Here is a 104772-nt window from a genome sequence, read left to right on the forward strand (position 1 = left end):
TTAATTTACAAAATTCTCTCTGAAACTACTAGACTGAATTTAACCAAACAGAGCCACACTCTCATTAGGGTATCTTGTTTTAAAAAAGGTGTCCGATGCTGGCCTGTTGACTAATATGCCTCAAGCACATCAAACGATTGGAAAAAAATTGTCATATTCCTAACTTGGTACTGACATATCCATATGTAGCAAATGGTGGCTTAAATCTGGTTTTATAGCTTGCTAAACTTCTCAATTGATTGACAGTCGCATAACATTCCATTATATTGACAACAATGTGTGTGCAAAACAAACAGACATAATAGGTAAAATGTCAAAAAGTTGGGTACTGCAGTCAACAGTAACATTAATCACTATAAAAACAAACAACTGTCAACAAAGAAAAACAAATGACACATAGACGCTATATGGACAAAGCACATAACCAAAAACAAAAGACAAGAATACAAGGAATGACTATTGTACAATAACACAGTGTTGGGGGGTCACACCAAAGAATAAAATACAGGTTTTGTCGATTATCTTGAAAACCATATAAATAGAAAAAAATTGAAGGGATCAGAAATGTTTAGAATGACGATATATAACTACATGTATTATAAATATGAAGATGTGGTATGAGACAACCTTCCATCCATGATTCAAGTAACTGTACATAATAAAAAGTTAGCATTTATAGGTCAAAGTAGTCTTTAACGTGTTTGAGACGGAGCCTAGGCTAACACAAAACAATGCTATATAGGGCTATTGTCCATGTACATATAAACTACAAGACAACTTCTTATAGAAGTTATTGGCCATAGATCTACAAAAAAAGTAAGCATTGAAGATCTCATCAGACGACTTCATATTGGAGTAATTGCCCTTTCACGAAAGAGTTTATAATTTTTATTTTGCGCTTTTGCCCAATATGAATAAACAAAAAGATGAGCCAGACAAGATCTACAAACTGTTGATTGTTGAAATTGTCTGACGATCCCTTGTTGTAATTATTGCCCTTTAAAGAAGGAGTTTTTGCTTTTTAATGACAGTTTTTACTGATATTTTAATTTCTGCCTATTATTTTGGAAATAATAAGATATGGATACATGTATAAACTTTAAATAGCAAAAATTAACAGGAAGAAATATAAATAAATCAAGTTTTGCCAAAATCGTAAGTAAATTTTTATTGGAGTGATTGCCCTTAATGGCAATTTGTTTGCCATATTTTGTGTTATTGGCAAAAACTAAAAAATATAGAGAGAAAGTGTGAACAGATTTTTTTATCAGCAATACAAGATCAACATTTATGAGATTTTTCTCCGGAACTATATTCTAGACCACAATGTCGAATATTGTCCATTGGTGAAGATACACTAAGAGTTAGGTGAGCTCTATATAGTATATAGTTTCTACTTGAGTTTTTAATTTATCAACGACCTGAGTTTTGTTGACACTCGTATTAGCGTGACCGTCCGACCGGATTATACATAAATGGGGAACTAACACAGACGCAATTTGGAGGCTAAGACGGGATGTTGCCAATATTTAGTTCCTATAACACTTGTTGCACATACAAGCTGAAAATGTATCGAAAGGTGTGGTATAGGTATGATGAGGTATACGATATATCACTGATGGACTCATTTTTGAAGTAGGAAGATATTTTCCATTGAACTGATTTATTTTCTACATAAGAAGATGCCTGTACCAAGTCATGAGTAAGACAGTTGTTATCCATTCATTTGTTCTTATGATTTTGGTATTTGATTAGGGATTTTCCATTTTCCATTTTCCTCGGAGTTTAGTATTTTTGTGCATTACCCGGTCATTTCTTTTGGAGTTGTCATCTTTTTTTTTACCTAGATTTGCATCGTCTAACAATTAAGAGTGACCTCCAGAAAGCAAAATACCATTGATCAAATGGGAGGAGATTGGCTGAATACGTTATGACACTTTATCTGAATGGATCAACGCTTTTCGGTCTTGCATTTCTGAGGTGTATTCAAAATCTACGGTGCACAATGAACATACACAGGTTTCTAGATATCTGAAGAAGCCATAAGATGCTAGTGTGAATCCTCTCTACACATGCAATGTTATTCCATCCGAAAAAGCTACAAACACAATTGTTTTTATATGCAGAAATCATTATGTGGACGTTCTAACTTAAGAACTTCGAGTTCCCAGCAAAACTAGGAATGCCCCATAAACATTTTACACTGTACAAGAAGAATAAGATTTGAGAAAATCACAAAGCCGTCCTAACCGCCTTTTGTATTAACATAAGCAAGAACGATTGCAATTTCCCGTCTATATACTTGGTAGCGAAGCTTCCTGCATATCCTTATGAAGAACCATATATAGAGCGGTTGTCGATATACCGTTAAGCAACTTCAAATCTGTTTAAAGTTTTTACACCATTCTTTCTCTAGTAATATGTGTCCTTTAGAAATACCGTGGTGATGTGTATTCATCAAGCTCACCAACTGTGCCAATCAGTTCTACATATCTTCTTCAACATCTTCAATCACAATCTTTATAAAAGAGGGACGAAAGATACCAGAGGGACAGTCAAACTCATAAATCGAAAATAAACTGACAACGCCATGGCTTAAAATGAAAAAGACAAAAAGACAAACAATAGAAACATGACACAAAGTAGAAAACTAAAGAATAAGCAACACTAACCCCACCAAAAACTAGGGGTTATTTTGCAGTTTTTTTAAAACTTAGATTTTTCTACGCGTTACACTACTTTTTCCTATGCTCAATTGAAAGATGGACTACATGGCTCTCACTAAACAAAAAGTCAAATGCAGATACAAATTCCATGTTTCAGGTTATAACAAATATAACTAAGTGAAGATTGTAAAGAACATCACTGATTCCTATCATTAAATGTACAGACGCTCATTAATTGATATGCAGGAATTTTCAGGAATGTCAACGTTGGTTTAATATTCGACATTAAACATTCAACATTCAAATGATTGTATTTTTTAGCACTTATTTTTAATATTCAACAATCGATTTCAACATTCAACATTTAAAATACTTTTTGTAAAGCTTTTTTTTCAATTTTGTTTTTCAACATTCGTTTTCAGCATTCGATTTACCACAATCAACATTTGTTTTCAACATTCGATTTTAAACATTCAACAATCGTTTTCAACATTCAACATTAGTTTTCAACATTCAACATTAGTTTTCAACATTCAATATTCGTTTTCAACATTAAATATTCGTTTTCAACATTCAACATTCGTTTTCAACATTCAATATTCGTTTTCAACATTCAATATTCGTTTTCAACTTTTAAATATTCGTTTTCAACATTGATATATGAGTTGTACAAGATGTGGTATCATACATTTCATTGGGTGCTTGTATCTCATATAGCTCAGTAACCTTTAAAATATCCATACTACCAAAACTAAAAGGTATGGTATATATGTTGATCTTTTCCCCGATATTGACACAGATGAACGAAAAAACTAAGCTATATTAGACACGTAACAATTTTAGTTTTACTATTGTCACCTTCCAATTTCTCAGCAGTATTCGCTGTCCCATTGTGAGGCGTATACATATTTTAATTGATACGTTATACGCGTTCGTCTCCAAATTTTACAGACTGTTTGATTACTCTGGTTTCTCTTTACACAAAACAGTCATTCCCAAAAAATGGGTACAATTACAAAATTTCAGTGTCGCCGGCAAATAACCACAAAATGCAAGCTTAACATATGTCACAGATAATCTTTTTCGTGTTCTAAGTGATTAATATGTATACTAAAATAAAATTATATTCTTTTGTGATGTATATCGTAAATATATTTGTGTGATTTTCTATTCAATATACGGAAATCACACGAATTCCGAATGTCGCCAAGAAAAACTCCAAATATCGGTGTGAATTAAAATACTTTATTTCATCTAAATCATGATTAGATTTGCTTTTTTTATTTGACACTATATTGATTTTTATCCACAAAAATATTTTAGAATCAAAAGTTATAATATACACTTTGATTTACCCATTAAACCAATGTCGCCGATAAACGTATAACCTACCGTAACGTATCTTTAGGTACAGTCAAAACATATTTATATGATTGGAAATCATGCCCAAAGTGACTTTAAGCAAAGTTGATACATCAAATTTTAAAATCCTGCCTTTAACTTTTATTGCAATGAAACGAAAAATAAAAAAAGATCTTCTCTTTCTCTTTTTTTCGATTGTCGCATATAAGAATCCAACCTACGTAACGCGTATTTTGGAACGCACTAACCAAGAACAAATCAAAATGATGATTATTTCATTGAAAGCACCCATAAAGCTTCTCAATAATCAGTTTTGAGAAAGCAACTCAACAATATTGTTACATATTTCCATGTATAATGTAAATAAAACTAACCTCCGTTTAAATAACCTCCGTGACGCAGTTATTTACAGTTAAGTTGTCAGACTTTTCTATCAGTATCAGCGGCTGCCGACACTGCCGAAAGTAATTTTTTTAGCAGACATCATTTATTATAAAGAAAACAGACAAACAAAATACAGATTTTAAGAAAAAAAATGTTGTTTTGAGAAAGGTAGGTTAACTTGTTTTTTCCCTATTATGTGAGCAACATTATAACGTTTAATAAACGTTATATCAGCCATTTTCTTAGATTTAAAATAGTCTACAACACAACTTGTGTAATTACGACGACAATCATAACTTTAACTGCGGTTTATGGAAAACATTTTCAAGATTATTTAGGACTCATCAATGTAACGGAGGTTATGCAAATAAACAAAATCTAAAGATGCATGTAAACACGATCATACCAATTGAAATTCTTGTACATTGTTATAGATACCAAATCAGTTCATCAATTATCACTAATAAAAATCAAAAGGTGATGTCAATCATAGACGACATCATTGATTTACGTAACGGAGGATAGAAATTTGAGGAAAAAAAGTTTTTTTTTCTCCAACAGGACTTTACTCTTTTTAGATAACGATTTACTAAGAAAAATGTTTAATTCTGTTGTCTTGTTTGTCATTTAATTCTAATATTTACATTCATTTATATGTTTGCTGTTGGTAAGAACTGGAATTGTCCGTTATGGAGGTTTTAAATGTCGTTACGGAGGATAGACATTTTCGAAATGAAACTATTTTGACTCCAAAACTTCATAGTTGAGTATAATACATACATTATGGTGTGAAGGAAGATGACATTATCTGTATAGAGCTAATCAAATTAAGTTGAACAGTATTCGGTTTAGGTAAAACATATTTTTGAGTGAAAGTTTATGAATCGTTACGGAGATTTTGACAAGAACAAGTCCATTTGACTAAAAGAAACATATAACTTGATAGAAAACAGTTTTTTATTTTGTAATGTCATTAAATTGTTTAGAAAAGCTAGCATTAAAGAGTTAAGTGTTATTATGTATCAGCATTCAGATACTGGTTTGATATCAACCTCCGTAACAAAGATGGGGGTGTGGATTAATACAAGCATAAAAAATACATACAAGTGATTAAAAACATAAATAATAGGGTTTTTCCTGGAAAGCTGTATTATAAAACTAAAATATTATACAGCATAACATTTCATTAGTTTAAATTTATTACTAAATAAGTTGTGAAAACTACTTATTTGAATTATTTTTTAAACACTATATTAATTCAGACCTTAAAATTGGTATTTGCTTTCAATATATACAGAATAATACGTATAAATCAGTTTGCTATGGTGGTAAATGTAACCCATTTCACATGAGCCTGGATTTAAATCTTGTGTTTTTCTCTAATGCAATTTTTAAGATGACTTTATACAACACTAACCTCCGATACGTTCATACTTACCTTGTCTTACAAAAAATGCTAAAACTAGAAAACAACTAAAATGGTGTAAGTAAAAATTAAAAAAATGACAGACTAGATATAGACAAAGAAGAAAACAACACTCTCTCTCTGCTCAGTTGAAATTTATTTTTTAACAGTGTCTACATTCGAATTGTACCCATTTTTTGGGAATGACTGAAAAGCGGCTGTCGTGTGTTTTGAAGGAAGAGAGACAGAAATGGAGACATGTTTGACGGCCACAATCGTCTGAATTTGTTGCCCTTTGATCACCAGTTAATACTGTTGTCTTTATTTAGACATAGATTAATTTGTCTTAACTTTTAATTAAAAAAATGATGACTATCATAGATGAATTAAGTAAAGGAGATGTAAAATTTAACAACGAAAGCACAACTCTATCACAAAAAGGTCGTCGAGATTTCATCTAATGGAACTGACAAATAACTAATTGGTTAGAGTCGAGACGAGCTGAAAATGAAAATTAAGATCATCAAACCAATGACACGAAAATTCATAGATGGTAAAAACATTCAGATATCAACACATTAAAATCAGGATCATTGCAATGTTCATAGATAAAATCCTACATTTCTTCCCAGAGTAAAAGATTAAGACATTAGTATTGAACACCAATATTATAATCGTGGATGGTTTTTAATTCATGGTGAATACAATTAACACTATAATAGATTAACATAATTTGAAGAAAGAATGAATTTTATTATTTTGTCTGATCCTTTAAATCCTACAATGTTGCCCCCCCCCCACACACACCCCTTACCCCTGTTAATCGTTTATATAATCCAGTACTTAGATCATCCATGATGTATTTTTGCCAATTTGTGACGTCTCATCACATTTTAAAACGGGTTAGTCAAAGGTTGGCTTTTGATTATCTAAATTGATTGGCCATGATTAATACATTTTGCTTTACCTGAATGACAAATTGTTTATTACATCCTATTTCTCAATTACCTAACAAAGAACTATAAAACGTAAATTATCATGGAATTAATATTGGCCTTATCTTCTGCCAAATGGGGGAGTAAAATTCAAATGAATTCTCATTCATTACGCAATCAATGCAATGGTGTATGAAGAACCCCAATTAATAAAGAATTTGTTGTTTACTAACAGGTTTTGAATGAGAAAACACTGAAACAAACTTATATATTTCATTTAGAAATTTAAAAGTTCATTCCAAATATGTTTAGGAAAATGTCATTAGATTGACGTTATTGGAAGATTCTTAAAAAAAACTTCTATCATATACATCAGAATTGTAATTATTGGTTGATCGTTGATATCTAAGACCAGTTGCTTTGCTTTGGAATAATTTTGTAAAACATGATCTGCTTACTTTTCCGGGCTCCTCCTTTTCGTGGGTTCATGTTGCTAAGTCTATGGTTCTTTATTCTATACTTTTGTTAGTCATTTGGTTATTTTTTTTACCATGGTATTGTCAATAGATATAAGAAAATGTGGTATGAGTGCTAATGAGACGACTCAGTATTTTTTTTGACTTGTGAGCTTGATTATCTCTTCGACATGTTTCGCCTCTAATTTATGTCCAATTATGTGCTTGATCGGTTGGGTTGTGTGAAAGTGGTGTGATTCTGTCGCAGAACTATAGTTGTTTATGTTAAAAGGTACAGATAATGCGATGCAAGTCTTCGACATGTCATCTCGTTAACACGAAGTACGTAAAATCTAATTTTGAATTATGTTTCAAGTTGCAACTGAAATCAAAATTCCAGGGAAAGAATTCTGGAAACTTAGATCATTCGCATCGAATACAGTACAACAAACCTTTTGTGTTAAAAGCTCATATAAACAAATGAATTTAAATAAACACTACGGCAATGCTTTGATTCTTTTGTTTCTAGTCAATGTTTAATTTCTGTTTCTTATTCTTGAAATCTTACATTATAAATTATTCTAATGACATATACACTGCAGTAAAAGTTTTCAAAATACCGAACTTTTTGACAATACATTTTTGAGTCTAGTGGATTGATATTCTAGCACTCAATCAATCCTATGAGTGCCGATTGCGCCCTTTGCATAACGACAATTCCATGTGTTCATTTCATAACTTATGAAAAACTGTCTTAAAAGAAGAAAAAACACGCTTTTACAGCTGACTATGCAATATGGGCTTTGTTGAAGGCCACACGGTGACCTATAGTTGTTAATTTTTGTGTCTCTTGGTCTCTTGTGGAGAGTTGGAGAGTTGTCTCATTGGCAATCAAACCACATCTTCTTTATCAGAATACTGATTTATATTTCCATCAGATATTATTAGTTACATAGTGTCGTAGTGACCTCATCTGATATGTATGGGGTGAGTGAATTCCATATGAGGTCAGAGCGAAGCTCAAATCCCTGTATGGAATTGACTAACCCCATATTTATCATATTTTGTCACTAGAACCTTGTGTAACAAACTAATCTTACCGACTATCTTAACAGATATACTAGTGCCAGTGACCCATCAACGTGAAAAATCTTCAATATTAAGAACCTATACTTCCAATGGTATACACAAAAAACAAAAACCAACAATGACAACTTAGTAGCTTTTAATGTGTTTTATGAATTTTTTTCAACCGTTAATCATCTATCTTTTAACCAATCATATTCCTAGAAATGTATAGGAGGTGAGATAAATTTTCCTTCACACATAAATGTTATTTTCAAGGCTCTAGCTTACCTGGTAAAGGTTATTCCAGTACCACGTGTCAATCTAGAATTCTTTAATACAACCTCACCCGAATGTCTATATTGAAACAACAATACATATTCATAAAATGATTTATTAGGTTTTCATTATTCAACTTTGCATACAATGAATATTTTTGGCGTGACAATGCCACTGAATATAACATTCAGAAGTGAAAAGCACATCGGAACGCTCATATTTCATTTCACTGTTACAACATATCACTGCAATCAGAATGTTTATGTTGACAAAGTAGTTACATTTATTTTATTTGCATTATGCATATTTTGCACGATATAATGTGTTTTCACCCCTAATGAAATACACATACATTTATATATATATATAATCCAAACAGAAAAAAGATAACATTATAGGTATTGAATTATAAAAAAATACTTTATGATGTAAATAATGCTAGAGTTTGGGGAAAACTGGCTTGGAATGAAGATTTATTGTGTATGAAATATGCAATTAAGGGATGCTGAGGATATCGAACATCCAAAAATGTTTATGCTATGTTGTGTCTTAAAACAGATTGTGTATGGCACTCAATGAATACATGGAGGTTTGAATGCTAATCTCAAGTCTTTTAATTGGATATCCAGTGCAGTGTTTTTGATTTATTTAGCACCTTAAAAGGTAACATAATAATTAAAATGAATTCAAATTGAGTTTCAAATCAATCAAAGTTTAGTGCTTTAAGCTTAAAAAATTAGGTAAATTTAACGCCATACGTGCAAAGTGGTGTTTTTACGAAAGAGGCAGTGAAATGCCATGAATTTGGAACTCTTAATAAAAAAAAGGGAAATGGTGTTTCCTTTGAGAATCTCGGTTAAGTGAAGAGGTTCTGGAATTTAACATATAGGTTACAAAATCCTATAGAAATTTGATATCATATATATACAAAACATTCAATGTGTACCCCACTGAATCTTTCCTAAATTTATTGAAAAGAAAATAAGGAGAAATGGCTTTGACTGCAAATCTGGGTAACTGATTTAAAGCAAATGTAGCATACGATTTAGATTTAAATCCGAACTTTATCATAAAAAATAGCATAAAAAGTTGCATAAATGAAGTAAAATATACAAAAACATGCATTATACTATAATACGTCGCTTTCATTTCCTTCCTGTACTTGGCGCTAATAATAATTTGTGCAAATACAAAACTCATATCTTGAAATAAATAAATGTGACACGCACACATTGTCACTGTAGCACACAATCTTTGCATCAGTTAAGATAATATAATAACAAATAGGTATAAAAGACGCCAGAAATATTATTAAATTATTTTATAGAAAAGATATAAAAGATGTAGAATGAAAGACTTTCGCATTATCACACAATACAAATTCATTTTCTTGTCAATAAAACATTAAACCTCAAAAGACAAGCGAAAGCGAAAGTTGAGGCCGTTATTCATTGGCACTAATTCTAGTATATTGACAGCTAATATTTCGGCAAGCTTTTGATACCTTTCAACATCTTACATTAGGTTTAGTTTCCTCAAATGAAATTTTACAACTGATTTCCTTTATTAGATTGGTATATTGTATAGGTTCATAGAATGGTAGAGGTATGATAACAGACAATAATAGACCACTTCGTAATAAATGAATTCATGGGACAAACAATTGCCATATCAAACCATCTAGTTGAGAATATATTAATTGTTACATATTATTGTAGCAGTAAATATTTAGCGATGGTCGTTTAAAAGAAAATCAGCATAAATAGAAGTGTCAAATATAATCGTATGAAAATAATAAACAGTTTTGATTGTTACATTAGTGATAAAATAATAGCTTTTATCATTCCTCTAACATTGTTTTTACACAAATAATATCTTATAAATTATACATTTGCATAGACATCTAACATAGATATAAGCACTTGTGTCGTTTATGTAATTATATATGAAGGTGCTATTGTGAGAAACAATACTCAATACAAAGTGTACATAAAACATTAGCGCTATAAAACCAGGCTCAATCCAATATTTTCTACATTTGAAAATGCCTTTACAAATTAGGATTATGAAAGTTGTTGTCCATTCGTTTGATGTGTTTTATCATTTGATTTTGCCATTTTCCGTTTTGAGTTTTCCTCGGAGTTCAGTATTTTTGTGATTTTTCTTTTTTCTCATGTTATCATGCAACTAAATATCAGTGACTGACAAAATAAATACACAGAAACCTTTCTCTTACTTGACCCATTAACTCTAGTTCTTTTTATAGATCTGTATCTTTAAATCTTATTTTCTTTTTTAGGTATTTACCTCTGACAGGTGCGTTTGGGAGGAGTCGAGTAATGTTTGTATATAAGAATTTTAAGCTTATTTAAAAATAGGCTTTTCCGATAACATACCATTGCAATAACAGGGGGTTTGTTTGATATGTTATATACATGAATGATGTGCATCTTTTAACGCTATTCAAAACTCTCATATCATATATTATTTAAATGTACATGGGTAAATAGTTTTGTGTGACGCATTGTAAATGGACAACTTGTTCTTTGGTGTACAAACAGTCGTACAGCAATGGAACTGTTCCAGTCAACAATGATATCCTTATCTTTAGGATCATCTCCCCATATGTTTCCGATTAAAGGTGATAATATATAATGGTTACACAACACGAAAGATCGGAACATCAAGTGCATAGTAGTATCAATACACTAGTTGGTCAGATGTATTTACGCCAGCCTCATAAACCAAATTACATTTATGTTCAAATTAGCGTTTTGTGCAATGCAAATATATCTATGAGTATGAAGACGCTCAGTTTGGTATATATGTGGGTAAATTGAATTACATATATATCATATAAACGGTATGTTAATAACCACGGAACAGTCAGGTTCATAAAAATAACTGATATGCCTATTGTTCTTGACTACAAAATCTACAGTGCGCTTATTCTCTACTTTATTTTCTACATTTATGTTGATTTCTTGTTGACTTGATGGCACGTGGAAAGAGTCTTTGACGAATGGATTTACAACCAGTCTTTTGGCTCGAACTTTGAACTTTTGAACTTTGACGTAGTTTAAGAATCCTTTCTCTGCAAACTACACATCTCAAGGGTAGACATCTTTGAGAGACAGCACTTTGTATTGTTTTTATAAAACACATACGACATACAACTTTATGGCCACATGGGAAGGTACGCATCGTTGCCTTCGCAGACAAACAGATGACACACTAAAAAATAAAAATATAGAAAAGAGTAATCATTTTCAAGAAAACGATATCTATCAATTAACGCTTTTAAATATATTGAATATATAAAAGTAATTGACAAATGTTTGTTGCAAAATGCAAATGTAAAAAAATGCACATTATAGACATAACAAAATCTTTACACCGAAATTTTAGTTTTACCTGTGTTAAAAGGCATACTGAAATACATTCACTTGTCGCATTACAAACAAAAGACACATGTAGCAGTTATCAATGATTATCAAAGAGTACTGGTTGATTGCTTTTTTTGTTTTCATCGTTGAAATATCCCCTATTGACAGTATGAAGAATAGCAGGAAAGGCTATGTTGGCATATTGGTCGGTTCAAGGTTTCATCATAACACTATAGAATTACTGTATGAATAACAAGACGCGAGGAATATGCATATTAATTTTTAGACCAATAATACCGACATTGCAAGGCGTATTTACAATAATGATTCTAGAAGACAGTATCAGCACAATGCATTAAACCTTCTCTGACGAAGAACAAAAAGCAATGAGAAATCTAAACATTGCACAATTCAAACTTATTCATTGCACATAAACTTGAAGTGGAATCAATATCAAAAAGTTAGTCATTTCCAGCAACAGGTAAATTGTTAAGTTATATAATCTTGTAAAAATTAGAAAAAGTTTTCCACTAAAATTACTTCAAACATAAAATGAAAGAAGCCTGAACATGACATGAGCATATTATTTTTTAAATGCTTTGGTTATAGCAATATATATATACAAAAATAAAGATGAATTTAGAACAGCCAAGAAGTGGTGTACAAAGTAAAATAACAAATATACTGAACTCCAGGGAAAGTTCCAAAAGGAAAGTCCTTAATCAAATGGCAAAATCTAAAGCTTGAACACATCAAACTAATAGAAACCAAATGTCATATTTCTGAATTGATACAAGCATTTCCTTATGTAACAAATGGTAGATAAACCTGGTTTTATAGCTAGCTCAACTTCTAACTTGTTCGACAATCGCCTAAAATTCGCTTACATTGACGACAATTTGTGAACCACACTAACAGATATAATAGATAAAAATGTCACTAAGAAGATACAAATCAAGATAAAATACGAAATCTGATTAAAAAGCATGAACTCCAAAGGAGCGGTGCAAGTGTATAGTGGTGATAGTATACTAAGTAAGTATAAGGGTATGTGGTATCCAGCTTTGCATGCGTCGTCCGACATCTATCAATTCTCAATATTTCACAATTGATTTTACAAAGAAGACAATATTATGTTATTTTAAGGTCAAGTACTACGAAACATGTCGCTTGTCAGTAAATACAAAAAAAAAATGTATACAGATACAAGTCGACGTTCTTGATTATTTTCCCTTTTCAACATCACAACTGTTTTTGGTGATATCCATTTGACGTGGCTCTCTATCTCTGTGCAATTATAAATCCCGTCATTATGTTATGGTAAATCTTTGTATTCTCGTCTTTCATTTTGTCAATATGCCTTTTTGTGTTTCTTTGTTACATATGACGTGGCTGTGTACTTATACATCCCGTTCTTATGTTATTTTGCTATGGTATTTTTTGTATTCTTGTTTTTCATCTTTTACTAGTGTGCTTTGTCTATATGCCTCTTTGTGTTGTTTTTTTTTTTGCTACTTATTTGTTTGTTTTTGAAGTGTTTAAGTTCATAATACAAGATTTTATGTTGTAACATTATTTTGGACATTTTCCCATATAATGCCTATTTTTTTTGGTCACAAATTATCAATATAATAAAAATGTATCCGATTGTCGTACAAGTGAGAGGTTTATCTAGCTTTAAACCATGTCTTAATCACCATTTTTTACATAAAAGAATGCATGTAACAGTCAGGAATATGACAGTCTTTATCCATTCGTTTGATGTGTTCGAGTTTTTGATTTTGCCATTTGATGACAGACTTTCCGTTTTGATTTTTTCTAAGAGTTCGGTATTTAGTTATTTTACTTTATATTTTACGTATCGGTCAACCAATTCGTGATGGTGTCCGTAAAACGTATGTAGTGTCAATTTTAGTAGATTCCAGTTGCTCTTCGTCATACCTTTGTTGAAGCAGTTTGTGTGAACATGCAGGAAGTTATCATCGCGTTTATAATAGAATCTGGTTTGATATTTGACAACATAGAGTTAAAGGTCAAGATATCAAGCAGCTCTTTTACTTTTGGTAGTATCCTTTATCTACAACCAATTGTGATATGCGAGTACAAAAACAAGTCGACCAGTAGAGACTCATAACAGTTATTCATTGGAACAACAACTGTTTGTTTAAATGTTAAAGAACTAAACTAAAAAAATTTGTTGTTGATAAAAATAAAACACATTTCTGATACCATTTTTTATGTGTTTTAAACGGACTTCTTCACTAAGTCACTATTTTGATTATATAAAACAAGAAATTTGCATTTTCGATTTGTATAGATCAAGCTCTGTTTATTTGAACATAAGAAAATTGTAGTGAACAGGGCAATCAAAGGAACATTCATTTATTTGGCCTTTTTAACTTTTTTGGATTCGAGCGTCACTGATGAGTCTTTGGTAGACGAAACGCGCGTCTGGCGTAAATACAAAATTTAATCCAGGTATCTATGATGAGTTTATTTATTACTGTGAAATTCAGCAGATATCAAGACAGCAGATTTTCTTCTTTTTTTCAAGTTAAAACGAAAGTAAAGAAGGACGAATGTATAATTTTATAAAATTTTCTGTTTCGTGAATTATGTACGGTCTATGTTGGATTCCAAGGGTTTTTTTTTGGAATTCAAAGTACTTTATTTAGCCTTTTAAAAATGATTTGGCGTATAAACGCAATATTTGTCAATGCTTTGTCTTCATGGACAACCATTCATGTGCCTTGAAGAGAGTTGGAAACCTGTGTGTTTCTTTTGTATATTGTACACTGAATGCGATTCGAAGATCTTGACTATGTGTACTATTTGTTTGTTTTTGTTTTTGTTCTTTTTCTTTTTGCTACAGCAAATTCAAAGCCTGGTAACTGGTAATATTTTACAGTCACTGGGTCGATACCACTACTGCAAGTTTCGTCCCCGAAGTAAACATCAACTCAGAGGTTACCACATTAAATATCATTGTAACAAGTTATGTTAATTTTCTGAAAATTTACTATGACCAGGTATAGATTACCTTAGCCATACTTGGCAATACTTTTCGGAATATTCAGGTTGAAATTATCTTCGACTTGTATTTGATTTAGCTTTCCAACTGCTTTGAATTGAGCACCACTAATTAGTCTAATGTAGACAAAACACTCGTCAATCATAACAAATTACAAGCCTGGAATCTTTGATGAGTTTTTTTTTGCTGTTGAAATGAGACGATGTAGAAAAGAGCATTTGAAAAAGAAGTTTAAAGCAAATAAAAATCAAAAGTTAATATTAATGTAAAGTATTTGTAGAAATTGGGGTTGATAAACACGGAATCTAGTTCAATCCATTGATTTACGAAACAAGGAGCTAATAAAATATAAATCTGATATGTAAAAGTTCCCTAATAGTGCAATGGCATTATTTATTCAGTCACATAATTGTTTTAATTCATTTACTGGACATGTCTATGTTGCATGACTTTTCTATGTTTTAAAGGTCAATAGCCTGATCTGTCGATCTAGCTTTATCCGTTTCATTGATGTTAAAATGCGTCTTAAATAGTATTCGCGATGTGCCTCACATTATCATTTCCTGTCACATACATTTATCGGACATTAAACGACGTAAGTTATTTCCTTGAAATTAACTGAGCAGAAAATAAGTCAATTAGAAATCCTGGTACCGATATTTCATATGTCGACAAGAGTCTAAAGTCACATATTCATTCTGAAAACACGTGCTATATTTCCAATTTTGTTAATTGGAAATTTTAAAACATTTTGATCAGTTCCAATTTACAAAATAGGAAATATAACACATGCTGATTTAAATATCTTCTGTAATTAATAGGCTATTATGTACAACTATTTTCAATATAAAACGCGTTTTTAAATAACAATAGTCCTTTTTTTTTAAAACAATAATTTATTGCGCAAAACAAAAATTAAACTGCTAACAAAATGGTATCTGTATTTTAAGTATAGTATAAGACAGTTGTTTTCAGTCTCGTTTAAAAGCTGATGTTTATGAAAAAAAAACTATTTTTACGATGCATTACCCGTAGTGTATATTTGTTTTGAATGTAATACTGTCTGACTAAAACATCGAAAGATGACTTGAGAATAACTTTAAGAAGAATACATACTTCGTCGTCTGGTGTGTCTTGTAAATAGTCAAACTCAGTTTCGGATTCATCTATTTTTGCTAAAAGTCTACCCTGAAATAAAAAAGCAGTTATATATTATTTAATTAGGCTTCACAACTAATCTCTTCCATATTTGGTGGTTTTATTTCGTCTAAAAAGTATTCCGTTTCTTTTTAATTAAGCTTAGACAGTCTTTGAGTTTCACGTAAAAAGACACGCAAACTCAAAACAAAAAATATAGAGGAAATGACCTGTCAAAAATGATTATTTACAAAGAATTATACTTGTCTATAACCAGACTGTTTATGCTTTTATTACGAAAAACAATACTTCGAGATCAGTGTGTCTAATGAAATTATTAAATAACGACATTTGCAGCTATGCGCTGCAAGCCAGGTTTCTTTGAGTCTATGTACAAGAATTTTAATTAAATACACATCCAGCAATATTCAAAGCGTTTGTATGGAGGTAAAGTTTTATTATGTTATGCCTTGATACTCCCTAAATCAAAGGCTTGTGAGTACTAGTTTTGCTATGCTGAAGACAGTTTGTCCTAATGTAAGAATGGGGAGATTTACCGGTAGTCTGCTTTATATCTTTACGTACATCTTAAAAATGACAATGAAGGGTGGTTTTGAACTTTACAATACAAAATGATGATTTTGCAACAAACCATAAACACCTGCATAATTATGTACTATGTATCTACCAGTCAATATGCTATTCTTTGGTTTGAGGTCATAAAACTTTCGAGTATGAATATCGTATCCACTTTTTGTCGTTTCGAGCACATATTTTGTACTAACAGTACTGGGAAAAGTTTTTTAACCAAGGGTCCAGGGCTTGGTTTTGATAACTACTTTTGTTATCATCATTTCCTTGATAGAGGTTTATTGCTGAAAGAAAAGCTATTGTGCTGAGAGTAAAGTTTATTTTATCCATTCTAAAGTTATACATGCGCACACGATGTGGTTAAACGTTATGAAATGGATGTTTCACAGGTGACGACTTGTATGATACACTTGCTATTACCACAATCAAACCTCCTTTTCTTCAATTGTGATTTTATCGAAAGCGACTTATCCCCATGTCTTTACTTGTACTGACAAATACGACGGAAGCCACCAGTGTAACAGAAACTGATTACTACTCAGTGGAACCTGAGTTCACCCTTGTTTTGGATGGGATTTGTATTTCTCGGTCTCAAGTTTTCTGTGAACTGTTTTGTATTGTTGTTTGGGTTTTCGTCGTTTTTCTTTAATGTAATGGTATTTGGTTTTTTTTAATTGCCTTTTCTTTATTCCATCTATATTTGTGGTAAATAGAAATTATGTAAATGAATTGTTTGGAATTAATCATTGATCAAAATATTGAAAATCATTAAAAATTCTGACATTATTTATTAAAAAAAAGGCTTTCCCATCGATTTTTTTCTGAACGAAATTCTATTCAAAAATTTGAAAAGGATAAGGTCGGCACATTATCAAGAAAATTATCAGTAGAATGACATTTTTCAATTCCTTAGTGAATCTCATATTTCTCTTCTTCAGTTTATAGAAAAAAATGGCTTATAATACTTTTTATTGAACAGAAAACTGTTCAGAACCAAACAAAAGGATCCTGAAGATAACGAATCATTCGATGTGAAGGTAACACAATGCAAACATAAAATATTCCGAGATTTTCAAATTGCCATGGTCAATTCAAATCGGCAATTTCTTTTTAGAAAACATATGACTTATCATCTAAAAAATTTCTGGACAAGAGAAACAAGTAAAAGGCAAATAAATGAAACTCCGATGCAGTATTTTAATTATATATACAAAGTGAAAAATTACTGATGGAAAAATTGATTATTAAGTACTCTACGTGGGAAATCTTTCAAAGGGAATTGGATAGATCGAACAAGATACTACTAATCCCTACTGTATGACAACCATACTTAAATTTGCTTTACTTCGTTGGTAAAAGCAGTTACAAATTTAAGGTTTTGAGACTTAAAATGTCCCTGTATTAAACTCTAAAAAGGTCATCTTCAATTATAATATAAAAATAATCAATAGTTTCAATATTTCATGCATCTTCACTACTTGAATCTTACACTAACAAATGCCTTGCTATATTTGTAAATGACTCCTTTTAAACATAGTTAACAACAATCAAATAACACATTATTTTTTTTTATGATAACGTTGGATAAGAATTGGACTCGCAGGCTTTTTGCAACTTTCTAGTCTGAAAACATTCACAAGTATTCATGCAGTTCATTAACAGTTGTTCACTTACTTAATATTAGAAAATGTTATAAGTAGAATAAATACTGACGGGCTCCATTAGGAAGTAAAGATAACCGTACCCGTCCCATTGTTGTAGAAATAGTAAACAAAATAAACAGTCAAAATCGGCTTCAATTTAGAAAATAAGAAATAGCCCCAGAAATGGGATTAAAAGATCTCACTATCAGTATATAAATTGTAAATTTCCTAGCCGAAAATGTGCATTACCACTACAACCGATTTAATCATTTTGACTATTTGGTCCAATTCTCAAAACAAAGATATACTCATTAATATTCAATATTGTCAATTTTAACAAACTGACGTATGAAGTAGCACAGCAAATAAAAGAATTTTCAGAAATTTAAGCAACAAAAATGAATTCCCTCACGATAAGTTTATTTAAATGTAGTGAAAATAGCACCTTTACTCGTAGTAGAACTTTTGTTTGCTGCAGACATGAATAAGACATTACATATGTTGCGTTTTTCAGGAAGCAATAAAACAGTAAGAACATTGTGGTGTTATACAGATCAAGTCATGATCTTCAAGTCATCTGTATAGAATTCTCTGAACTGTATTGTACATAGAAATAATAAGTTTGGCAAACCACGACAGCATGTTTTGCTGTTCCAACAATGGATACGAACACATATCACTCACGCATCATTCAAGATATCAAGGTCCTTATCAAAATATGTTTTTCAACATTTTTTTCTCTAAAGTGTTGAGTATTGAGATCTGATGTAAAAATGCAATAACATGACCACATCAATCATGACTGAAGAGTGTACAGTAGAATTGTCATAACTAGATGTTAGACGTCGGATAAGTTTATATGAACATTGCTTTTAAAGGTGAGAATAAGGTCAAATTGAGGATTCTGTTTAGTCGAGATACATGCACAGTAGAACAATTAAATATCAGTTAATAATTTCGTGTACATGATATAACTTCAAGCCAAGTTTCAAACTGTAACAAATCCTGCGAATAAATGTTACTTTATATTTGTATGAACAAATCGACAAATATTGCAGATGAGTTTAGTAAATAGAATTAACTCGATGAGGTTCCATTGGCAATGCATAATAAATCATGATCATTTAAAAACACAAAATAAAATAATGATATATATAATAATATATATAATTCTTCTCATATTTAGCCCAACAATGTTAGATCTTAAAGTTTACGCTAGCAAATATTTATTCTTCCCCTTATCTGAGATTTTTAGACTATTCTATTTCGAATAACGTTTCAACTTATTTATACATCTTTGACTATCAAATGTTTTGGTTGATCGAACCTGATAAAGAAAAATCCAGAAAAGTGCTTCAGATGCACGAAATACATGATAAAGTGTTATTCTTAATAAAAGACATACATTTTTTTTTATTAATCGACAGAATATTTTGTATTTAATAGACATAATTTGATCTATCTAATATACATAACATTTTTTTATTAATAGACATAATAATTTGTATTTTTAAAATAGATATAAGATTTGTTATCAAATAGACGTAATATATTATAATTTACGAGAAAAAAAATGTGACTGGTGTAGTAATATGATATTCGGTAAGCATGGAATGGACGCATGAAACGGATTTATGGATCTTAATGATAAACTTACAAAATATAGAATAAAATTAAAATATATCCAATTAGTAGACACCAATTGCATTGTGAAAATTATAAATCTAAAATTAAATCATTTTAATTTATATAATCTGGTCATTTTAAAGAGGAATCCAATAATCAGACCACTTAAGACAAGATTTCCTCATTTTGTTTTGACATTCATCTTGTCCTTTTATAATTTGTTTTATTTCAATGCTTAATTATTTTTTTTCTGTTATTGATATGATTACTTAAGCAGCCTGCTCCTGTATAGAACATACGTCATCATATTTTCTGAGTAATATGCGTTTCCCAGGAAACGAATGACAATACATATAAAACTTTATGAAGCTTTAACCAAGCATGAATAAAACAAGAACATAACATTTATAAATCCTTATAAATGCCTCACTATTCCCTTGCTTCAATGGATAATTCTTTTTGATATGAAAAAGAAATGACATTGGTTTTATCACTGTCAAAGTGTTATCAGGAAGTTGACTTAATTATTCAAGTAGAAATGATAAATGGCATGTATAAATGAACTAAATTTTGATTATAGTGACTAGAACTATCAGTCTCTTACATATTCAATCATGCACACAATTTGGAAGAACCATTTAGTCATTTCTTGATTTATAAATAACAATGAAAATTAGGAAAATGAAAATAAAATAAAAATTCTCAATGGAATGGGAAGGAATTGTTAAAAATATGAACTTTTATTACTTATGCACGGTACTTCAATTTCTTCGAATCCCTCATGTTTTCGTCTTTTCCTCAATAAACTGTCCGTTTTCTATACTTTACTCTCGGCTATGATACTTTCATTGAAACGTCAATAGCTGCCAAATCCATTGACTAAAACTCTCAATTTTAAATATAAGATATCAACACGTATAATTGAAACGCAATACTTCCAAAGAAAAAACAAACGTGATATAGTGTAGTCACTTTAATCAAGAAAATCATATTGACAATGCTACTGTTACTACAATAGTTTATTAGAACCAAGCATCCATTAACATATAAATTGCGCTTTCTAAAAAGTTCATGTATCTTATATTTTGGTAAAAACTGTAACATGAGCAACAATATCTTAGCAAAAAAGATATTTCATTCAAATCGACGTTTTTATCGGCGATCTTCAGTTTTTCCCTTCCAAAAGTCGGAAGGCTTACAACTAGACTAATAATTAAATAAGAATATAGATACTGTTGTGTTGTGGATATATGATAACCGTTAATGTATAGATATACAAGTTTTTTTTTAAATTTTTGAATTATGCCAAAAATTGTAACTAAGATATGCGTCATCAAAATTCAATTATGACAAACAACATCGTTTAATTGCAGTAAAACATGACAAGAGATAATTACAACTGTTTAAATTCTAATAATTACCAAAACACTAAAATAGTACAATAACATTGCTTTTATCATAAAAGTACATTACAACAACCTCATTAGTTTAGCATAGTGCAATCTTTGAAGTTCTATAAATAAAATCTGCATGAGAACAAAATTAGACATTACAAATTAAATATTGGCCCACAGTTACTAATATTATGTATTTGAAATACAAAATGTATTCAGTATTTGCATATTTATAATGTACAAAAGAAAGTTTATATTGTAAGAGATGCATTTTCAATTACATCTAGACCATATTTATTGCTGATGACAGAAAAAAACAAGCCATAACTTAGGTCATCTTTCACGAACTGTATTATAGTTACAGGAGACAACTCTAAACTAAAGATTTCCATCTGTGAGTAATTGACAACATGTTTGTATGCAATAAATTATTATTTTCTGTATACAGGGGAATAGTGTAGGGTCTGGTAATACGTGGACATATGTTCATTACCATTAAGGAAAATAGAAGGTTTAACGATTGGCATCTATGTTTTTTGCTTTGAACTTGCATTAGAAAGTGCAAGTACTCTGTTTGTGACTTTTGTCTTTTTGTTTTTTGTAAATTTAACAAAGACCGATCTGACGAGTGAAGCCCATTTGAACAGATTGTAACAGAACGTATGTTTATTTTACTGTTAAACTACTGAACTAGATCAGCAGAAGGGATGAGCGTAGATACAAATTATTTATCGTGCCTGCCCTAAGCCAGAAATCTATGATCTAGTGGTTAGTCGTCGTTAGCTGTTGTCTGTTATATTAGTGTTTTTTCTTCTTTGTGAAGTATAATTCAGACATTTGTTTCTCGCTTTTGAAATGTTTTACATTTCGTCATATCGGGGTCTTTTATAGCTTTCCGGACTTCATTGCTGTAGTCATATCGGGGTCTTTTATAGCTTTCCGGACTTCATTGCTGTAGGATATGATATTATTATTATTATATGATATTACCTAGCTTTTGGCCCGTATGAATAGTTGTCTTATTTGAAATCTTACAAATGGTTTATGATAGTGATAACACACATGTAGAAAGGCTCTGTTTCCCCCTTAGAAATCAATCATGAAGTTGCCTTGTATTTTTATCAAGATGATACAATAGTGAGTTATTTATTTTTGTGGCATAAATGTAAATGTATTACTTGTTATGGGCTAATTTCTACTTAATGACTTCCAAAGTTTAGTTCTTCTTAAAAATGGGTAATAGCTTCGAGAAATATATAAAAATAGAATAGAATAAGATTTCGTTTGTTTCAATCATTAATAAAAGTGATATAGATGTGTACGTACTCAATGTTATTTTCGCAGTGTAAACGACGATGATATACACAGAATCACTATAATGCATAATTATTACACTATTGGACCAGTCAACACCGATATTGAGGCCGTCAAAAATAAGCTCTCGTCACGATAAAGCCATTTGCCAGACAGCGTAATGCAAGCATCAATCAATCCGTTTGCACAAGCTTAATAGGGATACTGTAATTTATTGTGATTTTCATTACTATTTTGTTTAGATATATATGTAAGTTCGTCTTCCGTCGTTTTCGATTGCCCTTTATAACAGTGATGAGAAAATCTCTATTTAATTTGTTTACACACTAGCTAATACATGTAGACACTTTTAACTTAAACATACATAAGTTCAAAACCATTACATATGATGATTTAATGAAACTTATTTTCCTCGAAGTAGTGGAAATGAACGTACTCCTGAAATCTTCAGACAAAACAACCTTAAAATATGAACTATTTATATCTTTCAAATGACGGTTTGTTTTTTCCATTCTTACTTGGATGAAAGAAAACTAGACTCAAGCTAGCGACCAATCCTAACGACCAATCAAGCTAGCGACCAATTCAAGCGACCACTAAAGAACACAACGAGAATCAAATTGTCAAAGAATCATAATGTGGTATTTGAGAAAACCACAAAACGACATAATGAAACAACTTTCTGTTAAAAATAAAATATGGCTACCAATACGGTTTATATTGTTTTTTACTTTTAAATAACTAGAGATATCCATCATATCAAGTCAGAAGGTACACTACAACATCAATGCCATCTGTAGCCTAATGTACTGACTAGTTTGCTTGCTAAATGTCTGCATTAATATAAATCAGTAAAGGGAGAACGTCCCAGAAAATCGTAAAAAGTCAAAATATCGTAATACAATAGAAAAACAAAGGAGATAGGGTATCTTTAATCAGCAAATGCACAGCGCAAAATACACAAAAAGCAAAGGAACAATCTTTTTAGCGACGATTTTTATTCCCCTACATAAACACGTACTTCATGTTATTATATATGTATTTATAAAATGGAAAGTGCGCTCCTCTACGTATTTTACTCTATAGAGAAGGGCATATACTATATTTTGAGGCCTTCTGTACGTTTTCTCAGTTTTTCAAACTCTTAACCGAGATGGTAAACAAAAATCAAGGATTGCAAATAAACTATTAAAAACGGATCGTATATCCCCCAATCAGATAATAGTTATAATATACGAGTAATTTACGGATACGAAATGAGAATAAAAAGTAAACGAATTAAATTAGAAAAAAAACCAACAGTGTTTGTCTATGATAATTTGCTCGCACAAGTATTTTCCATACTCAGAGAACCTTAAATAATTTTAAAAAGAACATATTTTAATAAACATGTGTACCTAGTGTCAACTTGATCTGACTGCAATGTCGTCTTTCAATCTAATACAGTATAAATGGATGGATACACGGAAAAACGAACGAACGAACAAACCTACAGATCAGATACGGTCTTTATTGTTGTAGGCGAAGCATAGAATAACTATTTAATGTGAGTTGACTTAAACTCGTTCCTGTGTAAATTGTATAAGCTTTCAAATAAACGAAATAAGAAATATCTTATGTTCGAAAGAATTACTATATACTGGCTTTCTATACATTCGGCATCCTCAAATGGTCCGAGTACACAGTTATCGTCCTTTGATTTTTCGTTGTCCACGAATATAGTCCTTAGTGTGGACAGTGTTTTATTTGCCATTTTTTTTATACCCCTTCCAAATGTATTTCTTCATGTTTTATGCCTCAAATAGCAAGTTAGGGGATTAAAGCACACTGTAAAAAAAAATTGGGTCATGAATTTTAGAGTAAGTAGTGATTTGGTCCGGTTTAATTAGAAAAGGTTAAAAAATAGCACATCGGAAGCTTTCAAAAGATTTAAGGACCCCCTTAACATAAAATTGTCCATTTGGAGTTAGAGCCAAGGAATTTTTCTTTAATATTTGGATGTTAGTGAGAAAGTGTGGGTGGGATTCAATTCCCAGAAGGTTTTAACCCCCAAAAAATCATTTCATCTCTGATTTATTACCTTTTATTTGAGCCATGTCCGGTGGCGTACTTTACCGTATGGAGCTTGCCAGGCTTGCCGAAAGAATGTACGTTGGACACGAAAAAAACAACATCGCCACGTGTGGGAAAAAACTATGGCATTTTCATGAATAAAAGGGTCTGGGACAAGCTTTCAATCCCACTAGGTGTGGGAAAAAACTTTGCCGTAGGGAACTGTACAGGAAGACTGAAAAATGAGCCCATACCCATAACCGTATAGGTACCTCAGACTTTGGATGGTCAGTGAAGTCTTCAGGTGCACCTCTGGACCTTTGGCTGGTATAGCTATGAAAATGCGGAAAGTCAAACAGAAAATAGCCCATTAAACATGTAAAAATAACATTGATAGTTTTATAAACCATCTTTGAAGGCTAAATTAGTAGTCAGCTGTCTGAAAATGAATTTTATTGCACAACAACTTTCATATATAAAAAATCCACAGGGGCCAAAATGCGAAACCAAACTCCTAACTGTGTATTGCTGTCTTCTGGTTCCCCAGAAATTCCAGAATAAAAACAGGTACTAAGCCAACTCTACAACGGGGAAAATATGCCCTGTTTTTTATTATTTTTTTTTTTCTGATTTTTATTCAACACGGGTCTTTAGTGTTCCTAAGTGAATACGCTTTCATTTGATACCAAAATGAACTAAATATTAAACTTATTGACAAAGATTTATAAATATGCATAGTAACTGTTTTGTTTGATATATACTACTTTGTATATTCTCTTGATCTGATTACATTTGAGACGATAAGAAGGAATATTCACACAACATTAATTTAGTTTTTGTCATTAAATCAGAATTTTTTCTTGACATTGCATTGTGTAATTGATAAAAAAAATACGAATAATTTTTCTAAAAAAATGTATTGAATAAGGAATAATGTATAAAATGTTATCTGTTAGACAACTTATTACTCTTTTGTCTTTCTCGGTCACTTTATTAATACATGTAACATGCATATGCTACATAATGTCTGAATAAAGGTTGAAACGAGAAAAAAAAAGTTGTATCTTCACAGAGGGAATTTACTTAAGAGGTTAAACAGTAAAGTTGACCTTATACAGTATAAAACATTATATAACTATTCTGTATGAATACTTGTGTGATGCAAGATGTATGAGAAATATTTTTGAGCAACACTTTTTAAAGAACAACATTGTACTAGAAACCGAAGGATTCATAACATTTATTTTCTAATTTTCGTGTTGATTATTTATGTCATTATACTTAAAACATTCTTGTGATATTTTTGAGTAATATGTAATATATTTTTTGTATATAAATGTTGAATTAAAGATTAAAAAAATGCATCTGGCTGAACGTAGTTTAAATGTTTTGACTAGATGAATGTTGCATTGAATAAATTTTCTTTTTTCTTTCTTATTATATTTTTATTTGTTTTATCCTGCTTTCAGTATTATCTGAAACTTGTGCCTTGGACTATACCTATTATACTGTTTCGAGAACCACTCCCCTCAAAACTAAGTGGTTTGGAGGAAATACTCGATATTTTTCTAGTTCCTTGTTCACTTAAACATTTTATTTATCTCACCGTAAGTTGACATTTGAACGGCTGTACTTAGATTTTTTTATTCTGTTTTACAATACTTAAGAATATGTTCCGAACCATATCAATATTTGGACTATATGCGTGCGGTCATGACCATATGCGTAGATTCATATGGTCTGACCGTACGCGTATGATTGGACCATATTAGTATTATACTCGTTTTATTATCAACGGGCTGGACCATATGAGGTATTTGGACCATAAAGGTTTTTCTTTTTAAATATCTAATCTGGAAACAGTATATCTAGTTAAAACAAAAATCTCGATTTGAAATAAATGTATAATACCATGTTATATAAAGTCTTCAAAAACTGAATAACTGATTTAGAATATTAGCCTCCAGCGAGCAAGCACGCTACTCAGCTACTCATGTTTATTTGTTGGAATCCAAAATAAAATTAAAACAAAATTAATAGGTGTTTCCTTTGCAATGTTTCCTTTTCAAAGTATATTAAGTATGTATTTTTTCTATCAATAGCGATACCTCATGTATTAAATATTAGTAGAACATTGTAGTATAATGTCATTTTGTGATTTTCAGACATATCTCGAAATGGTTCTGTAATGTGTTTATGCTCAGTGTTAACTTAAGTGGTCGATAGAATTGGTCGCTAGCTTGATTGGTCGCTAGAATTGGTCGCTAGCTTGAGTCTGGTTGAAAGAAATTAATGTTTTTAGCAAATTTTGACGCTATTATAGAAAAAAAGAAACGTAAAAGATAAGTTTGTTTCGATAATAGACTTAAAATATGTACGTTTTAAACACTATCATTTGTGTAACGACATGTTCAAGTTGTTACATATAGGCCAATTATGAATACTCGAGTACGTAGAATTCCTTAATATTCTTGCATTCTCAGAGTCTTGATTGAAATATGTATCCGATGACCGTGCCATATAATTGAGAATAGACTGTTGAATTTTGAAAAGTCGAAACAGTATGAACTGATCGTATTAACCCAAAGGCAAATGATACAAGCTCAAAAGATGGTTTATCGCAACCATGAGGTGCAAACATTTGAACATCAAATCCAGATTTCGACAATTAATGCCTCTTCAGTGATGTAAGGACTCGAAACGGTATTGGGAAGGCCATATGGTTTAGCTCAATTAAGGATAGACTCTTGAATTTTGAAAAAGTCGAAATAGGATAAACGAATCATATAAACCCAAAGGCAAACATAATACAAGCCAAAACGAAAAAATATAAACAAATCTAAATAGAAAACAACATTTAAACATATTATTGCTTTAGATAAAAACCGAAGTTTTTATACGTGTACAGGCAAAACAAATGTCATGGTAGAGGGATCTAAATACAGTATAAACAACATTTTCCAAAAGACTAAAAAAGTGAAAAAGTATATTTTTTACAAAACGCATTTGACTAGCAGAACGAACAACTGATCTCCTTAAACACTGCTGAATACTATTGACGATTTCAAAATAAACTGATCACCAAATGTGTCAAAATGGATCTTATTAATAATTTTATTACAAAACAGAAAACAGTGATCTTGCGGAAACTATGGCAAACCGCTAACATGAGGTGCAAAATTTTGTACACCATATCCGGATTTCGACAATCAATGTCTCTTCAGTGATATTAGAAATCGAAACGGTATTTGGAAGGCCATATAGTTTACCTCAATTAAGGATAGACTCTTGAATTCTGAAAGAGTCGAAATATATATATATAATATGTGAAGTTGCAACACGGATCTTAACAGCCCTTTTTCAGTCTCAAATGTAATTCAATTGCTTGTTTATTTTACCATCTTCTGAAATGGGGAGAACAAAACTAAATCTCAACATTTTTTAAAGATTTTATTTTACTGAAAAGCGAAACGCATTTTAGTGACAAACCCTTTATTTTTGGTTATCTGATGTGGTTACGCAATAGTGATGAACCAATGATATATGCATGTGCTGTTTTAAAAAATCACACAATAGGTCCTTCTGTGTTCTAAACTCTCAAGAAATACCTGGAACTAATATATAATCCGAATACTTATATATTGGTCCCAGGATGTGCATACAAATACAATCCAATGGCAAGACTATGCCTTATAAAACAAAACAATTTTTCTTCGGTGTTCGGTATTGTTGTAATTTTAATTTTTGACACTGACATCAAATTTTTAGAAAGAATTTTTCCTGAGTTCGGTATTTTTGTAGTTTTACTTTTGACTCTGACATCAAATATAGAATTTGGAATATAGTTGAAACGCCTGCAATCTCTGTCTATTTTTGAAATTAATTCTAACATAACTTTTGATTTTTCAGCCCTGTATGCCAACATTCCCAATGTGAAATTATAAAATAGTTTTGAAAAAACGTTGAAACGACAAAATTTATTCCTATGTGACGTGTATATTTTCTGACATCAGACACGCGAAGCAATGAATGTTTTTTTTTATTTGATAGATACTTTTGTGCTCTTTTGTAAATGATCGTTTGTTTTAAGATTGTAACACAGTGATGACTGCTGTACCAATATTTTGACTATTTTATTTACTAAGTCTGTTTTGTTCACGCATCGTTGTAAATATAACGGAATTTGATGAAACTGTCGTACAAGTGAAATGTTTAGCGCTATAAAACTAGGTTCAATCCACCATTTTCTACATTTGAAAATGCCTGTATTATTTCAGGAATATGACAGATGTTGTTCATTCGTTTGATGTTTTTTGTCACTTGATTTTGCCATGTGATTAGGGACTTTCTGATTGAATTTTCCTCGAAGTTCAGTATTTTTTGTGATTTTACTTTTTATATATTTAAAACAATTTTTGGGTTAGATTTCTTAAAAATTAAACTATATTTTTTTCTATATATGTATGTCATAGAAGCATGCATTCATATATTGTATAAATTAATCCTCTAGAATGTACGAAGAACAAATCTATTTTATTATCAGTAAAATTTCTCACATCTGAAACGAGATGTTTTAAATATTTAACACATTGTAATCAATATATACTCAATATGATACATCAAAGTGTGTCCTTGCTTAGAAAGAAAGACAATTTGTAGTGTATCGTTACACGTCGTATTGAGAGTATAAACGCTGCGAATTGACCATTTAAACGAAGTGTCCATTCCCTAAGGAAGAATAAACACAATCAAATAATCTTGTGACCTAAATATGACTTAGTAATTACATTACTATGTACTACTCGTGCATTCAGTAATTAGATGTACTTGCTATTCTAGTATGTACATGGTTTATTACAAATACCATATTACTACTACAATAGTAAAGATTATTAAATTATAAACACCTATAATAGTGCATTGGTACGCGATGCTGATTTCTCTTACATTTCTCATTGTTTTGTAAATTCTCGAACTAACAAAAAATGTTTGAAACTCTATATACACGAAACTAAACAAAATACAGACTTTGATACAAATGATACAAACTAAATCATCCCTTCGTAAATTTTACGGGCGCCATCACGAGTTAGTTGACCGTTATGGAATAATCGTTTCACAAATGATATCGGATATGTTCCTTACGTCGTAACTACAATCCCCTTCCCTTTTATGAATGCGACCTACCGAATTATTTACCAAATTTGTTATCACAAAAGCAACACGACGGGTGCCACATGTGGAGCAGGATCTGCTTACCCTTCCGGAGCACCTGAGATCACCCCTAGTTTTTAAGTGGGGTTCGTGTTGTTTATTCTTTAGTTTTCTATGATGTATCATGTGTGCTGTTGTTTGTTTGTCTTTTTCATTTTTAGCCATGGCGTTGTCAGTTTGTTTTAGATTTATGAGTTTGACCGTCCCTTTGGTATCTTTCGTCCCTCTTTTGTCATTGTTACAAAGGATACAACTTTATGCATCCATTGTAACAAAAGATAAAACACACAACAGTATTGTTACACATTATCCAGGACCATGTAGCCATCGTTTCAAAAGTTATAATAGATATAATGAGATGTGGTATGAGTGCCACTCATCAATGTCACAATTTGTAAAAGTAAACCATTATAGGTCAAAGTACGGTCTTTAACACGAAGCCTTGGTTCACACCGAACAGAAAGCTACAAAGGGCCCCAAAAACGACGTTGCATTTGATGTACACATTAAAATAATATTCGTGTTCAATATGGTTCAACGAAATATAAAACTCATAAACACAATATGTTGGCAGTATGGTGTTTTTTTTTTAAATCATCCTTGGAATGGCGGAAAGTTGTGATTCGTCAAACAATTGAAGCATTATAGTACATGATACAAATGGAAAGATTGAAAAATCAAATGGTTTTATTGCTAGAAAAATTCTAGTGACAGGTTACTTCTCTATCGATATAGTATGAATTTGAAACCTCCCCTTCAAGGTATCGATGAGAAGTTTGAAATACAGTGATATCTTTTTCCATTTTTACGGCAGTAAAACAAATAACATCCCTAACTGTTCTAGACAGAATTCACTACTTACTTAACTTTATAATGAAATTACGCAGCCTTGGGTGTTAAAGACAAGATAACTTCACACACGAAATAGTAATAAAGCATTTGTAATCAGTAATGTGGAAGTGTGACAAAATACTAGATTCTAGATTAGTTTCCAATTATCACTCTTACAGATATTGTTTCTACAATTGTTGTCGAGTTTGATGATCCAAGAAATGGATTGATGATATATTACACATAAAGTCGTGTCAATCTTAGGAATGAAAGTTTAATTATTTATGCCATAATTATTTGACCATCGCTCTTCATAATGAAGATGCAACAATCGATAAAGGAAATTGTTAATCAAATTAACACTAAGGCTGTAGGTAAATTTATTGCATTTACTAATTTTGTATCAATTACATGCATACGAAAATCAATAATAACAGTAAAGTATGATATATACAAGACAAGATGACAGGAAATAAGTTTTGACTACAGGCAAAATAACCCAGTTAAGCGCGATGCTTATATAAAAGCAAAATTAAGTTGATTAGTATGACAATCAGTAACAAAATGTATCGATGTGAGTTAATTTGAACGGAAATACAATAAAGTTGCAGTACTACAGTTTATAAAATGCTCACGCAATATTTGTATAATCAGACTGACCAAACTGGAGGTCATGAGTACTATTGCCATTAAGAAAACCAAATACCAGCAAAAACATATCAAGACCTTTGGATTAAGTAAACCTTGAACTTTCCCACAGGATCAATTCGGGCTTCCGATGAGAAGCTACTCTGTGTTAATACAGTAGTCGACCATGCTGGAATGCAGAAGATGCTTTGAATCTAAATACGGAAATGAAGTCTACAATTCTGAGTTCAAGCAATTTATTTTCTTTCCTGATCATAATACGGTTCATCTTCAATCTAATTACGACAACGTTTAACATCGCACGAAGAAATCAGCTTTGAATAAAGTTTCCTAATCTATAAAGTATGTCGCAGGCCAACCCAAATTTTAATCATCTTTAGAATTACATAATTGAAACTAGGAAATTGCAACTTAAGTAATTATTCTTTTAAAAAAACCAACACAGAATGGTAAATTCATGTCACCATCGAGAAAAAATTAAGTATGTTATCTTCTGCTAAATAGTGCTTTAACGGACATTCAGGAATTCCCCATCAATCTTTGTGACAATGGTAACGTAAACAACAATATCATATGCTTGTATCTCTTGAGTGTTGTAAATCCCTAGGAATTCTTGTTTGCTTTTGTGGACGTGTGTCTTCATGTAAATGACACGTCAGCATAATCTTATCGAACAGATTTTCTACTATGAAATCTAGGTATGAATAAATCTAACACAGTTACTACAATTATTTTTTAAGAAATAACACTGAATATGCCATTGTACATGTTTACAAATCCTTTTATGCTCAAATTGATTATATGGTGGTTAATGCAATGTGTTTCACTTTTCAGTGTTGGTGATACCTGTTATCCTGTTAATGTATTTTCCCACTCAAAACGAATGTTACTTTAAACAAATATAAGTACTGCAGTATTTCCTACATGGAAGTAATTTTAACATCCGCTGTATTGAGGAAACAGACTTGCAAGAATGAAAACCTTCTAAAGTCAGAGATACCAAGTTTTCAGGAGTGATAGAAAAGAAAGAAAGAAAGAAAGGAGGTGGTACGACCCCAGTTAGGACTTAGAAAGCGAAATTTACCAATTTTATTTGATATCATGAATTTTAATGACAATAAATAAAACATGCTATATTTAACATGTGTTTTAGATTTCAATGTACGCAATATCTTCAATTATCGGATAGCAATATATATTCATTACTTGGCCTCAAGCATCACTGAAGAGACATTGATTGTTGAAATGGGTGCAGTAAAATCGGTACCGTTAATGTTGGTAAAGAAAGCATAAACACAAATTTATTAAGTATAACGACATCAGATGATTGATTGATTGATTAAATGATTAACTGATTGAAGTATACATATGAGTATTGTTACACTTGGGCTAATATTGTTATCTATTATACCAATTTTGTTGAAGTCTATTTATTATCTGACTTTTCTTGAGGGTTTTCTTTCATGTTTGTTACTTCACTAATTGAAATGTATGAGAATGGTTATGTATCTACAAAACTCCTTCATATGCCACTGTATCGACGACCAACTCAAGAATCGAGTCGGTGGTCGTTATTGCTTATACAAGCACTTCTTTTTTCCCCAATAAGGAAGTTGACGTCTTATAATTTCCTTTGATTCATTGATTCAAACTCGGGATAACATAGAGCATATACTGTAAAGCATGGACACTTGTCTATCATCAAAGAACGCACATTGAGGTTGTAATAGCGTATAATGGATTTATAATGTTTTGAGTTGCTATCTCACTGACTTTATGGATCATTGAAGGCAGCATGGTGACCTGCATTTGTTCACGTTTTTCTTCTTAGGTCAGTTGGTCTATGGGTGGCTGTCTCATTTGCATATGCAGTTCATAATTTTATTTTTAGTGTTTCTGCATTTCTCATGCAATAGCAGTACCTTTTTGATACTATTTATGTGCTGCGTCTAAATATGAATTGTAACACTTTATAATGACTGAAAAGGATAAACAAATCCTCAGTCTCCAGAAACAGAAAATGCAGAAATCACCTCAAAACAGGTCATTTTACAATGCAGCTTATAAAAGAAAACTAAGATTGGTATCGTGAGTTCAAGTACAAGGAAACATATGTAAAAATATTATGAAATAAAACAACAACATAAAAACAAAACAAAAACACAATATATAGTTATCAAAGGTACCAGGCTTATAATTTGATACGCCAGACGCGATTTATGTCTACATAAGACATATTAGATCAAAATAGTTCGAAAGCCATACAAGTATAAAAATGAAAAGCATCGAGGACCCAATGTTCTACAAGTTGTGCCAAATACTGCTAAGGTAATCTATGCCTGGTATAAGAAAAACCTCAGTATTTCGAATAATTCATATTTTTGCAAACAGTTAATTTAATAAAATGACCACATAATTGATATTCATGTCCCCTCCGAAGTGAGACTACGTGGCTGGTGATACCCTCGGGGACGAAACGTCCACCACCCAGTGGTGTTAATAGTTATCAGTTGTACCAGGCTTATAATTTGATACGCCAGACACGCGTTTCGTCTACATAAGACTCATCAGTGACGCTCAGATCAAAATTAGAAAAGTTAGAAACCAAAACAAGTACAATGTTGAAGTGCATTGAGGACCACATATCCCAAAAAGTTGTGCCAAATACGGTTAAGGTATTCTATACCTGGGATAAGAAAATCCTTAGTATTTCGAATAATTCATATTTTTGCAAATAGTTAACTTATACAAAAGACCACATAATTGATATTCATGTCAACACCGAAGTGCTGACTACTGTGCTGGTGATACCCTTTTGGACGAATCGTCCACCAGCAGTGGCATCGACCCAGCGGTCTAAATAATTATCAAAGGTACAAGGCGTATAATTTGATACGCCAGGTGCGCGTTTCGTCTATATAATACTCACCAGTGATCAAAATGGTTAGAAAGCCAAACACGTATAAAGTTGAAGAGCATTGAGGACCCAATATTCCAAAAGGTTGTGTAGAACATATGCATGGGTAAGGTAATCTATACATGGGATAATGAAATAATTAACACTGAATTTAATTGATAAAGATTTTATTACGTGATTTTTTTCTGTATTGGCTTTGACATTGGTCTTCTACCAACTCAGTTGGACTCAATACGGCTTTGCTTCAGGGCAATACAGAAAAAATATCATATATACTTTCTTTGTTTATTTAAAAAAAAACTTTCCAGGAAAAAAATTGTTTACTGATTTTGATTGAAGTCTGCCTCTTGTGACATGCATATTACTAAACCATGTTTGTCAAGATAAGAACTGTTATAAGTTCTATCACTTGCGTCATAATCATATTGATTAACTGTAATGGTTGTTGTCAATATGAATAACATGAAGTATGGGGTCGATAGGACAGCAATTAAACGATAAAAACCCAACAAAACAAACAAACATATGGAGTTTAAAAAACAATTTTCAACAATATTGTTATACAATATGATAACCTCTTTATCGCAAAGCGTGTAGAAAATTACTCGCACATTAAGCCCAGGTACACACAAACGTGACAAACATACATGTTAACAAAAGCATGAACAATGAAATAAGATCAACACAACTGATGTCACTGATTGAGTAACCTCCGGTTTCTTTTGACAGTTGTTGTCCATTCGTTTTTGATGTGTTTTGTCATTTGATTTTGCCATGTGATTAGGGAATTTCCGATTTGATTTTCCCCTGAGTTCAGTATTTTTGTGATATTAATTTTTTATTTTGAGGGTTCGTGTTGCCCAATTTTATAGAATTTCTTAGTAGTTAGACGAAGAGCATTGACAACTAAAATAATGTAGTTATTTTGGGTTTCATGTACTTGTAAAGGATAAATCTAGGCTTGAATTCAGCGTTTTTCGTGATTTATATAATCAAATAACAAACGAATGCACGAACTCATTGATCATATATACAGTTAATTCTAAAAAAGAATTGGACAATGCAAATCCTTAATTCTATCTCAACTCTTCTGCAGACAAAATGCAAATTCTTTACATACTATAAAATGTTATATTCAGTAAACGTTGTCTGATGTTTGCATGATAAATTACTAGTATTACATAAGGTGATAGAGAGATTGTAATTAATCAAAGTTGGCTGCCTAGAATCCGGAAGACCTTTTTTCTCATCAAGATTGATGAGGGCAATACATTTGTAGATAACATGAGAATTCTTGATTGGTCAATATTTATGAACAAAGCTTAAGGAAAAGTCCCGAAGTAAATTGATTATAGCAAAATTCATTGGTTAATTGAGGTCGAAAGTGTAATGCCTGTTAAGCACCACTTAAGCATACATCATTATCAAAAGTGATAATCTTTACTGATTGTATTCATGGCATTAAGTTTTGTTTGAACCAAATGTGAACCAAACTTAAGAAATATTAGTAATTTGAACGTATTTGCTCTTCAAACCACACCATATAATATCTTTGGGATTATAGCTTAAGATGTCATGCAGCTAAAGATTAAGCTGGTTGTTCTTTACTTCCATGTCAGGTTTATGTCAATATAAAAAAAATGTAAGATATACCCTTATGTTTTTGTTATCTAAAGAGTTTGAAATCCGAACGTAAATATCTCGTTATTGAATGTGTAGACAACATAAATGAACCGTATAAAAGGAGTAATGATACATCAATAGGATAAAAATTGACCAACAAAACAAAACAAAAGTGACAAATAGAGGACGAAAAATTGTCTTCAGATCGATACTATGTCAAGCTCCTCATAAACTTGACCGTAGAAGAGGTGTAATTATTTTACCAATGCTATCAAATATCTGCATTTTTTCTTATGAAGCAAGAATCTTGCAATCCGATTGGTTTATTATCCTGGTAAAAATAACACCCAATCCCAGCTAAATTATTACACTCCCGGTAAAATATTTTTCTAAAATAAAAAAAAAAAAAAAAAAATACATATTACCATTTAAAAAAATGCGCCTCACGCTGCTTATAGTATTAATACAATGGTTCCATAATCTTGAACAAAGCTATAAACAATACATCTGACAAGGTTTCTGATTTTCACAAGCTAGTTTTGTAAGTATTCTGATTTATAATTTTGATTAGTTATATACAAAAAAGCACAGAGGATTGTATAATAACACTAATTCAGACTCCTTATCTTCGCAATGCAATAGATATTATGAACGACTAATAAGCAGCTATAAGATAAATAATAGTGTATCGTACCGTATCTAAAAATCTCGCATATAATGAAAGCTAGTTTCTCGTAGTATCTAATCTGTTGACAAGATAATCATACCTTCTTAATTCCTCTCTTCCATATATTATATGGAAAGCTTTATTTGTTTTAGTCAAATGATTGCTCCTGAAGTGCATTTGTCTGACAGTAAACACTCTACGAACAAACATCTATATTTTTCTTAAAAAAATGATATTCAAGTAATTTCATTTGCTCAGGTACTTAAAAGCAAATATATAAACCGAGATTCAGTTTCAATACAGAACATGGATCAATTAATATTAATCCCTTAAGTATTCATAGTTCTGTCAGGCTATCGTTTGTATTCGGACCACATATAGCAACAGTCCCAATGTGTTTGTAACGAGAGTACACACATGACAATAATTTTACAGCAATATATCAAAAATGTTACAAGTAAAATCGGAGTCCACAAATGTCTGGACCCAGCTTACAAAATCAGAGTCACAAATATATGGACCTATCATACTCAGTATGATAAATATTAAAGGTTTTAGCTTTTAGAAAAGTTCCGCTAATTTATAAAATTGTTTCCAAGTAACTGTTTAAAACAATTTAATTCACCTGCTGTGAAGAATAATTTGTACTACCGACGAACATTAAAAGCTAAGAAAATGTTATTAAGTTTTAGCTTCCGCTATAGTATAAATGACATGAAATTAAAATAGTTTTAGAAATAATAACCAAATTGTTTCTCAGTAAGAATCAAAATCTCATATAGTGCACTATTTTTCAAACTGGAATTAAAAAGACTCTTTGTGCTTAGTCGTTTATGGTCATCTCTTCTTGCCGAATTTTAACAACACTGATTTTTCTCCATGGCAATACTAGATTGATGTGAAATTATAATTACATTAAATTATTTTAAGTCATCGCAGTACCGACGTGTAATACCTCCACTGTACAAGAATCTTAAAGGGCTTACTATTTTAATACTTATTTTTTCTTCTTAATTGCCGTTTCGTTGACATTATACCACGTGACCTTTACTTATTCTATTCTATTATATTCTATAGTACATTGTGCTATTATTGTCGCATTCGTGTCAGTAATAAAGCGATTCATATTTAAATCATGGTACTTTTAGTGACGTTAAATGCACGAGATAACTCCAGTGACCTTTAAGACACACTGTAACTCCAGTGACCTTTAAGGCACGAGATAACTCCAGTGACCTTTAAGGCACGAGATAACTCCAGTGACTTTTATGACGTTAGATATTGATATTGACACATGCCATGTTATTCAGAATCTCCATTTGGAGACAATAATTTTCTTGATTCTAAAATCACAACATCCGGATTCAGTTGCGTATAAACATTTTTTCAACAGTTACTTATTGGCATATAGAAAAAATAGGTTAGTGTAATAGATAAAAGAAAATATTATTGTTTGCTAAATAAAAATGCTCAACAATAATATAAATAGAGAATATCATATGGCTTTTTCAATATAGCATCCGTATCAACCCGATAACCATAGCATACATCATATTTCATACATATTATAGCTTTGACATGACGTCATACAGATTAGGGTTTGATAAAGCCTTTGCAACAGTGACTGCAATCGATGACGTAACGTCATACAGATTAAAGGTGTGATAAAGCTTTTGCAACCGTGCTGATATCGATATCATCACGGGTGGCTGATACAGCACGCTTGTCATTGATTGTATTACACATACAATTTATCTGTATTTACTACTAAGTATATAATAACATTCATTTTTTCAGAACTTCAATATGGAACTGGTTGAAGGTTACCAGATTTTAATCGCACGAAGACAATATACATAAGATATTCTTTATATGAAAGGGTGTTCATCCGGATTTAGTTCCATATCAACCTTTTTTCCAACAGTGAATTATTGGCACATAGTTAGAAAAAAGTGTAAAAAGTTGATAAGAGAAAATATTAGTGTTTACTATTGAAAAATGTTCCAAGTAATATTAATTACACATAGATATTCATTTCAATAAATCAGACCTTCAACATCGAGCAGGAAATTCTAGGCCAGGTAACCGATTGTATTCACAATGATCTATTAAAATGTATGATAAACAAACATACAATTCCAGGGCCGTAACAAGGGTTCGAATTCAGGGGAGGCAGGGGTTTGGGGGCCGCCGATTGAGCCCCCTTTGATAGGGTGTAGGGGGCGTAGCCCCCGCCGATTTTTTTTCTCTAGAAGTCATTGGCTAAAAATTACCCGCTTCCCTTCGATTTCCTTACTTTAAGAAACATCAGTATTGCTTGAACCTGGAAGCAACTTTTATGCAAAAACAAGCTGAGATTACTGTTCGGGTGAGCCAAGGGTACCAGATTTTAATCGCACGAAGACAATATACATAAGATATTCTTTATATGAAAGGGTGTTCATCCGGATTTAGTTCCATATCAACCTTTTTTCCAACAGTGAATTATTGGCACATAGTTACAAAAAAGTGTAAAAAGTTGATAAGAGAAAATATTAGTGTTTACTATTGAAAAATGTTCCAAGTAATATTAATTACACATAGATATTCATTTCAATAAATCAGACCTTCAACATCGAGCAGGAAATTCTAGGCCAGGTAACCGATTGTATTCACAATGATCTATTAAAATGTATGATAAACAAACATACAATTCCAGGGCCGTAACAAGGGTTCGAATTCAGGGGAGGCAGGGGTTTGGGGGCCGCCGATTGAGCCCCTTTTGATAGGGTGTAGGGGGCGTAGCCCCCCGCCGATTTTTTTTCTCTAGAAGTCATTGGCTAAAAATTACCCGCTTCCCTTCGATTTCCTTACTTTAAGAAACATCAGTATTGCTTGAACCTGGAAGCAACTTTTATGCAAAAACAAGCTGAGATTACTGTTCGGGTGAGCCAAGGCTAGCTCCGTCTTGAAGGCTGTACTTTTACCCATAATTGTTAACATTAAATATATTGTGACCGTGGATTTTTTCTCAAATGATATGGCTAAAATTACCCGTTTTCCTTCGATTTCCTTACTTTAAGAAAGATCAGTTTTGCTGGATCCTTGGCGCAATTTTCATGCAAACAATTATTATCTGTATTTTCTGTATTTAAAGATATTTTTTTTAGAAACTGGTAAGTTCAAAAAACATATAAAGCAAGATTATAAACGCAAGATATTTTTTTTTATCGAGGATCTTGAATTTCAATATTGTTGAAAGCTGAACAGACATGTATATAACTACAACCAGGGACTTTCTATACTAGTCTAGTATATACTTAGTATAGAAAGTCCTTGGTACAACGAATGAGAGTGTTTAACTACTGAGGACATCATAATATTCTCGTACGATCGGGAAACTTAAAAAAAACGATCCAACAGCTGATTCAGCCGGTAACGAATTTCCGATATCTTAAAAGATTCACAATACAAAAGGAACTTCCTCTGCTTAAATAATTGAGCCCCAACTAAAAGTGAATAGTTAAGTTTTTATTCAAAATTATCGAAATCAAAGTTTCATGTGTTTTCTCATACGAATACTGACCCCCTCAATACTGAATAACAGACGGACGGCCACACGAAAAAACTGAAAATAAAACAAATACTGAAACGGTTTACTTTCGATCAAAAATCCGAAAAATGACAGATATTATGTATCATGATAACACTGTTAAAACTGTTAACTTGTGTTGGTTATGATATAAATTCAAGTTCTTCGTGTACATATTGTCAATATTTTATTTTTTATTTCAAAAAAAAAATTTTGGTGTAGAAAATTCAGGGGAGGCAGTTGCCTCCCCTGCCTTATAGGTAGTTACGGCCCTGAATTCTGAACGTAAAAAAGATACACAAGTGAATTAAGTGAGAAGTCTATGCTGGTGAAGAAAGGTGTACAACAAGTGATAACTGGAATCCCGTCTACCCGTTTATAGACGCAATGAACTATAATAGGTAGTGGTTCATCCGTCTGTATATGTAATGAAAAATGTAAAAGTTATAAAATATAAAAGCCATTTACCTGAAATTTCCAAGCCCCAAAGAGAGGATGAAACCAATGCTAGATGCCATTATGATTGTATTGTGTAGAATTGTGTAGAAACAGGACGTTTGTACCATTTACTACCAAAACAAAATACGCCATTAATTATTCTTTCAAGTGTATTAACATGGCGCCATTTTAGAAGTTTCAGAATAATGTATATTAAATAAGTTTAGGATAAAACTAGGTTAGTCACAGGAATACGCAACTAAGACAGCAATACAATAACATGTTTCTATCCGATGATTTAGCTATGATAAAAGTGATTGAGAATAATTTTATTGAAACTTTCACTGAAATTGTTAACTGTAGTGTCTATAATATCAACTGTGGGGTGTATATGTTACAGTGAATTTGTAAAATCAGGGATTTTGTAAAATCACTGGACTAATCAGTAATTTTATAAAATCACTAACAGCTTTAGTGGTTTTGTTAAATCCCTGAAAGTGTTAGGGATTTCACAAAATCACTGAAAATAGAGCTAGGAATTTTGTAAAATCCCTGATTACAATAAAGTATAACATGCTATTAAAAATGTGTTTTTCCTAATATAAAAATAGACCAATAATCACTAATGATTTGGAAATATATTGTTTAATAAACACTAGTGTATAATGATAATGACTAAAAGGCATTATAAACGGATATTTAGACCACTGTGAATTTGCTTATTTTTGCATGGCCAGTTTGTGTGACATCTACTGTTACATTATTGCCCTGCTTTTTGATGCATGTCTGAACATATCCTCGGAAATTGATCTCTTTGCTTATTAAAGACTGAACGACAATACTTAGCTGTAGCAGCTCTACGTTTTTTAGATGACATTCTTCTCAAAGTTCCTTGTAAAGTTCTAAAGCTTTGTATGGAACATTTGCACACTTTCTATTCGCGTACTTTTAATACCATTTTGTCCCTACCACTATAAGCTATTGATATGTGAATTTTCTTAACTATGCTGTCCATGTCTTCAAGACATACATAACATTTTAAAAACATCTTCATCTGATGAATACTGTTTTTAACCATTTTTTCAAATCTTCACATTGAAGAACTTCATACCTTCATTTATAAACAAAATATTTACTTTATTTGAATTAGAAGAGTTGAGAAAGTTTAGAAACTTATCAAAATGTTTATCACTTTGTGATACAATGCATGTATCTGATATATGACCAAAGTAGGTAAAACGTTTTTTTATTTTTGCTTGGTTTAAGAACCTATTCATAAACATGCAAGTACAAAACAAAGTATTCTTACCTATATTTTCTTTTGTTCTTTTTTTTTTATTAATATTTTGTGAATATAAATGATTTTTTGAAGGCAGCAAATTAATAATACTTATTTGCTTTTTATATATAAAATAAAGGCTAGATTAACCTCTAACTTATCGAATGTTAATGTTGTAGTCTTTTTTTTCACAGAAATTCTTAATAAAACGAATGAATTTATTTTACAAATCCCCTGAATTTAATAAGTGAATCTGTAAAAAAGATCTTTATTATTTCAGGGATTTTGTAAAATCACTAGGCAAAATCAGGGATTTTATAAAATCACTAATCAGTTCAGTGATTTTACAAATTCCCTGAAATTTCAGTGATTTTACAAAATCCTTGATTTCACAAATTCCCTGTAACATATATAACCTATGGGATTTTTTGTGTTTTATACACTGACCTTTTTTTCCATTTTTGAACTTAGTAAAAGGTCTCTGAGTACCACCGAACACCTATCTGTTAGTCCTGTTTACTAACTCAGTATCAATATGATTCAGCCGGTTATGTAATATATTACACACGAGACCGTGTATAACAATTTATCTTAACTCCTATACATTTCTAGGAATATGATTGGTTAAAAGCGTCTGCGTGGAGACCGTGTATATTTCATATTAGGTTAGTAGGGAGGCGGGACTTATTTCATACGCGGTTAGGAGTGGTGTAACGTCCCTTTATATTCCATATTAGGTTAAAAGGGAGGCGGGGCTTATTTCATATACGGTTAGTAGTGGTGTTACGTCCCTTTATAAAAACAAAATGGTACTTAGAAAAAATCTTAAAAGTTTCAACAGACGAGGAAATTGATGATTAAGATTGAAATAAATCCATAAAACACATTTAAACCTAAAAGTTGTTATTGTTGGCATCTGTTTTTGTAGGACCAATGGAAGTTGTTTCTTAATGCTATAAGTATTGAAGACTTGCTCATTTTGATAGGTCACTAGTCTTTTCACACGTTAAGATAGTCGGTAAGATTAATTCGTTAAGCCTCGGTCACAACTTACCGGATAGCTCGAACGGACGTTTAACGGATAACTTTTTTTTCAATCCGTTCATGTCCGTTAGACGTCCGTTTTTATCCGTTAGACGTCCGTCCATATCCGTTGCATGTCTTTTTAGCGTACGTTTTATCCGTCGACGTCTGTTCTGTCCGGTGGAAAATTTTGAGCATGTTCAAAACTTTGAACGGACGTCCAACGGATAAAATGTCCGTTGAACGTCCGTTAGCCGTCCGTTTCGTTTCCGTTTTGTATCCGTTACGTGTCCGTTATACATCCGTTGGAGGTCTGGAAGATAGATTCACCAACGGACTTCTACCGGACGTTTAACGGATAAAACGGATGTTGAACGGATGAGAAACGGACTTCTACCGGACGTATAACGGATAAAACGGATGATGAACGGATCTGAAACGGATAAATGCCAATTGAAAATTTCGCGTCAGAAATGCCAATTATTGGTATGTCAGATTTCTTAAGGTTCATACAAAACGTACAAAACGGACGCCTAACGGACATTTTATTCGTTTGACGTCCATTCAAAGTTTTGAACATGCTCAAAATTTTCCACCGAACAGAACGGACGTCGACGGATAAAACGTACGCTTAACGGACATGCAACGGATATGGACGGACGTCTAACGGATAAGAACGGACGTCGAACGGACATGAACGGATTGAAAAAAGGTTATCCGTTAGGCGTCCGTTCGAGCTATCTGGTAAGGTATGACCGAGGCTTAAATCTTGTTCACCCGTTTTATCCGGTACGCTTCCGTTAGGTGTCCGTTGGATGTACGTTCGACATCCGTTCTGTCCGGTACGTTTCCGTTTCTCGTACGTTGCATATCCGGTGTGTGTCCGTTATGCATCCGTTACACGTCCGTTTTATTCGTTCAGTACATCAACGGACTCCCAACGGATAACAATTTTGTCAACGGACAACTTTTATTTTCATCCGTTAGGCGTCCGTTCGTGCTATCCGGTAAGGTGTGACCGAGGCTTTACATAGTGTGCTAGTGACCTAATACGGTATATATGGGGTCAGTGAATTTCATATGGGGTGAGAGCGAATTCAGTTACCTCAGCATAAGAGATAGGTTCCAAAGGGTCCATGACTAGTTCAACTCTGCTATATGTCCATGTCCATGTCAGTTATTGTCTTTAAGTTATGGGTTATCGCCAGTCTCTGTTTAATTCATTTCAATAAATTTTAAAACTTGAGGTCATTATACCGTTAGATTGAAGCATATGCACTGTTGAAAGCGGTATGTCGACTTCTAATTTTAGTTGTGTTTTGGAATTTTTAGTCGTTGGGTTTCTACTTTATTCACTTCCACAAACACATTAAAACAATAATATTAAAAATAAATGAACACAGATAAAGTTGCTGAAGATTCAATTGTCATACTCCATGGAACATTTAACACAGATCTAAAACAGGCGCAATTGCTCTATCTAATTCTTAATATGTTTGTCGATAGTTATAAATTTTGATATTTTGCGTTATATAATTTTCGTATTGAATTATCGAGAAAAATTCCGTAATCGCTCTATCAGAAAAAAAAATCAACATAGATACCAGTACGGAAGCCGATAAGGGCCATTCAACAAAAAAATTATGTCGTAATTTCGACATAACATGTCGTTATAACGACATCGCTATGTCGTTATTTCGACATAACATGTCGTAATAACGACATCACTATATATATTAAAGAATATGTATTATCATTGCCAAGAGACTAAATGACACAGAAATTAACAACTATATGTTATCATAATGCCCCCAATAATTAGAAAAGCCCCCGCATAGTCAGCTATAAAAGAGGGACGAAAGATACCAGAGGGAGAGGCCCCGAAATGCTGTGTGGCAGACAGTGTTAACATTAATTAATTATTAGCTCCCTTGGTAAAACTCCAAATTTCATATTTAAAGTATTTCATTGTTGATTAATTTACATGACGCTTAAGATTAGTATATATTTGTTAATTACATAGCTTTTGCTATTTGAATTCATTTGTTAAAGATATTTATTCATATTGTAAAGTTTAATATTTGTATCGGTGCAAAATCTTTGGTCACCTTCTTTGGTTACCTTCCGTGAGAAACTTATATAATTTATAGATCCTATTTAAGGTGATATTTACCGACCGTGCAAGGGCTGTATAGCCAGTCAAGGTCGTTAAAAACTTCCATTTGTTGTTGTAAGGTGATACCGACCGTGAAAGGCATTTAGAGTTAGTATAAACTTTGTACTTGTTTGAACTTACATGTGTGGAAGTATATGAGGACTGACATACATCCTACCTATAAACCAGCGCCAACTACATGCCTTCTTGTAAAAAGGGTGAATTGAAATATTGATTGCTCTCTTTCTACTTACAAACGTTGGACACGATGTTTCTACAACCTCTAGGATTTAAAACAGAATCTTCAAAATTTCATCCGCAAAACAAAATAAAAATGTTAGAAAACACGAACCAATATTAAAGCAAATTCAATATATGTTTCAAATTATGTTTTTACAGCTCTTGATCATATACTAAGTAATATCTAGTATATTTGATGATTATATTAGCAAAGCTATGTAAAAAAAAACCGGATGTCCAACGTTATATTTATGAAAAACTGTTTTAAATCTTATGTATAGTGATCCTATTTCTTATTCTCTGATCTTCTTGATACTTGGCAGGAACAACAACAGGTGTCGGTTCTTTGTGGCGTTAAAGGCGTTATTTTTGCCAAATTTTATTTGACTCGGTGGCTTTATATTAAGCGGGAATAAGAAAAATGTCCAACGACGTTTTTCGTTATCTCAACGACTGAAAGTGCAGAAAATGAATAAAAATAGTAAGACAATAATAATATCTAACAAAAGTACAAATATTTGCCTCATTGTTCGTGAGTTCAAATATTGCTGATTCAATAAAATCTTCTCTACACAGTCGTTTTTCAAACGGTAGCCATTTTGTCCAAGTTGATATTTCATTTTTCAAAGCAGTTAACGCGTATTTTTTATAATTAATAAAAAAAAAAGTTAGTTACACGAAGAGTAAAAAATGACAAGATTCTTTTCTTATTAACTACATGTTTGGGTCTTAAAGGAATAAAATGCTTCCACACATTACAGAACAGTAGCCAATTTGTCCAAACGTCGAAAGTTCGAAGGACGCTAATTTCCGTCGTTACATGTGCTAAAGTTTCAATTAAATGTTCATGATAATTAAAACAAATCGTGTTGTGAAATTTGGAAAAACAGGTTGATGATTGCTGCCGAAAAAAAAGAATAGCGCATGTTGCTATAGACTCCACCCGGGGACATAGGTTCGACACAAGTTAAATTTTGCAATTTTTATTAATCGTTTATAGCTTTTAACGATTTATTTAAAAGAATGGTGAAATGGGGAAAAACATATGAACTTCGTCCAACTTTTGCAAAGACAAATTTTAGACACCAAGACAATCCTCTAAATGTAAAATTCGAATTGAAATTTATATTGTGGAAGTACTCCATAGATCATTTAAAGTCGTCATTTCAGTAAGGTGCAATCACCAATATTAAAAGACTTATACCAGTTCACGGAGTGTTTTACTTCGCGATTTGTCCTGCTATTCATGTTATAACTGTCGTGATGAAATTAATTCCTGTACTAGCGAAGCCGGAACTTTTCGTCAATATAAACTTGTGCATGAAATGGAGGTACTAGTAATTGAAAGACAAATCCCAAACAGCGACGAAAACCGTTTCATCGAATTTTAAAAACCCGGGATTATTTAAGCCGTTTTTGCGGACGATCCAGGAATAGATTACTATATTTTAAAATGTATATCAGAAATTAAACACTATAGATGACTTGCGGAAATAATTCTCAAGCCAAGGTTCAAGTAATTGAAGGGGTGTAGTTCGACAACTTATGTACCAGGGAAAATACAATTCTATTCAAATTTAACCAAGGGTAAAAATGTTCGATTTACTTGCAGAGTGTCAGATATATTTGTATTTGGGTTGAGTTAAGATTTAGAAATTTTACAATGACAGATGATATGCACCTTGAAAGTTAAACATCATATGATAAAAGTTTCGTACATCTAAAAAAAAATTATCTTTTTTACGGAAAACTGTACCACATCTGCCTATATCTACTTCTGTCCCATCTTTCTTTCCCACATTACTTGCGACAGTAATGCATTTTTAGTTGAAATAACTTAAAGGGTAGACATTAAATAGATTTCCACAACTTGAGGTAATTTATGATAAAATGACATCACAAAACGAACAGAACCAGAATCAGAAATTTTAAAAATTTTGTAATATAATAAATAAATCAACCAACATATAAAAAAACGAATAAAACTTGCAAAAATTAATCAAACACCCTCTTCGACGCCGCTTTTTATGTGTAACGTCGTGTATGACAGTATATACATGTAGCAATCGATACGTCCATTCACCCTCATTACCACAATCCACGAAGTTGTGCGCTTCTTTAAAGAAAGGTGTTATGCTATGCTTGCCTTGATAGGATTTTAGGTCAGTCGGCTTCGACCCCAGCCAGTTTCTTATTACTTTCAATCAGGATCTATAAAATATATAAGTTTCTCACAGAAGGTAACCAAAGAAGGTGACCAAAGATTTTGCACCGATACAAATATTAAACTTTACGATATAAATAAATATCTTTAATCAATGAATTCAAATAGCAAAAGCTATGCAATTAACAGATATATACTTATTCAGCTTCATGTAAATTATTTAACAATGAAATACATTAAATATGCAATTTGGAGTTTTACCAAGGGAGCTAATAATTAATTAATAACACTGTCTGCCACACAGCATTTCGGGGGCTCTCCCTCTGGTATCTTTCGTCCCTCTTTTATAGCTGATTATGCGGAGGCTTTTCTAGTTATTGGGGGCATTATGATATGACCTATAGTTGTTAATTTCTGTGTCATTTAGTGTCTTGACAATCATAATACATATTCTTTAATATATATAGTGATGTCGTTATTACGACATAGCTATGTCGTTATTACGACAAGTTATGTCGAAATTACGACAAAGCGATGTCGTTATAACGACATATTATGTCGAAATTACGACATAGCGATGTCGTTATAACGACATGTTATGTCGAAATTACGACATGCTATGTCGTAATTACGACATAAATTTTTTTTTTTGAATGGCCCTTATCGGCTTCCGTAGTACGGCTTCCGTATACCAGGATTAAATTTTGTATTAACGCCAGACGCGCGTTTCGTCTACAAAAGTCTCATCAGTAACGCTCAAATCCAAAAATGTTAAAAAGGCCAAATGAAGTAAAGTTGAAGAGAATTGAGGACCAAAATTACTAAAAGTTTTTCCAAATACAGCTAAGGTAATCTATTTCTGAGGTAGAAAAAACCTTAGTATTTCAAAAATTCAACAGTTTTGTAAACAGATAATTTTTAAGTATGACCATATCAATGATTATTCATGTCAGCACAGAAGTGCCAACTGCTTGCATATACATGTAGCTTATATACATATACATGAAGCTCATTTTCGAATATTACAGAGTGAATAGCATTATATATCCGAACTTAAAAGGCTTGATACACAAACAGTTGTACGCGGAATAAAAAAAAAAATAAAAAATAAAAACAGATTATATGGTTGAACTATTCCGAGAATACCAGAACGTAGAAGTGTAAATAATTTCTATTACTCTTCAGATCCGTTTTTACATCTTATGTTTTTGTTAATTACTTATAGTGCTTATGCGTAACATTTATATAAGGACTTACAGCTTCTTAGTGGTGTGAAGGGAACTAAAATTAACGGAATAGGTTACTTGTAAATTGTAACAGTACGTATAAAAAAATAAATAAGTGAAATATATCTGTGGTTATCCAAAATCTACGCAAGTTTAATTAAAAGCTGGTTGTATGCAATGTTTTTTAAGCGCAAATGCAAAGCATATATATAGTCTAGAACACACCTGTTGCATCGTGAGTCTTTGACTGAATTGACTAAGTATACAGGGTAATTTATGAGCCTGTAATGTTAACACTCGTATTGTCATTTGGTAGTCACCCAGTGAATAAGGTTGAAAAATGTTCTCCGTTATTTTTTCTTCTTTTCTGTTGCTTATAGTCTTTAGCTTTCTATGGAGTGTTTTGTAGACTGTTTTTTTTTGTCTTTTCGTTTTTAGTCATTGCATTGTAAGATTAGCTTCGACTTTAGGAGTTAAAATAATCCTCAGCTATCTTAAACTAATTTTAATTTAGTATGAATTGTTTGGCAAAATGTCTTTTTCGTTTCGTTTTTCCGTCAGTTGCATTGTAAGAAATATGTTCATCTGATGAATATGCCGAGCATACAACTTATTCAGTAAAAGAAAAGCAAACTGAGGTTTAGATCGTGTCATAATCAAATGAATTATTAGTAAAAGTACGTTGGCCGATTTTCTTGCCATTCTGTTTGCTTCATAAAACTTATTACCAACCTAATACATATTGATCTGTGAATTTTAATGCATAAAGTTTAACTACAACTATTTTCAAATTGAATAATTTTGAAATATATTTCATTTCAATGTTACACAATCAATGATTTATCAAAAGACTTTTGTAGGAACGCTTTAAATCTAATTTCTTGTTAAAATAAAGGAACGTTTTAAATTAGACACATCAAAAAACGGCACTTAAATCACAGATAATTACTAAATGTAAAATAACTCGGCAAATAAATTGGAATCAATGTTAAGAACAAATAGAAAAATTAAATAAAATCTAAACATTAATTCTGTCTTTCAACTAAGTTACAGCAACATTTTGTAATTGATCTTTGTATTCAATCAAATCTCCTGACACCATTCAATCACCACTACCATTTTGTTCTCTTACAGGAAAAACAGCATAGCAATATATTTAGTTATGAAAACCAATTACGTTCAGAAAGCAGTCAATTAAAATGCGTCATTTAAGAATTATTTACATTCCCAAAGAACGGTTTATAATTCAGTGAAGATCCATAACAGAGTTACATAATGTAATGTTTTATGCATAAGTACATATTTATTCATGTGCCGAGATTATGATAATAAAGGGTGCAGTTCGCTGTCGTGACGTTTTTTTATAACATTGTATGTATTTCTAGAGTACACTAACAGAATATTTGTGTCCTAAATTGGACAATACAAGGACAAGTTACAGTATGGCATGCATATGAGAACTAACTGTATTAAAAAGATTTCGGTCATCGACGGCTTTACTTGGCGACATCACAGACCAGCGCAACAAAAGAAAAATATATACATCAAATAGGGAACAATGAAATCTCACTAAGAATAAAGTAGGATAATTATCAAAAGGGGAACAAACAATCGTTTAAAATTGCATATCAAGGCTTTGTGTCGTCAAATACGTTGACACGGCCTTAATAACTTTGACCCGGACATATCAGCGACGTCATAATGTTTGACCCGACGTTGACCCAAACTTATCAGGTCATCTTCCACATGCTGGTGAAACTAAGAAAACACTTCTAAAATAGCAAAGACAGCCCGATAAATCGATTATCAGGTTATCTGCATTTTGATATTGTAAAATATCAGCTGCTCGACACAATATAAAGGTGTCTTGATCTCGTTCGCTGCGCTCACTCAACAAAAAAGATTCATATTGTGACTCGCAGCTGATATTTTACAATATCAATATGCAAACAACCTGACAATCGTTTCCCGTGTTAAATTGAAATTTTCAAGTATAGAAAAATGTTTTATTCTTATATCTGTTCATTCATATCAAATGTATTTGAAGTTAATTCTCATGGGTAAATCCCGCAGTAAATTTATAGAATTCTTGATTATATAAATTTTAAATTTTCTCAAGGTAGAAGTAAGTGTTATCAGATGTTTTTATCAATGAGCTCCAATGAGTCACTAAAAGGATTCTGTGCCATTGACATTGAAAGGGCAATGGGATATACAAAATGTAGTATCAAAAACAAAAACAAAAAACTTCAGGTATTATCGTGTTACAGAACCCTTATTGCAATTCTTTGAGGCTTCTCGTAGTTTAAATAAGTTCAGAATAAAAAGCTCTGCCACATATAACTGCGTATATAACAGGGGCATATTTTACTAAAGATAAAACACCACTCCCTTGTATGATATGAGTGGAAAATATACTACAATGTCACAAATCAAGACGTTAGATATTACAGTTTAAACTTAAATTAAAATTCATCTTTTTCACCCATTGAATACTTGTAACAACCGAAACATTGATAAAAAATAACAACTTTATTTTCTTTACGTGATGGAATTATTCGGATGTAAAGTTTAAATAATATCCCCCTCTCCCAGAAATCCCATAAGATCAACTTCCATACATTTTCATTATATTAAATAAATGTCAATGCATCATGTCAATATTATGCTCGTCTACAAACAGACAGAAACTCGGTTACAGAAGACTTAAGATTAACAACATTGTATTATGTAAGTAGGGATTACATTTTTTCTGACTACTATATCTTAGACTCGATGTCGTGTCTTGAAATCATGGGAATTCCGTTAAATGTCAAATTCCATGTTATCTGTTGAATTCATTATTTCTTTGACTATATTTATGGTGTGATTGCCTCATTAGAATGACTTGCTTCCTCTTGTGGGAAACCAACAAAGACAATGGACGTGTTACGTAATTATCTGCTACACAATAATGACAGTTCGGAAAAAAAACTTCGCCCGAAAGAGGGACTGTCTATTCAAAACAGTGGAGACTCATAAATTTTAAAAAAAATCGTAAATAAAACAGAAACGTACAGCTATAGTGTTAAAGATTGATGCATATAGAATGACATAACATAACTAATCGATCATATGAAAGTGATAAATGTTCAATTATCGTCTGCCAATAAACCCGCCATACTAGCTACCCGAAAACGCTCGTTTATTGATATAAGTGCTAATGCTTTCATTATATTGTAACATTAATAGAATAAATAACAAATAATTCACTAATTCACGCATTGTTAAATAAATAACTTTTATAATTATTTCAAGATATTGACAGGAAAAATAAATTAATCAAGGTTGATGGAAATAGATCGTCTGAAGTTACGAATTGATTTTTAAATGAAATTATATGGTTGAATTCTTTCGAAAAATATTGGTATGAAACTAAATTGTTTGGATAATAGCTAAAATCTTACTTCAGTCGATTCGCTAGATATTCAACATTCTACAGAACCTGTGTATACCTATATCTTTATTATCATATAAACCATGACAATATGTACATCTACATATACATGATTACATCTAACAAAACACAAAGTAGACGTGGATGGGTACTGATACATCCCAAAAACAAAAGGACACCATAATTACAGATGTGAAAGTACTCGCAGTTACTGAGAGCTAGTTCAATGTCAAAAAACAACTAATGCAAAAAATCACGAATCTTAGACTAGCAGGGTTCATGACATATATCACATTCAAGACTTGAATATGTATTTATTTTGCCACTGGACTTTAAAATGTCATACATCCCCATCATCATCATCATCATCATCATCATCTAAGAATGTTATCTAATAATACAAAGGTAAAAGAATATTCTAAATTATCGTCATTTTGTGCATTTTTCCTCTGATTTTTTTTTGTGATAATTTTTCATATCATTCTACTCGCCTGAGATGGAAAATTATCGCTAGAAACTACGGAGGCACGTGGCGTTGCTTATGAAATTGACACGACAACGTCGTTATAGGTAAAATAGCGATAAACAGATTATCATTGGTCATCTCAACTCGATTGCTTTTCTCGCTTTCGCCCTACCGGCTCAAGCGAGAAAATCGATCTCGTTGAGATGATCAACGATAATCTATAAATACAGACATGCTTTTTGGTGACCAAGAAAGTATCTCTTCTCTTAGCACATGTAAATGATATAGAATGTGAAGTAGTATTAGTATCAATCAATAAAATGAAAGGGGATACAAAAACCTATCTTTTACTATTTTGTTTATCGTAGACAGATATTCCTTCGAGATAATTCCCAGTGTAAAAGTATAATTGGTTTTCTCTCTTAAACAAAATTTACATTATCAATAAGTCACAATGCAGAATTACTTCTAGATTTTCTTACTCATTCGATATATGGAATAGTCGAAATTTAATCCCAAATGGTATATTTTTCCGGTTAGAAAGGTTTATACTATAAATCATTTTTCTCTGTCCGAAAAGCCAAGCAGCTTCTTTAAGCATTTATATCATATGTATCAGTAGCTTGTGTATGTATACAGAAATATGAAAATAGAAAAAGTGAAATAAAGTGAAAACTGTTTAATATACATTAAAAAAAAATTAGGCACATTTAGTTGTTCGGAGTTATACTGTCATTCAGAGATTTTTTTTTAATTTAACGTCTCTCAATTAGAATTCAAGGTTAAACAATATGGATAATTGTTTTATTTTTTTCCCCAACAACTTTTAATCAGTGCAGTTATATCAGATTAAGCCTATAGATATTTATATAAGATGCCAAAGCAAAAACTTCTATTGCAACACATATCTTGTAGTGGCACATGAGTTGACCTTATTGACTATAGAGAACAACTTTACCCATGACATATTTGAATTGACTGGTTAATGTTTTTCTTTGAATCATCAAAACAATACTTTTGTATCCACTATTAACAGTGTATACGCAGTGTACGAATGCATGGTAATCAAATTCTCTAAGAAAGAAATCGAACAACACAAAAAAATACGAATAATATCTAGATGAAAACATACTGTATTCAAAAATATAATTAGTTTACAGAGTACATCAAGTTTTAATGGATCATCCCGAGTCTAGAAAAGTAACAGAAATCATAACGGATCTGTCAATCACAAAAATTACCCCAAAAATAAAAATTAAACATTAAGATTTTAACCAGACAACAGCAGACGAGATTCATGTCCTGGGAAAGGCACAATCACTAGTGTTAATTATGTCAATTGTAATAAATAGTCCTTAGTGAGATGTCGTCTTGCGGATGTTACTAAAGTAACCTGATTGAAGTTAAGTTGGAAAGAGATTACCACCAAATTATAGTACGTCACATCCGGTTGCATACGAAAATAGGTCGAACAAATAATTCCCTTGAATTTGACAGTTGTAGTTAATTAATTCTACATTTCATTGCAGTAAAACCTTTCTGGGTCATAAACATATATCTTGGTTATTTCAAAGCACCATTATTTTTTTATTTGGGGTTTCTAAGAATATTTTGGAAACTTGTGGTTTCATGGTCACTAAAGCTTGTACACAGTGAAAAAAGAGGTGAACATTTGATTGGTTAACTTCCAGTGATGGTATTTCTTATATGCAATGAAATGTTATGTGAAATTTTGTCAATATTACTAGACAGGATAAAACTTTACTCATGCCAAGTATTTTTTTTTTATTTGAAACAAAGATAAATTCTGCACAATTTTTTGAAAAGTGCAAATTTAACAAAGAATAATAGGGGGAAATCAATCAGATAGAAAAACAAAAGTATGGTTACACCTTCATTACATTTAACAAGTCTCATAACACTAGTAACACATATATTATACCAAAGTCACTAGTTTACGTTTGTAAAATAAATACCATACAATGCCGATTTCTTTTTGTAAATAATATGAGATATAAGAAAAAGCTTGCAAAATCGAAAATGTTTCAACACACAGGTAGTTAAAATGAGGAAATGGTAAAACTTGAAAAAGTTTTATTTGAAGTTCAAGCAATGAATTTTAAATGTTAATGGCAATTTGTGTTTCAGCATGTCCAACTTCTACAGAAGTTTCAAATTTCATGACTATCTATTATAAAACCCAAGATAATGTTCAAACTAAAGCAAAAATACATTAAATATACTGCAGAAATTTACATGTCTTTTATCATTAAATTCTTAAGTATATTGCTTCCGCATGCATTTCTCTTTCAACTGATAATGGATCTTAATGGAAGTATTGATTCTGTTTACACATTCTGATACAGCAAAATCTGTTTACACATTCTGATACAGCAAAATCTGTTTACACATTCTGATACAGCAAAATCTGTTGACACATTCCAATACAACAAAATCTGTTTACACATTCTGATACAGCAAAATCTGTTTACACATTCTGATACAGCAAAATCTGTTGACACATTCCAATACAACAAAATCTGTTTGCACATTCTGATACAGTAAAACCTGTTTACACGTTCTTATACAACAAAATCTGTTTACACATTCTGATACAGCAAAATCTGTTTACACATTCTGATACAGTAAAACCTGTTTACACATTCTGATACAGCAAAATCTGTTGACACATTCCAATACAACAAAATCTGTTTGCACATTCTGATACAGCAAATATGTTTACACGTTCTTATACAACAAAATCTGTTTACACATTCTGATACAGCAAACTCTGTTTACACATAGCGATACAGCAACATTTGTTTTTACATTCCGATACAGCAAAATATGTTTACACATTAAGATACAACAAAATCTGTTCACTTCTAGAATAAAATTCTTACAAAAGTGATTATGCAATTTATACTGTCACGGTTATTATTTCAAATGTTCATAACAAAACGAATGACTATACTTTGAAATCATTTTACTTACTTAATATGATTTTTAACGAAAAATGAAAACGAAATGATCAAATAGGACACTAAATCCATTTATTCTCCGTTTATATAGTTGAAGATAAAAAAAAAAAGAATACAAGAAATCATTACAATTTCATATTTTATATTTGTTAGGTTTTGGTCAATTTTATACAAGCAGATTTAAGATTTTGTCAATATCTACTCGTGCCAAATCTGGTCTTAACTACATCGTTTTTGTCAATAACTAATTTGACTCCGCTTCCCCTTCCGTAACGTATCATTAAACTTAGTTAGGCATCAATAAACAAAGAATATAGTCAATTCTGAAATATCACAATCTTATTTGTCCTGTCAAAGATAGTGCTAAACGCCTAGTTTCGAAAGAAATATGACTACAGTTAGCTAACATCGATCGTTAACCCGAATTTAGACTTTATGTCCAATGACACCTATTATACATTGTTTGCATGTAAGCTTTTTGGATTGTTGTGTACCTAAGATGCAATCATCGCAATGAATATACATCAAATAGTTGTTCCTTGAGTTAAAGCTAGCAGCCATCAATTAATCAATCTAAAACTTGCAATTGACATTTAGATTTCTAGAATTGTCTTAATAAATGAACGCTACTTTTTTTTTTAAATCAAACATAATGATTTGTGTTCATTCTAATTTGTATACTATGTGATAGAAATTATTATAAATTAAGGAATGTATCTCCCTCATGCAAAGCTCTGATTCCTTTCACGGATTTGGCTATACTTTTTGGACCTTTCGGATTATAGCTCTTCATCTTTTATAAAAGCTTTAGATTTCAAATATTTTGGCCACGAGCATCACTGAAGAGACATGTATTGTCGAAATGCGCATCTGGTGCAAAAAAATTGGTACCGTTAATTTTATTGCAAATGATACGAACCAGCAGACCAACATTAAGTAAAACGTATTTTGTCATGAAGTATATAAAATGTTACAGAAAACAAGTGGAATAGTGTATAAATTCATGAGCAATATGCAATATGTGATTAACATAATCATTTTATAAATATTAATATTTCACATGAAATGCTTCGTTGTTTTTGAATTTATAAATAAATTTCAAAAGTTTAATTTGATTTACATAATGGTCCATAATGGTTCGGTATCTGCTGCAAGATCGATACGACTGTACTTCTCTTCGTCATCATTAAAACTGACGAATGACGTCATTATATGTATCAATTATGACAATGTTGCTTCTGGAACATCATATAACTAGGAAAACATCTAACAAATTAAGCAGCACACACAAACAAATTCCTTAACATCGATATTTTATGAGATATTTTATGAGATGCTATTTGCAATGTTCTGTGAAACATTTATATCTATTCCAAAGATAATTTGTCCCATTACATGGAAAACAGAATAATAATGTAACAAGAAATGAATGATACAAATCAATTACTCCACAACCATTCCTTTATTAACTTTTATTTTCCAGAGATAACAACGCAATTCCAAACACTACGGACTGAAATCTATTGAAACGTTTAACCGAACATGATTTTTTTTGTGTTTGTAAGAGATATTTCTATTTGTATCTATCTGCTAAGTTAAACCCTTTTTTGTAGACGAAACATGCGTCTGGCGTATATGCTAAATTTAGTCCTGGTATCTATGATGAGTTTATTTACAACCACTGGGTCGATGCCACTGCTGGTGGAGATTTATTTCCCCGAGGGTATCACAAGCCCAGTAGTCAGCACTTTTTGTGCTGACATGAATTGTCATTGATATGGTTATATTTATAAATTTTCTGTTTACAAATTTTTGAATTTTTTGAAATACTAAGGCTTTTCTACCTCAGGCATAGATTACCTTAGCTGTATTTGGCAAAACTTTTAGGAATTTTGGTCCTCAATGCTCTTCAACTTCGTACTTTATTTGGCCTTTTCAACTTTTTTGGAATCGAATGTCACTGATGAGTCTTTTGTAGACGAAACGTGCATCTGGCGTATATACTAAATTTAGTCCTGGTATCTATGAAGAGTTTATTTCCACTGATTGTAATTGTTTGTTTTTATGTTACATCAACTGTTACACCACTGTCATAAACTAGGGGAGGTTTTGTACCATCAAACTACTTTAACACCGCCACATTTAATACATGCCTGTGATGAGTCCGGAGCTTCAGTGGTTGTAATATATTGTTTTGTAACAATATTTTTTTGTTTGTTCATAAGTTAGTCCATTATTTTTTTCGTTTTTGCCAGTTCGTGGCCTTTTTAAGATGACTGTGCGGTATGGGCTTTGCTCTAATTGTTGTATGCCGTACAGTGACTTATAGTTGGTAATTTCTATAACATTTGGTCTCTTGTGGTGAGTTGGCAATCATACCACAACTTCATATCTTTATATTGAAAACTTCAACTACATATAATAATATTCTACAATGAAACCCCAGAATAAAATTGAGAGTGGAAATGGGGAATGTGTCAAAGAGACAACAACCCGACCATAGAACAAACAACAGCAAAAGGTCACCAAAAGGTCTTCAATGCAGCGAGAAATTCCCGCCCAGAAGTATTAACAGCTTTTGTAAAAACTCAAGCTTTCGTGTTATTTTTGATTTTGTTTAATCCATACAGTTGTTATTTTTCAAGTTAAAAAAATCACTGAAAATGCAAAGGATTAAAAAAGCAACAATAGATATGTTTAATCCATGTACATGTATCAGAAATGTTTTTTTTTTCTAATATATCAAAATATGCATCAACATATATATACTTTAACGTTAAAACTATAGATACAGTGATTGAGGATAAAATACATTGTAAACAATTCAAACATTTATTTACACAAAACGGTTGTTTTTTGCATGATGTAAGCTGAATTACATTTTCTATTACATTATTGTCTTGCCTTACGTTTGGCCCACATATATTTTGCTGGAAGTCATTTTTCATAACATTCGCATTTGAAGAAAAGAGTAAAACACCGGCGTTATATAAAGAAATAGAACTTTAACCTTGCACAATAACTGCTACTAGATCCCAAAAGCATTGTTACGATAGAGCGTGGCGCCATTTTCACAAGACGTCACTGCGAATTTATGCATTGCACGATTGTTAAAGTTTAGGCAAGTCATTATATTTCTATATAACAGTAAGTTATTGGGACAAAAAAGGTGGTAATGTTAAAAAAAATCGATCTGTCCTTAGGATTAACATGTTTCCTTTCTTCACGTTTGCATATTGCATATCTTCATATTAATTAAAATCAGGAGATGTTGGATGATTGCCAATGAGACAACTATCTAGCACACTAGAGTAAAGCGGATTTAAGCAACAGTATGTCACCATACGGCCTTCAACCATGAGTAAAAAAGCTTTGCCGCTTAGTTAGTTATAAAGCCCCTGAAATGACATGTGAAATATTCAAACAAACCAAAAACAGCCTGATTTATCTTAATTACAAAATGAGTAAACGAAAAAAAAATGTCCAGTAAAAACCAACATTCATGCATTACTCAAAATGTTCTTTAATTTTAATTTAGGATTGATAAATATAGAAATTATAACAGCAACTGTTGATTTTTTTGCTTCCATTGAAGTTATTCAAAATATTACAGTATCCGTGATATTGTTGTGCATACATGAAAAATGACCAAACTTATCAAGTTTTGCCAGAAAAATAGCTTGTTAAAATAATGTTTTCCAATAATTAAAATGTTTGAATAAGAATTGTTATAGATTTTTTTTAACATTATGAAGATCTCTAAATTCATTGTATGACCATCTTCATTAAACTAAAAGTCTGAAACTGTCAATCAGATTAATTACATGTTTTATTGCTTTAATCACCACTTAGCAAAGGAAGCTCAAGATTTATTTCACATAGGGTTATAATACAATATGACGTAAACAAAAAGATCGTTACTTTGCCACCTTCTGTCATTAGCAACGAAATTAAGGAAAACTTTGAAAAACATGGTGCTTGAGAAACTATTGTTTCATTAATAGGAAACAAACGCAGATCGGATAAAAAAATATTTGAGTGTCATACTTAGCAAAAAACATAGTGATCTGTGTTTAATTCAATACGTGACAATACTTGAATATCTAAGAAAATTTAGAAAGCTGGAAAAAAAAACAAACAACCATTTGCAATGCTGATTAAAAAGGATATTAATTTCAAAGATAATTTTAACATTTTTTCAAAAATTAGCAAATTTCGGAGATGAAAATCCATAAAAAAAAGTTAATTTCAGGGAACAAAACATATTTACATGTATTCCAGAACATTTGAATCTGTCTAAATATTCAGCATTTTTTACTTCTACATTCATTAAGCTTATCTACCATAAGTAATAAGTAATTTTCCTGTATTAATTATCATACTGGATGTTGGTAATTGAAAATGTAAGGGAATAAAACAGTTCTTACTTCGGTTCATAGTACATTCACCATAGTAGAACAAATAAAATTATTATATGTTTTAATTCTTGGCGTGATAACAAATCATAAAGTCATTGTTCATCCGTACCAGACATTGACTTATTGAAAGCCTTATTCCACAGGGAGTGAATAAAAGACTGATTCCGAACATGAAGTTGATCATAGATCAATGACAGTGAAAAAGTACAATATAAACAAAGGTTATAGTTCATAGAAATTTCTATACATGATAAAGCAGAGAAAAAAAATCAGACTCGATGGGCACATTATATTTGGTAATAATCTGTTAGTTTCGATAGAACCACTTTACCTTATCAATACGAAGTAAGTAATTATGTCCGAGGGAATAAGTGATACAATAATTCCGGAAATCAAAGGATAACAAATACTAAAATGGTTGACGTAATGACTCCGAACAATATACCGTATAACTTTATTTTTACCAAGAATATTTGTACTGTGCAATCAATTCAAGACGTTATATGTCAATATAAAATGATAATACCGGTACATATACGCTGCTAAATCTTGATAATGTCAAAGAACGATGCATTTAATGTCAATCTAAATCGCTGTAATTCTCCAATGAAGTGGGCACTGTACCCGATTATCTTTCTCTTAAGCCTTACTTCTCCGTAATATCAAACGTTTCCATTTTATATCAATTGATTTCATAATGGTTTTTTGTTTTTGTTTTAATTCTAAGATCAAGTTTATTGCACTATATGCTGCTATAAAAATACCATGTCTAACGTCACAGTTCTCAAATTGCACCGAGTACCATAAATTGCACCTATTCAACAAATTTAAAATAGCTGTGGAAATCTAACAAGTTTTCTTTGAGACTACACACTTGTATCTTTATCATTTGAAATTAAATACGTCTTTCAACACAGCTGAATTATATCTTAATGACTTTAATATACACAAAAATTCACAGTAAATATCAAGCGTTCACTGGAAAAAGTAAAATCTACGGAAACGTCGAGATGCGACTTTCTCAAAAATTAGCAAACTAAATATGTTACAAGCATCCATTTCTTATAAAATGGATAGTAAGCTAAGATAGTGGACTAATGTCAAATTGTTTTAAATACATGAAGGGAACAAAAGAGGGACGAAAGATACCAAAGGGACAAAACATATGTTGTTCAATTGTTGAGGATGTGAATTTTTAGCATAGATGCAATTTGGGTACTCCTTATTATGGAATGCTTGATTGTTTGGATCAAACCCATTTTTCTATGATTCAATATGTATTCAAAATTAACGATATAGTAAACAAGGGTACATCTAAAAAATAAACACAGAATGGAAACTTTTGTCTGGATCATAAAAAAACGTAGGTGAAAAAACTGTCAAAAAAGGTGCAATTTGGGTACCGTCACGTTACATCATTTGACATAATGTTAGCCTTTTCAATTCATTGACTATTAAACTATCGTCTTTAAAAAAAGGGTTAATCTGTTAGCAATTACTTTCAAGAATGACTACAACACTTTTCTTGAGTATCGAAAATTTAGAGACACAAAAGGAACATGATTATTCCAATATCATGAATGCTGGATCAATTTTTAATATCCTGCTGAAAGCCTCATAAAGACATTTTAATTTGAGATAATTTGTTTACCCTTGCTGGTTTTTATCCCAAGTTCTTTGCTTGGCAGACCCCTTTTTTTTAATATGCTCACCTTCGACGACAGAGAATGACGAGGACAGTTTGTTGCATTGTTACATAACTGAACATAAAGGTAAATTAAATGTTAAGATATATAATTGTGCATAACGGTAATGTCAAGATATATAATTGTGAATAACGGTAATGTTAAGATATATAATTGTGAATAATAGTAATGTTAAGATATATAATTGCGAATAATCGTAATGTTAAGATGTATAATTGTGCATAACGGTAATGTTAAGATACAGAATTGTGAATAATGGTAATGTTAAGATGTATAATTGTGCAAGTGTATATCCAGTAAGATTCCACTGTAACTAGGACAATCAGGCAAACTTTGAATTTAACCATCTTGCTCTCATGCATTTATCTGCTATCGTTTTTTTTCTAACTTAGTCTGGCGAACATAATGTATATTAACGCACCATATGCTGTGTTTAATTGTTGAAAGATATTTTTTGATAAACCAGATTAAACAATATTGAAATTGACATAGTATAACGCTTGACTTTGTATTTCGTGGGAAATTCTCTATGGTTATTATCGTATAAAACCTGTAGCATTTTGTATTTTGTGTCTGCTTCGGAAAATCTTGTCTAATCTTAATCCTAAACTAATAAATCAATATTCAGGAAATTTTACAATGCAATACAATTTGATTTAATATTTATTGAATCTAGTCATATTTCTATTTACGCTAAGAATTAATAATACATTATAGTTAATATTGATATATATATATCACTATTCACAACTGACATTTGTAAATAACATGTTAATGTGGACAGTTTTGTATAAAATTTCATTTTCATAAATATAGTTGACTATCATTTTCCCATTCCCAACTGCATCAGAAGATGAAAACTTTAAATGAGTTTAAAATTTGTAAATAGTATTCGCCTAAATTTTGTTTACAAATATAATGCTGGAGGGCTAACGTTAAGATTGATATAAAATGCAATAGCAACAAAATATCAACACATGTTCGATTACCAGCATATAGGCGAAAAATAACGCAAAAAACACTCCCATCAAATTATGGGTTTACGTTGAAAAATTAGATATACAGTAAATAAACGGAGCTACATTCAAACAATAAATAAAAAAAAAAACAAAAACAAAAACAAAAAAAAACCAAAATCAAAAATGAACGAGAATATGGTGTATCAATTAACCTTTAACCTCACATTTTGCTTAACTTGAAGTGTTTAGTTGGATACGTGTGGTTCACACTTGTCCAACAATTTAAAAAAAAAAACAACATTACTTTTAGTTGTCATTTATCTCAAATCAGAGTTAAGCAAGATCTCAATGCAAGTTCAAATTGGTACCTAGCACTAGGTACCAGCGGGATTATTTGACAGATGTCAATTAAACTACATCTCTGCATAGAAGATTTATAATTCCACTAAAAAAATGTATATTTACATCGGGCAAAGAAATCTGACAAATGATGTCATAAATTGCCCGACAAAATATCGATTCAATACAAACATTTTGATAATAACGAGGTACAACAAGAAACATCATATGTTAGACAACTTGGTAGCAAAAAATATAGTAGCAAGTAATATGTGAATAGTTTTCTTACTGGTGAAATAATTTTATGCGTCAAATTCGATTACACATACATGATAGGGACTGAAGCAAAGAAAAACAGCGTATAACCGTTTTTGATATAATTTGATCCACATATACTATAAAGTATTTGATAATCTAAATCAGTCATGAGGTCTTTAGAATTTACCAAATAATGATATTCAACGTTCCAACTAAATACATTTAGTTCCATCGCTTTCTTCTTAGCAGTAGTAATCACCATCACTCAAATAAATCCTAAATGGATCAGAATGGATCACAGGATTATGAGTGACAGATCTGCTAGAAAACATGTGATATATTTTCATACATTTGCCTGCTTTGGAAGAAACAAGTTTTAATTGTTAAAATCATTATGTTTTTTGTAAACCTTTCCGGCAACTTGTTGTTAAAGTTCGTTATATGTCATGAAGTTAAGTCTACATATATGTCAATAAGAACTGTAATTAAATAACATATCAGATTTCTTATTTTCTAACCCTTAATGTCTACATATGGGTAAGGCAACTATAATATTCTTCATTGTGTTTATTTTTGTGGGTTTCAATTACAGAGAGTTGTGCTTCTTCCAACTTGGAATTAAACATTGAATATCAATACTGACATCAAGAAAACTTTCACAAAAAAAGTGCTAGCGTAATAATTTACCTATCAGATCACAGAAAGAAACTAGGAAATCTGGTTATAAAGAAATCAGGAATTCTGAAAAATCAGAAAAAAATTAACCATGTAGTTCTTAACTATATATTTACGAGGTTTTTGCAGATGCAATTTTGTTGACCATTTTATAATATATATGTCATTTAATTTTCTTTCTTCCTCGATATAACAATGTATGCAATACTCCAAATAAATGGAAACTTAAACTTGATTATTGATTTGTCCCCCCCCCCCCCCAACAAAAAAAAAATAAAATAAAAAAATCAATAAAATCAATAAAATCAATAAAAAATAAATAAATAAATAAATAAAATAAAAGTCACATCTAATACAAAGTTAAACAAATCAGCAATATTAGAGGTCAGATTTCTGAGCAAGTCTCAATGTGAATCTACTGTTATCAATAAAACCCAAAATTCGGCAGAATGCTCGATGACAGGCACAGAAGTTTATGCAAAAAATAGACTTAGGCATGCTGAAAAGGGAAAACAATAAAATAAAAAAAAATTAGACCACTGCAACCTTATTATCGTACAACGTCAAGTATCAATATCGCTAGGTTATGTGGATGGTTACAGATAGCATTCTTTTATTTCCTCCTGTGACTTTGAATTGAAATAGCTCTGGATAAATTAAAAATTAAATTAAAAAAAAAAATAAAAAACAAAATACAAACAAAATACAAACAAACATGGCATACTAGTAGATAGAGATTATTGGTTTCAAAGACATATAAGTATATATACATAATGCTTGGGCGGCGTTGTCAAATAAGTTTGAGAAATATATAGGTTCCAGCCCCGTACGGGAATGAATTCAATAATCAGTCTACCCCAACATGTCAACAACTTTCAAAGTTTTTCAAAGTAGTTTATATAGAAAAATATATCAATACAGTACATTCGGTAGCCCTTTAAAAGTTTGCAAAAGTACAACAGAGAGCAAATCGGAACACATTTAAAAAGGTAGTTTTTATATAATTGAAAATATAATGAAGATCACTTACTATTTTTTGATTTAAGTGGTCCAATTCACGTTCTGTAACTTTTCTTTTCATGTCCTCTATACGTTGTCGTTTGAACTCATTATACTTGTAGTATAAATACATCCCTGGGACTGCTATCGCAGATAAATGTTTCACCACAGAGGACGGGACAACATCCTCAGACATCTTGTCCCTCTCTCGTCTTCTAAAAATTGTCGGCATTTTTTCTTTTTCAAGTCCAGATAGAGTAAGATTACGTGAAAGTTAAATCAATTAAAATGACGTTGCTCCAACCAGAATCTTGCAGCCATACTTTCGTAGTTCAAATACAAAAACCATTGAATATATGATCTCATAATGTCGAGAATCGATCAGAAAAAGGCAATTATTAGAAACAACCAAATTCCAACACAGCTATCGGCATTTTACTTCTGGTGAAAATCTTCAGCTGATCAGAGGTGTTACGGAAGAACATGTCGTCTGCAACTTTCCCGCCACAGACACAATAATGAACATCTTTGACTCGAATTAAACAGCTAATGCGAGATGATGCTTACTTTAGCATTGGGATCAATTCGTTGATTTTAAAATCGATAGATTGTATGCATTGCTAAGAAATTTAAATAGCTACTTTGCTTTTAGTAACCAGTCAACTTTTATTGTGAGCGAGAGATTAAATAAGTCAATCATTCAAGTGATGGGTAGACTTTAATACCTTTAATTATTCAAATATAATGCTACAAGAAAGAAAATGTTTTAAATATTAGTTAGATTAAATTCATCACCTAAGTACCATGACTAATATATTATCTAGGACTACTTTTATCAAATCCTTCTTTTTCTCCCGAAGGAAAGTACGAATGTCTTTATGATCGAGATAAAATCGTTAAGACAAAGGAAACATACTGGGTAGAAATACACTGTAGGTGTCAGAATCGACAAGAACATTGATTATGTTTTAACTGTTTAATTGATTACTGAATATAACACGAAGGAATCGATAGCAATAGAAAAGGTTAAACAGACAATGCACAAGGTCGTTAATAATAGTATTTTGTTTTCTTTCAAATGAATTATGTGGTAAGGCATACCAAAGGGGTCCAACTCAAACATGATTAATAAAGTTATTATTGAAATGACATACACAAAGGAGGTGGTTCACGAAGGATCAATATTGGCTCTTAAATAACGTGAAAGTTATGTTCAGCAATCAAAGTAAACAATGCATTTAGAATAACTTGTGTTGAATTCAAACTGTACGGACTAAAATTATCTTTAAGTTTAAACATATTTATTTATAGTGGATTGAGAAACAAGTTTTGCAACTTATATTAATCTCTTTCCACTTTGTAGAAAATCATGTTTACTGGTATGTTTTATTGGATAGAGTTTCTGTTAAACATGCTAGTTTTAAGTTATAAGCAAATAAGAAAGAAAGAAAAAAAAAGGATAGTAATTAGGGGAATTTCTGTTGCTGATTATTTTTGCTGTTCAAAATCTACCCTATTTTTTATATATATTTTGATTTAAGATATAAGGTAAAAACACTAAAATTGATCAGTCGTCCTTTAGGTCTCATGTAAGAATCAACTTACAATCTATTTATGTTCACTAGGTGACTTAGTAAAAGATCTTGGTTTGCTGATTATTTTTGCTGATTTTAATTTCTCTTAATCTAATAAATTTACTGCAGAAAATACTATTTTCATTGGAAAGCTGATGATTAGGCCATGTTAACTTATCTTTTAATCTTTTTTATGCTTTATTTTTTTATGTTTCATTTGGCTTCAAATAGTTTCTCACTATCTGCTTATTTCTCGAAAAACGTAAAAATGGACATAAATTGTCATATTCACTGGTTGATGTAAGAAAAAACAGCAGTGGGTTAAATCAGTATTTAAGGCAATTATAAATCTAAACTTCTGTTCTCATACTATGAAATATTCCGGTACTCAATTGTATAAAGGCAACAGTAGTATACTGCTGTTCGAAATTCAAAAATCGATTGAGAAAAAAAAACCAGATCCTGGTTACAAACTAAAACTGAGGGAAACATGTCAAATATAAGAGGAGAACTACGACACAACAGAATCACAACATTAAAATGTAACACACACAGAAACGGACTATAATATATAACAATGGCCATTTTCCTAACTTGGTACAGGATATTTTAATAAAAAAAAATGATGGTTCTGTGACATGCCAACCCCCCTATTATGGCAATGTTAAATTCAACATTTAAATGACAATATAACATAATAAACTCCAAAAACATATTTTTATTCACCTGTGTATGTATATTCTTTGGCGGTATTTTGTCCAATGTTATTGTTGTTTTTCTGATATTTATTTACATCTTCCTCCTTGCTTTATTAATTTTGTATTTACATCGTGTCATATATCAAATTTATTCGTTCTGTGAATGTTCATTTGTTTTTGTTAATTTGCCTTTTGATTGAATTAAGTTATTTCAATTGATATTTTATAGTGTGTCTTTCTATTTTGTGATGTAAAACTATTGTTTCATGTTCGGTGACGGTTGGTGCCTATTAAGACGTTTAAACCCGATGCATTTGTTTGCTCCTGTCCTAAGTCAGGAACCTGATGTTCAGTGGTTGTCGTTTGTTGATGTGGTTTATAAGTGTTTCTCGTTTTTATATAGATTAGACCCTTGTGAATTGGATGGAGATTTGTTTCATTGGCTCTCATACTACATCTTTATACATCTAATTATTCTAAAAAGGAGTCGACTGATGTTATCAGGTATCTTGACTACTTGTCAAGACATGCTGATCAAATTTGCTATTTTTAGATTTTCCATATCGCCTATAATTTCTGCAAATCACCCTAAAAATAATCGTCACTACAGGACCATAACTTCTATCAACTAACGATTTCGTTCATTTTAATCATTTGTAGGTCTGTCCTGCTGATCATTTTAGTTATTTGCAGTTGCTCTGTTTCTATTGTAGTTTCCGCAAAAAGAGAAAAAAGGTAAAAACCTTTTTCTTATTTAATAATTCCTTAGTCAATTGACGATTTGGGTAATTTTGATTTTTTTTTTTTTAAGATTTTGTCTTTTTGGCAGCTTTTGCTTATTGCAGTTTCTATCTATCATCTATTTAGATGATGATAATCGCTGCAAAAAATACCCACCCAAATGAGTATTCATGGAAAATTACTCCTATAAATAATAATATAACGATTTTAGTCATGCATAGATTCAATTAACAATTTTATCCTTTGGTCATTTTTACTTCCCTCAGCTTTCTCCTGTCTCAATAATCTATTTTAAAAAAGATAAATGGCTAAATAGCATACAACTTGACATGGTAATAAATGTAATTTGAGGGTACTGGTAACTCTTATAACAAGTCGGCGGACGATTTCAGTTGTGTGACTGATTTTAAGTTTCGAACATTTTCAACACATCTACAGTTTTCAAGATAAAAGATAGTTATAGAACTTGCATTTTACCCCTATATAAGATATAAGAAGATGTGGTATGAGTGCCAATGAGACAACTCTCCATGCAAGTCACAATTTGAAAAAAGTAAACCATTATAGGCCGAAGTACGGTCGTCAACACGAAGCCTTGGCTCACACAGAACAGCAAGCTATAAAGGGCCCCAAAATTACTTTTGTAAAACCATTCAAACGGGTAAACCAACGGTCTAATATATATAAAAAGAAACGAGAAACACTTATGAACCACATCAACAAACAACAACTACTGAGCATCATATTCATTACTAAGGATAGTGCAAACAAATGCAGCGGGTTTTAACTTTTTAATAGGTACCAACATTCCCCCTTATCTAAAAAAAAATAGTGTAACATCACAAAATAGAAAGAAATGGCTTAACTCAATCAAAAGACATATTAACATTAGTGACCAAACATTCAACGAATAAATTTTATCTATGATACAATGTAAATAAAAAATCAACGAAAAAGGGTCGAATGAATTAAGGCGACAGTAGAATGCCGCTACAATTTAAAAAAAAATACAGCAACAAAACCCGCCAATAACAAAAATATACACAGGTTAATGAAAATAATTTTGTGTTCTGTTTATATCCTTAGTAGCCATGTTGATCGATATGCAGACAAATTAAACGGACACCTTTTAAAACTAAATAACACAAGGATAATTCGGGCAAAGATTGGTTCCAAGTAGTTTCAGAGGAGAATATATTTGTTAAAGTAAAATGACAATGACAACGGACAACGGATGAAAAATTATTGCCCCGTCTGGCCAGGTTATCTTTTAAAAAGTAATTTACAAATAAATCAGAACTTTTTATACCTGTTATTTTTAAAATTACAATCTACAGATTGCAAATAAAGGCAACAGTAGTATACCGCTGTTCGAAAGTCATAACTCGATTGAGAGAAAACAAATCCAGTTTACAAACCAAAATCGTGGGAAACACATCAAATATAGGAGGAAAACAACAAAACAACAGACATACTAAAGTGCAACAAAAATCAAACAATACACACAGAAAAGAACTATAAGATAACAAGATATATATATATATATTGTTACTTGTTAAGTCTGTAAAATACGACAAAAGGAGGTCATCGAACATAACATAAGACTTATATCCAAAAATACGACAGGCAATGAATAATGAATAAGGGAGGCAGATTAGATTGGCTTACTGAATTATTACAGTTATAATCATAGTTTTCGTTTATTACTGTCTACAATGCATATAATCAACGTCTGGTACACTTCCAAACAAATGAAAACAGTTCTGAACTCTTGATCTGTAACTTGTTAAGACCGAGTCTGTAAATTAGATTTTGCTTTTTATAGTAGATTTATGAAAGGTTTCACAATGATTACAAGTTCAAGTGTTTATTAGTTCTATGATTATATTTACAAAATAATTGACATATAAAAAGTCCAATTAACATGATAATTTGTAAAAACTAGCAGTAAAATATATTTATTTAAGCAAAATGTCAATATTTTTTATACCTAGAAAAATCATTTTTTATTTTTTTATTTTTGTATTTTTTTCATCGATTGACATCCATTTACAAATTAATTGGGAACATATATATTAGATATACTGTATCCTGATGTAATTAAAATGCTTAGCATTGCTATTATCTTAATTATAAATTTTTGTTTTTGTTAAAGAGGGTGAGGATTGAGATTGCAATCCTTGAATTCATTTACAAGTTATGTAGACTCGGGAATGGTAAGAACATAACACATTCATGTCTATTGTTAAAGACTGTATGCTGCTGATGGTGTCTGTTGGTAATGTCTATCATTATGTTGCTGTCCCAAAGACGGAAACCGCATTTGCATATCTTAGTAAAGATGAAAATCTTTTTACAAGTAATATCTTTGGTTAGCTTGCTTGCTAACTGAACCGTGAAGTCATTGTCAGGCAAGGTATACTGCCCTCCTTTCGAAGCATAGTCTTGCTGACAGATAGATTGGTTATCTGTCGGACTAGTCTACTCTGAAAGGAGGGTAGTTTATCTAACCTAGCAATGACTTGACGGTTCAACTAGCAAGCAAGCTAACCAAATATATTACCTTTGCCTACACTCTTATTGAAATCGGCTGTAAATAGATATATTATGAAATGACATTACATCTTCTTTTATTTAGTTCATATCATTTGTCTTTGTCTTTTAGTAGAAATAAAATATTAGATTGTTAAATTTTCATTTTGAACCATCTTATCTATAATGAGGTATACGACATGTTAAAAACTTGGGGGTGGGGGGAAACACACACACACACATGAAACTGAGCCACTGGATATCTGAGTAAAGTTTGAAAGACTTAATCAATGAATGTAAAGTGAAATAAATAAGAGGAATAGCGCTTCTTCTCTGACATTGTTACTGCTTTGTATCGTGCAGAGAGCATATGAAATATGAACTATGTCTGGGAAAACTGATTTTTGTAATTCTTCTTTTGATAGACAGCATTTATTGATTTGACCAATTAAATACTTTGTATTGAGAACAAACAACATGACATGATAATGTTCCTCGTCAGCAAAGGAAGGTACCAACACGTGATAATTACACAATGAGTATTGTTTCTGAAGTTCTTTTTATCATGAATCTTGAAAGCCTTACGTGCACATGTTCTAAGACTCTTAATACAAGGATTACGTAATTAAATATCTAATTTATCATAACTGGACAATAAACTACTATTAAAAGAATATAGAATAAAAGAAAACTTATAATAGATGTCACTTACTCATCGGTAAATCAATAAATTACGAATCTTTGTTACAACAATAAGTATTTTCTTAGATTTTCTTAGTATTTATTTCATTTATTTTTTTAAGGAATTATTTCATTTCCCCGTTTTCTTCAAAGACATCAGAGAGTTCCACTTTGTCTGAAATACGATAGATCTTATAATAAACTTCCGGAATTTCCATTGAGTATGTTAATCAAGTATTGAATGGCTGCGATATGACATATAAAATATCAAAATATATATGTATAGGTAATTTTATTTCGGAGACAAGTGACTGTAAATTATAAGTCAATATGAGCATGCAATCTGTTCTTTTTCATTTTTTAGTTGATAATTTTAATGTAAAAATATAGAATTTAGAAAGCTTCAATGACATGGCAGTTTTTAATATTCAATAACTTGATAAACGTTTTTTTTTTTAATTTTAAAAACACAAGATGAGATAATATTTTCCTTTCTCTTCGCTTTTAAAACAGCGAGAGTAAGGCACATAGACAACGTTAGGGCATGAACCTGTAAAAAACAATCAAATTATAAACCATATATGCAGCTTCATAGATGATGTCCTCTAATTTAATAATTCAAAGTTTGGTGACTATATTGAATGCGTCTAAAATGTTACTCTTGAAATAAGGATACAGCAGTTCCATTAATGTATGCATCATATCGTGACTTGCATCTAGAAATTGACAATGAGGGTAGGTTAAAAGTTTACGACAGAAGGGAGGATTCAGCTTCAAACTTTTGAACTTTACATTTCTGAGTATCAACATTACAGCAGCGTCTGCATATGGAGTACATATCTCTCAGTTGGAACGATTTCCACACAGCTTGCATTTCAAATCATGATTTCTTTAATAAAGTAGTGCTGCTAACAAAGAAGCTATTAAACCAAGTGTTTCAAGTAATAATGTTGAAGTAATACATTCGGAAAATTTCCAAACTTCGCCACGAGTTGATTAATCATCATGGAATATCTGTTTCACAGATGACGACGGATATTCTGCAATTGTCGTTACCACAATACTGACTCTTTTCATCGTATCTGAGCTTCTGATTTAGACTGGTTTTGGATTTCAGTGCACAGAAAGATGGGTACCACATAGGATGAAGGAACTGCTTACGCTACCAGAGCAACTGAGATCAGCCCCTGTTTTTGAAAGGTTGGTGTTGCTCATACTTTATTTGTATAATTATATATGTAGTGTTTTGTATACGGTTGTTTTTTATGGTCGTTTTCATTTCTTTTTTTTCTTTTTTTGCGATTCCGCATTATCAGTTCGTTTTGGACTTATGAGTTTGACTATCCCTTTGATATCTTCTGGCTCTCTTTAAAAAGTTATTTTGATGCATACTGATGCTGATAAGCTTGTTGTATAATACAACCCGTAACAGAGAAGGGATCGAATTGATGTTTCTTTACCGTCAAAATTAGCTACGTTATCGACAAACTTAATTGAGTAGTGACCGAACTATTGGTACTTTAACGTTAAAAAGATTGACAATGCTGACAAACTTTCATGTGTCGATAATCAAGTTTAATACCGATAATATTGAAAATAATTCTAATAATATGAAACAAAATATGTCCATGCACCATTTCGATTGGGCGAAAAGTAGTCATTTCTTCAAAGTCAGAACAGAAAAAAAAAAAGATTTATGGAAGGACGTCTTGATAGTATTATTTCCTTTACAATTTTACCCAAAACTAAAAGAAATATACTGGTAAACAATTAAAAAGGTGTTTGATAGGAATGAAGTCCTTTATTTTTTCGGACTACCATGTGTACCGTATGTGTGATGGATTTGAATTCAATCAATAACTTTGAAATGTTTCTCATATGTATACACAAAAGGGAGGACTGGTATTTGTACTTCTGTTAGAATATGTCTTCGTCCGTTTCACATACCAAACTTTTTTCTAGTAGTTTAAACGGGAAAATTTTGTTGACAATTTTTTCTTATATGACAAAATATTGAGGCAACAGATTTTTTAAGTCAAAATCAGGGTTAGAATATTGTTTTCTAAAAACTACCAGGCCCGTGGCAAAAATAAAAAATTCCCACATGTTCAACTTCAAAATTTGACCAGATTCTATTCTTAACTGTAGGATAATATACTAGGATAACATAGAAAATGTCCTGTATGGGACTATTCTGTACTCATACTTCACGCGTAGTTGAGTACAAGTGTCCTCGTAGTGAACGCACCCGACTACGCGTGCAGTAAAAAGTGTACTCTTACGTCGGATACCGGGCAGTTTCTTTGTTATATCTGTACTTTATCAAATACATGTACATGTTAATATTTACTTAATATTAAATAGATAAAAATTATTGCTGAAATCCTGTTCAGGGTTTCTTTCTTGTGTATGATTATATAATTTTTCACATGCCTGAACTCATTGACGATAATGTAAGGTGCTCTATTAAAAAAAATGGATTTCTAGTTCGGGTTTGAAAAAGAAATTTCGCCTTTCTTGAGCATGTTTTGTACATTTAGTTTAATAGATGTGATCCAATGGAAATATTCATATGGAACCTTCTGTAAATAGGAAAATGAAAAGATATGGGGTAATTTACAGAGAGACCACACTCCATCCATGAGAAAAACGGAGGGAATTTAAAAATCTAGAGGTCTCTACAAGGCTTTCAACAAGGGTGGAATCTCACTCCTTTTGAAAGGCTCTAAATCGCCTCAACGTGTACATACGTTTGGTCATCAAGAGATTCTGATTTCTCTGTTTGTGTGTCATAAACATTCAATTCGGATTTGAATATAATTTACCGAAACATTTCCGTACATTAAATCTTAGGACGGTCAGAACATTTTAAGGACACAACAGATCGAAGTACAATTTTAAGTAGTACATAGATGTGAAATAATTCAGCTTCCTGTACATGTTCATGAAGTTCTAAATTTTGAATGTTGATTTCTTGAAAAAAACACCATTTTTTTTACAATAAAAAATCTCAAAATGTCCGTTAACAATGAAAAAGTTTGACCATGAAAAATTACATATCTAAGAAAAGCAGTCGTTTAATTGATTATAAGAAAGTTTCAGTATATCATGTCAAATTTCTTTAATTTGAGAGTTTTCCTTTAGTTACAAATGTAGCTCCATGTCTGATGGTGAAATAAAAATGAATGTCTCAAAAAGTGGTGAATTAGTTTCCATTAATGACAGATGAATCGGGCCAAGCTTAGTAACTTACAGTAAACAGACTACTGTAACATTGACGCACTCGTCGAACTGTTTAAAAGATTTGTGTTTATGACCAAAAATTTCTATACAACTTCATTTAAAAATTAATCTGAATTTCATAGCGCGTCGTCACAATAATAAAAATGTCTTCATTGCACGAACCGACGAGTTCATGTTTACAGTAGAAACATTGGATGTGACTCCAATAAATTCATTATCATTGTAGTCATGAATATTTATCGCTTATATTAAATTGATAAAGATTTTATCGAGGTCGCACCAACTGTTTCTACAGCTAAGATCAGTTACATGTAACATGATCTCGTCGATTCGCATGACGAAGCCATTGTTTATGACAGAACACACATTCTAGATTATGTATTTTTGTTTCCGTCAGTTCGAAAGTATTTGATCATTTCAACTCCTTTGTATTTCATAATATGTGTCATGAACAAAGACATATGTTCGACTGAATAATGATTTCCTCGTAACAAATGATAGAAATTTCGGAGATCCCGTATTTGTTCCTTTACCGTTAAAATGAAAATGCCAATGACAGAGGTTGAGTATAAAAAATGGTTTACTGTGTTAAAAAAACTTCGACTTAAACAATGAAAACTTACACGTTGGACATGAAATATTTTGTCACTTCTGAAATAAGTTTGTCGATAATGTAACTTATTCTGACGGTAAAGAAACGCGAATTCGATCACTACTCTGTTACGGGCTGTATCCCAGTCAACTATTTTAAAACTCCTCGTTTCTTCGCTTCATTTTGACATAAACTCATTAGTGCCTTACAAGAATGTTTATTTTCTACAAAACATTGAATGATCCGTAATTTTTCTAAGTTGCAGGATTATTATATCTTGAGCACCTTGAAATATCAAAAAATCATATCACAAAAATACTGACCTCAAGGAAAATTCAAAACGGAAAATTCCTAATCAAATGGCAAAATCAAAAGCTAAAACACATCAATCGAATGGACAACAACTGTCATATTCCATACTTGGTACAGGCATTAACTTAGGTAGAAAATGGTGGATTAAACCTGGTTTTACACCTAGCTTTACCTCTCAAGTGCATGGCAGTCTTATAAAGTTCCATATTGACATCGATCTGTGAACAAAACAAACAGACATAATAGGTAAAAATATCAAAAATTGAGGTACAACAATCAACGCTGTGTTATCATCTTAATCACTATAAAAACAAACAGATTTATAAACAAACATTTACAATGATCTCATAGATCCACTTCTATAATGATCTTTCTATTTATATAATGATTTACATTTTAAACCGTTTCTTTAAATATATATATATATATATATATATATATATATATGCTGTTTCATACCTTGTTACTATAAGTAATCATAAATTATTGATTATTACAAAAATACTATAAGGCGTTAGCGTCCGTATAAGTAAAATGACTCGAATTGATGTATCTCTATAATTGCCTATCGGATTGCTGAATTTGACATCTCCATCTAAACCGGACTCCTTTGTGTGTCATTAATTTATAGTATGCTTACTTGTTTATGTTGTAATGTAAATAAATAACATTGGAATAAATTGATTACTAACGCTTTTCTAGAAACGTGATCGAAAGCAAACATACTTGATTTGACGTTTGATGATGAACTCCTGTATGCATTCTCAAGAAATAACATTCTGCAACAATAAATATTTGAATAAGTCAATATTATTCCATTTCGATATGTTGTTTTCTTAATATACTAATAGATAGATAGCGTGTCCTTGTGATGCTGGATTTGTTACTTTTCTTACGCTGTTGACAATTTCCCTTGGCTTTAAGATATTGAGTATATTGCGTATAATGCCTATTGGATATCTTGCATTCAACCATTCATTACCTTGTTTTGTTCGACTCGTGCAACTAAAAGGTTCATGTGATGTATAATTCTCCTGTCTCTCGTTGAAGACCGTATGCTGACCTTTAGATTCTGTTTGTTATTTGAAATCTTTCTACTTCTGTAACTCTTAATGTATACCAAAATTAATTCCAGACGATTCTTTGCTTTCAAAGGTTTTTCCAATTTTCATTTTGCCTATTCTTTATAAGACAAGATCTACAAATAAATCAAACATGATGGCCAGAAACATTGTTCGACCTTACAGAAGTTTTGCCGAACTTTGTCATCTTATTTCACAAGGTTTATTATCCATTTCAACTTGTTAATAATTGCCAAGCAGCAGAATTCATTAAGTTGGTACATTTAAGTAGTGTCTGGTTTTGAATGTGACATGCACATTTTTCATATGTAAAAGAAGTTAAAGAATATACTTTACAACCATAACCAATTTTTCATTCAATCAATTTTTGAAAGATAAATATTTTTTTCTTAGTTTATGACTGGTTGGGCCTCATCTGGTCCTGTAAGTTATTTCGTACAATTAATAACTTCCATTCATAAACTTTGAATATGCTTATGCAAGGTGAAGTTCCTAGTAGCAATCCCCCCAAAAATGATTTTGAAATTTCTAAATTGTATTTTCATTTTTCATTCATGTAAATATCATTGCTACAATATTTATTCAGGGCAATTTTAAAACTACATTTTTAGCACGATTTATGTATATTATCTAGTTTTGTCCTGAACAAAAAATGAATGCATGACAAATTTCTTTACAGCACCGTCATTTTCAAATTGTAAAATTTCACAATCGTGTAAACAAATTAATAAATCATCGACCATAATATCACATACAATGATCTAATACAACTCATTTAAGGGTATATATAGCATCGTCATCTGTTAATTGTAAAATATTATAATCTTGTAAACAAATTAATAAATCATTGACCATACTATTGAATAGAGGAAACTTATTGAACAGCTTCTCCTTTGATGGGTACACATCCCAAGTTTGTTCAGCTCTTCACAATACACTCGATAATGATCGATAGAGTAGTGTACCAACTCGACTTGAATCTAATACTTGATATAGCAACCGTTTATTCAACTTGTTGAACGTAGATTGCCAACAACGCCAACTCCAATTCGCACCATAACTTAGTATATACCGACTTTGAGAGAGCTACCCATATGTAAAAGAAGAACATAATTTACAACCATAACCAATTTTACATCCAATCAATTTTGGAAAGATAAATATTTGTTCTTAGTATACAATACAAAGTTTTTTATTGTCAATTATGACGCCCAATAATTTGAGCAGTACAATTAAGTTCAATTTCATACAAGTGATTACATATTGATTACATTGATTATTTAACAATTAAACAAAGTGAAGTCTTTTTCAACAAAATAATTTCTGCAGAAATGATATATATAGTTTTGCAATATAATATAGATGGACAAACTACCGGTGACTAAACTGTATCCAGAATTGATTTTCTCGTGACAATCGGTAAACTTCGGCTTCAAAACACGGCATTTAATGAGTAGCCATATTTGTTAAATCAGAACAAACAGATAGAAAAAAAAATTGACAATTATACGATATATTTGCGTAAAAAATGATAAAATCGTGCACAGAGGACTAAGTTTATGATGTATACATGCATTGGTTCATAAATTTAGATATCAGTCCACTCGCTGCATTATTCAACCGGAAACCAGCCAGAAAAAGAACCATGACCCCGTGACAACCTCTCCCACCTGACACCTGTGTGTCCTAAACCTTCATCATTTTTTCCGGTTCAACAACGCATGCTGCACGTTTTTCTGGAGGAGGAAAAAGTTTATTTTTTGCAAACAGTTTAACAAGTTGATAATTTATATATTTATATTGATATTTTTGTTAATAATTATAGTATATTTGGATAATTTTATAATAATTTTATCTGAATATTATGGATAAAATTCCAGCTTCAGCTACCCAAGAGGTAAGTGACAGTCAAATTCACACTTCCAATGGTAATTTGTTGTCCCCTTGGCGTTCGGCCACCCATTCTGATGACTTTTGGGATAGAAGTTTGGAATTTATTCCAGGTGTTTCGGGTGTCGGTATGGAACAGGACTCAGAACCTGTTCCTGTCAGGACTGTGCCTTTCGCTCCTGGTGCTAGTCAGTTGAGGCTATCTAGGCCTAGCAGGGTATCACATACCGTAACTAGGCCTGCAGAGATACCAACGTCTCCTGTGGCTTGCACGACAAGCAGGCAGGAGACACTACCAGCTGGCATCAGGAGTGACCCCTTTTCTCGGACTAGGTGGCCCATGAATTTTGCCTACCCTCCCATGCCTATGGGTATGCCCAACTTGCCGCCTTATCCCCAGCCTTTTGATCCGTATTCGGCTCAATCAGTTTGGTCTGGTCAGGGGTTTGGTGGTAGACCCTCTTCAGAGTCATCCTCTTTTAAGGATGAGATGAGGAGTCTTACCACCTCCATACACAAGATACAAGCTACAGTTAATGCTAAGTTCTTGGAATTTGGTAACAGGCTTGATCTTATGGAGTCTAGGGGTCTGTCTCAGGATCCTGCACAGGACCCTCCCAGACCTCCTAGACAGTTGTTGGAAGACGACTCAGTTTCTTTGGCTCCTAGAAGTCAGGAAGGTAACTTTTTGGATGACCAAGGTGGTAATTCTGATGTTGACAGTGTAGTAAGCACAGAGGGAGATGCTTTCGTTCCTAAGGAGCCTTCTTCAGGCACTTCAGATTGCCTTAGGAGTCTGGTCTATTCTATTCGTAGGGATATGTCGGATATGCCCATGTCGTCTCCACCTAGAGTTTCTTCTACTCCTTCGGATTTCATGGCTTGCTCAGGTATAGTCAAGCCAGAGTCTAAGGGGTATTATTCTTTCCCAGAGTCTGGGCACTTTACAACTGCTTTGTCTTTTGTAAACTCTTCTCTGGCTGAGAATCTTGCTAACACTAGCAAAACTGGTGGTAGTAAGTTCTCTGGTTTCGGACCTGCCTCTTACCCAGGGAGGTGTAGATCTAAGGACTTTGAGATCCATGGATCTTCCTTGGGTATGTCGGCTCCTGCTTGTGACCGGGCTTTTTCTAGTTTGCTTGGTTCGAAACCTTTGGATGGCCTCAGACTTTCTCAAGCTTCTTATGTCAAGTCAGAGAATAATCTGAGGTGTTTGACTTTTGTTCTTGAGACGGCTGAGCACTTTTTGTCAGCAGCTGGGTCTCTTTTAAAGGACAAAGGGGAGGAATTTTCAGATTTGAGGTCTATGCTGCTTCAGATAGACAAGAGTCTTGGAATGTCTCAATTCCTTCTTCTTGGTACTGTGGCCAACTTTACTCTTGCTAAGAGACAGGAGATTCTTGAAAAATCAACTGTCTCTGAAGCTCTTCAGCAGAGACTTGTCAGTTCTCCTTTGTCTAAGGACAAGTTGTTCTCTGTTTCCTTAGAGCAGTTACAGGAGGAGGTGAATAAGGCCCCTCCTGTTGTCAAGGTGGATGTGAAGGTCACTGATGGGAAAAGATTTGTGAAGACTTCTCAGGTTAACAATCCTTCTTCTTCTCATCAACCCAAGGCTTCTACCTCCTCTTCTTCACAGTCTACGAAGAGGCCAGCTTTTTCTCGTCCCAACTATTCTAGTGGGAAGAAAGCTAAAGTTGTTAAGGGAAAGAAGCAGGGTAAGTGATGTGTTGTCCCCTCCGTTGAATCGTTCCCCACTGGAAGAGGAAAATTATACTTCTCCTCTTCCTCATCTTCCAGTGGGGGGCAGGCTGTCCCACTTTCTAGATCAATGGGCTCTGATAACTTCAGACAAGTGGGTACTTTCGATTTTACGGAGGGGATTGGAACTTCAGTTTCTGGAACAGCCTCCTCTTTCTCCTGTTCCAATCAATCTGTCAGTGACAAAGGATTCTCAAAAGAATCAGTTGTTACAAGACGAGGTGAACATTCTTATTCAGAAAGGTGTGTTGGAGGAGGTAAATCCTCCTTTTCATCTAGGGTTTTATTCCCGGCTGTTCTTGGTTCCCAAGAAGAACGGGAAAATGAGACCGGTTCTAGATCTTTCTGTTCTCAATCAGTTTCTGGTGGTCCCACATTTCAAAATGGAGACCAACAGGTCTATCAGGTCGACAATTCATTTAGGAACTTGGACAACCTCTCTAGATTTGATGGACGCCTATTTTCACATCCCGATTTCTCACAAGTTTCGTCATTTCCTGAGACTGGTTTGGGCAGACAAGGTTTACAGTTTCAAGGCTATGCCTTTTGGCCTGGCTATTGCACCCCTAGTTTTTACCAGGATTTTTCAGACGGTAGTGTCTTATCTTCATACTCAGGCAGTACTCATTCACTCCTACCTAGACGATTCTCTCATCAAGAATCATTGCCGATCTCTTTTGGAGGAACACACCAATTTGTCTATCCTTTTACTCCTGAGACTGGGTTTTTTGATTTCATGGGAAAAATCAGAGATAATTCCCAGTCAGAGTTTCAATTTCCTGGGAGAACATTTTCGGACAGATTTGGGTCTAGTGCTTCCTCCAGAAGAGAAGGTAGTCAAGGTACGTCAGTTAGTCAATGCTCTGACTCAGTTTTCATCTGTCCCAGCACGTCAATTGCTTCAGCTGGTGGGTTTCTTGATTTCGATCATGGACGTCATTCCACTAGGACGTCTACACATTCGTCCAATCCAGTGGTATCTGTCGGAGTTTTGGCACCCAATTTTTCAGTTGTGGGAGGCACCTGTTCCCATCCTTCCTCGGTTGGTACCTCATCTTCAATGGTGGCTTCAGGAAAAACATCTTCGGAAGGGAGTTTTGTTGGATCCTCCAGACCCCAGCCTAACTTTGTTCACAGATGCGAGTCTGATGGGTTAGGGAGCTTATCTGGAGGGCAGGACAGCATCAGGCCTTTGGACAGGTGCTCAGTTGGAAGAACACATCAATCTTCTAGAGATGAGAGCTGTGTTTCTTTCTCTCCGTCAGTTTCAGGCTGTGATTCAGGGTCAGTCACTACTGGTTGCCACGGACAACTCCACAGTAGTGGCTTATCTTCAGAATCAAGGGGGGACCCATTCCTTTTCTCTGTATCATCTGAGCAAGGAAATTCTTCTTCTGTGTTACAGTCTCAATTTAATTCTGTCAGTGAGACATGTTCCAGGCAGTCAAAATCTTCTGGCGGATGCTCTCTCCCGTTCCCGTGTTCCAGTGAACACAGAATGGGAAATTCATCCATCAGTGTTTCAGGAGATCATTCTTCGTTGGGATCGTCCTCATATAGATCTTTTTGCCACCAGTCTGAATCACAAGTTGGAGACTTACGTTTTTCCCATTCCAGACGAGAAAGCTTGGGCAGTAGATGCTATGACCCTATCTTGGAAGGGAATGTTCAGTTACATGTTCCCTCCTTTTCGTCTTCTTCCAAAGATCTTGCACAAGATTCAGAGGGATCTATGCAAGACCATTCTTATTGCTCCGGCTTGGCCAAGACAGTCTTGGTTCCCAGAACTACTACTTCTGTGTTGTGCGAAGCCCCTTTGTCTGCCTCTAAGAGAGGATCTACTGTCTCAATTCAAAGGAAGAAAACTGCATCAGGGTCTGCAGAATCTCCATCTGCACGCTTGGTTGTTGTCAGGAATTCCCTCAGAAAGGGAGGCTTTTCTGAGGGAGCAACCAAGCGTATCTCAGGATCAGTCAGACAATCTACAGGAGCAGTTTATGACTCAAAATGGTCTATCTTCTGTACTTGGTGTCTGTCGAAGCAGATTAATCCACTCTCTGTTACTGTACAACAGTTAGCGGATTTCTTTCTTTACCTTTTTGAGGAGAAAGGTTATTCTCCTTCTACTATAAAGGGATATAGATCTGCCATAGCCAGAACAATATCACTTTCAGGAGGCTCTGATTTTGGGGATAATGAGTTTTTGTCATTATTGATAAAAAACTTTTGCCTTAATAGACCTCGTCAAAGGCGTTTGGTTCCTTCTTGGGACTTAGGTTTGGTTTTAAAGGTTCTACAGTTTCCACCTTTTGAACCTTTACATTCAGCCTCCTTCAAATTTTTATCTTATAAATGTTGTTTTCTGATAGCTTTGGCTACTGGTCGCAGAAGGAGTGAGATTCATGCCTTGTCAATTTCTGAGTCTTGTCTCCGCTTTGCGTCTGATAAGTCTTCAGTTACTCTTCTCACTGATCCATCTTTTTTAGCAAAGAACCAGTTACCTGATAAAGGTTCTGGTTGTATTACTGTTCCTGCTTTACCTCCCACAGCGGATAATCAGGTTTTGTGTCCAGTGAGAGCTTTGCTTGTTTACCTAGCGTCTTCAGCTAAATTAAGATCTGCTGGTTCTTCTAGGTTGTTCATTCCTATTAAAAAAGGAATTTCTGACATTTCTGCTAAAACCATTTCTACCTGGATTTGCAATACTGTCATTTTGGCCTATAAGTCTGCTTCTTCTGAAGTTTTAGTTAAACATCAAGTTAAAGCACATGAAGTAAGAGCCTTAGCCTCTTCTTAGAACATTTTTAATTCCTCCTCTATGTCGGAAATCATGTCAGCTGGTTTTTGGAGGTCTGATAGTGCCTTTTATAACCATTATTTACGGTCCATGCCTCTTCATTGTGACAACCTCTATTCTTTAGGGCCTTTAGTTGCTGCTCAACAGGTTGTTTTTCCTCCTCCTAGTGATGGGGATTCAGCTCTTCGTTAAATTCTGTTATCTAAATTTATGAAGGTGAGGTATTTAATGTAATAAAAATCAAATTTTTAGAATTAAAATTTAGTTTTGTAAATTAAATACTCACCTTCATAAATCAGAGGTCCCTCCCTCCTCCCCTTCATCCCCCCTTAGTGCCTAGCATTTTAAGGAATAAATGATGAAGGTTTAGGACACACAGGTGTCAGGTGGGAGAGGTTGTCACGGGGTCATGGTTCTTTTTCTGGCTGGTTTCCGGTTGAAAAATGCATCGAGTGGACTGATATCTAAATTTATGAAGGTGAGTATTTAATTTACAAAACTAAATTTTAATTCTAAAAATTTGATTTTTTCACCAGTCACTCGTTTCTTCTGACTTTAAATAATCTGTAAGTTCTTAGTTTATTTCCATGATGTTTATTTTGTAAAGTTCAGATTTCTAAATACAAGAATATTTCTGTTTTAATTTGCGGTAAATTAGTGATTTTAAATCCATCTTTGAATTTTTAACAAGTTTAAGATCTATATCAAGATATTTCATAAGAATAGCAGTACAACTATACCAACTATTTTTGTGTAAACTATTTAGTGACCTAGAGACATTCAGGGCTTCAGAAAGAAGTATATCATCAGACTTTAATATATATTTATAATATCTAAACATATTTAAAATTACTTCAAGAAATAAGGGATATCTTCCCCTTTCACCCAATACAGCTATATTTGTATTTTTTTTTTTATCTAAACCCATAGAAAATTACAGAATTTGACATGAATACTTTCTTGTTTCATGTCCTTGATATGACTGGTTGTGCCTATCTTGTTCATGGAAGTTTGAATTCGTACAATTTATACAATTTATAATTTCCATGCATAATCTTTGAATAAGTGTATCATTTCAAATTGTTAGAATAAGTATATAATTTCCATGCATAATCTTTGAATAAGTTCCTAGTAGAAATCCTATTTTTTTGTTTTATTATTTTCAATAAAAGATTTCGAAGTTTCATTTTTCATTTTTCATTCAAGTGAATATCATAGCTACAGTGTTTACTCAGGTAAATTCTGATACCTTATTTTTATCACCATTTATGTATATTATCTGGTATTGTCATTTTTTTTTCTCTGAATAAACTAAATGTATGGACTTGATTTCTATATACCACCTTCATTTACAAATTGTAAAATATACAATCTTGTAAACAAATTAATAAAACATTGACCATAATATCATATACAATGAACTAATACAATTCATTTGAAGAGTATAAATACCATCGTCGTCTGTTAATTGTGAAATTTAACAATCTTGTAAACAAATTAATGAATCATTGACCATAAAATATAAAGAGGGAACGAACATAACAATTACTCCATTGAAGGGTACACATTCCAAGTCTGTTCAACTGTACACAATACACTCGATAATGATCGATGGAGTAGTGTTCCAACTCGTCTTGAATCTAATACTTGATAAAACTTAGCAGACACACAACCGAAGCGGATTGTCTACAACACCAACTCCAACTATCACTTGGCCACATACTTTGAGAGAGATACCCACAATGCCGAACGAGCTAGCTGTCAGATAACTGCAAGTACTCTCAAATCTGTTCATTGTGTCTTTTTGTGTCGGGATGTATAAGTACCCGGCCACGTCCACTTGTATTTTTGTCCATCAGATGAGTTAAGCCTTTTTCAACTGATTTTTATAGTTCGTTCTTATGTTGTACTGTTATACCACTGTCCCAGGTTAGGGGGAGGGTTGGGATCCCGCTAACATGTTTAACCCCGCCACATTATTTATGTATGTGCCTGTCCTAAGTCAGGAGCCTGTAATTCAGTGGTTGTCGTTTGTTATGTGTTACATATTTGTTTTTCGTTCATTTGTTTTATATAAATAAGGCCGTTAGTTTTCTCGTTTGAATTGTTTGTCATATCGGGGCCTTTTATAGCTGACTCTGCGGTATGGGCTTTACTCATTGTTGAAGGCCATACGGTGACCTATAGTTGTTAATGTCTGTGTCATTTTGGTCTTTTGTGGATAAATATCTCATTGGCAATCGTGCCACATCTTCTTTTTCATATATTCGGCAACATGAGACTTGAGAAGCTGCTATTTCCACTACACTCGATAAATGTCTTAAAGCAGTATTCTAACTATAAGATATATATATATATATATATATATATATGTGGATGTGGTCGAGTGGTCTAGAGCGCTGGTATTCTAACTATAAGATATATATATATATATATATATATATATACAAAGGATATGAGGAATCAATCCATGACACAAAATCAGTAGATATATATAAAATAGAACACACACAAAACGCAAAAGAACAGTGCTTGTATTGCTGTCCTTTATTAAAGTCACAATGAGGTATTCTTCACGGAAGAAAAAGACTCTTATCTCACTGCAAGTTTAAGACGGCTCCTAGAACCGGCTTGAGCGGAATTCTTTGCAAAATAATTGACAAATAAACTATATGTCCGTTAGTGCTAAAATTGTGGATAATTGTATACGATTGTTAAATAGTTTCGTTGTCGCGACCACTGTTTTGAATATAAGTGCTCTCTTTTGAAATAAATATATCACTTTTTATTTTTGATATTTTGTCAACTACGAATTCTTCGGATCATTCAAAAGTCAATTTGATCTGGATTCACTGCAACACATTTTAAAATAAGTATCATACATCACTTTTACCAAAAACACGTTTTCCTCAATAAGAAATTATATACCTGTTTATAGCAGACCAATATAGCATATGTTGGAGAAACTTGAACACATATATTCGAAAAATCGATATAGTAAAAAATGTAAGCATTCAAGGGAGACATTATGGGGTTCGCGGATATAAATCATTTTTTTTTAAATATAGGATTTCGCTATATTTTTCTATAAATGAACTTTATCATATACTTAATAGAAAAATGAAATAAAAAAATGGGGTCACCTTCATTTAAGCTCACAATCTGCCTCCGAATGAAGCATACATTTTTGAAAATGTCCTTTTTTTCTGTTGAACTAATAGAGAAATAGAGGTAATATCGAAATAAGATAAAAACTAAATTACAGAAATCGCTTAAATTTTACAATTATTTAGTTTACGTACAGCTTATTTGAAAACAATAATAAAAAATATAGGTCACCGATGAGTTAAAAAAGATATTTCAATTTTAATGCCCAAACATGGCATTTTTGCACCAAAGGGAGATAATTTGGAGCTTTTTCAATGATATAAACATTTTAAAAGTCATCTGTGCCCAAACCGAATCGATTTGTTTGGATGATTTTTGTACCATATCATAAGGTAACTAATAGTGTAATAAATAAAATTTGCAACGAAAAAAATAAATGTTTAATTTTTTGTTGAAATGTTTGTACCCGCGAGCCTCCTTAAGTACTGATACAGCATAAAGTCTTCAAAAGCCTGCGGCACAGGGCCAAGGTGCCAAATATAAAGATGTCAACCATATTCGTTGTTTGTTTTACTTCATTTAATGCATATACAGGCCTAGAACACATTCTGACCCATATAGCTGACATGGCTGTGTTTGTGCTTAAGGAAGTTTGCTCCTCTACTTTTTGAATTTTAGCCAGATTTTCGGAATCCTCTGGTTTTATCCATGTTTTAACATTAAAAAAAATTTGCCTACCAACCCCTACTTTTCTTTCCATATTTTTATTTCATATTATTTAAAAGCCATATTTCAAAATCTTATGAAATCCTTATTATTTTTTCATAGTTTTTTTAAACAAAAAAGGTGCCAATGTTAAGTGAAAAAAAAAATCTAGAGAGAAATATTTCCCGCCAAATTTTCAACAACTTATTTCTCAAAAACAAACACACGGACCCTCCATTTTTTTCTGCATTTTTAGTGTCTTTATTTATATACTTTCAATTTATAACAGTCTTTTAAAAAGCTTGTTATTTTTAAACAGAGTAGCGAACATCCTTTACAACGTGCTATAGTTTCATAAAGTGTTGCTGGTTTACCGAGAAGCATCAAACAAGTTACCTTTAAGTTTTAATAGGCCTGTGATTTGACCTTCCAAAATTACATCATAAACATTGAAAGTTGGAAATTCCTAGAGAAATATATGTGGTAATGAGAAATTATTACGTAAGCCTTTGTGAAAAGAATGTTCGCCTGACATCTCATGTTCTGGAGTCCGCTTTTGTGATTCAGTTTTAAGTGTAAATGAATGACAATTTATATTGGCAATATTGAAATATGTCACTGTAGGTGATCTGATGTTAATTTCTATCAGATTGTCATCTTTTGAAACATATTACGTGTCATTATGTTACAAAACAGCATTTAGGGTCTTAATTAAATTCAAATATCTTGTTGATCACTAAAATACCTCATAATGAAGTGATGGAAAATAAACCTTTATTTCCGTTATACTAATGATAAAATGTAAATGAATATTTTAAATCCACATGCAGAACTGATTAGAAAAAAATAACACCAAATAGATTACAAGTTTCCATTCTGTGCCAAAACATGACAAAGGACATATATATATATATATAAATAAGATTTAAACTTGCTAAAAAGTAAAAACACAAAAATACTGAACTCCGAGTAGGTCAACAATGCACTATCAGTGACCAAAATAAAAGGAATGTGTTATAATATTGTTTCAGGAAAAAGGGAGAACGTTTTGTGCTATTAAAACGTTTAATCATGCTGCAAATGTTTACACCTGTACTTAGTCAGGAATCTGATGTACAGTAGTTGTCGTTTGTTTATGTAATTTATTCGTGTTTTTCAATTCTCGTTTTTTTTATATAGATTAGACCGTTGGTTTTCCCGTTTGAATGGTTTTACACTAGTAATTTTGGGGCCCTTTGTAGCTTGTTGTTCGGTGTGAACCATGGCTCCTTGTTGAAGGCCGTACCTTGACCTATAATGGTTTACTTCTATAAATTGTTATTTGGATGGAGAGTTGTCTCATTGGCACTCATACCACATCTTCCTATATCTATGTGTCATCATCATTTCATATCGTATTCTCATACTAAGACATGTGCCATGATTATTTCATATCGTATTGACATATTAAGGCATATGCCATGATCATTTCATATCGAACTGGTATGTAAGGACATGTGTCATGATTATTTCATACCATATTGGATAATTTTGACATGTGTCACATTCCCTGCAATAGAAATATATTATCTTCCATTACCTTCACATTTTATATTGCCGAATTTTCTACGCCTTGTTTTTTAGTTGATGAACAATGGAGTTTTAGACAGTAGTTTAATGTAAGGTTTCTGTTTCAGTACGTATTACAATTCCTGCCAATCTAGATGAAAATGTACAAAGGACGAAATTTGTTCCAGTGGATCGATATTATCTACGAAGAATTGTTAATTAAAGCTTTTAAGTAAAACTCAACAACGAAAGAGGATATCAATTCGGTAAGAAGCATTTTGTCCTTTTAAATTAACATCACTGTTCAATTTGTTAGGATTGGTCAATTAGTAACTTTTGGTAAACACCTCAAAAGGCTCAATGACAAAAGCATCTTTCATTAGATATTTTCAAGGATAGATTTTGACAAGAAAAAAAATAACAAAACATCAAAAACACATTAAAATTGAAAATAATCCAATACGATAGAGTTAAATGACAGTTTACTGTCACAAGAGTCGATGTAATAAACATAAAACTTTAATTCTTAGATACATCTAGTACATGTATTCAAAATAATAAATATCCTTTTGAAAAAATAACAGCTTATAAGTTCGTTTTTAAAACTTATAGAAATGAATGAAATATTTGTAGTACTCATCCATTCCTTATATGATTCAACAAAACTCAAGATTTCAACTTGTCTAAGACTTTTTACAACTGACTTGCAATGTTGTTAACACAATATGAACTTAATTGCAAAACCATTCAATTCATTTTATCAACATCTAAACGGCTATAGTATTTGAATGATACTTATCTGCATTGTATATTTAACTATAAATCAATATATGAATATGTCTGTGAAAACATTATTAATTGATAACTTTAGTAAATTTAAGACATAATGAAAATGATGTATGAATAGTAATTTCGAAAAAGTCTTAATATACAGCATAACAAAGTTAGAGATGGTAAAGTCACTTGTTCATGAAAATAATTGTGTTGATGTAATTTTCTAATGAATATTTGTTACTGTTAATTTTGACAGTGTACTCTTAAATGTTTAACCATGTCTATTATCCACCCATAAAGTCTATAGATATTGCTGTGATATGTACAAGAAAGTAATTATTCGAAATGTCTGTTCTAAAATGTCGTAATGTTCTTATCCGTTAGACTTTTGTTCTTATCCGTTAGACGTCCTTCCATATCCGTGTGAGCATGTTCAAAACTTTTAACGGACGTCCAACGGAAGAAATATCCGTTGAACGTTCGGTAGGCGTCCATTTTGTACGGTAGTCGTCCGTTTCGTTTCCGTTTTGTATCCGTTACTTGTCCGTTATACATCCGTTGGAGTTCTAGTAAACAAATTCACCAACGGACTTCTACCGGACGTTTAACGGATAAAACGGATGTTGAACGAATGTAAAACGGACATATATCGGACGTAAAACAGATAAAACGGATGATGAACGGATCTGAAACGGATAAATGCCTATTGCAAAATTTCGCGTAGGGAATGCCAATTATTTGTATGTCAGATTTCTTGAGGTACAAGAATTCTTATTATTCATATAATAAAGACTATCAAGCAGCTCTTATTCTGGCCAGACACTGCCCTTTGGTGTTATTTTAAAAAACAAACCAAAACCAATTACACAGAAACATTTTGAATATTTATGCGCTTTACATGTATTATTATTGCCGCCTTTAATTTTTCCGTATATCTTGTTGATCCGTTTTATCCGGTACGCTTCCGTTAGGTGTTTTATGGGGTACTTGTCCGTTGGATGTACGTAAGACATCCATTCTGTCCGGTACGTTTCCGTTTCTCTTACGTTGCATATCCGGTGTGTGTCCGTTATGCATTCGTTACGCGTCCGTTTTATTTGGTCAGTACATCAACGGACTCCCAACGGATAACAATTTTGTCAACGGACAACTTTTATTTTCATCCGTTAGGCGTCCGTTCGTGCTATCCGTTAAGGTGTGACCATAGCTTTATGAAACAACCGTTTCACAGATGATATCGATATGTTCCCAACGTCGTTACTACAATCCCCCTCCCTTTCATGAATGTGACCTACCTAATTAGACTATTTACCAGATTTGTTATAACATGACCAACACGACGGGTGCCACATGTGAAGCAGGATTTGCTTACCCTTCCAGAGCACCTGAGTTTTTGGTGGGGTTCGTGTTGCTTTCCTTTAGTTTAGTTTTATATGTTGTGTCATGTGTCATGTGTACGATTGTTTGTCTGTTTGTCTTTTTCATTTTTAGCCATGACATTGTCAGTTTATTTCGATCTATGAGTTTGACTGTCCTCCTGGTATCTTTTGTGTCTCTTTTATACCTTCTACTATGTATTGGGTGTGGTGTTGATGTTCATTTACATCTATACACAAGGTTATAGTTTAAGCTTTTTGATGTTGCGCTTTCAAGCGTTTAGTGTAATTGATGTTATACAGCTACTTTGCATAGTGACTATTTCTGTACTAAAAATATTTAGTACTGGAAATTTACTTTTAATATTTAGTACTATTTCTTTACTTTAAAATTATTGTAATATTTAGGTACTTGTATTTTACATTACTAGAATTGTACTAAATATTTTGGTACAGAAGTAATACAATATTCCATGTTTGAAAATCATAATTGTAAGAGATTTGAAATAGAAAAACTTTCAAAATGCTGAAAATGTAACGGTAGTAACCAAAAATCTGTAGTACCTAAATTTCAAGTACAAATTAAATATTGTAAAATACAGGTACCTAAATATTACAATAATTTTAAAGTAACAAAATAGTAATGAATATTAAAAGTAAATTTCCAGTACTAAAGATTTTTAGTACAGAAATAGTACCTATGCAAAAGTAGCTGTGTAGTTCTTAAGGAATGACTGTAAAAAATCATGACTGTAATATTTTTTCTGTCTTTGAAGAAAAATGTGGTGCACACTGAATAAAGTGCGTATCGGTGACTTGATTGGTTACTTCCAGGGACAAATATCACAAGCATATATAGGACAAAAAGAGAACACTTCACAAACTATCGTGTTCTGTAACTGGAACTTGATTTGGTGAATGATGTATAATATTTGTTTAAACCTAGCACAGGAAGACGCGTCGGTCTCAGAATGGAAGAATGATATTGACAAAATAATCATTTCCTGGTTTTAGAAACTATAGTTCAACAACTGGTTTCATCGAAAGGTTGTTGATCGGGTTCTGCACGTGCCCATAGCGTCATATTCTGCTGAAATATAAACATTTCGGTTTTCAATAAAAGAAATTGTTCCTCCCTTGTTTTTGTCTTAATGTGTCCTGTCTATATAAAACAACGGCTATGTTAAAATAAAGTACAGAAAACAACAACAAAACAGATGATACGTGACAAAAATATCACTGTTAGCAATGAAAATAAAAGAAATGAAAATATAGCAATGTTACACCGAATTTCCAATGTATAGATTTTCTGTATATGCCAACTCGACAAATTCATTAACATTTTCACGCATGTTTAAAAAATTTAAAACAGCTTCCTAAACTTAATCTGACTATTACACAGCTGTGATTCAACGTGTTACTAATATTATTAGTCAACTTCTTGTATGAAAGTCGTATATAATTTCTAGAATTTCATTTGCGAGCCAAGCTTATGATAAGAGAACAGCTATTTCAAGATGAAAATGGTGATGGTTGCTGTGTTTATGACAATGTTAATGTTAACCGTCCAAGGTAATTGTATATACATTATTTACCATATTTATATTTTGATTCACATATACAGCAGTCACTTTGGAGTGCTGATTACATACATCTATTGAAAGAATGTGAAAAATCTAGCGTATCCATTACCTTACCACTCGTACGACACTACAATGCACTTACTAGTACCTTAAACAATATGTTAAACTGAAATGTAAAATCAGACTTTTTTTTCCAAAAGTGAACTTTACAAGTTTAAAAAAAATCACAAAAACATCAAATATTTTTGTGAACTTTTATTTCCTCGACCATGACTACTTAAAATATTAATATTGTATATGATATATACTTTCTTAAAAAAGAAATACTTTTGTAGCCAATTATGAATTTTTAAATGAAATGTACCAAATAACCTTTTTAAAAATTGGTTTCATTTCATTTCTTTTCGTCATTCTGTTTATCTATCAATTGGCTATATGAAAAGCAGACCAGTACTGGCGGTAATGCTTTGAAAGTTTGTTTTTGATGCAGCAATTGGTTTTGATATTTTAAATTAAAAATTTTAAAATGCAAAGACAAATTATCGTTATTATTTATAACGAGAATGACAGAGGCGTAGCACCTTAACTTATATTGGTACGGCAGAAAAGTATGATGGGTCGCGAAGCGACGCATCCCGCCTCGCAGAGGCGGCTATTCGGCAAGGGGTTCGGGGGCCGCTTAAGGCCCCCGAGAAAATTTTGATAAATAGTGCAAAATCCTGCATTCTGGCGATCTCCAGACACTTAAATTTCGTTCCCGAAAACCCTAGTTTTATTGGCAACAATTTATGTATGACTCTTTTTTTTTAAAATCAAAATATAAAACTTTTGTAAAAAAAACTTGAATCTGCATTCTGACGATCTTCTGACATTTAAATTTCGTTCCTAAAAAAAAATCCTTATCAAAATTCTTCAGTTACAAAGACCAAGCAATAAACATGACAGATAACCATCAGAATTTCTCATATAATATCAAATAAGGGTAAGACAAACGACGAATCTATGACACTGCGAACAAATCTATTTTCATCGTGAATATAGTTACACCGCAATAACGATCAATGAGTTCATGATCATATGACAAATGAATGCTAGAACTGCTAAAACATTAATATAGTAGCAATATAACAATGTTCAAACAACTTAGAACAAAGTTAGAACATTTCCAGCTGATCAAGAGAGGGCCGACATCCAAATTCACAAGTCATTTGTAAAGGCATCGTGATTACATATTAGTTTATATATATATATTGTGTCACCAATACTGCTGGTGATCCGATGGATAAATCTGTTGTAGAGTTTTCACTGGTTCAGACGTACTTATATATTCTAAACATCAACCCAACAATGCTAGATCTGTAAATTTGCGTTAGCAAATTTTTTGTTCTTCCCTCACCAAGTTTCAATTTGATATAGATCTATCATGGCACCAAATCACATTGTACTATGATAGGCGCGCTAGACCACTCGACCACCTTGGCTCTTATCAAAAGTGATAAACTAGAAAATATGCAACTTGAAGCGGCTAGGATAGTTACTGGCGGTACTAAATTGGCATCCATAATCAAATTAATGAAATTATACAACGAAACAGGATGGGAGTTGGCTATCAGAACTTTAGACGTAATTAACATGAAATGTTTCACAATAAGACCCCTGATTATTTTAGTGATATTATCCCTCAACTATTGTTTAATATTCATAGTTATGACACAAGACGAACAAAAGACACGCGACATATAAAGTGTAGAACAGCATTTTATCAGAAATCTTTTCTTCCATCAGTTATTCGATCCTGGAATGTTTTCCGGACGATATCAGATTAGGTTCATCTAAGTTTACACTTAAACGTTACCTTTATCAAAACGTAAGTAAAATACCAAATTATTATTTTTATGTAGACAGTAAAGGACAAATACTTCATGCCAGACTTCGGATGGATTTCAGTAATCTAAACGAACATTTATTTATGAGAAATCTTGAAGAAATTAAAAACTGTACTTGTGGTAGAATGGAGAGCAGTAAGCATTTTCTTCTCGAGTGTACTTCCTTGTTTGAAAACGTACGAAAGAAACTATTCCGTTCCCATACAATATACAAACACTCATGTTTGGCAAAATAACCTCAGTCAAGAGGAAAATCTACTCGTGTTTCAACAATTTTAAGTAGATTCAACGCGATTTGGCACATAGCGTCTTTCATGGTTAGGATCGTGATTGGGTGAGACAGTCTCGACAAAGTCCTGAAAACAGCCCACCCCGGTACATATATAGCAAATATCAGACGAAAAAAAAAAATCCACTTTTTCATTTGCAGTTATTTGATTTTTTTTGACAGGGAGACGGATTAATGTATTTATCTATTTATATGTATATGACATGTATGTACATGTTTTTTTTAAATGTAATATGTAATAAGTAAAGGTATTGTTTTAAAAGAAAAAAAATCCAGGTATTTCAGGGGAAAAGTTGGTAACCTGGAAAAAATACATAAGAGTTAGATGCGTTTAGGGAATATAATGGAATAACATTTTCTAAAAGCATTAAACGGGTTTGTAACCCGTCGAAGATCAGCCATGGGGCTTCAGTGATTAAATTTTTTTTTAAATCACTGCGGCTAGAACTGGTCTATCATTATGTACTTTATTTTTTTTAAGGATCATGCAAAGGTTGGCACGTCTACTATGTGACTGCTGGATTTATATCCACGGCGTATATTCGTACAACTTGCTTTCAGATTTTGGCGTTTTGGAACGCTAGAGATACTTTTTTTTATATATCACACAACAGTTTGTAGATTTGTACAGTGTAAAACTCCAAAATTACGAGAAATGATATACAACCAAGTGCCACTCGAAACTTTTGAACATTTGGTCTTTTTTTAATATAAATTTCACAATAACTGTTAAATGAAGAAACAATCGTAATTTTCCAATAAAAAAGTGTTAAATTACAAGAGAAAATTACTTGCATTCAGTTTTTTCGATTATTTTGTTCAAAATGCAACATATACTTTGCCCACACTATTTAAAATCTTAAAAGGAAAACAAAAGGCCCTGTGTGCAAAGCACATTAGCAAATATGAAAGACACGATCACAAAAATTTACCATAGCACAATATCACAATGGCGGGATGTACAAGTACTGAGCCACGTCAAATAGATATAACCAAAAAATGACTAAACAGTTAAAGTTTGTATGGTGTTGTTGAAGTTGCTTTGTATTCCCATCGGCTTGATGCCTAGAAGCAGAATGTGCAGTTTAACAATATGCAGATCGATTATTTGTCTCTGTCGCGGATAGATCGGCACGCAACAAGATTGGGACAACTCGTTTATAATTCAATCATGATAACTTAACCTTTATGGTGCATGGATACAAAGTTTTAAACTGACATTATTTTTGTTGCAAAAAGCAAAATAACTAAAATACCGAACTCCGCCGAGGAACATTCAAAACGAAAATACCGTTATCAAATGATGGTAAATTCAAGAGCTCAAAGACATCAAACGAATGGATAACAACTTTCATATACAAGGTCCTGGCTTGGTACAGGTATTTTCGTATGTAGAAAATGCTGGACAAAAACTGGTTTTATAGCTAGCTCAACTTTTATCTTGTATGACAGTCGCACAAAATATCATGCTTGCCGTACAACGTTTGTTTCTCCATTTGAGAGTGCTTACTTTTGTTATTCCATGCCATTTGTGTTTAAACCAGAACAATTGTAGAAGGCAGTAACATGCTATTGAAAGTACTATGACTGCTCATGACCATGATCAATTATAATCTTTTATAAGTAAAAAAATCCGTACTTTGATTAATACAGGACAATGTTTCATAACTCGTTACCGTATATACTACTTATACGAGTTATCGAACTTTGCTAAGTATTAATGAATGTATACCGTATATTGCTATGACTTCTACATGGGCTTTTCTATCATTATCATTTTCTGTAAAATCTTTATTTTCTTTATTCTCATTGAAAAACCTTGTTGTTTTTATATTTTTTATATAAATTTTAGGTACGGCATGCCGTACCAACGAACATTATTGGTACGGCGAGTGCCGTACCTGCCGTACCGGCTGCTACGCCCCTGAATGATGTAGAAGACAATTAGTTGGTTAAAAAAAATTAAGACACAATTCGGGTAGTTCATTTTGATACGAAAGGCAAACTGTAGCCATTGCTTTAATACATCATAAAAAGAATTTGAAACGTTGTATATGTCATAATCGTAAAGGATAGTCTAGAATACAGTCTTCAGTTTTTTATTCTTTAAACCCCTTAACCTATGACACCTTGGAATAGTTTAATTCGGTAATCAGTTCTTTGCAAATAGTAAATTTCTCGAAAATGAACGACGTTATCTCATGTTTTTATTAATGTGTTTTTAGAATAATCACTTCTATAAACGGCAACATGTCTAATTGAATGGCGAATTTGATGCCAATAAGGGATATTGTCTCCACCACGTATATAACAATTACAAAGCGTTAATGTCCATTTAAAAAAGCTGACATTTATAGTATGTATATATCCCAGGCATAGATTACCTTAGATGTATTTGGGACAACTTTTTGAAATTTTGGATCTTCAATGGTCTTCAACTTCGTACTTGTTTGGCTTTATAAATATTTCGATATGAGCGTCACTGATGAGTCTTATATAGACGAAACGCGCGTCTGGCGTACTAAATTATAATCCCGGTACCTTTGATAACTATTAACACCACTGGGTCGATGCCACTGCTGGTCGACGTTTCGTCCCCGAGGGTATCACCAGCCTAGTAGTCAACACTTCGGTGTTCACATGAATATCAATAATGTAATCATTTTCTATAAATATCCTGCTAGCAAAACTTTGAATTTTTCGAAAAACAAAGGACTTTCTTATCCCAGGCAAAGATTACCTTAAATATATTTGGCATTACTTTTTGAAATTTTCGATCCTCAATGCTCTTCAACTTCGTCCTTGTTTGGCTTTATAAATATTTTGATATGAGCGTCACTGATGAGTCTTATGTAGACGAAACGCGCGTCTGGCTTACTAAATTAGAATCCTGGTACCTTTGATAAATATTTACGTATGTTCAAAATGAAGTGACAAACTATGACAAATCTTCAGAACATACTAAAAAGTACTAAATTATATAATCTTAGGAATATGGTATTATTTAATACATCTTTTCTATATTGAGTTGATCATTATACGCAATACGATATAGGTAGGCGATTATAGTAGCATTTTCTTCATTTCCTCTGTCCTGATTCTGATATATCGACACCCTTTACAGATGTGTCCTTCGTCTAAATATTATTCGACCATATACAAAGAAAAAGTTTATAACATTACTTTTTTTTAGTTTCTGTTCAAAAACATGAACAAAATACTGTATAAACGACGTGTGTCCGAAGCGCTTTTCTTGATTTACTTTAACAAAGAACGCTGAAACCTAAACATGTGATAGAATGAATTTAGGTCAATTTTTTTGAGGGAGTTGAAACCTTAGTTTTTTTTTAACAATTTCAAACGTAACTTTACTTTAAAAATTGAAAGGTTAGAATAATTTCATAACAGTTTTATAAATCGCCTATTTCTGTATATGCTATGGATTTGAAGTCAAACATTTTTGAAACATAGATTTTTTGTACGATTTAATCCTCTATTAAGGTTTAGAACCTCTTATTCAGGCCAGGTCGGAGAAATATACAAGAAAGTAGTACAGGATTTAAACAAAATAGCTCCTACACATATCTCTAACTGTGTCAATGGGTGAATTATTTTGGTAGTTTTTGGTATCAAATGAAAGCTTGGGGACTTGGGATCACTTTTAAACCATGTCCAAAGTTTCTTTTGAATAATAAAAAAGTATATAAAATCATGATAGAAGGGCACATTGGCCCTGTTGTTCAGATCAGACTATCAAACTTTCGAAAACCAGTACGCAATTAAAAGTATGTTGAATTATTCAGCACAATTCAGGATAAGGCATAGTTTTGACAAGAATTGACTTGTACTTTATTTGAACTTTAAACAAAACAGCCATTAATGTTTTAAATTGCAGAATTTAACATAGAAAGCAATGGGGATATGCATTAGTGGTTTTATTGTAGTCCTGTAATATTGGTTTTAGTGTAGTCCTGTAATATTATGTTTTATTGTAGTCCTGTAATATTATGTTGTCATTTTAATGTTATAATTAACATTTCCATTAAAGTACGATGTTTGGCATGCCACAAAACAAGGTTCAACCCACCATTTTTTTCTTTAAAAATGTCCTGTACCAAGTCAGGAATATGGCCATTGATATATCATAGTTCGTTTCTGTGTGTGTAACATTTTTACGTTGTGTTTCCGTTGTGTCGTTTGTTTTCTCTTATATTTTAGTGTGAATTCACATTACTATAAGACGTGTCACGGTACTTTTCTACCCCAAATTCATGTATTTGGTTTTGATGTTATATTTGCCATTCTCATCGGATTTTGTCTAAGGCTTAGTCCGTTTTTGTGTGTGTTACATTTTAATGTTGTGTCGTTGTTCTCCTCTTATATTTAATGCGTTTCCCTCAGTTTTGATTTGTTACCCCGATTTTAATTTTTGTCCATATATTTACGAGTTTTGAACAGCGGTATACTACTGTTGTCTTTATTTATACCTTTTAAATACAGTCGAAAGGATGGCGGCAGAGCAAACAGTCAGAGAACTGTTGTAAGCTTTCGAATTGAACAACAAAATACTTGTTCACCTCAAACCCAGTCAATAACTGTATACTGCTTCCCTTGAGCATTTGACTTCGTACAACTTACAATTTAAATTTGGGTCAAACAAAACAGATGTTGACATCAAACCCAGTGTATTTTTAATAAAGTTAAACAGGTTAAAAAAAATCTGTACCAACAGTTCATTGATAAATAGGGAACATTTACAGATGTTTCATTAGCATTTAATGTTTTTGTTTAACTACTTGACTTTATTACTGAAAGTTTATGTTAAAACAACATATCTCAAACATGATATATGATAGACAATAATGGCCAATTGAATCGTTTATTAAAAATATTTCTGTTGCGCTTCTGTAACACTGATTTGACATTGTAATAAAAACAACAAAATATATATGTAAGGATTCCGACATCTGCCCTTTTTTTGTTGCTCAAATGTATAGTCGTATTTCGTTTCATTATATCTTAAAACATTTTTATGACATTCAGTCTTGCATTTAATGCGACATTAAATGTCAAATTCATGTCTACCAAATTGAATCAAACTCTCTCTCTCTAATATGAATTGAAACATACTCAATAGTTTGTTAAAGAAACAACAGACACGGCTTCCTATGCCTCATTTTAAGACTTTGACATAAGCGGTCATCTTAGTATCAGAATTTACCACAGATGAGATGATTTTAATTATAAAATCATGAATTTTCCCTACCTTAGAAGCAATATATCAGCTTCACCTGCTTATGGGATATTCAATAGCCAACTCATTTGATAGTAAATAGCTTGCAGCTGATACTCAGACTTAATAAAACGTCACCAGTGTCTGAGCAGGAAGTTTATAAACCAGGGTTATATCAAAGAAAGTCTCGTCCTTTTTAAAAAAAAGTTCGTCTGAAGATACCAAGACCATGTATATAAATATTCCATATAAACTTCACAAATAATACATAATGGTCTTGGGGTATACTTTATTATAGGTACTAATCTTTTTTTATCATCTTGATAACGTATTGTGCCAGTTCTTTTTATTTGTCTCTGTATATCTTTTTAACCTTTTCTGTTTATTTAATTTTCGGTAATATCCTAGCGTGTTTCGTACTTATACATCACTACATCGTTTTAAGGTGCTTTGTTCATTTTTGTGTTCTTGTATATCATTGTTGCTTTCATATCATGTTTATATATTGTCTACATGCCATTTTGTTTTCCTTTGTCGACAAAGTTGTTTATTTTATAATGATCATAACACAATGTTGACTATTGTACCTCAATTTTTTGTCATTTTTTTCCTATAATGTCTGTTTGACCTCATTTCACATTGTTGTCAATATATAATGTAGTTCTATGTGATTGCAATGCAAGTGAGAGGTTTAGCTTTTTATAACACAAGGTTTAATCCACCATTTCGACATGCCTGGAATTTTTCTTGGTATTTTTGTTATCTTATTATTAATCAGAATTTCAAAAGACACCAGTAAATAGTTATCATCGGTACCAGGAGTATAACTAGATACGCCAGACGCGCGTTTCGACTAAGACTTATCAGTGACGTTCAAATCAAATTAGTTAGAAAGCCAAATAATTCATACTTTTGAAAACAGTAAATTTATTAAAATGACCATATAATTGATATTCAAGAATAAAGTTGTAGAGCATTGAGGACCACAAAATTCCAAAACATTGTGTCAAATACGGATAAGGTAATCTATGCATAGGCTTAGAAAATCCTGTGTATTTCGATTAATATAATACTTTTAAATCCCTGCTGTGACGTTAGCCTGTTCATTTCACGTTATTTCATATACTTATACATGTATATTAACTCTTCTTTAATCCATCACCGAAATGAAGTCATAAAACTATATTCAGTAGTATATATGTAGGACTCGGAACCACGATGGTACTCCTAAATGCGATGGTCACGCTGAAGTGCGATGGTCCACGCTGAAGTGCGATGGTTAGCACGCTGAAGTGCGCTGGTGGCATTGTGACGTTAGCATTGTTGATAGCTACGCTGAAGTGCGATGGTGGCATTGTGACGTTAGTATTGTTGATAGCTACGCTGAAGTGCGATGGTGGTTAAGCTGACGTGCGATGGTCTGTCTGTGACACTGATTATACAAAAAAAAAAATAGACATGAGATGTTTAAATAAAACAGCATCATTAAAGGAACAACCATTTAACTTCTAGTATGAGGGGGGAGGGTGAATGGTATTTGTCTGAGTAAGAAATTTTATTTTAGTATTTCGACGCTTTTATTTAAAATAAATATATTAAGAAATAACAAAATAAGGTACTAGGAAAATATATTTTTGTAAGTCGTTCCCTTAGTTTTGACAACCGCAATTTGCTAGACTCGTATTTGGTAAATCTTCTAACTTCTGTTTAGGTCAAATCAAACATTTTATGTTTTTTAATCTAAATCCAAACATGCCAATTTTCCGATTAGCACACATTAGTATGGACTCAGAAAAGATGGTGTTCAACTTATGCTGAGTTCACACGTAGTTCGAATTCGATTCGCAATAGCTAATTCGAATTAGTTTAATTCGCATTTGAAACGTTTAACGTCCATACATCGATTCTAATTCAAATTGCAATCGCGTCGAAATCGCTTTTCTGTCCAAACGACGTTCACTTTTAATTCGTATTAACAAAAGCGTATTTCTAATGCGAACTGGATAATTAGAATTAGCGAATTCGAACCAATTCGAATTAAAATAGAAGAGTGTGTGAACGCGATTAGCGAATTCGATTCGAATTCAATTCGAATCAAATATACGTGTGAACGCGGCATTGGTTGAGGGTTGTAAATTGGGAAGTACACGTAGGGACCAGTCATGTTAATTTCGAACTTACATGATTTAGACAAATATCACAGTAGCCAATTAGCCACAACTAAATAAGACTAGAGCGACGGTGTTACTACAAATCAGGAATTATCTCAACTTGGTATAACAAAACATTGCTAATACTAGCATTTTTTTTTATTAAGTTGTCCACATGAAATCATGTGACGTTTACTCTTTAAAAAGATTAATCACAATCAATATAAAGATAAATATACTTTATTTATAGTGCGGTATAATTCCATACACTGGTTCGCCCATTTGCTGATCAAGTTTACGCTCCCCATATATTTCCTCCACATGTAATGCAAAAAACGTTATGAGACTTTAAATGTTCGTTACTTTCTTATTCCCTCTATTTCCCCAGTTAACATAAAACCTTCATATACAACATTATCTTCATGGATTCCAATCTATATTGTATTTGAAAACGTTACAATGTTCTGAAACCGTCATGTTTAACCATCGCACCTCAGCTTACGGACCATCGTACTCCGGCTTGGACCATCGCACTTCAGCGTCCCCATCGCACCTCCGAGTCCTACATATATAATATTTATTCTGCAACCGGATGATATTGTCGATTTTACAAATATCAATATAAAGATATTTCAGCTAAAATCATCTATGTGACCATCAAATGTTGTCTTTCTGTTTTAAAATATCATTTTATTACCAAACAAATCATTTGTTGTTTCAATATAAATTTATTATTTGGAACTCAATGATTTTTCTTTTGGATGTAAAAGTGTTGACAAAGCGCGTTTTGCATTTCGCACTTCATTCTAAAAATGTGTACACGATCAACACTTTTACGCCGCGATAACATTATAAAAAGAAGCAGTAATTTTTATGATTACATATTTATGCTATAAAATAATTTTTTTTTATTCACCTTTGCACTTTTTTTGGTGGAAGCACGTGTCATCATTTCATTTAGTTAGTTTATGAATAACGCGCTATTTTTGTTAGGCAATCAAAGTAACGGATTCTCGTTAAACATACATCTAATAATATGACAAATTTCAACTGTTTGACTATAAAGAAAGATAACCCCATAGTTCAAATAACAAAGTCAGGTTAAATAACGCGCATATAGTGTCTTCAATATGTTTAACTAGTTTCATCGTATGTATCTTCAACTCTAAAAAATTTACATCTCCTTAATTATAGGCAATTAAACGGTAACACCTATGTTTTCACTGAAAACATTATAACACTTCATAAAAAAATATTGAAAATCATTTAAGAGATGAAAATTGACAAAGCTCAATCATTTTTTTTAATGCGATTAATATGAGATACTCTTGACAAAATAATCATAATTGTTGATAAAGCTTTTGACATAACATTCCACCAACTCTTAACCATATCATGTCGAACAATGGTACATATAAGGTTTTTGTTTTGATTACTTCCTATGCATGGCCAAAATACTAAAACAGAAACAAAAAATCCATATACATGTAGAAGGAAGAAAGAAATATAGTAAACATCAAGAAACGATCAGAAGCCTCACAAAGGATTAGGTCCGGTAAGGGCCCATTTTGGCCTTAGATTATGTACACTTTTTAAACACCTAAGTGGCTACTTTAGTTGATTCAATTTGTTTGAGTGAAAGATTTAAACTAATCTAGTCATTTCAGACGCTCATATTAAAGCTTAAATATGAAAAATCTATCAAAAATGCCAAAATATGTCACTTTTCAGATAGTTTTTATCAAAAATGAAAGTTGCCGCATCCGTGTTCACTCCAACCTTTATATATGTTACGAATTATCATCAAATACAACTTAAAGTTAAATATTAAGAATGAACACGAATGCGGCCACTTCCATTTAAGACGAAAACCGTCTTGAATTTAACTCAAATGCTAAAATTGTGAAGTTTCTAGTAATTTAGCATGACCTAATGATGCTAGTATCCGAAATATGTGCATTTTATTGCAAAAAATGGCCCGCATATATATTGCAGAAGTATTATGCTTTCCAATAAATAGCTTAAAGTTTACACAATAACAACTTTGAAAAAGTGATATATTTTTCGGCCAAATTGAGGTCTTACTGAACCTACTCCTTTGATGAAAAACAATAGGTTTTTTATACATCAACTTTTCCGTTCTGTAACGAGGAAATAACAAGTAGTTGCTTCTTTATCTGTTTCATTTTGGAGCAGGTATATTGCTTCCTGAACACCCGAGTTAACTTGCCGTTTTATTCAAAATTATATTCATGTGCTAAAAACAAGTTTAGAAACCATTGCAAACACAAAATTCACCACTTAGATAACATTTTGTAATATAGGTTTTTATGTATAAATATGTATCATTTTAAAACATATTATTTTTTAGGAATAGGATTGCCACCAAGGGATTCAGGACGAGCGAATGAGAATGCACAGAGCAGTACAAACAAGGACTTAATCGGTAACGTAAACAAAAATCCTACAAATTCTTGGTTTTTATTAAAGTTATTTCAAAAACATGGTTTTGATACACATAAGTATCCCACGATATCGTTAGAAATAAGGATAACAAACTGTGATTACCAAATAAAAAAACACTCCCTCAGTGTTGATGATCTGATTATATACAAACGAGAAAGTATGATAAAACTATAATAATAATATAATGATTTTAAAAGACACAAGACTTAGAGACGTCAGTATTTACTTTTTTGAAATGTGTCTTACGGTTTTTTGTTGTTGCTCGAATTAAGGCAATAGTACTTTACCAATATTCAAATCTTCTAAATCAACTAGAACGAAACAAATCAAGGTAATACAAAAACCAAGTTAATCACATAAACACACAGAGGATCTAGATCATGTTACCATGGACTGTTGTCCTTTATATAACTGTCTGCTTCTTATTTAGTTACATGACCTTTTGAGGAATTAGATAGTATAGCAACTTTAAAAAGTGTGCAGTCACACGAAAATAATAGAATTATTTCACTCTTTTTTTTTAACACTGTAATTGGTTCTTTATTGCATATATTGCTGTTTAACAATTAAACTTGGTGTACAGCATTTCATCAAGTTTCCTTATTAAATTCCCACTGAATTTCCAGGGATAATATTCAGTAAAATTAACTAATAAAATACATTGGTTTAATTATCTGAATACATTAAACTGTTATTATAGTTGTTACAAATAGTCTTGGCCATTGCTTTGTTTGGATTTGTTTGTTTGCTTTTTGGCCTTGAACGTTTGTCCCTAATATTTTATTAACTGTGAATT

General features: G+C 32.1%; 1 long non-coding RNA gene across 1 annotated transcript; it reads right to left on the reverse strand.

Annotated features, from left to right (window-relative positions):
- Positions 1 to 11723: 11723 nt before the first annotated feature.
- On the reverse strand, positions 11724 to 65506 carry LOC143064842 (uncharacterized). Its single transcript, XR_012975330.1, has 3 exons — positions 64990 to 65506; positions 16085 to 16156; positions 11724 to 11785 (listed from the first exon to the last, which is right to left on the reverse strand). It is a non-coding gene; the product is annotated as an uncharacterized LOC143064842 (long non-coding RNA).
- Between the last annotated feature and the right edge of the window lie 39266 nt (positions 65507 to 104772).

Source organism: Mytilus galloprovincialis, chromosome 2, assembly GCF_965363235.1.
Source record: "Mytilus galloprovincialis chromosome 2, xbMytGall1.hap1.1, whole genome shotgun sequence".
In the NCBI taxonomy this organism is placed as follows: Eukaryota; Metazoa; Mollusca; class Bivalvia; order Mytilida; family Mytilidae; genus Mytilus; species Mytilus galloprovincialis.